Source organism: Pteronotus mesoamericanus, unplaced genomic scaffold, assembly GCF_021234165.1.
Source record: "Pteronotus mesoamericanus isolate MK-2021 breed Mesoamerican mustached bat unplaced genomic scaffold, CSHL_Meso_final contig_182, whole genome shotgun sequence".
Lineage (NCBI taxonomy): Eukaryota > Metazoa > Chordata > Mammalia > Chiroptera > Mormoopidae > Pteronotus > Pteronotus mesoamericanus.
Window position 1 is genome coordinate 24977251 of NW_026555078.1, and position 141779 is coordinate 25119029.

General features: G+C 51.0%; 2 protein-coding genes across 5 annotated transcripts; one reads left to right on the forward strand and one right to left on the reverse strand.

The window, feature by feature from the left end:
- The first annotated feature begins 8721 nt into the window (after positions 1 to 8721).
- On the forward strand, positions 8722 to 72492 carry SPTB (spectrin beta, erythrocytic). Its single transcript, XM_054567437.1, has 35 exons — positions 8722 to 8881; positions 25400 to 25551; positions 26800 to 26973; positions 27989 to 28080; positions 28449 to 28529; positions 28907 to 29022; positions 29354 to 29466; positions 30234 to 30421; positions 32099 to 32216; positions 32828 to 32986; positions 33857 to 34159; positions 34888 to 35038; positions 35630 to 36500; positions 37291 to 37428; positions 41409 to 42165; positions 42609 to 42811; positions 42923 to 43013; positions 44251 to 44397; positions 45785 to 46048; positions 46375 to 46581; positions 47029 to 47118; positions 50374 to 50652; positions 51251 to 51381; positions 52349 to 52553; positions 52817 to 53191; positions 54599 to 54843; positions 55912 to 56050; positions 56476 to 56560; positions 57343 to 57539; positions 57815 to 57864; positions 58395 to 58473; positions 67945 to 68207; positions 70416 to 70589; positions 70868 to 70910; positions 71079 to 72492. Exons 1-35 carry the CDS (start codon positions 8734 to 8736, stop codon positions 71244 to 71246), a joined length of 6996 nt encoding a protein of 2331 aa, XP_054423412.1. The 5' UTR covers positions 8722 to 8733; the 3' UTR covers positions 71247 to 72492.
- Positions 72493 to 75615: 3123 nt separating this feature from the next.
- On the reverse strand, positions 75616 to 115853 carry PLEKHG3 (pleckstrin homology and RhoGEF domain containing G3). 4 transcript variants are annotated; one of them, XM_054567443.1, is made up of 18 exons: positions 115612 to 115853; positions 90501 to 90887; positions 89279 to 89376; positions 88023 to 88092; positions 87642 to 87688; positions 87382 to 87532; positions 87160 to 87291; positions 86740 to 86922; positions 86445 to 86537; positions 86087 to 86173; positions 85796 to 85829; positions 85341 to 85445; positions 82648 to 82686; positions 82171 to 82193; positions 81341 to 81625; positions 80640 to 80753; positions 77477 to 78911; positions 75616 to 77002 (listed from the first exon to the last, which is right to left on the reverse strand). In XM_054567443.1, the coding sequence occupies exons 2-18, from the start codon at positions 90846 to 90848 to the stop codon at positions 76296 to 76298; spliced, it is 3951 nt and encodes a 1316-aa protein (XP_054423418.1). In that variant the 5' UTR covers positions 90849 to 90887; positions 115612 to 115853; the 3' UTR covers positions 75616 to 76295. The 4 variants fall into 4 exon arrangements, with proteins under 4 accessions (XP_054423418.1, XP_054423413.1, XP_054423417.1 ...); XM_054567438.1 differs by lacking the exon at positions 115612 to 115853 and having other exon boundaries at positions 82171 to 82190; positions 90501 to 90947; XM_054567442.1 differs by lacking the exons at positions 81341 to 81625; positions 115612 to 115853 and having other exon boundaries at positions 82171 to 82190; positions 90501 to 90947.
- Positions 115854 to 141779: the final 25926 nt, after the last annotated feature.

Here is a 141779-nt window from a genome sequence, read left to right on the forward strand (position 1 = left end):
TAGCTCACAGTCAATTGGAAAAGGCAGAGAAGGAGATTACTATCCTACACTGGGGTTAAGGGCTTTGATGAAAATGAGCACTGAGTACGGTGGGAACCTGAAGGAGGCAACCCTAAGGCTCCAGGGGATGGCGGTGGAGATGGGGAGGCTCCTTGAGGGAGTGAAGGCTAGGATGAGTTCCAAAGGACAAGAAATTATTCTGAAAAAGAGGGAGGGTTTTCTGGGTGTCGGGGACAGAAAGTGCAAAGAGCATGACCAGAGAGAGCCAGGGATCTGGATAGAGTTATTTATGGATGGGAGGAAGGGTTGGCTGGAAAGTGATGGACACACAGGTTATCGCCTCCTTCCTACCACCAAAGTCAGTGCTGCACTGAGCATCCTTGCATAAGTCTCCTTTTAGACTGAAGGAAAGTGTCGTTGGTCCCTGTGCCCAGGAACGGAGTTGCAGATATATAACCCGCCTGAGAATGGGCACATGGCCCTCTGGGATGGCTAGGCCGGTCCACACTACCACTCTCATGTCACCGCCTACACCTCGCAGTCTCCAACTCAGTAATGTTTGCCTCTGGTGTCTTCTTGCTTTAATCCGAACTTTGGGGGTAAAAAATGGCCTTGAGTATTTCTTCCTCTTTTGTAAATCACCTATTCATATCCTTGGTAACTTTGTCAGGACGTTTGGCTGAAAGGGAGGAGAGAAAGGATGGATGGGAAGGAGGAGTTTCATTTAAGAGGGGAAAGATTTGAGCATGTGAAAATGAAGATGGAAGAGAGAAAAGCTGAAGACTCATTTTCCTCCCAGGATTGGCAGGATGGACAGAGGGAAGGATGGGGAGGGTCTGGCCTCACCCAGCAATAGCAATGAGACTGGGGAGGGACTGGGACTGAGGAGGGGAATGAGCGCGCAGATCATCACCCTCTTCCCCGGAGCCCATCCTGATGTCCCCCTTCACTGGGGCACAGAGGCAGGGGGGGAATCTCTGAGGCTGGATAAGAGGGGAAAGGAAACCTCACTCAGTTTCTAGGAAAATTTTATATGTTGTGTTTCTAAATGTTTGCAAATTATATTTGTTCTAAACTGCAACAAAAGAAGAGAGGTGCCTAAATTTCAGCATATAGGATGTGTCACAAATAAAGTTGTAGAAGCACATGACACATGGCAGGGGTGGGGGGCATGTCGACCCTCCTGGTTGGAGTCGAGCTAGCATAAAAGAAACTATGAGCTCAGCACTGAATGCTGTAGAGCTTTGGATTAGACTGTGTGATCGGGTTGCTGAAAGCTTAAGGAGCAGACATGTGCTGTTATCAGAAGGCTGCACAGGATGGATTGAAGAGGCTGAGAATGAACAGAGGTGGACCATCACACAAGTCCAGGTGGGAAATGGAAGAGCCTGAAGTGAAGTGGAAGCTTTGGAACATAAAGGAATGATGAATGGAAGACACTTTACAGAGGCATAATGACTGGCCTTGGTGATGAATAAATACTAAATAAGTACACACTACCCGTAAGTGGGATAACTGAACGGGTAGTGCATGGATCAAGGTATATGGTGGGACAGAGGGGTTTAAAGAGAATCCACAGTTTGAGCTTAGGTTTCTTAGAGGAGGAGAATATTCATTGAGCACCTGCATGTCCCAAGCACAGTGGTAAGCACTGGAATACAAAAATGAATCAGACAGACATGGCTGATGCCTGCATAGAACCTATAGTCTAGGCAAGTAGAGGCCCAGCCTTCCACCTGTGGGTGCCCTTTCCAGCAGAGAGACATCATCAGCAGTGCGTGAACCACGTGGCATGTAAACAGACAGATGAGTGCTATGAAGGGATCGAGCAGGGGGCCCAGACTGAGGATGACAGGGGACTTAGATAGGTGCTCGGGAAGACTTCCACAAGAGAATGATACCTGAGAGGAGACCCGAAGAAAGAGGGGGAGCCAGACATGTTGTGGGAGGTGTCCCAGGCTGAGGGTACAGCACACACAAGAGCCTGAGTTAAGTAAAAAATGGAAAGTTGGAAGAACCAAAAGGAGGCTCACAGGTTGCTTGTAGTGAGTGTGGGGAGATGAGCGTGGAGAGGGAGGCAGAAGCCAGACCACACTGGGCATTAGAGTTGATTCTACTCGACGATCCAGTGTACTGAGGGCATATGACTGCTTTTTATAAAATTGATAAAATTTAAGTTTAATAATAAATTAACACATATTGTACAAGTTTTAAACATATCAAAATAGAATAGTATTATGAACATCCCTACAGGTGGATCACCCCAAGTCAACAGTTATTAGGGGTTTCCACTTGCTTCATCTGCTCGCCATTTTGCCGCAGCATATTTAAGCAAATCCCAGGAGACATGTCACGCCTCAGTCCCTATATTCAGCATCTCTAAAAAATATGTGCATTTTCTTACATAACCACAATGCCATTTTTACACCTAACATAATTGATTATAATTCCTGGTTATCCAGATTTACCTGGTTGTCTCAAAAGTGTGTTTTGATAGTTATTTAATTCAAGATCCAACCAGGGCACACAAAGCATTTAGTTATTACATCTACTAAGTCTCTTTTGATCTACAGCCATCCCTACTCTTTGCCCGGGGGGGGGGGGGGCGCGAGGGGGTGTGTGTGTGTTTTAATGCCATTGACCTGTCAAAGACATGGAGTCAGCTGTCCGTAGAATGTCCCACATTCTGGTTTTGTTTGCTTCCTCATGTTGTCACTTAACTTGTCTCTCGATCTCCTGTAATTCCTATAAACGGGAAGTTAGCTCTAATGACTTGGTCAGATTGATGTTCAGCTTTTTTTGGCAAAAAAATGTCATTGATCATGATGTCCTTTATATTGCATCATATCAGGAGACACACAGTATCTAGTTGTCCTATTCTTAGTGATATTAAGATTTGTTAGTGAATTCAAGTATCGGGAACTTGATCCTAGTGTATAGCTCCCATCAATTTCTTATCTACTGATTTTGTTTTTTGATGATCTTTTCTGAATGAATTACTTCATTAAAAATATCTGAGTGATTATTTCACTCTACCCTTATCCATTTCCAATGTTGAGACTTCACTGCCCCCCCCAACCCTGTGCACTTTTCATCAGAGAGGTCACTATGGATATTCTGGAAAAGTCTTCATGGAAGATGAGAAATTGAGCATCAACTTTCAATTCAGCTACCACAGAATGTTACTCATTTTGGAAGAGGAGACCAGTGTCTATCTTGAAAGAAGTAAGCTGGGAGAGATAAGAGTTACTGGGTTGTAATAGCTTTCTGTGAATGTAGATATTGAGCCCAAGGATCCCAGTAGAGGATAGCCTTTGAAAACTATATATGTATATTAAGAGTATCATCTCTCCTGTCTCCTTTAATCATTCCCAGTAGACATTTGCCTCTGTGTAGAACATGAGGCACCGATAGATGCTGTTAAGATAGCTAATGAGACAATCCCTATATCAGAGCTGAGCTGCACCTGTTCCCCAACCAAATCCCTGAAAGAACTGTTGGGGCCATTATCCCACCCCTACCCCAATTCCAGCAGCTGCAACATAACTGGAGCCAGTTCTTAGTAAGAAATTTTTCCATGATCAGGGTGGACAAGTTGTGACATGTGTGCCTGAAGTCCTTGCCTGGTGACAGAAACTGCAGCAGAAGGCTCTGGGTAAGGCCTTACCAAAGAGCAGCGGACTAGAATGACCAGACATTGCAAATGCATGGCAGTCCTTGATGGTGGTAACCATGGATCGAAATCTTGAGACTTTAAGAAACGCAAACCAAACCCTGCCACTGCTGGACTGGGAACCGCGCAGGTTGGGATGGGAACTACAGAGTGTGGAAAAGCAGAGTGTGCTCTGGGGAGGGGAAGCGGCTTAGTCTAGGCACTGGTGGTAATGTCTATCTGCTGGAAAGGTCACCCACAGGTGGTGTGCTTACCTGGGACTCACCGTCACCCCCTGGTCTTGAAACTCCCTTATTCTCCTCCTGAGAGCCGTGCGCTCAGTCTTAGCCATACTGAGACTGAGCCGTAATCCCAAAGTAGAGACATCTGGTAGACCAATGGAGGTGCCAGATTAGAGCTCGGGGGTGGGGATGAGGTTAAGGCTGGAGACAAATGTAGAGTACTCCACACTGGGCAGCTCATTGGCTCTCATGCTGGTTTTATTTATTTGTGTGTTTGTTTGTTTATTGTCTCATGCTGTTTTAGTGAGCGTTTATGTATTTGACTATTTAAGGTGTCTGTGAACATGCATTGTAAATGCATTGGCAGCAAAGTTACCAGGGAAACTCTAGGGTTTAATTCCCTGACCTGGGTTGCCATAGTACCAAAATATATTTAAAAAGTAGGTTTGGGGACAGTATAAAATACAGGGTCCAGCACAAGTAATGCCCCCTTTTTATTACAAAATCTTTTATTACAAAACCATAAGCATGTAATTCTGTAACATAGCATTATCACACTCAAGCACACCATATGACATTTTAGGTGAAATGCTCAAATTAAAAAACTGTAAATTATTACATCTGTGTTATTGCCCTATGAACCACACTCAAGCAGGCCTTACTTCTGCCAGATCCTGTAGAGAGCAGGTGAGGAGTCAAACCTTAGAGCTAGAGAGAAAACAAAGGTAGAGTGGGTGTAAATTCTCTGTTTAAGGAAGATGGTGTCCAAGCTATTGCAACAGCCCCCACCGGTGACCCTGCGAAGGCAGAGTAGCATCACCCTGTATTTCCCCCATTCCCCACTCCTGAAGTGGACTGGGCTTTGTTGCTTCTCACATTCGTGTGGTCCAGAGAAGAGGAGAGGGGGTGGGGAGGAGAAGAAAAGAGGAGCTATCTTCTTCTGCTCGGCACCATGGGGAGGGCTGAGGTGAGTTCCAGCTAGGGCTCCGGCAGCACCCTGCAGGCGGAGAGCAGCTGACACTGAAGCCACTTCTTGGGTTCCTAGCATGCAAGGATTAACTGGGCATAGCGCGGGAGGTTGAGATTCCAAGGCCTAACACCTGATCCCAGAAGCGGATGGGTTCCTGGGCACACGTGGGAAGGGTGGAGCTGTGGATTTTGTCAGTGATATTGTGAAATCAGCTTACCAAGCAGACGCTCCTTCTGTGAGGGAGTGCCCTGTGCAGTGCGGTGAGCTTTTCAATACTGTGCCATGGGCAAGGCTTCTAGGGATCTGTCCTGCCCAAACTATAGCCTGGGGTCAGAGGCTGGCAGAGCTCACCGGGCGAGGGCAAGCCAGTGGACACCGCCTTTAGAGACGGGCCTGCCCAGCCGCTAGACAGGCAGGTAGAGGGACAGGAAAGGTGGCCTTTCCTGGGCACAGAGTCACACAGGCCAGAAAAGACCCACCTACAGTGTGACTGGGATCTAGCAGATCCAGTGTAGCTCATGGAGCAGCACTCCAGGTGCAGAGATGGCATATGGCCTTCAAAACGTGGCCAGGTCACCTCATCTCCACGTTCCCCTCAGATATCAGCTTCAATGTCATTTCCATGACTCCCCATTTGGTTAGGTATCTCCATCATGATTCCCCAACATACGCTCTTCTTTTCAGTCCTGATGGTTCCTTTATTGTCAGGCTTTCAACAGGATATTATGACAGTAAAGGAACTAGACATGGATGACACTGGGAAAGCACTGGGTTAAATGTGGTTTCAGACCTCAGGTTTGTTTTTGGTTTTTGGTTTGGTTTGGTTTTCTTGGAATAACCATCTAGGTTTCCTTATTTTCTAATCTTCTGCCTCTTGCACCTAAATTCTCCAAGATTCTTCCCTTGCCGCTGTGCATGCTGCCCCCCACTCCCACCCCTTGGCACTGACAGAGTGCCATCTGGGCAGGCCACTAGGGTGGGCATGGCCGGGGGCAGGAGGAAGAGGACCTCCCTTTAGTTTCTGAATCTTCTTTCCTTGGTGTTTGCCTTCAGGGGCCTGACTCTTCTAATAAAAATAAATAAAAATAAAAATAAGAAAACACTCTAGACTTGTGTATTTAGACACACATGTGTTTTTTTCACGTTCCGGGCAGGGCCGTTGCCTGGTGGCTGCCTTCCCCAAGCCGCAGTCGCAGGAAGCATGGCGTTTTTAAGCAGGATGAATTGCTGTCTAGTGGCTGCTCTTCTCCACCCAGTGCCATCAATCTTGTCTTGAATGCTGGGCTGCCGGGCTGCCTGCTCAGGCTCATCTTTCTGGGGCAGACTTATTTACGGAGCCATGGCAAAGGTAATCTCACTCCCCCAGCCCTGTGCCTTGGGCCTCTCGCAGCCACTCTTAAAAATAGCCCAAGACAAGGAGAGCCAGGGTCCAGTTACCTCCTGCACACAGGATCTGATCTCACCTCGCCTGCTGCGCCTCCTGCATCTGGCAGCTCAGCCCTTCTGGGTGCTGGGTCCCTCGGCCTGTCCTGCTCAGAGCCAGCTGTAGTTCCCCTTCAGGGAGGTGGGGAGAGCCATGTGGACTCTGGAGTCCTTCCCAGCTACCTTTGCCCAGCCAGTTGGGTGGGAAATGTCAGCCCTGGAAGTAGCATGTCCATATGTAGAAGATAACAGGTTGTTCAAAGGGGCGAGGGTGTTCTTGGGCACAGGTCTGGCATCATGGAGCATGCTGTGCTTGGGGGAGGGACTGGCTTTTCCACCTTATACCTTCCCTTCCCTGAGTAGCAAATACCTTTGCCAAGTCCTGGAAGCTGGGGAGTGCCCCCTGGCCCTGTGTACCACGTTCTTTTCCCACTTGCTTCCCTAAAATCAGCCTGGTTGAGGGAAATAAACTGGCTGCAGCTTGGCCTTTGGTCCCAGCCGCAGCAGTAATTTCCTAGATGACCTTGGGGAGGCCTCATCCTGTAATAGTCTTGGTTTTCTCCCTTCTGCAATTAGGGTGGATAATTCTGGCTCATGTCTTACCTCAAAGGGATGTGGTGGGATTGATTAATCAGACTGGGGAAAAAAGAGTCTGACATGATTCTGTTTGAAAAATAAGGGCTCTCGCACTGTACTTGCACTTGGATTGCTGAGCTTGCTCCATTTCTTCTTCAAGTGCATGCCTGCTTGGGTGGGAGAGTGTGTGTGTTGGAGTGTGTACATGTGTATGTAATATGAGTGCATGGATATGTGTGGTGTGTAAGTGCACACACTCGTGGCAGGAGTGCTCTACCTGACAGCTCACTGTTGTCAACCTGTGTCATTTGTCTGCCCCACATCCTCCCCCCCCACCCGCTTTGGCCCTCTTGGACATGAAGGCTCTGGGCTCCCTGTCCTCTCTTACAGACTTGACCTTAGAGTCCCTTAAGCTCCCTGAAGAGATGACTGAATGGCAGGTACAGGTGAGGAAATTAAGGCTAAAGAAAAGCTAGTCATTTTCCAAAGGCCCAAGACATGCAGGACCTAGCCTGGTGCCTCTGGCTTCCTGACCCACTTCTCCCCTGACCCAGCCCTCACCCTCTGGTTACATGGCACGGTTTCCAATCTTGCCATGTTCTTTCTCACTTTCAGAACTATACTCCTGCTCTTTCTTCCCTTTGTTGGGACTCACCCCTTTCCATATATCGCCTCCCAGGATGTCTCTAAGGTTTCTTTAGGAATCAGCTTACACTTCCACGCCCCCAGCACCCATCCTACCACGAGTCTCTCCCTTTCCCGTTCCTTCCCAGTGGCACACACCACACTTACTGTAATTGCTTACTTAATCATCTGTCTTGCTGCCTGAATGTAAGCTCCATGAGGCCAGGGTCCTTCCTGTCTTACTCATAATTGTCTAGCACAGCACCTGCCATCTCATTGGGGGTTGGTGTATATGTGAATTAATCATGAATGAATGAATGGGCAAATATGATAAATGACGGGCGAGTGAGGACCCAGTGCTCCTGTGTACCATGTTGGTTGTACAGGTGAACACACACAGCTCCATTGTCCATGGGATCCCCTCACCACCACCCCCCCACCATCACGCTGATGGCTTTGATGGGACAGCAGGCTCGCCTGGACTCTTTGCTCTGTCCTGGGATTCAACAGGAGATCTGGTCTGAGCACCTGGTCGCACTTCAGAGAAGGCAAAACCAAAAGCTCAGCTTTCTGAATATTTGTAGCTGGGGAAGGCCTCAGAGGGCTCTTGGGCAGCCTCTGGGAGGAGTACACTTCCCCGCGCAGCCGCCGGGGCTACTGACACCAATGGCATCTTGAAGCTCACGTTCATCTATCTCTCTTAACCACTGATTCGTGTTTGAGTCAGATGAAGCCAACTTCCAGCTTCTCCCCTCTTCTCCCTTTCCCCCAGTCCACAGGGTGGGGGTGGGGCTGGGGCTGGGGCTGCTCTTTCCTGCTCGACCCTCCAGCCTCAGGCTCCCTGAAGAGCCGTCCTCTGGGGCTCCCGCAGCAGCATTAAAGGTAGCGGGTTTGGAGGAAGCGGGCTTGCTGCAACTGACGTCTCCACCTGCTGGCCGTCCTGACCCTTGCTGCATCAGCTCTCTGTCCCCGCCGCCGCCACTGCCGCTGTTACTGTTCCTGCTGCTGCTGCTGCTGCAATATTTTATATCCAAGGAGCCAGAGACCCCGGGTAGGAAGCATGGCCAAGCAGATGGCACTGTGTGTCGCTCCCACAAGGATCTACTCCAGTTGGATGCTCCAAATAAGTTTCCCCTGAGAAAAAGTCCAAGGGGGTGGGAGCTAACCCTCTGACTGTGTTGCTGTCCACCCCCCAGGGACCCTTCCATGAAGACTGAGGCAGGCGTAGCCGCTAAGAACCTGCTGACATGACATCAGCCACGGAGATTGAAAACGTGGGCAACCAGCCACCGTACAGCCGGATCAATGCCCGCTGGGATGCCCCGGACGATGAGCTGGATAATGACAACAGCTCAGCCAGGCTCTTTGAGAGGTCCCGGATCAAGGCCTTGGCAGGTACCGTTTGGGGCTGTGGGGGCTAGGGAAGCTTCTCTTGCAGTCCCGAGCTTCACCCCCTCTCCTTGCCTGTGGTGAATCCTCTGTGTGCATTGGCATGAGCCCTGGCAGGGCAGTGATGGAGACGTGGTTGTGTGGCTCAGAGAAACAGGGCCCCCTTGGGAGGGAGCGCCGGCTTAGGCTCCCACGTGTCCTCCTCTTCCTCCCAGGTGGGCCCTGTCCTCTGCCTCTGTCCTGCATGATCTGCAGCCAAAGTCAGAAGTAAGAGAAAGTCTGGGCAAAGAAGTGTCTGAGGGGAAGGACAGAGGTGCATGGGGCCTTTGTGTGCACCTCAGCCTCCTGCCTGGACCTGGATGGAGGAATTATCATCATCCTCTCTGTGGTCCCAAGAGCAAAGAGTGATTCGATAGGAAATTGAGAACAGAAAACATGCTCCCCACACTGCCTCAGAAAGGAGGATTTTTCTGGACTGAACCTCTTTTCCTTAAACAGGAATTAGATTTTTATTTACCAGGTTTATAATAGAGTTCTGTGGGGGGTGGGGGAATGGAGAGAGCGTGCTTAAATCTCCCCTAGAGATAGCTTCTCCTCCCCTGCTGGCTGAGATCTGATTCTTGGGATGTTTCTTTCCCCCATCAATCCCTGTGACCACTGCATCCCTGGAGCCTGGCCCAAGGAAGCTATGCTCTGACCCTAAGTGCTTGACCAGTAAAGAGAGTTTGAGTTACATGGGGTGGTGTATGGATGGGGGTAGGGGTGGATCCCGACCCCTGCTCTACCAGTGAGTGGCCCAAGTCAGTCTGTGTCCCACTTCGATGCTTGATCCCACCTTCTGCCTTGTACAAAGGGCACAGGCTTTCCCAAAAGCACCTTCTGGAGTGACTTTCCCCGGCCGCCTTTGCTCATGGCTTTATCTGAACTTCATGGTAGTACTCTTCCAGCTTCCCTCCCTCTGCTCTGCTCCCACATGCCTTGGTCTTTAGCTGACCTTGAGGCATAAGCAGGGCCCCAGGCCCCTCTGAGACCATGATGACTTTTCACCTCAGGATAGTCTGGGCATCCCGTTCCCATAAAAGGAATGGGGTGTCTCATTCCCTTTCGTGGTGGGGAATCCATTTAGGTCTCAGCTGTCACTCTTTGGATCCTTGTTCTTGACAGGAAACTGCCCCCCCCCCACCTTTTTTTCCCCTTCATTGCCTCCTTGCCACCCCCTATGCCACAAAATCTTTCCTTGGTTTTCCTTGGGGACATGTAATAGCACCAACCCCTTGCTTTTGCTTATGTACTTTTAATCTCTTTATTTAAAGATTTTATTTATTTTATCTTTAGACAGAGGGGAAGTGAGGGAGAAAGGGAGAGAAATATCAATGTGTGGTTGCCTCTCATGTGCCCCCTACTGGGGACCAGGCCTGCAACCCAGGCATGTGCCCTGACTGGGAATCAAACTGGCAACCCTTTGGTTCGCAGGCTAGTGCTCAGTCCACGGAGCCACAGCAGCCAGGGCTGACCGCGTTCAGTAACTCAGAACCCTTGCCTTCGCCGGTCTGGTTGTGCCTTCTTTCTAGCTCGCGTTGGCTGGATCTGGCTGCAGCAACCCTGGTGATGTTGCTGGAGGGAGATGGGCCTCTATTCCGTCAGGGTTATCAAAGGACGGTTTGAGGTGGGGCTGTCTTTTGTGCAGGGATCATTCGATCTATTTCACAGATACCCTGTTTTTAAAGAAACCAAGGGAAATTCCCTTATAACAACTATCTATTGAACTCCTACTGTACGTGAAGCTAAACCCCTGACCAGACCTGAAAGTGGAGGGGGAAACACAGAGATAAATACTACATAGTGTCTGTCTCTAAGGGGTTTATGATCTATTAGGGAAAATGAACGATGTTCATAATTAATTAGCACAGGTAGAATTAGAGAAGAACTGTAGGAAAGGCACATAATTAAATAGCTATGAGAGAGCAAAGGAAGAGACGAAGGGAGAATCAAGGGCTCGTTTGCTGAGGCGGCGGCCTTGAGCTGGGGGTTGAAGGGCACCTATGACTGACAGCGGGCAGGCTAAGGGTGTGTCCACTCAGCCTAATAGTGTTAGCCAGGTCCGAAGAGCAGCCTGGGAAACCAGCAGAAATGGGTTAATCAGGTTAGTCAGGAAAGAGCCTCTGCCAGCCTTGCCTGCTCCTCACCAACAGTGTGCTTCGTATCCACCGAAGAATCTGGGTGCCCCCCGGGGAGGGAGGAGCCACGCAACGTAGAGCTGATGGACCTTAACGATTCAGAGCATCTGGCTAACAAGTAAACATGGACATTTGGGGTCCATTCAGGATTTTTGAAAACAAACAAAAACCTAAGCCATTTACTGACTTTCCTCTCCTGAGAGTTCACGCTGAGTGACCTGTGGGAGAAACTAAAGCTTTGAGAAGGAAGGTCCAAAGGAGAGTGGCCAGACGGAGCCATTCTGACAGACGGGCAGAGCAGAGAAAGGGAGTGTCAGTCTCCCCAGTTTAAACTTCTTGACATTTTTCTCTTCAGCACCACCTTTGCAGCTGCCTAGGCCGTCTGGGCGGGGCCAGTCTTTCCAAAGAGGCTCAGGAAGCAAAAGCCACCTCTGGTTTCCATCATCTCGGCATGCTCTATGACCACGCCGCCCCCCCCCCTGCCCCGAGTACTAGGGCAAGGAAGGGTTCTGTGTTTCTTACAAGATGGCAGTGGTCTGCTTTGTAGGTACACATGAAAAGGTTGGAGGACAGGCCTGGCCTTTTCTCCGAGACCGAAGATCCTGGGGTGAGAAGGAAAGCATCGCAAGACCCAGATTCAAGTCCTGGTTCCGCCTCTAATGCTACGGCCGCGGAGGATGGCTGAATCAGTTTCCTGTTTTATGAAATTGGGACAGTAGTACTTTCCCCAGGTTGTCAATATCAAGTAAGATAAACTTTCTGCAAGCTTTTTTATAAATAATAAAATACAAGGTTAATGCTTGCATTTACAGGATATCCTCTTAGTATCTTTCTGTCCCTTTTCGTTTACCAACTTCCGACATTCAAGATCATTAGCTCATTCTCTGGCCCAGTTATCTTGGCCTGTTCCAGGGTCAGTTTCTTCCTTCTTAACCCATAGCCCTCTTTTTACTCAGAATGCCTGGGTTGGAGGGAAAAAAAAGAACCAGGGACTGGGGAAATTAGGCTGATGCTAGTGTTTAGAGCTCTTGGCTTGGTCCCCAGAGGCCTAGTGGCCACGAGGAGGAAGCCCCATGCTGCAAGGCTCTTTCTCCTTAAGGCCTAGTGCTGTGTCTCTTCCATCAGCCCAGGAGCCCAAAGCACCAGCCTAGGTCAATGCTCCTGGTGTGGCAGTTCCTCTGAGTCCTTCTCCACTTAGTGACCTGTAGTCCTGTAGTTAAAAGACTTCCACTTGGTTAACTAGGTTGCATCTTTTCTGCCTCTTCACTCAACTTTCTCTCAGGTCCAGAGGAAGTACCCCCTAGTCTGCCTTTCTAATCATTTCTAGCTCTCCCTGGGCCAACATTAACAAGCCATCTGGTTATTCTGGGTGGAAACCGCCACATTGGTATGCAGATACCTGACCTCTCTCCAGAATGAATTACTCTGGGTTTGACACTGTGGATCAGCCTGGCTAAAGTGAAAGGGGGTGGGGGCTAGAAAACGCTGCAGAAGGCTCCTGAAAGGAGACGGATTTGACCTTGGCAATGCCAAGGGGAGGGCTGGGGGCCCAGTAGGTCCCTGGGAGATGTTCGTTCTCAGTGTCAGCCTCTGAGCAGCGCTTTTTGAGGTTGCGCGTTGGGTAGCCATGAGGTTTCTTCCTGAACAGGGAGCTGTCCTCTGCTGTGATAGCTCTGGCACCTTCCCAGACGGACCACTTTTGGGACCCGATTTGAAAGATTAGAGGTAGGGAAACAGCTGAAAAGGCCAAGTTCTTATCCCTCCAAGAGGCCCCAGCCTTGGTGTTTCAGCAGAAAAGCTCTCCGTGTCTTTGGGGGTCACCCTCATTGTCATTCACCTCCCCTTCCTGCCTTTCCCCTCTTCATACTGGGAGCCATCCGGGAGACATGTGTGGCATCTGCAGGGCATCTCCCAGCCGGGAATGCTGCCCAGGATAGCCTCCCTCCACATCCCAGAAGAGGCCCCTGTTGCCTGCACCCCTCCTCATACCTGGTTGTGTACCCCAGGGGCTCAGGGCAGGTATGGACCAGCTGAGGGAGGAGCAATGCAACAGAAAGGTGCCCCAAAAAGGGAAGCCCTGTGCACCAGCCTCCCTCCCCTTCCTCTCCTTCCTCCCTCTTACTCTCCCCGCCGCACACGAGCACACAACTTGGCACCCAAGCTCCTTGGTGCACAGAGCACCAAGTTGCAGGACAGGGCCTCCCAATAAGGCCTGTGAGAAGGAGAGGGCCAAACATGCCCTTCCTCTTCTTTGGTTTGTTGAACAATTACTGAGGGATAGACTACACAGCGCTGCCCTTTTCCAACAAAGAGCGCAAAATTGTGTAGCCCATTCAAAAGCAGAATCCAAGTGTTTCAAACCAGAGATGTACTTCCTTTCTGCATTCTCTCTTTGTAGCCTTCGTACTAGGAATGAGAGGAGGCCAAGTGGCGAGGTTGGTTGAGGACAATTCAGAGAATGCTCAAGGACAGCAGGTGCACTGCAGGCTGCATCCTGTGCTCTGAAGCACGTTGTTGCTGCCACTTTGAACCTTCAGCACCTTCCCAGGTCCCAAGGTCAAGTTTTGTGATCAACAGTTGTTCCATCAGAGCCTTAGGACGGTGGTCCTCAGACCCTGCTGCTCCCTGCCCACCCACCCTGGCTCCCCCGGAACTCCCCGGAGAGGGCGGCTGGGCTCCTTCCTGACTTTGGTGGCAAAATGATGCTTGGCCTCTCCCTGTACCCCTTCCCTGACCTGCACCAAAAGGACACTGAGCCCAGGTACCCCAATTGCCTGAGAAGGGCTTTATGTCCAGACGGTGAATGATTTCTTTTTTTTTACCACACTGAGTGTGGGATCAGCAGCTTCTTGGCAGCCTGTTAAGTCGACAAATTCAGATGCAGCTCCTGGAGGGAGACCAAGGCATCAGGTGTTTATGGTCCTTATGTCTCTCTTAAGCTACCTGTGGGGACAAAGATCAGGTGTCACTAGTAAGAGGTCTTTAAAATGTTTCCTTTTCAGATTTCAAAACATGAAATGGAGTTTTATTTAGAGACTATATATTGGGGAAATATGCTATTCATGGAAATATGTCTAATTATTAACATCATTTTAATATACTGTCCAAAGAAAAAATGAAATTGGCTCAGCAGCTTTCCCTTGGAGGTCAGCCACTGTGAGTTTCCCTCCCCTCTCCCCAGACAGACTGCTGTTCAGATAAACCTGCCACCTACCTGTATGGGCAAACCTGCCAGAGAGGCGGGCGTGCCACCTGCACCGTGTGGTCCTGCCCAGGACATAACACCTTCTCTCACTGCCCCCTCTCCCCTCTTGATAAGAGCTGCTCTTCCTCCTTGAGAAGCTTTGCAGAACAAAGGCTGCTCCCTTTCTCTGGATGCCTGCTATCTATCATCGTGAAGATCCTTGATCAAATATTAATACACTGAGGTTAATAATATGACTCTGTTCCCTCCCCATGTGGTGCAGTCTGAGTGAGCCATGGTAATAGCTCCTCCATCTTTGGGACATTCCTGTGGGCTGTCAGCTTTGTTCCCAAGGGCAGGCTGTGGCACCAGGCCCTGACAATGCTCGCGGCTCCTGAGAGCAGCCAGCACCCACTCCCCTCACCCCCTGGGATGGGCCTCCCTGTATGCTTCTTGTCCAAAGAGGTGGTATTTTTGGAGCATCTGTAGCAATTGTTCATTTTCCCTCTTAATTGTGTCACTGAGAGAGAATGACAGAGAGGCTGGGTAGCAGCTGAGTCTCTAGGAGCATTTTGCCTCCAAACGCTTTGGCCTTCAGACTCTGGAAACTAGATCAACCAGGGAATCTCATTTTACAGTCTAGTGAAAGTGAAGTGGATCAGGTAATCACACATGTGTTTATGTGTATGTAGACATATGTGCATAATGAGAAGTTATGATAAATGCTGTGAAGGTTTACTAAGAACTGTAAGAGTTTATAGCATAACCTACAGCTTATAGCTCACCCAGGGATGACTAGGGGCCTGTCTGCGTGAAGGGAACGGTGGTGGGTGGGGATGAGGGGCAGGCAGGAACCACATCCCAGGGTCCCTTGTAGGCCGTGGCTGCTTCAGGGTCCTGGCAGGAAGCAGCAGGAAGCTCAAGAGGAGTGGCTGAGGAAGAGAATGAGGCAATTATTTGCAAAGGAATGGCATGGTTTTCGGATCAAAGAGGGGGTGCCGGAGGGAGAGCGATAGGCTCCCAGAGCCGTGGCCTTCGGCAGGGCCCCCGAGGGATGGAACTGCTCCCAACCCAACAACCTGCTTTTCACAGGGAATTGACATGGTTACATTAGGGTTTTTAAAGATCAGTCTGACCTCACTGGGGACAACAGGCTGTGGGGAGGAGGTGCAACAGCCCAGGAAGGAGAGGTGGCAGTGTGAGCCAGCTTGGGGACCATGGGGAAGAGAAAGGGGCAACATCATTCTCCTGCCCTCCTGCCACTGTCATGGACTCTCCCTAGTTCAGTGACCTTGGCCAAGTCACTCCTCTGCTCCTCAGGGCCTCCTCTTCCTCACCTGGAAAACGAGGGGCAGGCGCACCAGAGGATGCTCAAGGCCTTTCGGGGCTGGCAGCCCGGGAGGCAGGCATCTGTGGAGCTCCACTTCCTGGCTGGGGGGAACGGAGGTGATCCTCTTCAGCAAATCAGTAGGTTCTCCAGAAATTCTCTGTTCCTTACAGGCTAGGCTGGGGCTGAGTCCTGGGGCATCTGGGCTTCTGGGCCCCCTCCCCGTCAGCGCCCGTGGTGTTTCCACGCAGCCATCACCTGCCTGCGTGCAGGATAACAACGCGTGGTGTTTGCACAGCCGCTAGGTGTTCTAGATGCCTTTTATCGTGATGCTCTCACTGACCCTTCAGGCACTCTGAAGGAGGCAGGGTGCAAGGATTGCCATGCCCCTTTGTAGATGCGGGAGGTCCCACAGCGGGCAGTGCCAGGGCAGGACTGAAATCGCAGGGTTTAAGGTCATCACAGTGCAGTTTGCGGCAGCACCCGGGCCCCCTTGAACGTCCTTCAGACCTGCGTTCTCTCCTCCTCGGTGCCGCACCTGAGATGCTCCTTCCCATTTTCTCTGCCACCACCAGCCTCTTGGGCCTCTTTGATCAAAACTGTGATCTCCTTTTTACTTCTGTCTTACAGCCTCTGAATACTATGACCTGCCAGGGCCAGCTGACCCTTGTTCTGTGCGATTGTTCAGATTAGCTCCTATCATTTCATTTCCGTAGTTCATTTGCTGGTGGGGCCATGTCAACTCAAGCAGAGAATTCTGCAGCCACCTCAGAGCTCACTTCCCCGGCTCTGGCCTCTCTTCTATCCAATGCCGTTGACACAGGGCAGTTGGAATCATCCTCCAACACCTTTCTAGTGAGATGTTGTTTTACTTAAGAACCTCCAGGCTCTTCTTTGCCTGGAGTATAAAGTTCAAATTCCTTCCAGGAGTGTCCAACCTTTTGGCATCTCTGAGCTGTACTGGAAGGAGAGTTGTCTGGGGCCACACATTAAGTACTTTGTGACACGTAATCCCAAAATAATCTCATAATGTTTTAAGTAAATTCACAATTTTGCATTGGGCCAGCTTCATAGCCACCCTCAGCCGCATGCGGCCCATGGGCCACAGGCTGGACACCGCTGCTTAGACTGTCCTTCGGCTTCTTTTCTCTGGGTAAGTTAACTGCCTCCCACCGTCGCACCCCAAACGTGCACACAAGTACACACGTGCACATACACATTTGCCAGTTTGTACCCGAGGGCTTTAAACAAGGCCCTTTCCTTCCCTCCCATTCTAAAACCATTGTCATCTGCACACCTCAGACCAAAACTAGTCTTCTTCAAAAACAATTTTTTATTTAAATTGGTCTAAGATAACTTGTTTTCTTTTCCTACAATATATAAAGACTATTTTATTTTTAAAAAAATAGGTGATTACTTTTGTATCTTTAAATATTTGTATTACACAAAGTATGTATTTAGTGTAGAAAAGATTAGAAAAGCAGATAAAAAATGGAAATCTAGACATAGTTCAAATCTCATGTAGACATTTTAATGCCTATAGATATATGACTGTATATATGTGTGTAAATATTAAAATATTATCTAAATTAAAATCTTAGAATCTTTTTCACTGAGCAATATATTATGAATATCTTTTCATGTCAGTAAACATGCAGATTATCATTTTCATGGCTGTATAGTCTTCCTTTGTATTAATATATCCCAGTCTAGTTAACCAACATCTTAGTGTTAAATGGATCACTTTAAAGTCAATCTTTTGTGCTTTATTCGTGCATTTGCAGGTTTGCAGTAAGCATCCTAAAGTTCTCTGTTACGCTCTGGCTGGTGTGGCTCAGTGGATTGAGCACCAACCTGTGGACCAAAAGGTCCCCAGTTTGATTCCCAGTCAGGGCACATGCCTGGGTTGCAGGCCAAGTCCCCAGTTGGGGGTAAAAGAGAGGCAACTGGTTGCTGTTTCTCTCACACATCATGTTTCTCTCCCTCCCTTTCTCCCTTCTTTGCCCTCTCTCTAAAAATAAATAAATAAAATCTTTCAAAACTATGTATTCCTTACCCATGTAAAAAATAAAATAAAGGTCTCTGCTAGAATCAACCCAAGCTAGATTTTAAATCCTTTAAGACAGGGGAACTATGTTGTAGCTGTTCACAGTGCCAGCATGATCAAAGTTGGCAGGTTGCACGAAAAATTCTTCTCCAAAGTAGACAAGGAGAGTAGGGCCTGCGCCACCATCGTTTATGGTGTGCCCCTGAGGGCCTGCCCCTGTGCGAGGCTTTACAATGGATAGGCATCTGCGTCATTGAAGTTGGTCCCAAACGCATGGGAGTAAAGTGCTGCTCACTCAGGTTCACTAAGCTCTTGGCTTCCTGGCACAAGAAGGAGAGATATCCCAAGTTGTAAACTTGGAAACTTGACATTCGGTGATTGTTTTCAGACCTAGGCTAGTGGTCCAGAGCATCACGTGGTGCCTTTTCTCACACGAGTCTTCTGGACCACCTAGCTTTGCCCATAGCTTAAGGCTGTGTGCTGGTAAAATGCAGCCTCTTCAAGAAAGATCCCTTTTAACTTTTCATCAGTCATTTATTCCTCAGGGTTTATGAGCTTTGTAGCCTATTTTTTATTCTGCTCTTATTCTGAGTAATACTTGTTCATTACAGAAATTTTAGAAAAAATAGATAAGCAAAAAAAAAAAAAAATGTCACCCACAGTCTTACCACCCAGCAATAGCAACACCCAACTTCAGCTTTTTTTCTATGGATATACGTCCTTGCCATCAGATCTACAACCTTATTAATATCCTCATAAATATACCAAAATTATTAAATAATCTCCTGTTATTAAATACTTAGGTTGCTCTTTTCTATTCTTGAAAGCAGACTTTTAACAGAGGGGTGTGGCGCAGTCAAGGAATTTTACAGGAAGCCATGACAGGAAGAAATAGATGGGCCTAGAACTGGGTGATTAAGGTTCCAAGATAAGGTATTTCAACGTTACCATCTGGCTTAAGAACAGCCAATGGGAGTGAGAGGTGGGTGGGTGCTGGGTGGGGGGAGGCAAAGGGGAAAAAATTGGGATAACTGTAATAGCATAATCAATAAAATATAATTTTAATAAAACGACCCCACTGGAAACTTACGATAACACATGTCCCAAGCAGGTATCGGAGTGGGTGGGGCCAGCAGCCAACAGAAAGCCTGGAGAAGGTGTAGGTCAAGAGAGGGAAAGAGCCTTGGCCCTCCCGGGAGAAGCCTGCTCTTTGAAGCCCCTGTTAGGGGAGAGTCAGAGGGTGAGACCTGGAGGGGGTGGTCAGGGACCCACAGACCGCACTCCAGGGCTCTTTCTGAGGGTGGGGGGAAGGGTGTAGACCACTATGCTTGTAATTCTTTTCTGGTTCAAAGTCCTGAGGCAGGGCACACAAAGGACCTGAGTTATCTTGAGAGACAAGGAGAGAAAAACAGTTTAATATATTCTTTAGAAAAAGGAAAACATTTCTTTATTGAATAAGTAATATATACACCCAGTGTGTAAAACTGAAGATATGAAAGGGCAAATAATGTTTTACTCCCATCTTGCTCCCCCAGACACCCAGTTCTTTTCCCATAACCAGGGTACCCTGTATCTTTCCAGGAATATATTATGCATATATTAGCAAGTGGTCTATTTTACTTACTATACAGTGTTCTACACTGGGTTTTTCCTTGCTCAATATATCTTGAAGACTGAGTGTTTTTGTTTGTTTGTTTTTTTAATCTTCACCTGAGAACATGTTTCCATTGATTTTGAGAGAAAGAGAAGAAGGGAGGGAGGAAGGGAGGAAGGAAGAGAGAGATTGATGTGAGAGGGAAACATCGATTAGCTGCCTCCTATATACACCCCATCCAGAGATTGAACCTGCAACCCAGGCTTGTGCCCTGACCAGGAATTGAACCTGCAACCCTTCGGTGCACAAACAATGGTCCAACCAACTGAGCCATGTGGCCAGGGCTTAAAATTGTACTATAGTAATACATAAATAGCCTACTAATTTTTTTCTATAGCTATATAATATTCCATTGTATGGACATATAATTTTAATTTAACCAGTCCCCTGCTGTTGGACATTTAAGTTTTCAATCTTTTGCTATTTCAAAAAATGCAGTGAATAACCTTGTTATGTAGGTTATTTCCCAAATATATAAGTTTATCTGTAGAATAAATTCCTAGAAGTGGAATTACTGAGTTAAAAAGAACACGCATGTATAATTCTGATCAACCTTGCCAAATTGCCACTGTCTCCAACAACATATGAATACTTTTTTCCTCACATCCTTGCCAAACAGATATTGTATCAGACCTTTTGATCTTTGCCCATCTGATAAGTGAAACATAGTATCTTGGTGTACTTTCATTTTACTTTTTTGACTTTAGAATGAAAATTTTCAAACATTCAAAAAAGTAGAAATAAAAGCATAATGAACCATCACCTAGATTTAACAACTGATAATATTTTGCTGTATTTGCTTGTCCATTATGGGGGGTTTTGAAGTATTATTAAAGTAAATTGAAGATCAACATGACATTTCACCCATAATACTTTAGTATGTATCTCTGAAAAACAAGAACATTTTCCAACTAACCATAATACTATTATTATACCTAAAAAAATTAACAATTCCCTAATATAATCTAATACCCACTTAATATTCAAATTTTCCCAGTTGTCTCAAAATGTCTTTTATGATTAGTTTGTTCAAACTCATTAAGGACAATGCATTAGATTTTGTGTGTGTGTACTTTTAATTTGTACTTTTACTATGAATAGTTTGGACAAATTTCCACACATTTAAGAGACTTTCCTGGGGTTTTTTTTTTCCTGTTAACTCTTTGTTCATATTCCTATGTCCATTTTGCTATTGGATTATTGATCTTTTTTCTTATTAATTTGTAGATGTTCTTTACATAAAAGGTAATTAGCCCTTTGTGATATCTTTCCTTCTTTGATTTGTTTGCTAGTTTTCCTCATTTGTTTGATTTTGCTTATGATATTTTATCCCACACAAAAATCTTTTTAACATAGTTGAACTTAAGTCTTTTATTTCATGGCTTTTGGATTTTGTGTTCATATTCCCTACATGAACATTATAAAGAAAACATTGAGTTCCATATTTTTAGTATTTTATTTCTTTATTTTTAGAGAGGGGAAGGGAGGGAGAACGAGGGGGAGAGAAACATCAATGCGTGGTTGCCTCTTCCATGTCCCCTACTGGGGGTCTGGCCTGCAACCCAGGCATGTGCCCTGACTGGGAATCGAACTGTTGACCCTTCGGTTTGCAGACTGGCACTCAATCCACTGAGCTACAGCAGCCAGGGCAAGTTCGGTATTTTTATGGTTTAATTTTTTACATTTAAATTTTTGACCCAAATGAAATGTATCCTGAAGTATAAAGTATAAATTTAAATTACCTTTTCCTGTCTGGCCATCTAGTTTTGCCAACCGCCTTTGCAAAGTGATCTGTCTGTCCCCTTCATACATGAAATGTCACTTTTATCAGATATTAAATGCCTATATGTGCTTGGGAGTACTTATTTTCCACTGATGTGTCTGTGTATTCATATGCTAGTACCACACAGCTTTATTATTATAACTTTCTACTCCAATTTAATATTTGATAGGAAAAAAAACCTGGGAAGGTTGGCCACCCTTTATTACCTTTCTTTTTTTGAATTTTCATAGCTATTTTTATTTGTTTTTCCAATGAATTTTCTAATAGTTTCTCTAGGTCATCTAAATTTAAATTATGTAATTTAAGTATACTTAAAACAGTAAATATATAGATTAGTTTAGGGTAAACTGATATCTTGATGATATTGAATTTCCCTATTTGAGAATTTGGTGTGCCTTTCCATTTATTCAAACCTTTCATGTGCCTCGGGATCCTTTTAAGGTTTCTTTAAGTATAGATTTTGCACACTTCTTCTTAAATTTAAGTTAAAACACTTTGTCTTTTTATTATCATTGGGAGCCCTACAAATCGGTATTTCAGGCAATAATCCCGCCACACGTTCAGTGGTTCCTTTTGCCTCTAGAATGAAATCTAAACTAATTAGCCTTTCATTCAGGGCTTTCCACGTCTGGTTTAAAACCTATTTCAACACGTTCCCTTCTGACCCATAGCTACCAGGAGTCCCCTCAAACAAGCTCTGTCCTTTCCTGGCTCTCTTGTGGGCGCATTCCATCTCTGTTCCCTTCCTCCTCTGCCCATTCAAAGTGGTTTCCTTTGTGAACTCCCCCTGCCCTTGACTACTCCAATTAGAAATGACCTCTCTCCTCTTGGACCTTGACCATTTTTCGTATGTGCCATTTATCTGGTAATTAATCCAATATGACCTGGCAACAGCTTCTGTGTTATTAAAATGACCTGCCCTTTACCTCTTGTGTGGTTGCAAAATTAACTATTTGTGGGTTTGTGTAACTATTTGTGGGTTTGTTTCCTCAGCTGGCCTGTGAGGGCCTTGGGGAGAGTGAGCCAACTTCAGGCTCCCACAGCATGTAGGACCAGCTTGCACATACAAACAGTAATAGCAGTGATGCTAAGAATGACAGTTAACATTGACAGCAAGCTTTCTGTGGGCCAGGTACTGTTTTCGGCACCTTCCATGTATGAACATGTATTTGTAGATAACTATTTGAGAGTTTTGGTATTGTGGGTTTATTTGGCCTCAAGTAAACCTTTGAAGGAGGGTATAAAGGAAATAGCACCCAGTCACAATACCCAGACAGTAATTCTAGCTAGCTGGTCAGAGGAGAAGGTGAGTTTTCTAGGAAAAGCCCTAACCCACAGGGGCGAATGAGGATGGCCACAGTACGGGAAGGAAAGGGAGAGAAGCCGATGGGAGTGGAGAGGCCCCAGCTTTGATGGCAGCAGGGGCACGAGGAGTGACCGTGACTCAGGCCATGGGGGGGATTTATCTCCTTTCCTGTACGGGCAGGGGCAGGGTTAGGGCTCTGAAAATACGGCCTGGCTGCTGGCAGGCCATGCTTAGGTCTCCTTTCCACAGCAGGTCCCTGCGCAGAGTGACACAAGTGCCCTGGGGCCAGCGGGTCCGATGCATGGCTGCGTCCCGGACCTGTTTGAACCACCTGGGTTCCCAGCCCAGCTGGCTCCAAGCCACCTGCCTCTCCTGCACTTGGGAGGCTCCTGAGTGAATGTGCTGAGCATGCTGATGTGGAGCAGCCAGAGCCAACAAGCTAATGGAAATTAATCCCCGCCCCTGGGCCTTTTCTCTCCTACGATCATCATTAGCCTCTCAGACTCTTTCCCATGTCTCCACGCTGCAGAGGGTTTCAGGGTGCGGGGGGGTTCTGGGTAGTTTCACTCCAGCCTTCAAGTAAAGGCAGCCTGGACACCAGACGCCTGCCTAAGCTCTAAACCTGCACTTCCAATATTTTGGGTACAAGAGGCATCATTCCTGTGTCAAAAAGGGGAGATCTGCACTGATTTACATGCCAGCCCAGCAGCCTAGAATTTAATTCCACATACCCAGCTAGACGTACTTTGTTACACTTTGCTAGGCACAAATAAATGGGTCTCAGCACCCATGTAATGAAGTTTTTGGATCCTTAAAGAAGGAGAGAGAAGAAGGGGCTTTCATGTTTTGAGACACTCACCTCTAAAGGGGCTAAAAATTTCAACCCCTTGGTCAGAGCTCCACTATTGATTGGAAGGGCTAGCCTCTTAAAGAACAGCTCTGATTTCTGGGGGCTGCGCTGTGGGACTGCGGCTGACTCTGCTGAATCTAAACGTGGCCCAGAATCAATGCAACCGCTTTCTGTCCAGTACGTCATCAAAACTTCAGCTGTGTTTTACTGAAGCAGTGCTTGAAATCAAGAAAGTGGTTGAATTTGCTGCCAACAAAAGAGTAAGGGGGCTTTCTCCCCTGTAACTTTGCCCAGTGGCCTACAGTGAATGAAATGCCGTTTCAGTTTTATATTTAAGATTTGTATAGTCAGAAGTAGTAGTTTCCTTTTCTTCTAAGTCTTATTTAGATGGCTGCTATTGAATTCTTTATATGTGACTCCAGCGTATGTCATACTTATGATAGAGTGTGTCTGCCTCGAGGGTAGGAGCTGCCCTTCTGTCCTTGAATTGCCACCTCTACCCAGAGCCTGGCACCTAATGGTTGTACAGTAAATATCTGCCAAATGAATGAACAAATGAATAAAGGGTCTGAGCTCCTAATGCTAACATAGCCTTGCAGTGGGAGGGAATTTGATGCTGTGAGCCTCAGGAACTGCCAGGTATACCCTCGAGGCAGTGCTGGCTGGACTCCTCGTTTTGTTGTTGTTAAGGCAGATATTTAATAATTTAAGAAGCCAGCCCTTCCACAGCTCGGGCTCAGCTGAGCAGACATTTAGCCTGCTCCCGAGGCGCTGACATCCCTTCCTGGCTGCGCCTCTCTGAGTCTTCCCTTGCTGTGACTGACCCTTGGGGATCCTCCAAGGCCACAGGCCCAGCCACATTGTCAGGTCAACTGTGGCCTGGATTCGTCAACCAAAGTGCCCAGAAGCCAGTTACCACAGACAGTTCACTACAGCAAACAGAAGGAGGGTTCACTCCTCATCCTCTTTCTCTCCGTCTGTTTCTTTCTACCGCTCTTTCCTCCCTTCTCTCTCATTCACCTCTCCTCCATTCTTTCTTCTAGCCCAGCCTTCTGTCCTCCCTCCAGCTTCTCGTTCAAGCTCCCCAGCCCTAGCTGGACAGGTTGCCAGCACCTGTTTTACAGAGGTGCTAAGAGGTAGCCCAGCAGACCTGCTACAACATGAGCCAGAGCCAGGTTTGGCTGATGCTGATTTAGGATTGGGGGTGGGTGTCATGTCAGCTCCCCAGGGCTGAAGATGGAGGACTCCTGCCTGCCATTCTGGTGTGAGAAGGGTAGCCACGGGTAGCCCCCAGCCCAAGCCACTGTTATCCCTAACCCCATGTGGGTCATACATTCCACACAGTCTCACTGTGTCCTTGTTCATCATTCCCCTCTCCCTGCCCGGAGCTCCTTGAAAACAGGTACTTCATTTTCCCTGCATGTGTCATCAAACTGGCACAGGCCTGCCACCAATAGGTGCTGAGTAAATGTCTGTACATTCAGCCACAGCACAGCTAGGCAGTACCCACTGCGTGCCAGGCTCCAAGCCTTGGGGATGTGGAGGTGAACAAGGCAGGCTTCCCTGGGCTCAAGGAGCCTCCAGTCTTGCAGGGGAGATGGACTTTAAGGTAGTACAAGTGTGAAGAGAAACACAAATGACAAATGCAAATGCAAGGTTCAGGGCTCACAAGGGGAGATCTGACCTAGACTAGGAGTCAGGAAAAACTACGAAAGGAATCATCTACACTGACATCCATTTAAAGAATGAATAGGATTTAGATGAAAGGGTAGGGTGAGGAAGGGGTCAAGAGAGCCCATTCTAGCAGAGGGAATACTTGCTGAATGGGTGGGTTGGCGAAGCTGGCATTGAAACCTGAGCTCACTGGCACAATGGTGCAGGGCTTCCTGACTGGCACAGAAAAACAATGGCTGAATGAGGGGTGTCTCCATACAGTGCATAGGGTACGGTAGTGGAAGTTATCTCTTTATTGCCCCAGTCATGGCACGTGGACCTGTGTTGCCAAAAGGCTATGCTCTGATCACAAATGCTCCCCGGAAGGGTGTGGAATAGAAACATCAACCTCCCCTGCCAGGGATGGTAGACCCTGGAGTTCAGAGAAAACTCTTGGATTCCATGTCATTGCACATTCATCTTGCCAACCTTGGAAACCTAACCCGGGACTCTTCCCCACCCCCCCCACCCCGCCCCCGTCAGATGAGCGAGAAGTCGTTCAGAAGAAGACCTTCACAAAATGGGTGAACTCGCACCTGGCTCGTGTGTCCTGCCGCATCACCGACCTCTACAAGGACCTGCGGGATGGGCGTATGCTCATCAAGCTGCTGGAGGTGCTGTCTGGAGAGATGCTGGTAAAGCTTTTGTCTGTGCTGTGGTTCCTTTCCCTGCACCCTGGGCCTGGGCCATCCCGCCCCTTCAGGAAGGCTATGGTCTGGGGTTATCTCCAGTTCTCATGGCCTTCTGAGGTCTCTCCCTATTCTTGTGGGAAGTTTTAATACTTAGTGATGCAAGGTGTCCACATGGCTGACTAGGTTCTCTGACCTGTTCTCAGAATTTCTTGCCTCCTCTGGCCTCTTCCACCCTTCGTGCTTCTCCCAGAAGCCATGTGGGGCACTTGACTTTCTCCATGTAGGATCTGGGCATCTGTGGCTGGTCTGCACTGGCCCACCCTCAGCCTCCTTGCTCGGGCTAAGATATATGGATTGATGGGTTCCCATTACCCAGCTGGAAAAATGAGCATCCTTCTTACGACCAAGAGAAAAGTGTGGAAGATACTCTCTTGTGTGTTCTATTGCTCTTATAAATGGAAGTTTATGACAGGCCCTCTCAGCTGTAACCCACAAGCAGTAATGTTGCCTCTGAGGGAGAACCAGATTAGAGTTCATTTTTTGCTTACTTTCACTGTGACCTTGGGTCTATCAGGCAAGGCCTTCCCTGCCTCATTTTCCCCAAGTGTAAAACTGGGGAAATGATACCTGTGCCTAATGAAGTAATCTACAGTCCTCTGGATTTGAATGGAAAGGTACCACATTCTTCTGTTTCCTTTTCAATTCCAGGCTAAGTTCTGCCTCTCACCCTGCATTGAAAGTCCACTAGAGAGAATTACCCCTGGGAACCCTTCAGATGATGACCTCATTACTTGTCAATGGCAGTCCCCTCCAGTTTGGGCTGGGGCCACTCAGGCTGGGGAGAGAGGAGGTTGGATGGTCGAACAGCCTTAGTATCAATCACCGAACTGAAAGCCAGTCTTATCACCAACTGACAGTAAATAGTTCTCATTGTTGCGCCTGGCACATTGTCAGTGCTCAGCTATCACGTTATTGTGTTCAAATACCATTTATCACCCGCCCAGAGAAGGCTTTGCTTCATCTCGGGCTCCAAACTGATGCAGCCAGGTCACAGGGCACATGAGGCAGGGGATCTCTGAACTGGGCTCACAGAATGGAGTTGGAAAGTGTCAAGGAGTGAGTGTGGGAGTTGGAGTTGAACCACAAGGGTAGAGGGTGGATGCTGATGATAGGAGTTGGTCCAGGCTGCAGCCACCTCTGTGGTTGCTGTGAGGTTCCTCCATGCCCATGGGGGCTACTGCTGTCCCCCAGCCAAAGCCCACGAAGGGGAAGATGCGCATTCACTGCCTGGAGAACGTGGACAAGGCGCTGCAGTTCCTCAAAGAGCAGCGTGTGCACCTGGAGAACATGGGCTCCCATGACATCGTGGACGGCAACCACCGCCTGGTCCTGGGCCTCATCTGGACCATCATCCTTCGCTTCCAGGTGGGTTCCCAAAGGGCAGAGGGACGGGGGAGCCTCTCTAGGCCGGTCAGGGCTTGAGACACTTAGAAAATGGTGCATAAAGTGTGTTTATGCACATTCTGGGAGACTAGTAACCTGTTCCATGGGGAAAATGCTGGTAGGAAGGAGTGAGCACCCTCTGCATCAGCAGACTGCTGGAGCTCAGGGCCAGCCGTCCTGTCAGTAGCGTGGTCTTTTAAGGGAGAAGATAGAATTTAGTACCTGGGCTGAGTGAGATCTGGCTAGATCTGCTTTTTGGCACACACACCGCCCCCCCGCCCCCGCCCCACAATATGTGTAACGTTTTGGTTTTTTGACATAGTTTGATTCAGAAATTGCAAAAACAGCATAGAAGATCTGCTTTTATATGTTTCAATGAGAAACTTCTCTCTTCCCACCCTGAAATTCAAGGTTCATTATTTGTAAGGAAATTTAGAAAGCCTGAGGGAAGGAAGCAGGGCCTTGCACCTGCTGGTCTGGGGACAGGAAGAACTTAGCAGAGGGAAGGACAGGGAAACGGAGGACATAGCACTTGGCTCGTGGACTGAAGTTCTCATTCGAGAGATCTGGGGTGTCCCATCTCACTCTGCGTGAGTGTGTACGATTAAACAGTAATGATGACAGGGCTGGGGAGAATGAAAAGGCAAGACGAAACCCCTAATTGAAATACAGTACCTTCCAACCCTTGTGCTGTTTTCCGGGCTTGCAGTGCCTGTTCCTCCCGCAGAGGAACCAAGACTCTTGTCATTTATTCTCAGCGTCCCAGCAGAGTTAGGAGGTCAGAGCCATCTCGCCGCCATCCCTGTGTGTTGCCGCTGACTAACAGGAAGCAGGCCGCTGGGACCTGGGGCCTCAGGCAGTGGGGTTGCCGCAGGGCTGGCGGGGCAGATGGATGGCTACGGAGGAGGAAGGAGGAAAGGAGCCCCCCAGGGAGAGCAGGAAGGCACTGAGCCAGATGCAAATCTAATCCCTCTCCCTCTCATTTCTGCGCCCTCAGATTCAGGACATTGTTGTCCAAACTCAGGAAGGTCGTGAGACTCGCTCAGCCAAGGATGCGTTGCTGTTATGGTGTCAGATGAAGACGGCAGGGTATGTATGCTCTGGGAACCACGTGTTCCCGCCCACCTGCTCTCATGAGCACTGCCATCTCCAAGGGACACGACATCATCATTCAGAATTACAGTAGCTTGGGGATAAGTGATGGAAAGTCTATCCCGACCTGATTCTCTGAGGCCTGGAGCACAGGATTCCTTTCCAGAGCTGCCTGGGTCAGACTGTGGGATCTGTTGGGTATATGAGTCCTTTGGGCCCACATTACGGGGGAGCCCTCATGTTGAAGCGGCTTGAGGAGAAGCAGGTCCATTTCTCTCCTGGTTTATGGGCGCCTCAGTTCATATACTTGGCTGGGACCCGAAAAGAATCTATTTCTTAGGTCTTAATGTTTCTCTTGGATGCAGCTACCCCAACGTCAATGTCACCAACTTCACCTCCAGCTGGAAGGATGGCCTGGCCTTTAATGCCCTCATACACAAGCACCGGTAAGAGGGAGAAGAGGGCTGTGGGGAGGAGGCAGAACTGTCGCAGGTATTTGCACACACTGCGCTCAGCATGGAGGTTACTACTCAAGCTTCACAGAAGCGTCACCTCTGCTTGTCCTCCTCTCACCCTCAGCAGCCCTGCCTCCCTTAAATTCCCACCGCTGCCTTCCCCACATGCGGGTGCTCCCAGCCGCCCCCACCCCTCTCCTCCCAAATCCTCCTTTCACTTTTCCTGCCCGCCCACCTCCCTCCATCTGCCCAGAGTCTTTGGGTCGCGTCCCTGCATTTGCCCAGGGTCTTTGCATCCTACCGGGCTGCCCTGCCGGCGGGGATGCGGCAGCCACCGCTCCCTTCTGACAATCTGGCTCCGTCCTCAGGCCTGACCTGATTGACTTTGATAAGCTGAAAGACTCCAACGCCCGACACAACCTGGAGCACGCGTTCGATGTGGCCGAGCGTCAGCTGGGCATCATTCCGCTCCTCGACCCCGAAGGTGAGCCGCTCCCTCTCCAGCCTTAACCGTAGCGGTAGGAGATGATGCTTGTTGTGCTGGAGGGAGCACCGGAGTGACAGGGCACCCGGAGGAGTCTAGGCCAGGTACTGGGCGAGCCGTGGGCACAGCAAGGGGATGGTGGCCCAGGCCAGGGCTAAGCACGGGGCCTGCTCTTCAGCTCCACTTAGTTCCTGACACCTTATCTGGCCTGATCGGGGGCCCAGTGTAGCCTTTGGACTTGGTGCTGGAAAAACATGGAGATTAAAAAAAACCTTGAGTCAGACATTTTCAGCGTCCAGTTCAATCCTGAGAGCAACCTTTCCCCTTGCAGATGTCTTCACAGAAAACCCTGATGAGAAATCCATCATTACCTACGTGGTGGCATTTTACCACTACTTCTCCAAGATGAAGGTGCTGGCGGTGGAGGGCAAGCGCGTCGGCAAGGTACCGAGCCGTCATCTCCTAACCGCTGTCACCTCATTTACCTGTTGGCCACACCCAGGCCTTGACCGAGATGCTGCACTTCCATCACAGGAGCTTTGTACTGGGCTCCAGTTTCAGTGCGTTGGGGGGCAGATCACCGCCCCCAGCTTCCTCTGAAGCCAAGTTAATGACTTCCCACGCTGAATTCCAAAGCAGGTTGATGGCCTGTCCTGAAAGATGTCGTCGCCTGCAGCTCTGAGCCCATCTTTCACCTGCAGAACCACATCTCGTGGATATTTCCACAGGAGCAAGATGGGCTTTTATTTGCTGGTTTATTGTGGTTGCGGGCCTCTCAGGCTACCCTGGAATACCAGGGAGCCACCCCACTGTCAGATTCCTTTCCTTGCTGGCTCCTTAGCTGCACGAGTGTGGGCACCATTTCCCATTCATCTTCGTGTGCCTGGTGTTTACAAAAGACAGTGCCTGGAAGTCCTCGATTCCTAATATGCATTGAAAAATGAACAAGATCGTGGCCCCTCTAGTGGCTGGTACCCTGGCACAGGGAGCCGGCCAATCTTGTGTAGGGTTAGGGGAAGAGGAGGCAGCTCCTGAACCTGAGCAGGGCCAGCTGCTTACTGAGGCTGCCATTCCTTCTGCCTTAGCCACAGCCTTGGGCTCAGGGAACAGACCCAACACAGCCTGAGTGGAGGAAGACCACCTCGAGTGTGGTCCTCATCCATGGCATCATTGCTCTTCCAATGCAGATGAGTAATAAGGTGATTCCCTAGGTAATCGACCATGCCATTGAGACAGAGAAGATGATTGAGAAGTACAGCGGGCTGGCCTCGGACCTGCTCACCTGGATCGAGCAAACCATCACAGTTCTGAACAGCCGCAAGTTTGCCAACTCCCTGACGGGAGTCCAGCAGCAGCTACAGGCCTTTAGCACTTACCGAACCGTGGAGAAGCCGCCCAAGTAAGGCCCTGGCCCGTGGGAGGGAAGATGGACATTAGTGACTAAGAAACCAGCTGCCTAAAGGTAGAGCCAGACTCTGGGCTTTGAGGAGTGTACACAGGAGGCATATTCTAGAGGCTAGAGAACTTCGCACCTGTCCCCTACTTCATCCCCTCCTGGCCTTCCTGATCCCAAGCCATCAGCCTATATGAAATGGACATTGAGGAGTCACCCCTGACTCGTAGCCAAAGAAAGTACTTTCCCAGATCCCGGAGTGGGGGCAGCAGTGAGATCTCAGGCCTCTGGGTCTCATCCAAGAATGTGTGCTGGGACGCTCCTTTCTCACCTATGTACTGAGCTTTGGGATTATTTTCTGATAACGACCTCTGTATTTTAAGCTCTAAAACTCTCTGTATGGGACCTTGCTGATCATCAAGTAAATCCTTTTTGTCTCCTGTCTGTCACTGCTCATCAGAAGAGCCCTGGGCCTGCTTCTCGGGACTTCTGTTTCACCCCGGTGTGTGCAGGGCCTGGGTACACACACGCACACATAGGCACAGGCACACACAACCATGCAGGCATCTGTGCATATTACATACACATGAAACAGACACACTCAGACACAAGGGGCATTCCAGCTCACCTGCTGTCAGCTTGCCCAGCTCTCCTGAAACAGATTTCTAGCTCATGAGTGGTACCCTCTGCCTTGTTCCTCCTCCTCTCATCGTCCACACTCTCCATTCATGACTCTCACACAGAGAAAGGTGAGACACGGAGCCTAGAATGTACTATAAACAAGTATCTGATTTCTGATCTGACACTAACCTGCTCTGAAAGTCCTGAATTCAATACAGAGAACATCCCCTGTGAGCCTACCGGGCTCTGCGCACTGGGGTGATATCTCTTGGCTATGTACACCGTGCCGAGCGCCACAGCCCTCCTGAAGTGCCCGCGGGCAGTCAGATCTACTAGGCTGGTCTAATAGCTTACGATGATCCTCCACTGCCAGGTGGAGGATGGAGAAGTGGACAGATCCTTGCATACATGCAGAAATGAGAAAGTACTGAGATACCTGGAGATGGGACCCCAAGTTTCAGGCATCATCCTGCTGCCAATTCTCATCTCCTACACCTAAAATCCTCCCTGAACCCAGCCTTCCCTCCCTTCTTCGGAAGCATCTGGCTTTTGGGACTTGTCAGGAGAGCCAGCCCATTAGGGCTCATTAGGACTCAGGTGAAAGTTGCTTTCAATGCAATATATTCTTACGTGGACAATACTGTTTCTAAGGACTTACTGACTCACTCAATAAACCGACTGAAGAGCTGGTCAGAAGCTGAACTCATTTGATGAACAGAGGAGAGTTTCTTTGTATTAATTGGTAAAACTTGATAGCTGTAGGAATTCCCAGGCCATTCCAGTTAGCCATTCCCCTAGGGGAACAAATGATAAGCAATTTCTGTGGTAGATGTGTTTTCTCTGGTTTATGTTATAAAGGCTCAGCCCCCATTAGATCTCAAGTGGTGAGTATGACAGATGTTTTAAAAGGTAAGTAGACCTATAGATCCTCTTTAGTTTTTGTTTTTAAAGGAAATATGCTTTGCTAGCCAAGCTCCAAGTTACCAGGGTTCCACATTGACTTCTAACAATTTGGCTGTGGGGAGCTCTACACTAATCTCCCTACCTCTGTTTTTTCAACAGGTTTCAGGAGAAGGGGAATCTGGAAGTCTTACTTTTTACCATCCAGTCCCGAATGAGAGCCAACAATCAGAAAGTGTACACACCCCATGACGGGAAACTAGTGTCTGACATCAATCGGGTACAGTAGTGTTTTCCATTGCATGTTGCCAATGAGTTGAGTTCTTGATAAGGGCACAGTGTGTGGTCCCTGGACAGGGTAAAACCAAGCCACTTTCTGGGGTGTTATTAACTATACACACTGGCTATTTTGGGGTGCTATCTGAACCTAATTCTAAAATATCAACTCCACCTATGATCCCTCAATTCAGCCCCCTGTTTGATGCCCAGAATCCATTTTTGGAGCCAATTGATGACCTAATCACTATTGAACATTGAATTTCTTTAAGTATGGGATATTAACTACTTATAACAGAAGGGAAACACCTTCTAATATTTCAGAGGTTTAGAGGCTTAATAACGCCAGGAAATTCAAATAGAACAGAGGTAGCCATTTAGCCATTTACAGTGCACCCACAGAGACAACGTTATATTAGTCCAAGAGTCTGAGGCAGATTTAGAGGAAGATGGAACATTTCATAAGCAGGGCACCCAGAGTCTTTGGCTGGCCCAGACATGAGAGCCAAAGTCTCTGCCTACAGTCCTGAAATCAGTGTTGGGTAAAAGAGGTGGAACCCCCAAACCCAGGTGTTCCTCTTGTGCCCCAAGAATTCTCCTCTGTCCCTCGGGCAGGCCTGGGAGAGCCTGGAGGAAGCCGAATATCGGCGGGAGCTGGCTCTGAGAAATGAGCTCATTCGTCAGGAGAAGCTGGAGCAACTGGCCCGGCGCTTTGACCGAAAGGCTGCAATGAGAGAGACATGGCTCAGTGAAAACCAGCGCCTTGTGGCCCAGGTAATGGGTGGCACAGATGGGGATGGCAGGGGAGGGGCCACTGTCCAGAGCCCCAGTAGTCAGCTAGGCTGGAGCCCTAACTGGCCTCTCAGTGGCTGCGGATAAGCCTCTCCCCAGGCCTTACCTCCCTGCTCCTCAGGATTGGGTAGGTCAAGATTCACATCTGAAGAAAAACTCTTCAGAATTTAAAGTCTAATTTTTAGGAACAGAGCCTCACAATCCAAAACTGGCCCCTGGAGCTGTCATAACTAAAGCCAGGGTTCGAGGTGACATTGAACAGTTGTCCTCTGGGGACAGGATGAAAAGAGTGCACCTTGTGTGTGTCAGACGTGCCTTTTGGGCTCCGGCCTCTAGGACCGAGTCATGTTTCACTAGCTAAAAATTGACCCCAGCGCTGATTGTCCAGGACAGCATCTGTTTCTTCCCACTTGGAACTTAGAAACAAATTACATTCCGTCCACAAAGGGGAAAGCCAGCGTTCTGAGAGAACTGGAGACTGTGTGCCCACCCTAAGCCATCTGTTTAGAGCTGCCCGGTTCTGAGTCAGAAGCCCCTTTCTGCCCAGAATCAGGCAGGTCCATTCATGGCAGGTGGTGAGGCCAAGAGGGCCTCTGTTAATATATGCACAGCGCACCCACACATAGGGCACAGTAAGTGAAATCGTGAGCTTCTTTTAAAGGTTCTTGTGAGACATTTAGTCTTTGGAACTTGGCTCTGATAAGATAGGCTGAAAAAGATGGCAGAACGAAGTCCTTGGGGATGGTCTTCCCCATCCAGCAGTTGTTCCCAGGGGACCTGCTGTTTCTCTGCATTTGGGGACTCGCCAAGAGGAGCCTGGCTGAGCGGCCCATTTTTCTCTCTGTGGGGCAGGATAACTTCGGGTACGACCTGGCAGCTGTGGAGGCCGCCAAGAAGAAGCACGAGGCCATCGAGACCGACACAGCCGCCTATGAAGAGCGGGTGAGGGCCCTGGAAGACCTGGCCCAGGAGCTGGAGAAGGAGAATTACCACGACCAGAAGCGCATCACGGCCCGCAAGGACAACATCCTGCGCCTGTGGAACTACCTGCAGGAGCTGCTGAGGGCCCGGCGCCAGAGACTCGAGACGACCCTGGCACTGCAGAAGCTCTTCCAGGATATGTTGCACAGCATCGACTGGATGGACGAGATCAAGGTGGGCCCCCGTGCTGCCCTTCCCCCACACCTCCAGCACCCACCGCGGGCCTCAGTGCCCGCCCTGCAGTCAGTGTACGCTTCCTTAGATGCCTCCCAGCAAGTCACAGCCCTGAATCAGAATAGAGAAACTGAGGCAGCACAGTGCCTGGCTGCATCTGCCTGTCAACTGCTTGGCTCTCTCTGCTCCCCACAAGTCACCAGCCCAGGTCCACTCTATCCCTATGATCAGGAAACCTGGGGTTCATAGTAGCACAGGCACCAACCTGCTGGGCCTGAGAGACAGACATTAATCAGGAGCCTAGAGAATCAGGCTCTGAGTAGTTACGATTTGACTGGTTAGCATTCAGACCGGCCAGCAGAGGGGCAACCAGGATATTGGAATCTCCTCTCCCTCCACCACAGCGCTCTCAGCTCAGGGTACACATCAGAGTGACCATGGATCTTTTTAAAAATACACATACCCAGGCCCCAAACCCAGGGCAGACTCAGGAGATTGAGTGAGGGGTTCGAGCTTGTATAAGGCGACCCAAGAAGGACTCCGATGGGCACCCCTAGTAGGGCCTCCTGCTCCACAGCCCCTTCCACGCTGGGCAGCAGCCGTTTCCCAGCTTCACCGACTCCCCAGCCCAGACACCATGGATGCCCCCTTTGCGGAGGGGTCTCTTCTAGCATGTAGTTCTCTTTACCTCTCCTCCTTCCCTCCACCCTGTCTGCCCTCTTTGCCAGGCTCACCTCTTGTCTGCCGAGTTCGGGAAGCACTTGTTGGAGGTCGAGGACTTGCTGCAGAAGCACAAATTGATGGAGGCTGACATCGCCATCCAGGGAGACAAAGTGAAGGCCATCACTGCAGCCACCCTGAAGTTCACTGAGGAGAAAGGTGAGAATTCGGAGGTCTCCCTGGTGAGGTCCCAGAAGCCAGGGCCCCATCCTCTGGCTCGGCACCCCAGCTTGGATAAATCCCTGAGCTTTAGAATTCAGCTTCTTTTGTTAACTAACGGTGCAAGGAAGAAGCTTGAGGGATAGCAAAACTCTCCAGAGACCAGGCAACTGCTTTGGAGATCTATGATCAGAAGGTGTTTATAAGCACCCGCGAGGCTTCATCCCATCTTTCACCTCTCTGCCAGTTCAAGTTACAGCAGAGACAATTTAGGTTTATAGTCTCGGGTCTTAAATAGGAGACCCTATATTGTGACCTTGAAGAATCATCTTGAAATTTGTGTCTCAGCTTTTTAAAAAATAATTTACATATAATTTTCTACTAAGAGTTGATTCAAATTTTAACCTCCCTTACCATTGACACTTTACTGGGAACTAATTGTTAGGAACCTAGCCTGCCCTCTGAGCACCCGCATCCAGTCCCAAAGATCCAGGTTCTAGGTCATGTTATTCTTGCCCGGCAACTGATCTGAAGCTTGCCTGTAAATGAAGCCCTTCCCCGTTTCATCTTGCCTCCTCCCATTCCCCCCAGGGTACCAGCCTTGCGATCCCCAGGTCATCCAGGACCGCGTCAGCCACCTGGAGCAGTGCTTTGAGGAGCTGAGCAACATGGCAGCTGGGCGGAAGGCCCAGCTGGAGCAGTCCAAACGGCTCTGGAAGTTCTTCTGGGAGATGGATGAGGCCGAGAGCTGGATCAAGGAGAAAGAGCAGATCTACTCCTCCCTGGACTATGGCAAGGACCTGACCAGTGTGCTCATCTTGCAGCGCAAGCACAAAGCCTTTGAGGATGAGCTCCGCGGGCTGGATGCCCACCTGGACCAGATCTTCCAGGAGGCCGAGGGCATGGTCGCACGCAAGCAGTTTGGGCACCCGCAGATCGAGGCCCGAATCAAGGAGGTGTCCACCCAGTGGGACCAGCTGAAGGAGCTGGCTGCCTTTCGCAAGAAGAACCTCCAGGATGCTGAGAACTTCTTCCAGTTCCAAGGCGATGCAGACGACCTCAAGGCCTGGCTGCAAGACGCTCACAAGTTGCTCTCGGGCGAAGATGTGGGGCAGGATGAAGGGGCCACACGGGCCCTGGGGAAGAAGCACAAGGACTTCCTGGAGGAGCTGGAGGAGAGCCGTGCAGTGATGGAGCATCTGGAACAGCAGGCTCAGGGCTTCCCCCAAGAGTTTCGGGATTCCCCAGATGTAACCAATCGGCTGCAGACCCTCCGGGAGCTCTACCAGCAAGTGGTGGCTCAGGCAGACCTGCGTCGGCAGAAGCTGCAGGAGGCCCTGGACCTGTACACGGTGTTTGGGGAGACCGATGCCTGTGAGCTGTGGATGAGCGAGAAGGAGAAGTGGCTGGCCCAGATGGAAATCCCAGACACACTGGAGGACCTGGAGGTCGTGCAGCACAGGTCAGGGCTGGCCCTTCTCTTCTTGTCTCCCCGCACCAAGGCATGCCCTGCCCCTCTGCCTGGTGTGGGAGCAGTCCCTAAGCCACAGAATCCAGAAGAGCCACAGAGATCGGTTGGTAAACCACTGGTCCTCAAGGCCACTCTCACCTCCACTCTTCCGATTCCATCGGCACTTCAGCATGGGAGGCCTGCCCGTGCGCGTTGTAGAATTCCAAGTACAGAGTCCAAAGAGTTAAAGAGGAGAAGAGGTTACTCGCTGGAACACACTGAGGTGGTCCAGCCCTGATGCTGAAGGGACCTGGGCTATTATCCCAGAAGAGTCAGCTTTCATAACCACATGGCGCCCCTCCCCACAGCAGCTGTCCCTTCTCCTACCCAGGGACAGAACATCTGGCTAGGGAGTATCCTTCAGGTCAAGGTGTCAAGGCAGTGGATTTGAGGTCCAAGAGCCACAACTGGGGCAGTGGAGGCAGGTGGTCTCTGTGGTGATTAACCTCCCATCGCCTCGGATTTCCCCTGTGCCTCTCTGTTGAGCCGGTGGCCAGTGTAGTAAGGAACCAGCTCGCCCCTAGCCTGGGCCATGCTGAACCAAGAAATTGGACCCATGAACCAGCAAATAGAGTGTATCAGCATATCTTTCTCCTTTCTCCCCTCTGCCCCATACCTGCTCAAAGGTAAGTAGGAGGTGGAAGGAGAATGCAAGAGCTACATGTTCTGGAGACTGGGCGGCCACTGACAATGAAGTGCCTGCTGCCACCTCACCAGTCCTCATTTCCTCTGCCCTTATCAGGTTTGACATCCTGGACCAGGAGATGAAAACTTTGGTGACTCAGATTGATGGCGTGAACCTTGCTGCCAACAGCCTGATAGAGAGTGGCCACCCGCGCAGTGGGGAAGTGAAGCAGTACCAGGACCACCTGAACACCAGGTGCGGTGTGGGTTGGGCTGGGAACGGGGGCGGGGCGGGGTGGGGGAGGTGGGGTTGGAGCGTTGGAGCATCACACTGCACCTGACACACCCCTGGGGGTGTGGCCCAAAAGCCAGGACACCTGCTCTGCACTGCCAGGTTTGTACCCTCAGTACTCCTGTCTTTCTCAGTTGGTCTCCTTCTGTAGCAGCAAGGAGGGACCTATTTGGTGATTGGCCGGTAGGGAGAGAGAGATGTGTTCACACAGCTACAAATACTGTGTCTGGGGGTAGGGGTGGTCCTGTGTGATGCAGGAAGACGTTCTGACTGTGCCATAGTTAGAATTAGGCCAGATGGTACTCATGCCACATTTACCCAGACCTTTCTTAGGCAGGAAAAATGGCTCTCTGAGAGCTCTTAAGTAATATCCATAGAAGAAAGCTCCTGCTTGTGTTAAATGCATCATCGACCTTGCGGCTAGCTGGAACGAAGAGAAAAATTAGCAGAAAGCCTTGGGCACACTTCGTGGTCAGAATAAAAAACAGGCCCTGAGGAGCCTTTGGAGATGGGGTGCTTTCAGTACAGGGCATAATTACCCATGAGTCCTCAAGGGTCTCGAAGGGCAGAGCACAGGCTCATGTCCCCTGTTTGTCATTCTGGACCCTGCACACAGACAGCCACATGTTCACCCTCTACCCATTGCCCCTGTCCCTTTCCCCACACTTGTTTCTGAGCTTTGTTCTGCCTGAGGCAATCTGGGAAGTGCTGTTAGGGAAAAAAAGTGTCAGCACAGAGAAGGCTGCAGGGAGCTCAGACTGGGGGACACTTTGGAGCCGCTAGAACGAGGCCAATCGTCTCCGCCTCCAAAGATGGAGGCTGTAGCTCAGGAGATTCCTCTGTAATCTGAAGTTTATGCAGAGAAGGATGCTCAGGTTTAATGGGAAACCACCCTACCATTTCAGGCCTCAGGTTCTCTCTCACCTAGAGAGGGCAAGCACCTGATCTATTTCACTTAGAATGGTGCATGGCTTGGGGGTCTGCAAAGATCATCCTCTGACTACAGCTCACTAAGGCAACACATATATAGCTGACAAGTGCTCCCTGTTTTTCTCGCACTCGCGCACGCTTGCACACACATGCAACCCCCCTTACCCCCGAACTCCAGACAGCCGGTGTGCGCCACCAACACCCCCAGGCATGGAAGGCTTCCCCCTTTGCCTTGCAGCTCGTCCCGTTTGGGACAATGCATTTTGGGTTATAAAGTTTGATCTCCTATTGAGTGGAAATCTGCCTCCTTGAAATCTGTAAATTGGTTCTGGCTCTGCCCTTCAGCGAGATCTAAATTTATTCTGATTCTTCTTCCATGGGCTAGCTCTTCAAATATTTTTAAAAATGACTGTCATTCTTCCTCTATACCTACGGTCCTACCAGAATGCATCCTCTGCAAACCACATACTTCAAATCCGGCCCACCCTTTAAGCTGGCCCAGGGTCCTCTCCTTTCCAGTGTCCCAGATGAAACTTGCACTGTTTTCGAGCTTCACATTCTACCTTGTATTATAGCTGATTTTATGCTGAAGAACTTTCCTACCAGATTATTAAGTAAATGAAGAGCAATATCTTTATGTCTTTCCCACAGTGCTTTGCATACCTAGCACATTATTACCTGAGGTTTCCTCTGTTTGGAACAGTCTTTTCTCAGATGTCCACTTGGCTCACTCTCATATGTTATTCAGACCTCAGCTCACATGTCAACTCATTGGAGCCGTCCTCATGGATCACCCTATTAAAAATATCATCTATCTACCTCCCACCCAGTCCTTTTGCCTCTGTCCCATTACCTTGCTTTATTTTTTTCACTGGGCTATAACCATTTGGTAGATTATGGATTTATTTACTTGCATCTGCCCACTTGAATTAGAGCAAATACTTTGCTTCACCCACTTCTGTATCCCCAGAGCCTAGACCAGTGCCTGGCACAAAGCACATAATGGTTGTGTGATAAATGCTTAGTGAATGAGTAACAGGGACAAAACAGAAATAACTTCTGCCAAGCTTGTGAGTCGTTCAAACACTTCCTCATTGAATGTATGACTGCCTTCCACTGCATGCACTCCAGTTGACCAACATCTTTCTAATAACCTTGGGCCCAGGAGCAAACCTGGACTCCAACATCACCTGGGCAGTGCTAACTAGAGCAGCTCTATCAGTGTCCTCCCTACAGAAGGAGATGGTGCAGTAGAGGGGAGCAATGGGTTTGGGAGGCAGACTAGACCCAACCCCAGCCTGTCCCATGTGTGGCCTCTACTTGGTGGCTGTAGTAAGGCCACACTAGGAGAGGCCTAGAAAATCCTAGTGTGGGGCCTCTTGCCTGGGAGCATAGTCAGACCCTCAGCTGTGGCTTCCGGGCAGGGCCTGAGGATCTCATGGCCCTGGAACACATCATTATCATTGCACAGTGGTTTCAGACCAACCCTAAGAAAATCTTCGGCCCCTTCCCCTGACCTCCCAGCCTCAGCACCATCTGTGTGCCAGACACAGAATTCCCCAGAGCTTAGGGACCTCATGGTCTAAGATGGGCTCCGAGAAGTCCTTGGACTCTCAGTCTTCTCTCTCCAGGCGTTTCCAACAAGACTGTCTTTCAGTCTAGACTAGCAGCTGTTGTCATACCTTGGGACGCCGGCAATGCACTTTACCCAGTCCATCTGCGTAACCCTGCAGTCGCCACCCCCCAGGTGCTGGAGGTACACAGATGAGTGACACACTCAGGGCCTCCTCCTTAAACAGATCTGTTCATTGAGAAATAGCTCAGAAGACCACCATAAACCTGTCGCTGTCACCCCTGTCCCTCCTCCCAGCCCCCTTGTCCTCTCTGCCTAATATGTGCTATGTACATAGTACTTTATACCGTAGTTATTCTGTAAGCTCATCTTACTTTCTAAGTCATACACTCCATAAGGCAAAGTCTGGCTATCTCTGTATTATCCCAAAGGCTCACATAATGCTTTTACAGGAAGACTTCACTTAATGCCATTGATAGGTTCTGTGACTTTCAACAAAATGACTTATAACACAACCAATTTTAACAGTGTCTAATTGACATAAACAAGTCCCTATGGCATCTCATCTGTGTTACAACAAAATGACACTGAATAAAATGGCATTATTTGAGGGCCTACTATATCTTGTGGGTATTCAAGAAAAATGGGTTCAATTAGCAAATGAGCATCTAGCATATTCTATGGACTGAGCTATGACAGTGATACAGAATGAGTAAACCCAGGTCCAAGAGAGGTGTCCCTAGTGGTCTGGACCCAGGCTGATGGGCAGCCCTCTAAGAAAGACTTAATAGGGGCTGCAGACCCACCCCAGGTCACCAGGGTATCTACCAGACCTTTGCATATTTCCCAGTATCACTCCAGCAGTGCACTTGAAGGTTAAGGTTATGTTGTCCATTTCAACTACAATCCCACTTTATCCCCCTCTCCTCCTCCTCACCTCTTCCTCCCCAGGCCTCTCTTCTTTTTGGGCCAAGGTGACTGTGCCAGACCCTGGGCACTTTGAACATGGTCTTAGGCATTTTCATGGCTCCTCTCGGGCAGCTGGGACCCTCTGTCCTGAAACATTCTTGAAGCTGATAATAGGAGCTAATTATTTTCAGTATTTCAGAGGATCTGGGGAAATTGTTTGTTAGCCTGAAATCCAACTACATAGAGAGCCCAGCTCAGTGTCATGTTCCTTCACTAATGCTTGGGATCATGTCACTGCTTGCCTCTTGCTGATGGAAAGATGTGATTGGCAGTTATGTTGTCTTGGGTAAAAATGGATAAATGAACCTTATTCACTGCAGTTTGTTGGATAGGTGATTATTTCACTGTGCAAGGTCACTGGGGAGAGACTCTGGTGGGAAATCTGGGAAGGGATGCCCTGTGAGAAGAGTTACAGAGGAGGACATGTCTGCGTCGCGTCCCGTCCCCCACCCCCGCTCTGTTCCCCCGGCAGGTGGCAGGCATTCCAAACCATGGTGTCAGACCGGCGGGAGGCAGTGGACTCGGCCCTCCGGGTGCACAACTACTGCGTGGACTGCGAGGAGACCAGCAAGTGGATCATGGACAAGACGAAAGTAGTACAGTCCATCAAGGACCTGGGCCGGGACCTGGCAGGCGTCATCTCCATCCAGCGGAAGTTGTCGGGGCTGGAGCGTGATGTGGCTGCCATCCAGGCCCGCATGGGTGCCCTGGAGCGTGAGTCACAACGGCTGATGGAGTCACACCCTGAACTGAAGGAGGACATTGGCCGGCGGCAGGCGTTTGTGGAGGAGCGATGGCAGGAGCTGCAGCAAGCCCTGCAGGACCAGGAGGCCTCGCTTGGTGAAGCCAGCCAGCTGCAGGCTTTCCTGCAGGAGCTGGATAACTTTCAGGCCTGGCTGTCCTTAGCCCAGAAGGCCGTGGCCTCCAAGGACATGCCCGAGTCCCTCCCAGAGGCCGAGCAGCTCCTGCAGCAGCATGCGGCCATCAAAGATGAGATTGATGGGCACCAAGAGAGCTATGAGCATGTCAAGACATCTGGAGAGAAAGTGCTCCGTGACCAGACGGACCCAGAGTTCCTGCTCCTGGGCCAGCGGCTGGAGGGCCTGGGTACTGGCTGGGACGCCCTGCGCCGGATGTGGGAGAGCCGCAGCCGCTCCCTCACCCAGTGCCTTGGCTTCCAGGAGTTCCAGAAAGATGCCAAGCAGGCTGAAGCCATCCTCACTAACCAGGTAGGAAGACACATTCAGGGCAGGAGGGTCTCTCAGAGCAATAGCACTGGCGAGTCTACGAATATGCTACAGGGCTCAGGGACCAAATGATGCTTTTCTTGGACTCTTTAGGCACTAATTGGGGGACAATCCTCTTTGTTTCTTAAGTGCCTTTTTCAGCCCTGTGTTCCAGACTGCCTATTCTGGGTCACTTAGAAGCTGGAGAAGTGAATTTTCTCTGGGTGGTTGCCCTTCCATATGGCTTTAGGCCCGCAGTTCATGGGGTGCCCCTGGTGGGCATGGGGGTCGGGGGAGGCCTGGGGGAGCCTCTTCCATGCACAGCTCCAGGGGGTACCATTCACACTATGATCTGTATGGCTGGACATGGCGCTCCAAGCCACGCACGTTCCCTCACCACCTCCTCAGGTTGGCTCCATGCCTCATCTGGAAACTTCCTTCAACAGGAATATACACTGGCTCACTTAGAGCTCCCAGACTCCCTAGAAGCTGCAGAAGCTGGGATCCGGAAGTTTGAGGACTTTCTGGTGTCTATGGAGAACAACGAGGATAAGGTCTTGAGTCCTGTGGACTCTGGAAACAAGCTGATAGCTGAGGGGAACCTCTACTCAGACAAGATCCAGGAGAAGGTGCAGCTGATTCAGGACAGGTACTCCCCACCCCCAGGGTGACGGGCTGGAATCAGGTGGGGCTGGCGGTGTTGCATGGGGACCCCAGACTCAGCACTGTTGTGACTGCAGCTTTCTGGCTTCCCTTCCAGGCACAGAAAGAACAACGAGAAGGCCCAGGAGGCCTCAGCTCTTCTGAGAGACAACCTGGAGCTCCAGAACTTCCTCCAGAACTGCCAGGAGGTGAGGCTCGAGCAAGGCAGGCCACTTCACAGGACATTCCTTTCTAGGAGCAAAGTGTCCCAGAGGTGGGACGTCCACAAGGATCCTTTCTAACTCAGGAGTGTAGGACTCATTAGGGGGTCTCCGGGTACTTGAATCCCCTAGAATCTTTGATTCCGCAAGACTTCTTTTTACAAGTCTGTAAAGATGTTTTTTAATTTGTCAAGTGTAGGACATCTCAAAGGAACATCTATATTAGCATCACCTACAGGCCTGATCAGAGCCCCAGCTTCAAGGGCGGCAACCTGTGCGTTCACACAGAGCCCCGTGCTTAGAAGGGCTCCACACTTGGTTTCATGCTCTGCTGTTGCCATCTTGAAATTCTTAATGATTTTGAACATTCCCATTCTGCACTGGGCCCTGCAATCCCAGAACCAGCCTGGCCCTAGTCAAAAGCAGAGTCCTGGGCCCCACTCAGGCCCAATGAGTCAGATCCTCAATGGTTGAGAGAGAGAGAGAGAGAGCGGCATTTCCAACAAGCCTCCTAGTTGGAGAACTACCAATCCGAAGGCCCTGGCTCAGCCTGGGACACGCTGTGCAGGCAGGCCTTTCACTGCACTCCTGGGTCCCCCCATTAGCAGCGTCTCCATGTGGAATGGGGCTTTCCCTGACTTCTTTCATGCTTTCGTTCCTCATACCCCTTTTCTCTCAGCCCCAACGACTTTGTTTTTATCTACCTCTGCCCTTGGCACAGACTGGGTCAGGTATGGTGCCAAGACATCTTGGAAATATTGGCTGCGTCTCGCAGTTCTTCCCCCATTGTTAATTACAGGATCTGGCCTTGGCTTCTTCCTCCAAAAGCATTTTCTCTGTGTTTATTAATGATTTCTCAGCCTACCGCTACAGGGTGGGCTTATCCATCCAGTAAACATTTGTTGAGTTCCTGCAACAGCCCAGGCCCTGTCCTAGGTCCTGGAAATATGAAGAGAAGCATAAATATCCCTGGTGTCACATGGCACATCCTGGTGTGGAAGACCCACCGGTGTCCATATTTTGGCCCTGTGACGATGTGGGTTATGTGGCCCGTGCTGGGAGTGAGGTATCCGCAGTCAGAGAATGGTGCTCTACTGTGCTCACACTTCTGCCTGGCTGCCTTCCATGGCCAGAGGTGGCCCAAGGTGGGCGGCAGGCCCTGCCCTGAGCCCATGGTCAAAGAGGTACATTCGGGAATGATCGTCCCCTCTTTTTCTGCCCATAGCTCACTCTCTGGATCAATGACAAGCTGCTGACATCTCAGGATGTCTCCTATGATGAAGCACGCAACCTTCACAACAAATGGCTGAAGCACCAGGCATTCATGGCAGAGCTGGCCTCCCACCAGGGGTGGCTGGAGAGCATCGACGCAGTAAGTAACACGAGTGCTCGGATGTGCTTACCTGAATGGGGCCTCACCCAGGCGTGGACACCGTCCAGAAGCGGACTGGACAGCGCAGAACTTGGAAGTGAAGGAACTTCCCTCAGCAGTGCTTACACCTTCAGATATATGCAGTCTTGTTAAGCCTGGTCAGAATGGGTGCCCCTTCTGGGTCACCTGAGTCTGGGGACAGTCCAGGACACTAAAGACACTCAAGTCAGAGCTTTAGCATCCATTGCCAGAAGAGCAGTTATCTGTGTTTGCCTTCTGGAGGTCCCCAGCACCAGGGGACATGTGACATGAACAGAGCAGTCCATTGTCTGATGGGCAGAACCGCTGGGCAGGGGCCATTCACACCCCTTGCAGATGCGGAGAGACAATGTAATGAGTTTGCCAAGGGACCCAAGTAAATATGTGGCTGGAGTTAGATCTTGGAATCAGGTACTTTGGCTCTTTCCTACAGTGGCGGCAAGGGAGAAGCAGGCCTAGGGGCCACACAAGGCCATGTCCACAGTAGCTGAAGGTGCAGGCTCCAAGCCAGACTGTCCTACTCTACTTCCCTGCACCTCAGTTTCTTCATCTGTAAAATGGGGGTAATAACAGCTCCCTACCTGAGGGAGTTGTGAGCATTAAGCACTTAGAATGGTCCTGGGCGGTTATTAAACACTTAATCAACATTGACTGTCATGAGTAGTATATATCCCTAGGCCCAAGTCCTATTATACTGTACTCACTCCAAAAAGATACATCTGTATAGATGAAAACCTGCAAAGACAAGGGCAATAACTAAAGATCCCACCAAAGGTTAGTTAGTGCACAGCCCCTAGGGATCAAATCAAGAGAGGGTGGAACTCACGGGGAGGTTTCCAGGCTGCTTGTGCCTGGATGGATCCTGAATCTTTTTTTCCTTTAATAAAAAAAAATTTTAGCCCTGGCTAGTGTGGCTCGGTGTACTGAGGGCCGGACTGCGAACCAAAGGATTGCCGTTTTGATTCCCAGTCTAGGGCACATGCCTGGGTTGTAGGCCAGCTCCCCAGTAGGCAACCACGCATTGATGTTTTCCTCTTTTCCTCTTTCCTTTCCCCTCTCTAAAAATAAATAAATAAAATCTCTAAAAAACAAAACAAAACAATTTTAGTACCAGCTGACCTTTGCAGCTCCCCATACTGCAATTTCTTGAATCATTTGCCCCACACACAGCTCCCGCTTTCCCACCTTCTGCAAATAACTCAGGGCTACACAGTCTTTCAAGTGGGCCTCACCAAGTTCTCAACAGGTTCCTGGCTTCCCTGGCCCCCCACCCCGGTCAGCCCTTTGCAGCCACCTGGAGCAGGGCTGTGCCGGGGCTGGCTGGTGAGCACGCCTCTTTCCCACACAGGAAGGCAAGCTGCTGATGGAAGAGAAGCCCCAGTTTGCAGCCCTGGTGTCCCAGAGGCTGGAAGCCTTGCACCAACTCTGGGATGAGCTTCAGGCCACCACGAAGGAGAAGGCCCAACAGCTCTCAGCCGCCAGGAGCTCTGACCTGCGCTCGAAGACCCAAGCCGACCTCAACAAGTGGATCAGCGCCATGGAGGACCAGCTGCAGTCCGACGACCCGGGCAAGGACCTGACCACTGTCAACCGGATGTTGGCTAAGCTGAAGGCACGTGAGCGGGTTGTAGACTGGGAGTGTTGGAATAGAAGGGATCTCGGGGAGCAAATCTGAGACCTGAAAGCGAGTTCCTCTCAGCCAGGCTTGCCTTTACCATGCAAAAACGTCTCCTTTGCAGTGGGTAAGACAGGGATCCAAACAGCTTAATAAAAGCACTTCTGAGAAGGAAAGTCCAGGTGCTCCGGGGTGGGGGGCAGGGGGAGGTGAGTGGGGCATCCAGGGAGCTCAAACTGGGACTTTAGGGATGGGTGGGATACGAATGGAGAGGAAGGAGGCGCTGCCCAGGAGAGTGCCAACACTGTCCCCTTGTGTCCCAGCGTCTGGAGGACCAAGTGAATGTGCGGAAGGAGGAGCTGGCGGAGCTGTTTGACCAGATGCCCTCACTAGGAGAGGAGGAGGAGGGCGCTGACTTGAGCATCGAGAAGCGGTTCCTAGACCTCCTGGAGCCCCTAGGGAGGAGAAAGAAGCAGCTAGAATCATCCAGAGCCAAGCTGCAGATCAGCCGGGACTTAGAGGACGAGACGGTACATGGGCTGCAACCCTTGACTCCCCAGCAGTCGAGGCAGTGGCTGCCGTCAGGGTTCCTGGCTGCTGCCCAGCTCTTGGCAGCAGGTGTCTGCTCATCTCGCCCCCTTATCTCGCAGGATGGTTGTGATGCTTATGTTAAATATAAAAGTAAAGCCAGTGCTTTTTGAATGTTAACTCACTCATGGACTTTGGGGCCAGGCAGGCTTGGGTTCCCAATCCAGCTACGTTACCTTTCCCCTGTGTGACCAGGAACAGGATATTAGGAACCTCGACTCAAAAATGTCAGAATGTCCCCAACTGTAAAACGGGGGCAAAACCCTGATATGGGGTATTGGGAGAAACCAGGAAGACATGACAAGCGGAACTCCATGGATCGTGGCGGGTGCTTGGGAAAGGGTGGGCACAATTGTCATCAGCTGTCCTCTTGCCTTTGGTCTCCGCAGCTCTGGGTGGAGGAGAGGCTGCCTCTGGCCCAGTCGGCTGACTATGGCACTAATCTGCAAACTGTACAGCTGTTCATGAAGAAGAACCAGGTGAGTGCTGCCTTACCTTGTCAGTGCGACCTGCCCCCTTCTGCCCTGCCCTGTTTTTACCTGCACAAGGCCAGCTACAGAAGATTGTTGCTCTTAGTAATACTTTGGGGCCCCTGGACCCCCTAACAGCAGCTTTGGTGATGGCAGGGAGAATTCTGAGAGGACCACAGGAGAGCAGGGTAGGGGGTTGTTTAGGATGCTTTGGGATTTGGGGCCATTCAGACCCATCGGGGCACAGGCGGATGCAGGACCCAGGTGCCCTGGCCTTGGGTTTAATTCTGCGGCTTCTGTATTCCACGGCCTCCCTGAGAGGAGGCCCAGAGCTCCTGGCTGCGCTCCCTCATCCAGGGCTGAGCTGGGCAAGTTGGGTGTCCTCAGGGTAAGTGGGCCCCGCTTCTCTGGACACATGAGGACTTGTGGAGCTCACACTGCATTAGGAAGCCATGAAACTTGGACTCTGAGCCATTGGAGCAAACATTCATTTGCTGTCCTGCTCTCTCTGAGGCCTGGTTGGAAACTTCTGTGGCCCTGGTCAGGATCCTGGAAGTGAGCAGAGACCACACTTCCTCTTGTGCCTGAGTTACCTTGTATCTTCCACGGCCAGTTACGTTGGTTGTGCTGCCTCTGTGTCTGGCCAAGGGCTGACCGTCGACCCTGCTTTTGGGTGGAGAGTCCTTCCTCCTGCCTGGTCTGCTCTTTGGGTCAAGATGTAAGGGCAGCCACAGTGATAAGCAAGGAGAGCCTGGGGATTTATCCCGGAGAAAGCAGGATGTCCCAGAGTGCCAGTCAGCATTGTAGCTCCTTGGGAAGGAAGGTCGCGGCAGACAGTACTTCCCTCCCCAAAGCAACATCAGCTGCCATCTGCTCACAGAGTCTAGCAACTGTGCAACGGCCTGAATTCAAAGGGGTTCCTTAAAAGCTCCCTCATATCTTTTGCTTGTAGCTGACATGATCAAAAGGCTTCCGTGGACTCACAAAGGGACCTGGGCTGGAAGGTGGTAGGATGTGAGTTAACACCACAATCTCCGCTTGAAGGAAGGAGGCCAGTAGAAGACAGTACCTGGGGGGCCTCAGTTTCCTCAACTGTAAAATGAGCCGACTTCAGTCCTTCCAACAGTAAAAAGTTTGGACTGTGTCTAGTTAGTGTTATTGCCAAAAGATTTCCATCTCCCCTGGCCAAAGGATGTTATTTTAAGGAAAGGGCAAGTATAAACGGGGTTCTTCTAAACAAGAAGGGAAAGATAATCTCCTGGGAGAGAGTGGCTGCCCCAGCGAAGACTATTTTAGGCTAACCTGGCTAAAGCTCAAACCCCATTTTAGCCGTCCTTCTATCACTGTGGCTCTCAAACCTCAGTGTGCAGCAGCCTCGCCCGGGGGCTTGTTCAAACACAGCTGACCAGGCTCCACCCCAGAGCCACTGAGTCAAGCTGGGAGTAGAGCCTGGCAATTTCCATTTCTACCAAGATCCTGGGTTATGCTGAGGCTGCTGGTCCGGACCCCACTTTCAGAGCCACTGCTTTAAAGGCAACTAGGACAAATCCCGCAAGGTGCCACATAAATGGTTTTCAACTCTGGCTTTCCATTAAAATCACCTAGGGAAACTTTCAAACCTACAAATGCCCCAGCCCCACCTCAAAGCAATTAATTAGGCTCCCCGGGATGAGGGCCCCGGCTGTGTCTGTTTCCCCAGATGCAGCCAGGGTTGAGAACCACAGTTCTGTCTGATCTGGCCCCTGCTTGCCTTTAGATCTCACCTGTTATCACTTTCTCCCGCTTTCACAGTGTTCTGGCTTTCCGGCCCCCTCTCTCTGGCCATTAGACAGCCCAGGCTCGCCTCCCCCCCAGGGACATTGTAGCTGCCCTTCCCTCTTCCCAGCCACATTCATCCCCCAGATCTTTGTGTGGTGGCATCTCACTCCAACGTCACCTCCTCAGAAAGGCCCTCCTGACTCCCCAGGGTAAAGCAGCCACCACCAACTGCGGCTGACTTTCTTTATCTCGTCGTATTTTCCCTCTGGCACCCATTATCCACGTTTATGCATTTACCTACCTGCTTACCACCTATTTCCTCTACTGGGGTGTAAACTTTATGAGAGCAGGGGTTTTGTTTCTGCATTGTCCCTAGAGCAGGCTCTGCTATATGCAAAATAACTTAATAAATATGCATTTTATGAAGTCAGGGAAGAAGACATCACATGTAAGCTCACTGCACGGGACCCCAGAAATCAATTCTGAGAGGCCAGGGGGGAGAGAGAGAGAGAGAGAGGAGAGAGAGAGAGAGGCCTTTGAGGTTCCCTTGCTGAGGTCCTAAGATCCAGGGAAAGTAGAGACACGCAGAACTGACACCATGGGTGGTTTGAATACAATTGCACCGACCACGGGAAAATGTCAGCCTCAATTTCAAGTGTAAAAATGCACTTCAGAGCGTTAGGTGATGTTGATGTGCGGATGTTGCCAGTTCCATGTATTTTCAGTGCTGTCAGTCACTGTACTGCCCACGTGTCCTGCTTTTGCCCCTGCCCTCCAGATGGCTTTAAAGGCCAGGACAGTTGTAGAAAGGGAGGAAGGGAGGCATAAGGGGCTGGGAGCCCACACACAAGAAGCACCCAGGCTCGGGCCTCTGGGACTGCAAAGTGTGTGACACATGCGTCATGGCCCCCTGCAGAAAACGGTGACCCAGTCCCCAGAGTGGGAGGAAAATGCCATTCTGGTCATGAAAGATTCAAACAAGAAAATAATACAAAGCTCATAAGAGATTTGAGAAATAGAAATGGGGAAAAACAAAATAAAACCCATAACTCTGTACAAGGAGTAACTGTCAACTGTAGTTTTATAGGAGTGAAAGCTCTTAGGATAAGATATCAAAAGGCTGTCGAGGCACTGTTTTCCTTTCCTCTATCCTGTACAGCTAAGAAGTCAAGCTCTGCTAGAACACAGGGAGGATAGGGAGCAGTCCGGAGCACAGGCTGTGGGATCAGAGGGAGTCATGTTCAAATCCCGGCTCTGCCACTCACTGCCTGTTCCTTACCTGCTCTGTGCCAGTGTCTGGTGCTCATCCCAGCAGACCGTGGGAGTGTGAAAGGAGAATGATGTGAAGTGCCTAGCACTGCGCCTGGCAGTTTTTACGGCCACCGCCTGCCCTGCTCGAGCTTCCCCGAGTGGGAGAGGGCAAGCGGTGCCAGGTGTGAGCTCGGCAGCCTGCTGCAGGCACGGCCTCGCCCGCATGCCCTCTGAGCCCTTCCCCTCTGGCCCCAGACCCTCCAGAATGAGATCCTGGGCCATGCACCACGGGTCGAGGACGTGCTACAGAGAGGGCGGCGGCTGGTGGAAGAGGCAGAGATCGACTGCGGGGACATCGAGGAGCGCCTGGGCCGCCTGCAGAGCTCATGGGACACGCTGCGGGAGGCGGCCGCCGGGCGGCTGCAGCGCCTGCGGGATGCCAGTGAGGCACAGCAGTACTACCTGGACGCGGGTGAGGCCGAGGCCTGGATCAGCGAGCAGGAGCTCTATGTCATCTCAGACGAGACCCCCAAGGTGGGCTCAGGCCAGGGGTGCCCGGCTGGGTGCCAAGGCCAAGAGGGAGGGCGGGGGCGGGCAGTCAGTGGGGAGCTGTGTAAGTCAGGTGTGTGAGAAGTGAGGCGGGGGGAGGGGGTGTACAAGGAACCCTCCTCCTCAGGACACCCCACTTCTTGCGTCTACCCCTGCTGCCCGCCTACTGCAGCTGTGTGCCCTTCTGCCAACCTAGATTTGTTTCAACCCAAAGGTCCTTCACCTTTTTGTACCGTGGATTCTGTGTTGAGGAACTGTTACAGGAAGTGGGAGGGGTGACGTGTGACGTGAGGGGGTCTCTAAAGCTGGAATGATAGGGGAAGTTTTCACAAAACAGAGTTGGAGCTGGGCCTGGAAGGATAGATACCGGGTTGGAGGGGGTCAGGAGGAAGGTGGGAGGCGGGCATCCCCACCCCCCACCTTCCCATTGCTGGGAAGCGGGGAGCAGGAAAGGGTGCACAGTTCCCCTGTGGGCATCCCTGGAGCCTGGTTCTCTCCCAGGTGGGGCTCCTCCAGGAGCTGGGCTGTAACCTGGACCAGACCAAGCTCCCCGAGCTCATGCTGACAGTCCCCTGCCTCCCAGGATGAAGAGAACGCCATCGTGATGCTGAAGCGGCATTTGCGGCAGCAGCGTGCAGTGGAGGAGTATGGGCGGAACATCAAGCAACTGGCCGGCCGGGCCCAGAGCCTGCTCACAGCAGGCCACCCTGAGGGGTGCGTGTGCCAGCTGGGGTGACTTGGCCGGGTCATGGGTGTCAGGCCAGGGGCCCCACCAACCAGGATCTGTTCAGGTTCTAGTGGGAAAACGGGCGGTTTTCCTGAAAGCAGGAGTTTGAGAAAGCTGCTTTCTGCACTCTTGATTGGCCCCATTCCACTTCAGGCCCTGGTTCTGTGCGGGTAACTTCAAACAGGGCCGACTGAGGTCTGGCTTGCAGAAAGATCAGAAAACAGAAAAGCAAAACTATCCTCTGAGTGAGTTGAGCGCCCCGATCTTTTGAAGAGTTAGTCTCTGCCACGCAAGGCTGAAGACTAATGTCACTTTTTATCTTCTGGTCCAGAAGGTACTCCACGATCTCACAGTCTTGTGGCAAAATTATTATAGAGGGGGTGGAGGAAGCAAACCTTTTATCTATCTTGGCGGTTTGGTTGTGTGGGTTCTGCATAAATGGGAGCTCATTGGGCCACACACCTCAGGCTGCCCCCAGTCATGGCTCGGTCCTCAGCTGCCTGCATCCGCAGCCACAAGCCCTTGGCAGCCACCTCAGCATCTCCCAAGGAGCCCCAAGGATGGAGCCCTGGGTACTGCACATCCCTCTCTGAAGAGCTAAGCAGAGCTACTAGGGTCCTGCTCAGACAGCCTGCCCCATCAGCCTCCTTGGGAGAATAGTGGAGAAGTCCCCCTTTGCTCTTGTCTCTCTAGGCTTCCCAGGGTGCAGGGCAATGACGGGAAGCATCCACCTCCAAGGGGGACACATTCTGTCATCCCCTGAAGCATCATGGTCTAGGAGTGGTTCCTTCCCTCCCAAACTCTTCCCTGGGAGACGTCACTGCCATTTCTCCTGAGCTGTGTGTCCCCACCTGTCCCTGTCACAAGTCCGGGAGGAGTTGGTCGGCTCCTCTGAGCTGGCTGCCCTGAGTTTTCTATCACCATCTCTGAACACTTTCTTGTTTTGAATTCCAGGGAACAGATCATCAGACTTCAGGGGCAAGTGGACAAGCAGTACGCGGGGCTGAAGGACATGGCGGAGGAACGCAAGCGGAAGCTAGAGAACATGTACCACCTGTTCCAGCTGAAGAGGGAGGCTGACGACTTGGAGCAGTGGATTGCAGAAAAAGAGCTGGTGGCCTCGTCCCCAGAAATGGGGCAAGACTTCGATCATGTTACTGTGAGTACTCACAGCAACCACTTTCTTCATCTTCCTCTAATGCAAGAGCCATTGCCCCAGACACATACACACACACCCCCTCCGGCTGCAAAATGCTGCACAGAGAGGCAGGCACAGTGGTGGGCGCTCCGGATGCCCTGCAGAAGGTGTGAGAGTGTGGCTCCAGGTGGTTGTAGCTGCCACGTGGGAAAGTCTACAGCCAGTGTGACGACACCACTCACCCCTGACCTCGATAACCACATTTCTTCCTACCCCCTGTCCAGCTGCTCCGGGACAAGTTCCGGGACTTTGCGCGGGAGACTGGGGCCATTGGGCAGGAACGGGTGGACAACGTGAATGCCATTATCGAGCGACTCATCGACGCGGGCCACGGAGAGGCAGCCACCATTGCCGAGTGGAAGGACGGACTGAACGAGATGTGGGCCGACCTGCTGGAGCTCATCGACACGCGCATGCAGCTGCTGGCCGCCTCCTATGACCTGCACCGCTACTTCTACACGGGCACCGAGATCCTGGGCCTCATCGACGAGAAGCACCGCGAGCTGCCAGAGGACGTGGGGCTGGACGCCAGCACCGCCGAGTCCTTCCACCGGGTGCACACGGCCTTCGAGCGGGAGCTCCACCTCCTGGGCGTGCAGGTGCCTTCTGTCCCTTGCTGCCCACCCACAGGCTCTGGGGACTTGCCTTCCACACCTTCTCCATGACCAGTTTCCTGGGGGCCGTGGGGTATCAGGTCCTCTCCTGGCTTCTACAGGGGAAACCTCTAGAACAGAGGCAACAGCTCAGAGAGGCAGCAGCTCAGGACAGGAAGGCAGGAACAGTGGTTTTTGGATGTCCTTCAGCTTCTAGTTCTTCAAACTGAATCTTTATAAAAACCCAATGCATAAAATACCTTAAAATACAATTTCTCTGGTGGTGCAAAATATTACAAGTGTTGTGAGCAAACACATATGTTTTCAAGCACCAGGTTCCATTCTAAGCTAAATACATATTCACTGAACCCCGGAGCCACCCTCTGAGGAAGGTACCGATATTATCTGCACTTTACAGATTAGGGAAAGCAGCCACAGCGAAGGTCAGTAAGGGGCCCGGGAACCTGCACATCAGTGGCAGAGCCCTGGCAGCCTGGCTATAGACACTGCGCCCTCAGCCACAGGGCTGCTCGGCCTTCCCACATGGGGGCTGCAGGAGCCCCCAAATCTGCCTAGATCCCCCCTCCTCCCTTCACAGGGGTGCCCCTGAGGGACCTCCACAGGTCCATAGGGCTTCTTCTACAGAGTGCAGTGTGATAGAGCCTGCGGCAAGGGGCCCCAGCTGTTGGGACTTGGTGAGCTTCCCACAGGGCAGAAGAGATGGGCTGTTGTGCAGCCTTGCACCGACCCAGTGGGGTTCAGGACCCGCAGTTCACCCAGAACGGGAGGCAGTGGCAGGTCCTAGGGATTTGTCCTTCAGCTGGAGGTGGAGCCTTGGAGGCGTCTGAGCCCTGAGGCAGGCCCAGCCCCACTGAGCCCTTAGGGAGGAGGCCTCATTGCCCTAGGGCGGGCCTCAAGCAGGGGTCTGGCCCCGCCCCTTCCTCAGAGAGGCCGCAGGCAGAGTGGTTACGTACAGGGACAGCTGCCCCGCCCTGCTGCTGTGAGTGACCTTAGGCCCGTGGCCTAGCCCCCTGTGCCTCCACTTCTTCATCTCCCAAACAGGGACAATAATAGTACCTTTTTCATGGGATGGTTGTAGAAATGAAGAGAGTAATAAATTAAAGTGTTTAGAACAGCTCCTGGTACATAGTTACTCTGATTATCATATCTCTGAGGAGATCAAAGGACATAGAATCCCTCTCGCTCCCCTTTGATGAGGATCAAAGCCTGAGGTGAGGGAGGGGTACCTTGGATCAGCAGAGGTGCCAAAGCAAGGGCCTTCTGCAGCACCCTCTGGGTGGTGCCTTCCAGCAGTGCCCTGGCAAGGGAGGCCGCAGCAGGCAGATGCCTCACCCGTCCCAGGCCCAACATGCATCTTTCAGGGGAACAATGCCCAGTTTTGCCTGCCCACAGGTACAGCAGTTCCAGGATGTGGCCACCCGCCTGCAGACAGCATATGCTGGGGAAAAGGCAGACGCCATCCAGAACAAGGAGCAGGAGGTGTCTGCCGCGTGGCAGGCGCTGCTTGACGCCTGCGCCGGGCGCCGCACCCAGCTGGTGGACACAGCGGACAAATTCCGCTTCTTCAGCATGGCCCGCGACCTCCTCTCCTGGATGGAGAGCATCATCCGGCAGATCGAGACCCAGGAGAGGCCCAGGTGAGGGGCGCGTCCCCAGGGCAGCCCCATGCCTTGGCCACGTTGTCCCAGAGGCTGGCAGCCCAGGGCACTGCCCTGAGGCTTCTCCCCGGAGGGACAGTCCTGCACTGTGGGTGCACAGGAGTCCTGGGGGGACAACTGAGGGCTGGGTCCTGGCAGAAACCGAGTGGCTCAGCTCCCGCTAGGAGGACTGACCATTTCCGAGTAAAGGGGATCCTGAGAGTGGCAAGAAAGATATCTGTCTGTGAGCTTCTACAGTGACGGCAGTGAAAATACAGGGTTCACTGTTGATTCTTCCCCAAGTGCTGGGTTATGAGGGCTGTTCCCCAAAACTCAAGACAGAGCTCATTGCTCGTGGGAGGGGGCAGCAGGCCCCTGGGCACCGAGAGCCTCAGCGGGAACCTGGGCGCTCTATGCACTTTGTGTCATGTTAGCAGGTATCTTTGGCCCTTGGCTCCCCCTCTGCCCGTCTGGTTGACCGCCTTTATATTTAACATCTTCATTGACATATAACTCACACACCATGCAATTCAGTATTCCGTGGTTTTTCATATAGTCACAACCATCACAATATAAATTTAGAAGGTTTTCATCGCCCCCAAAAGAAACCCTGTACCCCTCAGCCATCCTCACCCCACAGTCCCCCTTTCCTCAGCCCCTGGCAACCACTAATCGGTTTTCTGTCCCCCTAGACTTTTTACTTGTGTAGAGTTATGTACGGTCTTTCTTGACTGGCTTCTTTCACTCGGCACACCCTCTACAAGATTCCTCCATATTGTAGCATGCATCAGTACTTCATTCTTTTTTTACTGCTGAATAATATTCCCAGGCTGCTTTTGGGGTCCCTGCACTTTACTATGCCCTGGCCGTGAGCAGTGACAGACACCAAGGCATCAGTGTTCCCACTGGGGCCAGGCTGGCAGAGAAGGGAGCAGGCTCATACCCCCAGGCAGGGGGAGGGTGGACCCTCTGATCGGAACTTGGCATCAGGCTGACCAGTCACCAGCGTTTGCTTCTTCCTCAAACTCTCTCCCCGGCTCCTGTCCTCCTGCCCCACCCCCACCCCAGGGACGTCTCCTCTGTGGAACTGCTCATGAAGTATCACCAGGGCATCAGGGCGGAGATTGAAACCCGAAGCAAGAACTTCAACACCTGCCTGGAACTTGGCGAGTCCCTGCTGCAGCGGCAGCACCAGGCGTCCGAGGAGGTGAGGGGGACAGAGATGGCCTTCTCCCTGCCCTTGCCGCCACTCTTTCCAGACCAGACAGCTTCCTGGGAGCGTTCCTGGGAGGAGGCACATGTTTCTGTCCCCCAGGGAGCACTGGTGATGAGAGCCCCACCAAACCTTTCCAAGGGCGGGCTGCTTGTAGGGACAGCAGGCGAATAACCCGCCTAACGCCCACATGTGTGCATGTTTTGCAGTTGGCAACTTTCTAGGGGAGGCACATGTGCCTCAGAGAGGTTAAGCCACATGACCAAGGCTGCAGAGCTGGCAAGTGGCAGGGCCAAGACTGGAAGCCAGGTCTTTGTGACCAAGCCCATCCAGCATTCTTTGCAGGATCTCTCTGTGCCCCACCCCACACAGGGGGCGGGGTTACCAAAGCCTGTGCTGTTCTCCCTCCCTCCCGACAGATCAGGGAGAAGCTGCAGCAGGTGGTGTCCAGGAGGAAGGAGATGAACGAGAAGTGGGAGGCCCGCTGGGAGCGGCTCAGCATGTGTGAGTGCAGCCTGGGAGCCAGGGAACCCAGAGGGGCGGGGGCGGGGCTGACGTCACCGCTGCTGAGTGAAGAGCCCCCACAGCACACTCATCGTGAAAGATCCGTTTCCAAGGGCCTCAGGAGCCCCCTCAGGAGATGCGTACTGCAGGAACCAGCCAGCCAGCCCCCACCTCTGCAGCTCTCGGCCCCATTCCCCCCACCTCCTGTCAGGCTGGGACCCCTATAGAGTGTGACTTGGAGAGGGGTCAGGGTAGGGTTCTAGGGCATCCCAGGTGTTTGATCTGAGGCATGTCAGGCACAGAAGGAGCTCTGTCCTGCGCAGCTGGAGACTAGGAAAGGTGGAGAAATCCTACCACTCTGTTGGGCGCCACAAGCCAAGAAGACCTGGACTGGTCCCGTGGCTATTTGTGCACGATTTTGTGAGACAGCCAAGGGCTGGGAAAAGGGTGTTCAGGGCAGATGACAGCTCCTCAGAGGGAGACATCTAAACAACATCTTGTTTTCAAAATGGAGTTCGTTCTAATTGGTGGGTTTTTGAAGCATCACTGTCAGTAGAGATGAGGTAGGGGCCTGGTGTGGGGAAGGAGCAGCCTCAGGCAGGAGGTTACCACTGAGCAGGGTGTCCACGCAGTAACAAGCACACCTGTGTGGGCTTCGTGCCTGACTGCCGACTCTGAGTCGGTCTGCTGAGGGGCCCCCGGGGCCCCGCAGGAGCGGACCTTTGGAGGCTGACAGCCCCCTGGGCCCTGTGGGTGGGCCTGCACCTTGTTCTCCATGACAGTGCTGGAAGTGTGCCAGTTCTCTCGGGACGCATCTGTGGCTGAAGCGTGGCTGATCGCTCAGGAGCCCTACCTGGCCAGCCGGGACTTTGGACACACAGTGGACAGTGTAGAGAAGCTCATCAAGAGACATGAGGCTTTCGAGAAATCCACAGCCACCTGGGCAGAGCGCTTCGCTGCCCTGGAGAAGCCCACCACGGTGAGCGGGAGGCTGGGGTGGTGGGCAGCCACGCCTTCGGGGTACCCCAAGTCAAGAACCCTTAGCCAGTTATTGGACACCCAGAACCAGTGTAAAAGGCTCGGCAAGGTGGGAGAGTGGGAAAGAGGTAGGAGTGGTAGAAAGTACTGACTTTTGAACCCAAAGACAAATAGGGATAATCCCAAAAGGAACATACACCCGGGTGTGTTGTGTCTGAGAATGGTCGGTCCCGCCTCCTCGGTGGCTCTGACAGCCTTGGCCTTTTCCTCCCCTAGCTTGAGCTCAAAGAACGCCAGACCCTGGAGAGACCCGTGGAGGAAACTGGGTAAGTATGGGCAGCGCTGAGTGGCGGCTTCGCCAGAGCACCGTGCCAAGGGCAGGGCGAGGGGGGTGATGGTAAGGGAGAAGGGTATTTTAGATCAGAAACAGCCCCCTGATGTTTTAACACTACACCAGTGACCTCTCACACCTCGGTCACTAGTTAGAGAAATGTGGAGTGCCTAGGACTTACAGCCAGAGAAGAGCTTTCGATAACCCCAAATCACGAGTGGCCTGAAGACCTGCTGCAGACCAAGCTGGTAGAGGGCAGGGGCCGCTGCAGTGTCACCTCCCTTGCTCTGGGAGCCGGCTGAACACAGGCCCCGGAGTGTCCATTCCTGCAGTGTCTGCCTTAACCAGCAAGTTAAGGCAGATTAAGTGGCTCCTTGCCAAGCACCTGCCGGGCTGCCCAGAGGCTGGGGGGCGGGGGAGACCCATGGCATGAGTTCCCTGGAGGAGGGTGGGAGAGCCCGGTTTGGGGGTAGGCGCTGGCCTCAGAGAGGTGCTTGTTTCTAAAGAGGGGCTGTGTCTTCATAGGCCTCAAGAGGATGAAGGCGAGACAGCAGGGGAGGGTCCCCAAGTTCCCCATCCAGCGACCACCGTGAGAACGTCCCCGGTCAGTTTCCTGTCCCACTTGTCTAGTTCCTTGGAGTCGTTGCTGCCAGAACCCGCTCATCCCTACTAGGCTCGGCCAGGGGGCCAGGGCGGAGGTCGAGGACAGGCACACGCCACCCACCCGCCCCCAGACTCCTCCTTCAGATCAGTCTGCAGTGTTCACCTAGGTTTTCCCTTCAGCCCAGAAGAAACTGACATGCCAGCCCACTGACATGACTCTCTTAGTTTGGTTTTATCTAGTCTAATAAATTTAAATTTTCTTGTATAAATATGTCACCATCTACATCAGGGGAAACAGTTTATACAAAAATGATTAATTTTTATAAACCATCCTTTTTCCCATTTTCCCTCACTCCATCATTAATGCAGTGTCCCCTGCACGCACATGCGCGCGCGCACTCTCTCTCTCTCTCTCTCTCTCTCTCTCTCTCACCCACCAGTCACAGATAGACTGTCCAGTCGTGCCTGTCACAGGCATTTCAGGACGCCCACCCCCCAGCAGATTCCTCCCTCCCAGGCAGAGCCCGCCCCCTTGCACCGTCCTGGCCTGAGGCCTGCTGGTCAGTGAGTTTGGATGTGGAATTGGTTCTGGGGCAAGAACAAACTTGAAAGCGCCCTGCAGGCATGTGGAAGAGCCACAGGGCCAGTCCCCAACTTGCAGAAAGGAGGGTGTGTGGCTGAGGGAGAAATAGGAGGAGACTCAGACGCACCAGCTGCCAGTCACCACCTGGGCATACAGCTTCCGGACCTTGTCTGGAAGAGGTCTCTTAGCTAACAGGACCCAGGAGGTCTGTGCAGGAGGCCTGGGAGGCTGCAGCCCAGGTTTGAGGGAAGCGCCCTGGGGAATGGCTGACTGAGAAGAAAGCAAAAATTCAGCATGTGCCTCGCATGGCTTCACCACTGCATGTACCCCACTTCTACAGGGGCCCGGGTAAGCTTGCCAGAACTGTTGGGGGGTTAGGGAAGTTGGTATTCTAGGTGGAAATTTCTGGTACTCCAACCACTCCAGAAAAAAATACACACACTGTGAGAATTTCCTGTGCAGAATCCCTGTCGGGTCCACACTTCAGCTCTTCCCACACTTCTGTGACACATACATACTCACTCACTCACACACTCACACTGACTCTCAGCTCCCTTTGCGCCCCTCCTGCCTGGCCAGAGGCCTCCCTTTCTGAGCTGCACCAGCCCGTCATGTCCAGCAGAGGGCATTCCTGGGCTCCCGCTGGAGGGTCTCTCCCAGAAGTTCCCTCTGAAGCTCCCATCATCGCTTGTGGGATCTCAGGTGGACTTCGTCCCAGCCCCTTTCTCCCAGTGACAGCCCCCACTGGAAGGAGAGAGAGCTGGGGGCTGGCACAGACTGTGGACACAGGGGCTGGGACGGTCCCTGCCTCCCATACTACCTGCGCTTCGGTTGTGCATTCCTGTGTGTCTGTGTGCGGTGGTGTCCCAGGTCTGCAGGCTCCTTTGTGGCCACCCGAATGACTCCATCCATTGTTCGTGCCCTGTGCGTCTGTGCAAATTTAATTACATGTGAATCAGAGCCGCCTCCATCCAACAGCTGAATGTCAATGGGTTTGGGGGGAATAAAACCTGCTTGGACCCGCGTGTCTCTGGAGGGTGGAGTGAGCCCACATTTGAGACACTTCTCAGAGAGCCAGCCACACCAGCTGGGAAAGCTGGCCCATGCCCAGTACCGGGAAGAAACCAGATGGCGAATCAATGAACACCAGGCCCGAGGCCTCATGGAAACATTTCCTGCTGCTGCTCCTGTCTCAGCTCTCTGTTGAGTTTTCATGAGGATCCACGAAACTCCAAGGGAGGGTGTGATACCCAATTGGTCTTTTGATACGAGAATAAAAAAGAACAGGTCCCCCAGGGGCTGGGAAACCTTTGCAGAAACCGCAGGCCTCGCCCAGGAAGGGCTGGCTGGCTGCTGAGCCTTCCCTGGGTAGGCCTGGGCTACGGTGGCTGTCTGCTGTCCCTCGTGTGTGGTCTGGTGTCGGTGCTCTATAGAATAGATCCACGCGATGTTGCTTCATGTGAAACCCATCACTAGCGCATGCCAGCTTCCTGCTTGGGGGGACAGACGGGAGTGGACCAAGCACCTGAACCCCTGTCTAGGCTGCTGCACACCACAGGTGGCCACCCTGCAGGCCCCATCCGGGCCCTCCCCTTCCTGGCGCATGCAAGCGCACACACGTGTACACGCAGGGACTGAAGCACCATTCCCTGCACCACTGTTTTCTTCAAGCACATCATTGGAATGCATCACCTCCCTCACCTCTTTCTTTTCCACATTAGAGTTGTGTTCTGTTAAAAAAACAAACAAACAATCCATTCATACAGGTAAGTGTACAAATAAGTGTGTGGGGCCAAGCATAAGAAACAAGGTATTACAATAGGCAAAAGCCCTGGAGTAGGGGGCCAAGACGTTGGGTTGTAATCCTGAATTCTTCAGGAACCTTCCTGCATGATTTTAGACAAGCCACTTAATCTTTCTGGGTCTTGTTGCCCTTATAAAGCCCTATGCAGGATTATAGAAAGTCCAGAACATTCTGAAATGTCATCAATGTCTGAATGAAGGGAGGGGCAGAGGAAGGTTGTTTTCCCATTTCCTCTTGTCTCCTCTGTAGCTCGAGGGGACCTGGTTTGTGTTTGTCAGGTACCAGTGGCTGTGAGGCAGGAGATGGGAAGGATGGGGCACAGGGCCGGGGTGTTTGCCTTTGTCCTTGTTCAGGGAAGAGCAGCAGGGCTGAACCTCGGTTCCTGACAAGGTCAGTGCTCTGAAGGCAGCCCTGGGTCCTGGAGGGGACCCTGGCAGCGGGTGGAGCCAGCCCCCTCCCTCAGTGCCCGGGCACCCTCACCCCATCACCCTGTGTCCCCCGTCATCTTGGGTGTGGCTCTGGGAAGGGCGGGGGTCCTGCTAAGCTGCTCACCTTCCCGGCTCTGAATGCCTCAGAATCCTCAGTATGACATTTGTAGTGAGTTACTGGCTATTGAGATGTTGAGGTTGATTTCACAGAGCAGAAGTGGTATGGCAGAGGACCCGAGTCACCCCAGGATTCAGGGCCCCCATCCAACAGCCCTGGGACGTCTTCTGTGCCCTGGGCTCGTCCCTGGCTTTGTGGTGAGGAGCAGGGCCTGCCCTAGGAACTCGCCCAGCAGGGCTGCTCGGACAAGTCACACCCTGGAAAGGGATTGGTGCTTCTAGGGGCTGTGACAAGAAACAGTGTCTTCAGGGTTCATGGTTTGAGGCATTCACGCCCTGGCTGCCTTCAAGCCTCAAGGCTAGATCCAGTCTGTGGTTCAGGAGGACTCTAGGGCACCAGGCCAGTCCAGAAAGCAACTGCCTGGGTGCCATTTATTAGCAGGCCCCTAGTCGTCATGGAAAACTTTTACCCGAGCACTCACAGCCAGCACTCTTGCTGTGACCTTTGAAGACCGCCTGCAGCTGGCTTCCTCATTAAGGGTGAACACGGGGAGTGGAGACTTCTAGGTCCCTTGCCTCTCCCTCCCATAGGCTTCCAGGTCCCTGTTGCTTCAGAAGAATGATCAGCACTGGAACATGTGAGGGACGGGGCTCCAGGGGCTGACCGGATGCTGGATTGCAGCCCCTCCCATACCCCTGTGAGACAGGACACCCTTCACCCAGTGCCTGGCAGGCTCCAGCTGCTGTCACCCCCTTGGCAACCTGTACAACTGCCCCGCCCCCACCTGCCCCCAGCGGGCAGCCTGGAGCTTTAATCAGCAGCCAGAGGCCGGGCTCTGACGTCCTTGGATGGAAGGGATGTGGGTGTGGAGGCAGCAGCTGTGTTTCTTCTTGCCTGAGCAAGCTTTCCCCATCCCTTCTCCCCTCCCCGGTGAGGCCAAACGGAGCTGCTGTTTCAGGCATTTTGCAGTGAATGCCAGTGGGGCGTTTGCTCATAATGAGCAGACCCGGCCTGGAAAGAACTTTGGTTTTTGCCTAAACTTGGGTGTGTCCTTGTCTCCCCAGGATGCCTGAGTCAGCGTGGCAGGGGTGTGTCTGCCCACAGTCTGGCCCAGAGCCCTGGTCCTCCAGGCTCTTTCTGGACATCTGCTCGCTGCTAGGTGTGCCCAGCTCTTTGTGCTGTGGTCAGACGTGATCTTTCTGGCCTCGCTGCTCCAAAGGCCTGTCCGAAACTGTTCTTCCACACTATGTTTCACAGCATCCCAGATACTGATTGGGCTCAGGGCGGCCTCAGGTGACACCGGAGGCATTTCAGGAATGGGGCTTGAAGCTGCCCGCCTGTCAGATGGGTGGTGGACCCGGATGGGGGAGTCAGTGCCTTCTAACCCTTTTAGTCTTTCTAATGCTGACCCAGCAAGCCCCCTGCTCCTGCAGGGCCAGGGCCCGAAGAGCCCACACCAGTGGTGGGAATGACGGAGATGGTTCCCGAGGAAGCCTCTTCTCCGCTCCCCAAGATGCTGCTGGTGGATCAGGTCTCCCCACTCCCTGTCAGAAGGGACCTTGAACACTCCCCTCTCCACTCCTCCTCGCTTTACCGGGTGGCCTCCCGCGCAGTGTTCCCTCCCACTGTTTGCCCTGGTTCCCCGGCTGCTGTCTCAGACAGCCGCCCCTGGGTCACCGTGTTGGTGTGCTCCGCTCGCTCCATCCCACTTCTCATGAGAGCCCCTCCCCGTCCCGCCACCCACTGGGGAGCCCCTCACTGCCTGGTCCAGCGTCGGCTCCTCAGGCACCTTTTTTCTTACTCAGCAACCATTTCTTCCTCTCCTGAGGTTTGTCTCTGCTCATCCTAAGTTGCTCTCTCTTCATCTCTTTGGCTGTTCTCAGTTCAACAAACCATCTCTTTTCCTTTCCTTGCAAACAGTTGTCCTCTGAACAGCCTTCCCAGCCTGTCTGCCAATAGCTCCTCATCCCTCCTCCCTCACCCCTCACCCAGGGGAGGAGAGCCCAGACCTCAGGGGCTGGGGGAGGGTAAAACTCTCAGCCGTGACTGCGGCCAGCGCCCCCCACCCCCCAGTTCCCCAATGCTATTTGCTTGCCCAAGGCATCAGCAATAGGTCTCACCTGGTTCCAAGCCCCTCTTCTGGCCCCTTCCAGTGTGGCTCTGACATGACCTCGCTGCCGCCTCAGCTGACCAGCCACATGTCTTGGATAAGCTGAGCTTTTCTCCTTTAGACTGTGAACCCCATCAGATAGGTTCTTTCCTCTAGAATAGTACCACCCCTCCCCTTGCAACAGGAAGAGCACAGAGTTTGAAACCAGACAGGTCTGCCTCCTCAACCTTCTACTGGCTAGATGTGTGACCGTGGGCAAGTTGTCCATTCACCCTGCCCCCCGGGTCCCCTCATCTGTAAAACTGGTGTAGTGATGGCACTCTGCGCGCAGCAGGGAGCGCAGGGATTGAAGAGAGAACGTAGGTAGACTACCTGGCAACTAGTAGGTGATTAGTTATGTCTTCGTTTTTCCATTCAGTTTTTTTTCCTCCAACCCTCACTGTAGACTTTCATCTCTTAAAAGAAACAGCCTCCTTATGAATTCTAACATCCATTGCCTCAGCCTCCCAAACCTTCCTGGGGTACCTGTTCCTTGAGACCTGCTCCACCCACCCCCTGGGCCCAGTCCTTGTATGACATAGGCAAGACCATCGCGTGGCTAAGGTCAAACGTTCCCTTTCCGGGCTGCATCCTTATGCCCTGGTTCTCACTTATCAGCATCTCCTTTAGAGAAGCCTCCTCACTTGTGTTTCTTTGCTTGCTAGTGTATCTGGGATCACTGAGCATCTTCCGGAACCTCCAAAAGATCCTGTGTTTGCAAACCAGGTTATTGCTCTCCTGGAAGCTAGAGAGCTAGCTGTCTGTGTGCTGTGCCTTCCGCCACCTGCTGGATGAGCCTGGAAGCACACCTTCAACTTTTTTAGTCCGGAAAAGAAATGTACCCATCCTGCTCCACTTCCCCTCCCCTTCGTGAACGTCCTTTGTGGAGGAGACCCTCAACCCTTGCCTGCACCCTCGTTCAAGCCAGCTTCCCAGCAAGGCAGAACCCTAAAAAGTCACGCTTACACGATTGAGGAGGCCAGTCCCCCCACTGCCCACCCGCCAGGAACTGGGGCCTCTCCCTGTTGGATTCGGACCTAGTCTCTCTTGTCTGTGCCCTTCCCTCCCCTGATATCATGGGCCCAGCAGCCAGGGCACATGCCCACCTCTCAGTTGTCTCCCCCGAACCTGCCCCTCAGTCCCCTAGACTGGAGACCCTGGCTCCACCCCTCACCCCTCACCCCAGCCCCCACCCTCATCCGCCCTCATGCTGTCACTCCCACCGATGACCACAGGCTCACCAACAGACCGCTCCAGCCTAACACTGAGAATCTCAAAGCAGCTGGCCCTTCCCCTGTCGGCGTCCCCAGCCCTTGGGTGACATCTCTAGGCTGGGTGCCCTCAGCAGTGCAGGCATAACCTGGACAGCCTCCTAATGGCCTGAGGGCTCAAGCGGCAGGCCTTCTGCCTTACAGAATGGAGGAGAGAAGGGAGGCAGATCATCTCACCTGTCCGGGGTCTCTTGGCAGAACCTGCCTGTCTCTGCAGCCACACAAGCAGCCAGCACTGGGCCCTGGCTTCACAGACCCCTCGGCCCGTTGGGCAAGGCACAGCCTCCGCATGAGAGCCCAGCATGGTCCCCGCACTTTCCCAGCTCCCGTACCAAATGGCACAACGTGTATTTACCCCTGGAACCTGGGGCAGGAGGCCCCTCTGCCCAAACCATGCCACCATCTTCCTCTTCGGAGTCCCCTCCCCCAGCCCAGAGGAAGAGAAGCTCTGCCAGCCCCGGGCCTAAGAGAGGGCAGCAGCCACCAAACGCCGCGGCCTCCTCCTCTTCCTCTTCCTCCTCCTCCTCTGGCCTTGGCCTTCAGGACAGAGAGGACAGGGTGCATTTTATATTGTGTCCACATGAGCGGTCAAGAGCACATAACATTTCGTGCTCTTGCAAACTTTGCAAACATTGGAAAAGCCCTGTTTTCCAAAGCCAACTTACAACCCAGCCATTTAACTTTTGCAAAATGTCCCCACCAGGGAATGCGGGTCAGGCAGCCATTAGAAGGAAGTAGATGAAAGGTAAAATTTAGTTGGTAAGCAGTCCTGGAAAAATTCATCCTTATTCTCAGAGGATAGTTCCCCAAAGGAAGGAGAAAGTTTAAGAAGAAATGTGGACCCACAGGCCTCTAGTAAGACCAGCCCCAGAGGTTAGAGGCTGGGTGAGGGGAGCGAACATGGCTGAGGGGTCTGCCGGGCTCCGCTCCCAGGGTCTGCCATGCCATCTCCCGAGACCCAGGGCAGGCGAGGGGCGGGCTCCAGCCCACCCCCACCAGGAGCAGTGCAGCCAGGTGGGGACGTCAGGGATAAAAAGAGGCTTCACTTTCTGCAATACTATTCCACCTCCCCAAACTTTATACCCAGGTCAGGTCAAATGGTTGGCCTGATTGGGCGCACAGAACCCCAAACCCAGGCTACCAGCCCTATTCCTGCAACTCCTGCCCTTCCCCCCACTAGAGGACGATCAGGCAATGTTTTCAGCCCCTCAGATTCTTGTGGCCAATGCTGGCTCATTGCACTCTTGAAGATACAAATAGTGCAAGACACAGAAAGACGAGTGTGGCCTGGCCACAGCTCTCAAGAGGTTCTATGACAGAAAAGGATGAGAGCCCTAAAGATGTGATGAAAACTCAGGTCCGTCCAATTCTGGCGTGCATATTCCTAATTGCCTCCAATACGTATAAGCTGTGTGATCTCGGATAAGTTGCTTAATGTCTCTCAGCAAAGGTTCTTTCACAGATTGAAGGTATTAGGCTAGGGTAGTGCGGTTTCCAACTTTTCCAGTCATATTAACCTTTCCTTAAATAAGATCTTACCGGAACCCCAACTTATAACCATTTATTGAACAGCCCTAATTTTATGGAATACAAAAGTGACTAGCTTTACCTTTCTTCCAAGCACTGCCTGCAAACATCTCCGTGGAGCCTCCCTTCCCATTCCTTAGCACCATCTCCGGCAGACCCTGGTCACTTTTAGTCTGCCCAAGTGAAAGCTTCCATCTGATGTCCGACAGGGTGCCCACACCCTCCCACCCTCCATCTCTCCATTTCAGGTTTGATCCATATTTGTGGGACCCACAGTGGGGAGCACAGAGTCTGCTCTTTTCCAGCTTCTTTCCAGAGCTCTTGGGGCCTCCACCCATCTTCAGCAAGGGAGGAGGGAGGAGACAAGGGGGCAGAGTCTCATTACTGCCTGGGTCGGCCCTGGTCCTTCAGGTGTTCAGGCACAGCCTGCTTGGGGGCCTTCAAGGCTCTCCCCCCGCCTAAAGTCCAGCGGCCACCTAAAGTCCAGCAGCCAGGCCTTTGAGACAGGGTTCTGACTGATGCCTTAAGCTAGGCTGCCTTCCTCGGTAAGAGACCTGCCCATCCTTGCCTCACCTGGCAGTGGGAGGCAGGCTGCCCCTTGCTGCCCCTCTGTCCTACCCTCTCTTCTCCTGCAGCAGGCACCAGGACAGAGCAACAAGGACTCTGGGGCCCAGCTAGGGGACAGGACATGGGCACCTGACTGACATAGGAAGGCCCTTCACTTGGCTTGGGCAGCGGTGGGGAGAGCCCCACCCTCCACATGGAGGGGCGGGGCAGGGGTGAAGCCACAGTCTTTCCCCAGGGCAGGGACTCCTTACAGGCGACTGTCAACCCCTCCTGCGCATCAGAATGCATGACAAGCTTATGAAGAAATACTCAAGTGCAGACCCCGCTCCAGGCCAGTGAAAGCAGCCTCTTGAGGGGTCTGGGCCTGTTTTGTTAAAGCCCCCGAGGTGCGTGGAAAAGGCAGCCAGCCAGGCTTAGGAACCACTGCCCTCCTCCAAGAAATCCCCACCAAGTGACAGGAGCAGGACCAGTGAGTCCGGGCTCCTCCTTTTTAAGGTAGCGGGGGACACAAAGGGACTGCTGCCCTAACTTTGAGGCTTCAGATATGTGTGGAAGGTAAGAGAAGAGGTCCCATTCAACATCTTATACAAGTGTTTTCAAACCCGCCTTAACAGCAGCCCTTTGCTCCTAGGAAGTCTGGCCAGGGCCCACGCAAGAGCTCAGCCAGAGGCGGAGCGTGTGACTGAAGCAGCGGTGGGGGCCTGGGGCCGGGCAGGGAGCCGGGGCTTTGCCAGCTGTGTTGGAACCCCCGGATGAGATCATCGCTCAGGCCGCCTTCAGCTCACTCCAAGAACTTCTGTTGATGTTAGATTGTGGGTAGGAGGAGAGCCAGAGACGTGGGCGGAGTCTAGGGAAGTGGCCCGCTGGGCACCCCAGCAGGTGGAGGGGTCAGCCAGGGGGGCCGGAGGTGCATGGCAGAAGGGGACCAGGCTCAGGAGGGGCTGCTGGCTCACCAGGTCTCCTGAGCAGCCACCCCTGGGGCAGAACCCCAGCAAGGTGTGCTCCTCCCATGTGCCCCTGAGCAGGGGGAAGAAGAGAGACAGTGGCCTCAGGACCTGCAGCCGCCACCCCCCCGAGGGCCACAGGAGGAAGGGCAGGAGGAGAAACCCGGCGGGGATGAGAGGCCTGCCACAGAGCCCCTCTTTAAGGTCCTGGACACACCTCTGAGCGAGGGCGAAGAGCCTACAACGCTGCCGGCCCAGCGGGACCATGGGTACAGCGTGCAGATGGAGGGCTACCTGGGCCGCAAGCACGACCTGGAGGGGCCCAACAAGAAGGCATCCAACAGGTGTGTGGGGAAGAGGCCGCCGGTGGGAGGGGTGGGCGGCCCTCAGTGACTTCACCAACAGAGCCGCAGCAACACAGGTTTCTGTGTCGCAGGGAGGCCCTTTACCTATCTGGTCTTGAGAGCTCCTGGGTAGTCCCCTGAGCCAGCCCGCGGCTACCTGGCACGTCAGGGAAAGCCTGTCTTCAGTTCTGGTCCCAAGTTCAAACCCTGTGACCTGGTACAAGTTACCCAGCCTAAGTTAATTTCCCTATTTGTAAGACGGGGATGTTGATGATAGCACGCCTCTGGTACAGGCAGCGTGCCTGGCGCACAGGAAGAACTCAGAGAACGCTAGTGTTGTTTCTCTTATCCCAGCGCTGGGTAGGTCAGTCTTGGCACTAACAGCACCGCTTTGACCAAGTCCCACTTTTCACCAATCTGGGCGTCAGTTCCCCAGGTTTAATGTAGGAGCGGAGGCAGTGTGCGGTTGGCATAGGTGCGTCTGGAGGTCCCTCACCGACTATCACACAGTGACTCCATGACCTTGAGGAATTCATTCACAGACAGTGTCCATTCTTCACCCTGAGGAGGTCATGCCCTTGGATTTGGTCCATCCAGGGATGCCTCTATAAGCACTCTGGGGCCCTGCCTTCAGGCAGCGGTCCAGGGGGTCCCAGGGAAACAGGGCAGCTTCAGGGGGTTGAAGCCAGCCACATTCCCAGGGCCAGCTGGCAGCACACAGAGCCTGTCCTGGGGGACACCAAAGCTAACACCAATTCCAGAAATGCACGTGGGGACCCCACTGTCCTGAAGAGGTTTACTGCTTATGCGGAGAGTCCGCCAGGAAAGAGGAAGCTAGCATTCATTGAGCACCTACTGTGTGCCAGGCATTATGTTAGGACGGAGAGAACCTTCCTAACCACCCTGTAACATTGAGATTTCCATTTTCCAGATGGGGAAACAGTCTCAGAGAGGTTAAGTCATTTTATTCCAGGACCCAGGCCCTTCTTAGCAATTGCCTTACCTGGGCTATAGCTCAAAGGTGGTGGTGAGGGCCACAGGAAAGACCCCCAAGCTGGGCATCAGAAATCCGGGCTCTGTAAGACGGCTCGGCCGCCAGCTTTGTACAGGTCAAGTTCTCTCCCTGACCTTCCGGTCCTCCCTCCCTATGTGCCCTACTAGTTCTCCACCTTCCTGCCCCCAAAGGGAGGGAGTGAGGGAGGGGGAAAGAAAAAAGAAAGGAAGAAGAGGAGGTGGAGGAAGGAACAAAAGCTTAAGTGTTTCTCAGCACTGGTTTCTGTGAAAATGCAACATGTTTCCTGCTTATCAGCGAAGGGGCTCCCATAAGCCCACACAGTAGTTTATAAGCTTGTAGTTGTCACCACACATACCAGCTGAGATAAGCCTTGATTTACACTAATATGTTTCTTTTAAAAGTGCTAGTACAGCACACCTGGCATATATCAACAAAACAAAAAATAACAGCAACCACCAAAACAAACCTCTGCTTTATTCATTTCATAGTTCTGTAGTGAAAATCAAATATGCCAATGGTGTGGAAATGCTCTAAGAAGTTTACACTGTTGATCTTTAAGTCAATAATTCTATTTCTAAAAATGTACTTCAAGATCAGAAGTAAAGGCAAAGATTCATGTACAAAAATGTTTATCACATTGTTAAATTGTACTGTTTAAATTTCTAGTATCACATGGTCCACCAATGAAGGGATTATTTATATATGATGGGATACCATATAGCTATTCAGAACTACTTGCAAGAAATATTTGAGTATATGAGGAAACACTCACGATACAGTGTTAAACTTAAAAGCAGGATATAAAACTGGTTGTACAGTATAATCCAATTTTAGCTATATACAGAAGTGGGCAAAAGTAGATTTACAGTTGTGATACAAATACAATTAATAAATAACACAAGAATAAACTCTGTGTTTTGGGTACTCACAACTGTAAGCCTACTTTGGTCTACCCCCGTATGTGAGTAGAAAAAGACGTGAATATGTGAATCGAAAAAAAGACCAGAAGGAAATAAACGTTAATAGTTAACTTTTGGCAATGAAATTACATGGAGATTTTTTTTACAGTAAGATGTGTTACTATTTATCGGGGTGGGGGGGGAATGGTGTAATAGGAAAGGCACAGCTATAGGCACTGAGGACAGAGATGCTGTATCAGGACTCCGGGTGACCCGCCTTCTGCGCCGCTGCAGGTCCTGGAACAACCTGTACTGCGTGCTCAGGAACAGCGAGCTGACCTTCTACAAGGATGCCAAGAACCTGGCCCTGGGGGCGCCCTACCACGGAGAAGAACCCCTGGCCCTGAGACATGCCATCTGTGAGATCGCTGCCAACTACAAGAAGAAGAAGCACGTCTTCAAACTGAGGTGAGCTCCCCCGCCCCTGTCCACTGCCCCTTCCCTGGCTCTTTGATTTTGCATTGGTGGCTGGACAGGGGCCTGCTACAGGGGACCAGCTCCAAGCCTGAGTTGGCCCTCAGGGGTTTCTCAAATCCAAACGGCTAATGGCTAACCGTCCAGATTCTTACCTCTCAGAGGTGCTATGTGCCTGAAAGGGGGCTGTGGGTTGGAAGCCAGCCTTCCCTCTGTCCCAGGCAGAGGGCTCCAGAGGTGGCCCCAGGACAGGAACCCTTTTGTCCTCCCAGGCTGAGCAACGGCAGTGAGTGGCTCTTCCATGGCAAGGATGAGGTAAGTGCAGGGCAGCCCAGCCCAGACCCCTGCTAACAAAGGGGCGGGAGGAGGCTCAAGCCACTTGGCCTCCAGGCTCCCTCAGAATGGGCGGTCCTGGGGGCCCCCTCCCACCCTTTGCGGGGCCTCCCTGGAGAGGTGTGAGGCCCTGACCCTTCCCCCCTGTAGGAGGAGATGCTGTCCTGGCTGCAGGGTGTGAGCACCGCCATCAATGAGTCCCAGAGTATCCGCACCAAGGCCCAGAGCCTGCCCTTGCCCTCCATCACCGGCCCTGACGCCAGCCTTGGCAAGAAAGAAAAGGAAAAGAGATTCAGCTTCTTCCCCAAAAAGAAGTAGCCTCTTGCGGTGCCCCACAGGCGGGGCTGGGCTGCGGGTGCCACAGTGCCTCCCTCGACTGCCCAGGACAGGCTGGGGCGCCCTCGGCCTTGACCATGGCCCTCCTGCTGCCTGGTTGCCCGCTGCCTGCTGCCTGCCTGCTCCGAGTCGCGGGCCAGGGCTCCGGGGCCCACGCTGCACTGCAATACCTGCCTTCACCTGCCTGGCCCGATGCCTGCTCCCCCACCATCTGCAGAGCAGCTCTAGGGACGGAGGCTCCCAGCTCCACTGGGTCTCCAGGCCTGCGGGCAGAGTATGGTTTCCCCAGGCACAAGCCCTCCTCCCCACCCCACCCGGGCTGAGGATGCACCAGGCCCCCAGGCCCCACAAAAGCTGGAGAAGGCTGATGGGTTCACCTGATGCTGCCCACTCCCAAAGCAAGTCTTGCTTGGGGTCACCCCCTACTTAGTCAAAACCAAGGAAAGGGAAGAAGACACTGGGAATACCTGACCCAACCCTGGGGCATGAGGAAGGAGCCTCCAGATAGACACACGGGGCCCTAGGTCTGGGAAAAGGGCTGCTGGGGACTGAGGGGACCCTATGGGCCTCCTCCCCACTGGGCTTCCTCAGAACCGGGTCTCTCAACCTCAGGGGCCACCACATCCCTCCCCGCCCACCACCAAAAAAGCCGGGGCGGGGGGGAGGCACCCTTCAAGGTCCATGGGTCCTAAGTGCAAGGGGCCTCCCGCCACCTCCAGCACCCTTTGCTACCAAACATAGGTGGTAGAAGGATCAGGAAGCTCTCCAGCCAGTCTTTTCATAACTTCAGTTAGAGCTTAGGGCTAGGGCTATGGCTCAGACTGAAGCGGGTAGACAAGTCCCGACACTGCCTAAGGCGCTGCCTCTCCACTCTGGGAACCGCCCCCCCCCACCTCCCAGTAACAGCTGAACCAGCAATATCTGACTCAGACCCAGGACCCCTTAGAGACGGTACGGCCCCCAGATGCCAGACGGACAGCCCAGCACCTGGAGTGAAGCAAAGCCAAATGCCCAATGGATGCTGTCTACAGCTGGTACCAGCCGAGGGTACTGGCCGGACAGCCAAGTTCATGCATGACCTATCACCCTGGGGTGGCACACATGGCCACTCCTGAATGTCACCACCCACGTAACAACCCATAGCTGGGACAAACGCTGGGGCCAGAGCCATGAAGGTGTGGCGCCTTTGCTCAGCTTCTCCTGAAGGTTCTGCACGCCGGTCTGCCCCCCCGCCGTACCCCCACCCCAAGCACAGCCAAAGGGGCCCTGCAACCTAGAGCCGCGGGGACAGCCTTCCCCAGGCTGCTGCAGTCGGACTTCTGGAAGGAGGAGGGCACTCGTTCCACAAGGGTTTCCCCCACCACCCTTGGAAAGCAATACAGCTCCAGCCCGGCATCTAAACTGGGGTTAAGGTCCAAAAGAAGGTCAAGTTGGTGGCAGTAGGCGTTGCCCCTGGGGAGACCAGAAAGGTCCCTGGGGCCCGCAGCTGCCATTTCCATCACCTTCCCCGTGGGAAGGAGCCTCAGACACACAGATGATTGCTCTGGATGTGGGTGCGGTTCAGGTCGACGCCACAGGGGTGGGTACCCAGGGTCCCTAGGCCTCCCAGGAGCTCCTAGTGGGGGAGATCAACACCTCGGGGATCAAGACCACTATGTCAAGGTGAGGTTGACTTCAGCAGACAGGAACCACAGGAGGGTGACGTCCTCTGATGGATCCTGACACCCCCAGGTCAGGTGGTCCCCACCTCTGTAGCCAGGGTCTTCATTGGGCCTCTGTGCACTTAACCCTACAGCCCTCTGTGTACCTACAGGGAACGTAGTATAGACCATTCACCAGCCTCTTTCTACACCTGGAGAAACCCAGGCAGGAGGCAGTGAGGTGGCTACTCTCACGAGGCAGTACAGAAGGCCTCTGGTCCATCTGCGGGCATGTCCTACTCCAGAGCAGACAGCACGTTCCTTGCTAAAGAGCAGCCGGTGGCAAGGGTCTCCCTCCACTGCTTCCCTGGGCCAGTCCTGAGAGAGCCCAGGGACAAGGGGCCACCCTTTGCCCTCCATATGTGCCAAAGCAGCACTTGAGTGAGGCATCTCCAATAAGCAACTCCACAGTCCCAAGAATGAAAGGGCCCCAAAGGAAGCACTAAGACTTCACCGACCAGACGCCCCGGACCGTCAAGGGCAGCCAGCTGCATGTGACCCGCCATCTATTGCCAGCTCCTGCACATCCACCCCCCCCCCCCCAATCACACGAGCTCCGACACCCTCAGCCAATGGGACAGAAATTGCAGCACCCAGGTTTGGGAAACTGTGCCACATGGGTGCTAAGCTGCTCACACCCTGGCACAGTTTTATGGGTGGGGGGGTTGTTACTGTTTTTGGTCCTTCCATTTTCTACTCTGCAATCTTTTAACAGTATTCCCAAACTAGGTTGACACAGCTCCAGTCCACACCAGCACAACTCCCAGGGCAGTTTAGAAGGAGCTCCTTCTGGGCATGGTCAGGTGGTCCTCCTTCCCCGTCATCCCCTGGCCTCCCCGGGCTCTGGCTGAGGGGGGTGTGGACGGTTCTTGGGCTTCCCTCCCCCCAACCAGAGCCCATCACAGGAGGCCTGCAGAAGGCTCAGCTCCCACCCACACCACTTCCTGCCTATTGGAGGGCAAGTAGGGTCCCCAAGGCTGGTCCTGGATCCCCCTCCTCCCTTTAGTGGGAGGAGACAGAGAACCAAAGGACCACACGGCTTGGTCCCTTGGACAAGCAAGCTCAGGGAGGTCACAGTGGAGGAGGCAGCGACAGAGGACTGCAGCCCTGTTGGGCACAGACCATGCAATCTGGGGCCAGCTGGGCCTTGTCCTCCACCTGCTCAAATGTGCTTCCACCAAACAGAGGAAACCCATTTACTAGTTTTTCTAATAAATCAGTAACACTCCATATTTCTCTCTATTTCTTATTTGACAAGCCTGGCTTCCCTTTGACTTGGCCTAAGAGGGCTGGTTGAGGGAGCTGTGTCCAAGCCAGACTCTCTGGCTCATCCTTGAGTCTTACAAGACAACTGCGCCAGCACCCAGGTACTGAGACCCTGCTGAAAGCTCACTTGGCCCGCACTCAGCCATCCTGAGGGCCTGCTGCAGAGCTTTCCAGAATCACCAGAATGGCCACGCCTGAGGTTCACCCAAAGGGGAGCTTTTGTTTGGCCTGGGTGGATGGAACATAGGCATAGCCAGTTTTCAAAAGGCTCCACTGATTATTCTAATGGGTGAGAATCACTGAGCTGGTTCAAGGTTCCCAGACATACCTAGATGGTTGAGTAAGAATCACCTGGGGAATGTATTCACTACAACTTCCCAGGCTCCACCCACTGAAGACTCTGAGTCAGGGTGTTTGAGAAGCAGCGTGTCATCCATCTCCTTCAATTTACAGAGAGGAAAGAGTTTAGGTGACCTAGCTAGAGAACGGCAGGGCTAGAACCAAAACCTGGGTCTCCGGCTCACTCCATTATGCCTGTGGGCTCTCAACCTCATAACCCCAAGACCTGCCTGGGAGAAGCCCGCTGTCTCCTCAGAAGCGGCCACAGGCGTTCATTGCAGCTGGCAGGACACAGGCTGTCTTCGCACTCCCTGCTGCTGCTCTGCAGAGGCTCTACCAGCCTCTGTGCACCCACCCATCTTTAGGGCGAGTCTGTCCTCCTCGCTCAGACTTGTGAGGCCCTGAGCCAGCAGGCCTGTGGGCACACTTGAGGACCCGGAACCTGCAGCCCCTCCTCCCAGGCCCCAGAGAGAAGAAATGGCAAAACGAGGCTGGTACACCATGGAGAAAGGGCAGAAACCCCAACTAGAAATAGGGAGGCAGTCTTAGCCTTTTTGAATCAAGGACACCCTGAGAATGGGATAAAAAGTGATACGTCCCAGGAAAAAAAAATGTACTTGCGCTCTTCACCCAATGTTCCAGGCCACCTTAAAACACTTCTAGGCTCCAGGTTTAGAATCCTTGCCGCCTAGGATGTCTCCTGGGACGCCCCGAAGGAGAAAAGAGTAAAAGGCACCAGACATTGGAAACCTCTGCCTATTAGAAAAATGTTCCATTCACTCCCCCAACCCTACTTTTAGTGCAACTTCAGCTCTTGAGGAAAAGAGCTGAAAGCTGGCATGATGCCCCTGCCCCCAAGACAGGATGCCAGGCTGTGGGTCAACAGAGAAGCCCGTGGGATAGAGCCACCAAGAGCAAGGCCCCTCCCACACGTCCTGCTGCCCCAGCCTCCCCCATCCGCACCCTGGTGCCTTGTGCTTTGTGAGCATGAATGGCAGAGGAGTGGACGTCAAGGCTACTATCGCCACATCCCACCTCCCGCCCCAGCCAGGCCCAGTAAGGAGGCCACACACAGGTCAGTTGGTCAGCAGTGGTTATTGCACCATTGGCAAATAATGAAATGTGTATACATTAGCGGCAACCACAGGGTCAGCAAGGCAACCCATGAAAGTACCTGAACTGAGTCCGTTACATTCTTCACGGGAGGGGAATCGACAACAGGGAATACATACACTCGTACGCGCGCACACAAACAATAAATTATGGACCTCGTTCCTGCCTGGCTCCTAAGAAAAGGCACAGCTAACGAGCAAAGCCTCTCCAGGCCACCTTCCCGCGTCTCCTCCGGCAGGCTCCTCAGTCTGGCAGTGGCCTGCCGACACTGGAGGCCTGAGCAGGGCTTGCTCTCCCTGGAAAGAGGTGAGCTTAAATATTTGGCTTCTTACCAGAGAATTAGATACAAGGAAGTGGCCACAATGGCCTCAGAGGGAAGAGGGGCTCATCTGGGCCTGTGGAAGGTCACCGTGAGCCCAGGGTTGGGGGAACCCCAGCATGGTCACTGCAGGTGAAGACACTTGCTGAGTGCACCAGAGCACTGTGCACCGCGCCACCCCCTTTCTCAGGGCCCTTGGTGAGGCTCCTGTGAGGAGGGTGAGCCCAAGCTTGTGGACATATGTCAAGGTTCTTCCTTGTCCCCCAAGCTCCTCTCTCCCCCAGGGCTCAAGAGTCAACCTACAGAGTTCAAGGCCTGGAATTTCTCCCTCAGGTTTCTCACTATGCCTTGCTGGCTTGGGTCCACTAGGTCCCTGGGACCCTCTTCCTGCAAATCCCGGCCCTGCCCCTCCATGGTTGCTGGTGAGCTCAGTCTCTGGCCGCTGCCCTTCTCCAGCCCCACCGCAGAGCCAGGCAAGGGCCCCTTCTCCATGACAATCACCCGCTGGTTGTTCTCCAGGGTGAGGTCTGCAGTGACATACAAGGCCTCCCCTCCATCCGGCCCACTTTGGGGCAATGCCTCGGGAGGCTGGGGCTGCACGGCCTCTGGGCCCACCCGGCCCCTTTTGGCATTCAGGCTGCAGCAGCGGCCCACCCTGCCCGACCGAGGCGGCTCCACCATGTTCTCTGGCACTGAGCGGCTCCGGTTGACAGGCGGGCCTCGGGCCCGGCTTCCCTCGGCCTGGGCCGCCTCATCATGGGAGGCGTACTTGGAGCAGAGCTCTCGGACGTCAGGCCAGTTGAAGGTCTCAGTGTCGAAGGGGCTGAGGGGGCTTCGAGTGGAGGGCCGGGCCCCAGGTGAAGTGGTCCTCGAGTTGGCAGCAGAGGGGACGGAGAAACGCTGTGGTGAAGTCTCCCCGGCAGAGCAGGGCTTGGACAGGCTCTGCTCCTGGGCCAACATCTGCTCGCGGCTGAAGAGGGACAGCACCGGCTTTCTCTTACCTGTGAGGGGAGAGAGCTACCTGAATCACTGGGCCAGAGGGGAGAGCAGAAGTGAGGGCTCCGAACTTCTGGGGAAGGCTGGATGGTGCGGTTTTGGGTGTGATGAGGGAAGAGAACCCTCATTTACCATCCACAGTCGCTTTATCAAAGGGAAATGGGAAAAATAGTCGAAGGAAGAAAGATGAGAGCTTCGGCTCTCCTAGAAAAGGGGGGCATGGCTACATTTCTTCCGAAAGTCTCTGCACCGCAGGAAGGATCGGGGAGGGCAGTGAAAGTGCCCAACCATGGCTGCACGGGTGGCGTCGGGGCTGCCAGGGCTCACCCTGGCCCTCGGCCGTTGGTGGGGAGTACAGCCCTCTCTGTGGTACAGGTTCTTTAGGGGTCACTTTTCCTCAAAAGCCAACTGGCTCTTAAAGGGCTCTTCCACCCCGCCCCCGCCTCGAGGGAGGGGCCCAATCCCCACCCCTGTCGTACCTTTGCCACTCAATGGTGATCCAGCCTCCTCCTGTAGGCGGGGAACGGTGGAAGCTGCATTTTCCCAATGCAGTGGTGGCCTGGCTGTCCCCGCCTTGCTCTTGATCCGGAGGCTGTACTGGCGGGCCAGCTGGTAGACCTTGTTCTTGACTCGCTCACTCATGTGGCTGTCCATCATGTGGGAGAGCTGCACTATGCAGGGGTGCAGTGGGGCCACCAGCTCTCCCTGGGAGCCACTGCTCAGCTCCTTCACCAACTCCTTCAGCTCCTGGGCCAGGTGGGCCGGGCTGGGCCGCTGGGTCGGAGAGGCACTCTCTGGTGAGGCAGCAGCTGACTCTTCAGTGATGGCCCCTAGATCGTGCTCCTCCAGGATGAAAAGTGGCTCATGCAGGTCAAAGCCATTGGCCTGACCTTGGCCTGGCCCCTTCCGAGAGCTCCCCCCAGAAGACTCCATCCCCTCCCAGATCTTCACAATTTCTGAAGATGGGCGGAACTCAGCATCTGTGATAGGAGCTGGGTCCCCAGAACCCGCACCCACCTGGCCTGGTCCTGGGAGGTCAAACAGGGCCCATGATGCCGGCCTGGAGCCCACTTGTCTCTTGTGCCCCAGTGGGGCCACTGGCTCCGGGTCCTGCCTTGGAAGGTTGTTGAACCTGAAGACCGAGTTTCTCACCAGGCCTTTGGGGATGTAGGAGAGGCTCTCCCTGCGTCGGACACTGAAGCCCGCGTCGTGGTGCTCTGCATTTTCGTAGTAGCTCTTGATTTTGTCCAGCAATAGCCGGTCTCGTGTAGAAAGCATCGATTCCTTCTTCTTGCAGGAAGACCTATTGGTCTCCGCTGAACAGCCTGGGCTTGGGGGCTCTGTCCCATTAACAGAAGGGCCACTCTCTGCGGCCACGCCCACACTGAGGTCCACTGCTGGGGGAAGCTGAGAGCTGAGGGAGTCTGTGGTGCTGTCACACCGGGCAAGGCCCTTCTCACTGCCCTCCAGACTGAGCACACTGCTGCTCCGGCTGGTCAGCCTTGGGGTCCCGAAGCCAGTGGACTTGCCGTCCTCCAGTGCCAGGCTGCTCCGCCGAGAGAAGCTGCTGACGAACCGCTCAGCAATGACACTGGCCTGATCCAGCACAGAGGGCGGCAGGAGGCTCTCAGGCTCCTGGGCAGTCCCCATTTCCTCCTCCTCTTCCTCCTCGTCATCCTCCTCCTCTTCCTCCTCCTCCTCACTGCTCAAGGCCTTAATGTGCTCAGGGCTCTTGGCCACCACAAAGTCCACCATGTCACTTGGGTGGTCCAGCCCCAGCAGCTCCTGATGGGCGTGCAGCTGTGTTTCCAGGACTTCTGGAGTCTCTGTGTCTGAGGGCATCTCCTCGGCGCTGGGACCTTCCACAGCAGCAAACACCTCCTGCTCTGTCCCAGGCTCAGGGTGCAGTTCAGCCTGGGATAGCACAGAAAGCTCACATGAGACTCGGGGCATGTGGGAACAGCACGCCCTGCCCAGAGCCTAGTGAGAGGGGGCTGCAGTTCCCAAGAGAAGGGGCAACAGGCCCTTAGAGGGAGGAATGTGACTCTGTCCCCTAGTGACCCTGCAGCTGCGGTGCTGGGCCCACAGCCCTCAAACCCAAGGAAAATTCTAGGAATGTAGATGGGAAGAAGATGGTGACACGTCTCTGTGGCAGCCTGTCTGGGAGCCACAGGGACAGACAGGAACATACAAACTCGGGATCAGAGCCACGGCACCAGTACTCCCTACAAATTGGTAAAGCAGCTCCCTACAGTCTTAGAGGTGCCCCACGAGGGAATCATTTTGGATTCAAACTCAGGCCTGAGCAACCTGAGTGGCCACTCCAACCTCCCTGAGGGGCCAGGGCCTCCCGTGAGGCTCAGGGTGCAAAGGGCAACAGGGCCACATGCTGGAATCCTGCAGAGGGTGAGACAGAAATGTGGGGCCTGTGCATATGTCTCACAGATGGGCAAGGCAGGAAGCAAATTTGAGAATTCCCTCTTGACCACCCTGTAAGTCATTTGAACCACAAGACTGGCTAGCACAGGCAGCTTTCCAGAGAGGTCTGTAGGGGAAAGATAAGAGCAAACACTCTACATTCTGAGGAATCAGGCTTGATCCAATTGATGGAGTCCAGAATCTGCAGAGCACAACCCATGACCTAGGCCTGTACTGTCCAGCAACAGTAGCCACCAGTCCCACGTGCCTCCCAAGCACCTGAAATGGGCCTAGTCCAAATTCACAACAGCTGTAAAGGTAAACTACACACCAGGCTGCAAAAACTTCATACAAAAGAAGTATGAACCATCTCATTTAGCTTTTTATATTGATTACATATTGAAATGGTAACAGTTTGGACATACTGGATTAAATGACTTTTTAATGTGGCTACTAGACAAGTTAAAATTACACATGTGGCTAGCGCGCTGTTATCACTGGATTGCACCGCTCTGGACTTTTATCCAGTGTCATCCGGGTTTCTTAGCCTCTGGCTGTGAGGTCCAACCCGGGGTCTAGGTCTCATGAACAAATTTTCCTTTGTAACAGTGGGAAAGCAAAGGCCTCCATCTCCAAACAACCTACAGGTGGCCTGGGGTAGCGGGAAGAACAGCCTGAGCTTCTGAGGCACAGGCCCAAGTCCAATCTCAGCTCCGCCCCTCAGAAGCTGCCCCGTGTCAGACACATCGCTCAACCTTCCTGAGCCCCATTCTCCCTGGTAGGGCTGTTGCAGAGAGTAACGGAATAAACAAACCTCGGACATGCAGGCGGTATTGAGTGGGTATCAATATGCTGCTACCCTGTGCCCAACGGGGCGCGGATGTAAGTTAAATGTCTGGCAGGCTGGCAGGGGCAGGGCCTTACACCCTATACAAGGAGGCCTGGCTGAGGGGATCTAAAATCTGGTCACTTCTGTTAACTGTGCCCCTTGGCAAGGAACTGTATCTGCCCAAAGGAACGGGCACCTTCCTCTCATCCACAGAAAGGAGCTGTCTGCTCGCTAAATCATGTGCCCATAAACCAGACAGGCTTCCCAAGGGATGAGAGTCCTGTCCCCAGAGATCCAATGGGAGAGCCCATGCCTGAGTGCCCCACCAGCAGACCTGGAGATCTGGGCTCCTAGACACCCCTGTGCTGTCCCCCTTCCACCTGCTGGCCACTCACCTCAGGCAGGGAAGAAACGGACTCAAAGCTCAAACGCTTCTCAGCACTGGTCGCAGACCGGTTGCCAGGCCTCCTGCAGCTCTTGGGGCCTTCAGACTCCCCGCGCCCCTTCCCCTGAAGAGAGCAGAGGGCAGCTGTCAACTCCCAGGACAACTGGGAGCTGGCCCCTTCTGCATCCCAACATGGGCAGCTCCCTCAGGGGGCTGGGCTTTGCTGAGAGCCAGCTTTGGACCTGAGCCTCTCCAGAGTCCACGTGAACTGCCAGATCTGGGGACACAAATCCCCGCCAGGTCCGCAGCCTCAGAAAAGCCCAACCCCCTTGACCCTTCCAGCCCTGCCGGGTGCTGCCTTCTCCCCTTGCCCACCGCTCCCGCCCTGTTAGTCATGCTCGCTGAGTAGTATACTAGTTCACACCCAGTGCTGGACCGGTGCATGCATGCCGGGGGCTTACCGGGGCGTGACAGTGAGTGAGGGGTTAAGAAGTGCTGAGGGCAGAAGTAAAGAAACAAGAACAGAGGAGTGGAGAGGGCAGGGGAAGGGAATCAAGGATGGGCATGGGCTTGAACATGCTAGGGAACATGCAAGGAGGAGGGGAGATCAAAGAGACACCTCACCATAGCACCCCGGGAGAAAAGTAAAGCGTTGGCCCGATAGTGCCAGCAGTGGAGGGCGGCCAGCAGGGAGCTGGCAAAGTCGGCTACCTGCTCCGCCACTGCCAGGCTCTCCTCCTCCTCCTCCTCTTCCTCTGAGCCTGGGGGCTCCGGCCCAGACCCCTTCTTGCTGCCTTCATGCCCTGCCAGGTCCTCCAGAGAGACCTGAAAGGCCTGTTCCTCCTCCTCGTCCTCCACCACCACCTCTTCCTCCTCCTCCTCCTCCTCCTCGTCCTCCTCCTGCTCTTCCCGGGCACCCCCTTCAGCCTCTGGCTGCAGGCCCCGAGTACGGGAGGGCTGCCCAAAGTCCAGGAGAGCACCAGCACTGCCTGCATGCTGTTCGGAGCACAAGACCCCTCGTGACCAGCCTCGGGGCAACACCCCCTCCTCCTTCCAATGGTCAGGGGTGAGGAGGCTTTACACAAAACTCCCCATCTAGATACGAACCCCCGGTCCCCACTTAAGCCCAGTGAGGACCAGAGGGGGTGGGGTGGGGTTGGGGGTCGGGGCCGGGGGGAGTAAGGGATAGGAGTGGTTCTCAAGATAGAAAGCTGGGACCCGCGAAAGCAGGGACGGGGGCCTAGCCAGGCACTCAAGAACCAGAGAGGCCTACCTGCCCCTGAGAGGAAAAAATGAGAGGATCCAGGCTGGGCAGGCCGCCACCAGGGTGCCATTCCCGGAAAAGGGTACAGAAGGGTCCCTGGGGCCGGGGCCACGGCTTATTCACCTCTGTGACCCACATGACAGAGCCTGGTGCACCAGAGGTGCTTGGTAAGTGTTTGTGAAGTGAAGGAAGGCAATGAGAGCGAAGGGAGCCGGGGGCTGGCCTGGGCGGTCCCACCCCCTCCACCCAGCCAGTCCCCTCTGCCCACAAGCCTTACCTTCATTCCCACCGCTCTGGCTGCTGCCACCACCGCAGAGTCCCAGTACATGGGCGAGGGCGAGGGCGAGCGGAGGGAGAAGGGTAGACAGGAGAGAGAGCCTCTTTATAGAGGACAGAGGCTAGAGGCCAAAGGCCTAGAGCCCGCTGGGGAAGACTTCTCTGGGGGTGCCTATTCCTAGAATTCTTGAAGGAATGACGGACAGAACAGGAACCAGGGCAGGGGGAGGGGGTGCACACCGCGGAGCAGTGCAGGTCTCTGAGTGTCACTCGCTCTTGCTGTTACCTCAGAACAGGGTGAAAGCAGCGGGGGTTGGGGAGCAAGCCCCCTCCCTAGACAGCAAGGAGAGGCCCACTTCTGGGAAGAACAGAGTCCCCCCTAAGCTGTTCCTGACACCCCCACCCAAGTGGTCCCCTACAGCACCTTCCTGCCCCTGCCCGAGAGCCACCTGAATGGTTGTCAACCCTTCACACTCACCTTTCTCGCTGAGTTGCCTGAGCAGGTGTCTGGTTGGCTCTGAGGAGGAAAGCGAACGGGCAGTCAGTGCAGGCCTGGAAACAGCCCTGCCCCCACGCCCACAGCACCACCAGCCCATCACCAGCTCAAAGTCCAGTCGGGCTTGCCCCCACTCCAGCCTTGAAGGAGGAGGCCCTCACACCTGCCCCGCAGGAAGGCGGCCCAGCCCCTTCAGGCCTGGGCCCGCAGCTGTTACTGCCCGGCCCCAGGAGCAGCACCGTCCCACACTGTCCGCTTCAGGCCAACTAGCCACCACTCTGGAGGGCCACGGTGCCACCTCGAGCCCTCCCTTCCCCACAACATTTAGCTACAGCCCAGGCCAAGCCCTCTCATAGCGCCCCAGCTGGAAAGCAGAGGTCGCACCCGACTTTCTACGGCCCCTAGGACCTGGCACCACGCAGCCTTGCTGCCTGCTGGGGAGTGCTGCCCGGCCGGACAGGGGCAGGCCAGGCTCTAGGGACAGGATATAAAACATATAGGTCAGCCTAATGGTGTCGCTGCCTTGTATCCCAGCCTTTCTGCAGATAAGCAGGAGTAAGAGACGTGTGTCAATAGACCCCTCTATAGACCCTTGGCCCTGATCTATATTATCCTTGCCCAGCTGGCATTAAGTAGGAGGCCCACTATAAACCTGAGGCCAGAAGGTGAGGTCTCTTAGCTCTTCCTGGGCAGAGGGATATAGAGAAAAGCTTTTTTTCTACAGAGAGGTCTGTGCACGTGCACTTACACGCACTATAGATACAATGTAAGTAAATACCCAACTGTTTTCATAAAACACTCAACTCTTTCATTTTAGGACATGCCATCAAGAATATTTAATAAGTGACAAGTGATGACAGTAGCACCTCACTTATCCATAAATGTCCCGTATCTGCCCGTCTCAGCTCTCTGGAAGTAGGAGGCGGAGGAGGCCCAGAGGCAGTCGGAGCAGTTGGCTGAGGGCAGGCAGAGAGCTCCTGCACGGGACTCACGTCCTCCCTTCTCAGCCATTTCCTGGCCTGCTTTTACATACACGTCTCACAAGTTCCATAGGCTGATGTCTAGCAGATCGAAGGGAGAAGAAGGGATACTACAGGCAAGCAATACGAAAACAGGTGCGAACAAACACTCGTCAGCCTAAGGATGGACACAACACCACAAATGCAGGCCCTCTGTGTGGGAACCCACGGTTTCCCACTCCGGGAGGCCCTGAAAAATCTAGCAGTTCATACACCACAGAGAAGCCATTGCATCTGTGGTCAGCATCCTCTATTTTAAAGGCTCCAGAGTAGGAAGTATGTTTTAGGAAGATGTCTCTCTCATAATGGTTAAAACTAAAACACAAAAACAAGCACACCAACAAAACCTAATTCTTTTAGAGCGTCCAGGCTAACATCTCGGCCATGTGGAAACTTAAGCTCTAAAATGGCTCATTTCCCAAGGGCCATGATAGCCCTAGTTTGGATGCTGACCTATGCCAGGTAGTACTACTACTACCATCACCACCACTACCACCACCGTCACTTACTGAACAGGTCCGCGTGCCAGCAGCTTCCAATTTAAAGCTACGGCAGGTTAAGGGAGAATGCTAGAGGGACAGGGAGAGGATTATAGAAGGAAGTTAACACCGCCAACTTGGGCGTTTAACATACGGCCCCATAAAATCTTGCAACCGTGACAATTTGCCTAGGGTTCAAGATCCACTGGGAGCAATACCAAACAAAATAAAACCACAGCAGCTTTCCTGAGACTGCTCCACTCCATCTTTTACAAGACCAAAGCACACGCATCAATCCACACAGTTATCCAAGGGGCCTGTGGGTCACGGCCAATCAAAGCCCAACGCAGTGTAGAGATCCAAGCCAGGACACTGCTCCCAGTCATGCCCAAGTCTTTCTCTCAAGGGATCGCCAAGACATTTCTCACCCTAACTCCCACCATGGGAATAAGTTTGGCAGGTACCCGGCTGAAGCCAAATTCTTCCCTGGGCCTCAGACTGAAGGGCAGAGTGAAAACAGATGTAGAAAACACACTCAGGGGTATAAATGGTAATGGAAAAAAATACAATTAAAAAAAAAAAAGGGGATGCTCAGGGAAAAAAAAGAGACAAGAAAATACACTCATCACCAGGAGAGCGAAGAATGAAAGCAAAGTCTTTTTCAATAGGCAGTTCGCTCCATTAATCCCAAGTACATAGCAGCATGTCCAGTCGTGGAAAACCCAGGAGAGGAAAATGGAACTTTTCCTGAGACCCAAAGTCAATATTTCCCGTCTGGATTTGATGCCACTTAAAGTCTAAGTTGTTTTCGCCACGTCCTGCCTCTGCTCTGTTCCACAACACACGTCTGAGAGTCACTCCTGGCTGACTCCCAGTATCCTGAGTGGTGAAGAAGCGGGGTTTCAGTCGCAGGGGGGCTGAGTAGAGTGCCAAGGCCTGAGTGAACAAGGATTCCTAGGGCCTTGGAAAAGGTGGGCTGCCCAGCTTTAATGGGCAAGAAAGGCCCAAAGGTGCCAGGTGGAGGGTGGCACAAGGAGAGGATGTTCCACACACGCCCATCTTGCCCTTTCCCAGGATTCTGGAGGTGAGAGCCAGCCCCAAATGCTGCTGCAAACGGTCTCCCGCCTGGCCAGGGGCCTAGGAAGGTGCCTCTCTGCCCACACAGCCCATCCCTTACCAGACTGCCGGCGCCCCTGGCGACGCCCGTCGTGGGTGGACACCTCATCCTGGGAGGACCAAGCCTTCTTCAGGCGCTCTGGGCTGTAGCGGTACCGATTGGGATCTGCACCCAGGAGAGACAATCAGGCCTTTGGGACCCTGTCAGCCTTGGCACAGACTCTGACCATATCCGACCACGCCTCTGCTGCCCACCCCAACTCCGGGGGCCAGGAGCCCCCTCCTCTGCCATCTTCCATCCAATTGCATTCGGGAGCATCAGGCACAGAGAGCCCATCGGCCAGCAGGGCCGTGCCCCTGGGCTCACAGTAGACCCCCAGGCCCTGACAATAGGAGTTGCCCAGTCCTCCCTGCTCCCTGGAATCTTAGTGTCAGGAAAAGCTTCCCCAGGACGCAGCCTGACCTAGAAAGGTGCACAATTAGGGACAAGCAGGCAGGAAGGCTACCTATACTTACAATAGGAATCCATTTCCAAGATGGCTTCCTTGGCCTGGAAGGGAAGAAACCCGACTCCTTACAACCTGGACATGCGCCATGCCTCCCCCAGCGCACAGACTACCTCTTGCTGAGTGAAGACACCCCGCAGTGCTCTGCTGAGGCCCAGGGCATCCACTGACCTTACTCCCACTGTGGAGCCAATGTCCAGAGGGCGAGGCCCTGGCGGACCCCGCCCCCAGTTGGCTCTGAAGGACACCCCATCCCTGTTCCCCATCGAGAGCTGGGGGTGGGGGTGCCCCAGGAATGCACCTTCTGGGGGATGGTGGTGTGGTGGTTCTCCAGGATGAGCCTCTTGATGTGGTGAGTCCAGGTCCGTTTCTCCTCCACCGTTTTGGCCTGGAAGGACCCGAGGGAGAGGGAGCGAGGGAGCCGGGGGTTATCACAGGCCTGAAGGCACATGACATGGGCCGTGCTTCTGCCGAGCAGGGCAGAGGGGGAAAGAGGGCCTCTACTGGCGCGCCTGCGAGGCTACTTCAACTCGTCAGCCCAAGCCCAAGGGGTACCCACAATGGCCCCAACCTTCCAGAGGGAGACCCTGGCGCTCAGCACAGCTAAGTGAGCGGAGGCAGGACTGTCCCCAGCCCGAGCCCCCTGGGCCATCCCTCACCTGGATGCTGTACTGCTGCTTGCTGTGCTTGTAGTGAGTGACAGTGAAGCACAGGGAGTCTCTGGTGCTTTCAATCAGCATCAGGGAAGAGCACTGGGGGGAGAGAAAGGGCCGTCAAGCGCAAGGAGGGTGGAAGGGGCAGCTTACCTGGAGCCCCAGCCCCACAAAATCACCTGGGGAGGCAGGGAGAGAAATTGAAGAAGGATGGAGCTGCACCACAATTACTTGGGTTTGATGAAGACAAGGGCAGAGAGGGAAGGGAAGGGGGTACAGGAGACAGCGGCAGCCTGGTTACCGGAATGTGCCCCTTGTAGACAAAGTGATCGCCCCGCTTCTTGGTGATGAGAAGCGCTTTGTCAAAGAGGAAGAAGGTCTTCTCGCTCCGCACGCGGTGCAGGCGGAACGTGCCCTCCAGGACAAGCTCCCCATAGATGGTCAGGTCCGGCCCCTTCCAGTTGATGAGCAGTGACTGAATCTCCTGCAGCACAGAAGCCCCAGCCCCAAGGGTCAGGCTTCTTGTGACCTTGCTGGGGATCCACAGGGTTCCTGGAGGCTCCTGAAAATCCAGCCACTGCTGGGTCTCCCCAGAGAAGCCTGTCCCACACAGATGCCACACCTCAGCTCACCCTGACAGGGCAACCGCATTCCTTCTCCAAGCCCACGCCCACCCAACCAACCACCCTTGCATGACCCTACAGCCACCAGCCCGGAGCACCTGCAGCCGGACTGCGTGCTCGTGCCTCCTCTTCATATCATTGATGTACCAGGCCACACAGGTCATGGTGTCAATGGCTTCCTCCACCACCTCGAAGCCATCCTCTTCCTCATCAAAGTGTTTGGCAATTTCCTGCATGGGAGACAGGAACTTAGGCAGCCCACAGACTCAAGAGTCCTGCCTCCCCCAGCCACCCATGTACTCAGGGGACCCTTGGGTTACCTGCAGCAGCAGGTGGTACTTGAGGATGCGCTGGACTGGCTTCAGCAGGTAGGAACCCAAGGGCAGCGAGTGCTGCAGCAGCTCCTGTCGGTCCCGGAAGAACTTGGCCTGCTGCTTGTCCCGCATGCACTCCATCAGGGCGGCCACTGAGCTGGGAGTGGGGAAAGGACGGTCACCGCCTCGGAAGGCCTGGATGGGGAAGTGGGGTGCTCCAGACTCACCAAATGGATCAGCCTCCCCTCTCCACCCCAATTACTCACTTGGGGTAGTTGTTGCAATACTGGGTGTAGATATCAAACTCTTGGCTCTAAGGAGAAACCAAAAATAGTGATTTCAGGAAGTCTCTCATTGGACTGTAAACCCCGATGTTCCAAAGACATACCCCAAGTCTCCAGAGTAGCTCTGTCCCCCCTTCCCTGAGCGTCTGTAGACCCATCATTGTATGCCATCTGTCTGGGGCACACCATCCACCCAGCACCCCCTGGCTCCACCCAGAATACCCACCCCTTCCAAGGCAGGATACCTGGCACTTCCCCTGGAGATGGGGCTCCAAGGCTCAGGTGTTCCCTGAAGGTGGGAGTTCCTGTTCCACTGAGCCTCCAGCAGAACAGAGCAAGAGGCAAAGACCCAGCCCTTCTTACCCTTTCCACAAAGCAGCTGGCCACTGCCACCGGGTCACCATTGCAGTTGTCCAGGTCTCTGAGTAGCTGGCTGGGAGAGGAAGAGTGGTCATCAGACCCTAGACCGCTTGCAGCCTCCACAGCTACCAACACACCACGCCCCCTCCCCAGCCTCCTGCTGCCCAGATACACAGCCAGCCCTGGTGTCATGCCAGAGCCAGAGCTCCCACCCTCAAAGGGAGCCCTGCCCAGGGCAGCAACCACAGAAAGCATCCAGCAACACTGCAAAGACGGGGAGCAAGGGAGACCCACGTGCTCAGCAAGAGAAAGAAGAGACACCAGTACCCACCTCAGGAGGACACGGCCCCTCTGCAGGCAGGAGTCAAATACACAAAAGCAGAGATTAAAGGAAAATGAAAAGAGAAAGAGGACTCACAAAAGAACCAAGATCCCCAGTTCAAAAGGATGCAGTAAAAGGAGACACCCCTCATTCTTAGATGGGAGACTATAGAAAACCCTAGAAAAGGTGCTCCCCCTACTTGCCAACTCCCTACAATCTGGCCTAGGTCTCCTTCCAGAATTCTCCAGCTTGCACAGCAGGAGGTCTTCCTGCCCATCTGAAAGGACCTACGGTAAGGTTCCTCCTGATCTACACTGTTCCCTCAAGCTCTGCTCCTCCCAACCAGTGCCCTTCCCCCGGGGCATCTGCGGGTCCAGGTAGCACACTATGGGTCCCCAAAGGGCCCCTTTACCCTGAAGCAGCCCCTTGCCAGGCCTTGTTCAGCATTCGGCATCGCGTCTTGCCTGACCTGTGCATTCCCCTAATGGGTCAGATCACTTCCAGGGAGCCCTGACTTCCCATGAGGTCAGTGGGAAGACAGAGAAGAAATTAAGAGATGTGCAAGTAGAAGACAAAGATGAGAAGGACAAAGGGGTCACAATGGGAGAGAGGGAAAAGTAGCATGTGCAAGGGTCCAGCAGACCCCAGGGGGCGTTGGCTCAGGCTAAACCCTATAAGCACACGGCCTCAGCCGATGTCCTTGCCGACAGGAAGCACATCAGCCTCAGGGCACATGGTCCCACAGGCCCTGTCTCCAGCAGGGAGCTAACTAAACCTTTGTACAGCAGTGGTCCACCCTTCCCCACCCTCAGACATCAGGCCAGGCCCTGGGCCCACACGGGACAGCCCACCAGATGAGGGACATCCAAGATCCCTCCCCAGGCCCCAAAACAGGCCTCACAGGTGAAACACAGTGCGCGTCAGGCCCACTCCATACCTGTTCAGTGCGTAGATGTTTTCTATGTTCCCAAAGAGGGCACTGACTTGCTCTGGCTTCAGCAGCCCAGGCGTGTCAATGATCTTCAACAGGTAGTCCTGCATGGACAGAGGCCTGAGTCCAGCCCGTCCCGGCACATTCCTGGGCCCCCAGTTGCACTTCATTGGATAGCTGTTTCTCAAACATCACCTACTCTACTGCATTGGACAGTTCCACCCAAAAATTAATATCTACTTGGAACCTCAGAATGTGACCTTTGCAGGTGTGACTAGTTAAGGATCTCAAGACAATATCATACTGGATTTAGGGCGGGCCTCCATGACTAGTATCCTTATGAGAGGACACAGAGAGACAGGGAAGAAGGCAATGTGAAGTCGGAGGCAGAGCCTGGGGTGATGCCACCTATAGGCCAAAGACCAGGACGGATGGCCAGCAACCAGCAGAAGCAGGAGAGAGGCCTGGCCCGCATTCTCCCTCAGAGCCTCCAGAAGGAACCGACCCTGCCAATACCTTGATTTCTAACTTCTGGCCTCCTAAACCAGGACAGAATACAGTTCTGCATCTTAAGCCACACAATTTGTGGTAATTTGTCACAGCAGCCCTGGGAAACCAATACGCCACCCTCCGCAGTGGGTGGCTTCCTCAGGAACAGCCAGGCAGCCACCTTCTCCTGTGTGCCCACAAAGCCTGAAACACCACCTACATAGCCCTGCCCTGCAGATGTATCTTTGTTTCAGAAATGAGGCACCTGAGGCTATGTGTGAGGGTAGTGGGTGGGGAGGCGGTTACCCCCGTGTCTGAGACTCCAGGGCTAGGAAACAACAGAGCAGGGAGGGATCTGGGAGCGGACAGGCAGGGGCTAGTCAGTTTCTTCACTTCATTCGGTCTCCACTGAGCACAGGAGTCCCTTCCATCCTGGTCAAAGGTGCCTACCCCCTAGGGAACTGCAAAAGTTCTGCGGGTTGGAGCAACTGGCCTGAGCCAGAGTCACAAGGTGGTGTGTGAGCAGTTGGCAGCTTCCCCAGGGCGGAAGATGTTAGGCTTCCCCACTAGTCACAGGAAGCAGACCTTCCGAGATAACTGTGCCAGGGAGAGCTGTCCTTCCGGGCTGGTGGTGATAAGTTTATACGAGAGACACGGTCGCCAAGGCCAAGGCCAGCCCGAGAGGAGGTGGGCAGGTGCTTCTCTCCCCACCGCAGCTCGGCAGCCACGCGGGCCTTACCTCCACGATGCTGCGCAGGTCCTGCACGTACATGCGCTCAGTCTCCACGATTTCGCGCACTACGCGGCCCAGGTAGCTGAGCTTGTGCGCAGGAGCCGCCGCTGCCCGGCCACTGAATGGGGACAGGGGTCCCTTCTTGTTCAGCCAACTGCTGGAGTTGTTGTTGTTGTTGTGGGGGTGCCAACCCCGCGGGGAGCCTGCCCCATTCTTGGCTGAGGCCTCGGGGCCACTGGGCTCCTCCATGGCTCCTCGGCTGTCACGGGAGGAGCCCGACGAGGACGCGGTGGAGGTCAGGCTTGCCGGTCGCTCCTGGCTGCTGTCCGGGCGGAGGGATGCAGAGACGGGCATCCTGGCATCGCTGCCCGGTGGGGGCACTCCGGGGAGATTCTGCGCAGGACAGACAGGGAGTCAAGCTCTGAGTCCTCACAGAAACACAAAGGAAAAGGGTGGCTGCCAGAGGTGGGTTGGGGAGGGAGGAAGTTGTTGTTCAATGGGTACAGAGTTTCAGGTTTGCAAGATAATAAAAAGTTCCGTGGGTGGATAGCTGGTGATGGAGGCACAACAATGTGAACGGACATAATGCCACTTAAAAATGATGAAAGTGCAAATTTTATCTTATTTTTAAAACCATTTTACAACAATTTTAAAAAGTTACTCTGAATCCCGACAAAGCCCCTTCCCTCTGGCCCTATGAGTGTCTCCAAGGGTGCCCAATACATTCCTTCCTGACTCCAACAGCCCAGCCTCTGTCTTTCCAGCGTGGAAGCAAGGTGGACCCCACCCAGGGACAAGACAGGCTCAGAAACCTGAGGCCCCAGAAAAGCAAAGCAGACATCTGTGCCAGACCCCTAGTGGCAGTGCCTTCTGATGGAATCCCAAGGCGTCTCAGAGCCTCGGTTCCTCACATCTGCCCCAGGGCTGTGCCCTCCGGGCTCTGAGCTTGGTGCCTGGCCCAGGCAAGGGCTCCATAAATGGTCAAAATGAAGATGCTAATCATAGTTGTCCAAAAGCACTTCCCAAGGGCTCACCTGTGAGGGTCTGTGGTGGGGTCACCAGACCAGGGTGGGCAAAGATCTGGCTCTTATAATCTAACACAACGACACGCATGCCAGAGGGCAACTGCCTCCCCGGGACTGCACAATCTCTAGGGCAACAGTGGCTGTACCATGCACCTGAAAACTTCTGGCTACTGACAGAGAAGGCAGAGGAGATGGTACCAAGGCTGGGCCCCACATTACCCCCTGCCCCCACCCCCAGCACCTGATATGAGCCCCTGACTCACCCTGGCTCGCAGGGCACAGGAAATTCCCCAGGGCTGAGGCACTGGTGAGTCTCCCTAAGCTCCGCTCAGCACAGCTCAGTCAGGGCTGCACGGCAAGCAGGAAGCTGCTCCCAGGTGAGGCAAACACAGCCTCGGGTGGACTTTATTCCCTGAACAGCTGGTGTGGCTCACAGGTAGGCCTGCCAGCAGCAGCCAGTCAGGGGAGGGCCTGTTCTCGGGGAAGAACAGAGACACCCCACCTCCGTCCCAGACGACCGAAGCTCACTACGACCACTTTCCAGAATGTATATTTGATTGCAGTTTCCACAGGAAAAAAGTTCCAGAGCCTCCCTCACACCTCCACTGACCCAAAGCCTTTGGCCCCTTGTTCTTGGGCTCAGAAACTTCTAAACCACAGACCACAGCTACGAGGATCTAGGAGGTACTGTCACTCTGATAACTATGAATTTGACCCTCTAGTTTTCTGTGCCTCTGTCCTAACCTGGAACCAGAGCTCCCACCTGTGCCAACACCCCCGAGCTCTGGCTTTTGCAAACGTTCTCTATGCCTGGACATCATTTCCTCCCATTCATCCCATGCCACACCCACCCACCTGCAACTGGCATCACTTATACCAAAGCCTCAGGTTCAGATTAGAAGCCACTCCCTTTCTATAAACCTCCCCAGAAACCAAAGCTGGGGTACCTTCTGTATAATCTTTCAGCACCCCAGGGTTACGCCTACTCTAGCACTCACTGCATGAGACTGAGGAATTTGACATCCCCTATCCAAGATGATAAGCGATCTAAGGGCTGGGGCTTTAAGGATGATCTGGCAAATGAATAATGACAGTGAACAAATTGGTGCTTCCACAAAGCCGAAAGTCAGGAGCATCGTGACCTATTTACCGTCTGTGCAAGTCCAGCAAGGACCCTCTCAAGCACAGGGCTTTGTCACTGTGTGTCTCAGCTGGACAAGGGGGGTATATCACCTGCAAGGCACTCTTTGTGAACCTCCTATTTTGCAGATGAGGACATAGTGGCAGCACTGGGACCAGTCAGTCATGCATTCCCCCTCCCTTCAGGCACAACCAAAGGAGAATTAATTAACAGGACCATCTGGGTGGAACTGAGCATCGCAGTGGAGAGCCCTTTGGGAAATGCAGTATTGCTGCTCCTTCCTCCCTCTTCAAAAGAGCCTTTAAAATTAACTATCGAGGCCTTTCCACAGAACCAGCCGGCAAAGTACCATGTCATTTCAGCACAAAGAAAAGCAAAGGCCCATACTCTGCCCCAGCCCCAGCCCCAGCCCTGTGCATCTCTGGCGTCCTTCAAAGCACAATGCACGTTGCACACACAGGTACACCCCGCCCCCCCACCTCCTCCCCACCAGGCAGTCCCAGCTGGAACCATGGAACAAGGACTTATGGGTCCTAAGACATTCCCCAGATCAGACCTGAGGTCAGCCAGCCCCTAGAGGGATGCTAAATGGAAAAGGCCCAAGTCCCAGATGGATTTCACAGCTGGCCAGGTCACAGCCCCCATCACCCGACATACATACACTCTCTCAGGGAGATTCATGTCTAAAGGATACCTTCTGTGGGTCACTCTGTTGAGACCCCATGGCAACATAATAAGCACACTCCAAGCTCAGGAACTAAACTACTTAGAGAAACTTTCTCTGATTAAACCTATCTGCCTGCCAGTCCAAATCCTCATGGGACTAAAACCAAGCACAACAGCTAAAATGTCTGTAAGCGCTATAGACATAAACAAGCCACTTACCTCTTGTAAAAACTCTATGAGGTAGATACTATAATTATCCCCACTTTACAGATGCAGAAACTGAGGCCACGGAAATAGCATATGGTAGAGGCTGGACTTAAACTCAGGCTCCAGCGTTCGTGCTCTCCTGCCTCCCTAATGGATGCCACCCCAGCCAGGGCCCAGGCAAACGGTTAGTCACAGTCCTGAACGCCGTGGCTTTGCCTCAGCATAAGCCATGGGGGACATATTATATTAAGACTCGAAAGATCAGGGGTTGTTTTTTGTTTTTTAGGATTTTACTTATTTTGGGGGGGAAGGGGAGGGAAAAAGAGAGGGAAAGAAACATCAATGTGAGAGAGGGACATTAATCGGCTGCCTCTTGTACGTGCCCCGACCCAGGACCGAACCCGCAACCCAAATATGTGCCCTCACTGGGAGTCGAATCAAACCAGTGAACTTTTGATTTGAGGAATGATGCCAATGACACCCATCCGAGCTACACTGGCCAGGGCAGGGTTTTTAATGTGACATTCATTTACCCCACAGAGTCAAAGGGCTGAGTGTTAAGATTCCTTACGGCTATTTCTAGACTTGCTATTCTGTGACCATCTACTCTCCTGTTAGAACAACATAGTAAAATACAGATTCCAGGTCAAAGATCACAGGTAATGGAGAAGGAAAAAGCAAGTGGTCATGAGGTCAGGCTGTAAATTCCCTGGATGATGAGAAAAGCTGGGCAGTGCCCAGGAGGCCCAGAATCACAAGGCTCACCCTCCTGGGGAAGAGGACCGAAAGTGAATGTGGAGACCCAGGAAGGGAGGGATGAGGAGCAAAATGGGGCGCTGAGCGCAAACAAGGCACAGTCAGGTGGAGACTGTGAGTAGACAGCACTTGACAGCGACGTCAAAGAGCTATCACACTCAATTTGAGTGCATTCTGGTCCTAAAAGCCCATTCCTGGCCATAACTATGTGTATAGTTCAGATTGTCACAGAGACAGATCAAGTATTAGCTACCCACAGGCCCCTGGGAAGCCAACCCTTCCTTCCTCTCCACTGAGCATCACCTCATAGTGTAAGACTCACCCCAAAGCCAAGATCACAACCCAGGTCTCCAAACTCATCCTGGAAGACACTGTCTGCTGGGGCAGTGGGAGCCCAGAGGGAGGCAACAGGCAGACAACAGCCAAACCCTCCAGCCAGATGCCCACGGCCACTCCGTCCTATGACACCGTGTCTCCAGTTCCCGTACCTGTCTCCCAGCTGTGACCTCTTTCATCTCTCAACATGAATCAATCCAGTCAATCATCAATCAGTAAATCAGTCTTCTAGAAAATTACTTCAAATACCAGGACTGTGAAACCCCCTTGGACAAGGTCACCTAGGACCTTTCGTTTTGAAAGGCCCGGAAGATGCTTAGACACACACCTTTAAGAGCCTGGGGGCAGGAGGAGAAGGGAGGTGTGGTTTTTTGTTTTGTTTTTTAAAACTTTCTCTAAATCTAAACAGAAGCCACACCTGTGAGGTCATCTACCTCTCCTCCCAAGGACTTCCCAGAGCACCCCCAGGCAGGAGGCAGGCCCCTGGGGCTCCCAGCACAGCTGACAGCGCACGGCCGCATCCTACTCCCCTACACTGTGCTGCAGGCACCGTGCCCCCAATCTGACCCATACCCCTGCCTCCAAGAAGAAAATGACACCACCAAAAACCCACAATTGTCCCCCTCTCCACATTCTGTCCTCAGGCCTCTCACCACTGAGGCAGCAAGACACGGCTCCCTCCACCCAACTTCAGGAAAAAAGGCCTCACAGAGGCACTCACCTTCTAGAGAACCTCTGCTTCTCTGGTCCTAGGGAATCCCCAGGACTCAGCAACATTCCCCGCTGGCCCGCCCTCCCCGACTGGCCTGCGGGCTGAGAAGGCAGGAGAGAGAGACGGGTCACTTGCTGAGGAACGCTCTGTGCAGGCCAGTGCTCTGGAGGCTTCCCAGAAAACGTTTCAGTTCAGGGAGGCTGGATCCAGGTGCGGAGGAGGCTGATGTCATCCTCTCACCCCACACCCAAGAAGTGGAAGCCCAACACACCACACCTGCTTTTGGAGGCGGACAGGAAAGGAGCGGCGGGGAGGGTGGGGGGCACCCCCCAAAGGCAACTGCTCCAAAGTCCATGGGCCAAGCAGAGGAAAGGGCAGTTCACCCGGTAACTGCACACGGGGCCAGGTCCTTCCCCAGGGACTGCAGACTGCCTCCTCGGGTCTTCCAACTACATTCCACAGGGTCTCCAAACTCAGGCAGCCTAACAGCCTTTGACCTTCGCCGGGACCATCCCCTAACTCCACTGTCAGAATCTTGTCAAAGAAGGTACCAGAAGGAGGCAATAGAGAAAAGCCACAACTTTTCCACCTTTTCAAAGACAGAAGGAATGTGAACCTCCGCAGAGATATCGACTGAGATCCTGAGTCACTCGCTGCGCTCTCACCTGCAGCTCATCACAGCCTCACGTCACGCTGCTCCACAACTCTGCGCCCAGGAGGAGCCCGCTCTAGCCTGCCTGTTCCCAGGCACCCACCCCGACCCGGGCCGGCACCTCTCTCTACAGTGCCCCCTCAGCCAGCACAGGGCGGGCCAGCAGGAGGCCACCTTTCGCTACAACGCCAGGCTTTCCCCGGGGGGAATCCCGGAGAGGGTCTTGCTCTCTACCCCTTTCACAAGCAGTTTCCTCACTGTGGCCCCTCCTTTCCCTCCCCGGAGACTCAGGGGCCCTAAACACCCTAAGAACAGACAAAGACAAGGGAAGGCTCCCCAGGGAGTAAATGTGAGCACCCTAACTGTCAGAGGCTGTGCAAACAGTGTGACCAGGGTTTCTGGGCCACCCAAACCCTGGCCGACTGGCTCACGTTCATGTCCCCCCCTGAGTTCGTGAGTTTCCCACCACTCAGAACTGCAGGGGGCTGCCAAGTGTGGCTGGGTCTCCCAAGCAGGACAGCAGCTGTGGGGAAGGAAAAGGATTATAACTGCCAGAAGAGCCTCTCACGTGAATTCTGGGAGGAAGTCTGGGCTTAAGGACTGAAGTCCAGAAAATTCCCTTGGCCTGGCCTTGGAAGGAAAGGAAAGCCCCTGGCATCCAGTTTCTATGGGAAGATCGCTGGCCCACACCTCACTGTTCCCACCAGCGCACAACCCCAGTTTTTGCCCATGGCTCATGTTATTCCTCAAACCTGAAATATGTCCCCGACCCTCTTTCCCTACACAAATGTGGTCAAACCACTGCTTTCAGAAAGGCCTCCTCAACCATTTCCAACTCCTCCAAAACATACCCTATTGTAGACGGAATAATGCTCCCCCACCCCCTCCCCACAAGAATATCACATCCTAATCCCTAGATTTAAGGAACCAGTGAATGTTATCTTATATGGCAAACGTGCCTGCTCCAGTTAAGGATCTTGAGATGGGGAGGGTTATCCTAGGTTATCTGGGTGGGCCCAATATAATCACAAGGGTCCTATAAGAGGGAGGCAACAGGACTCAAAAGTTGATGTGGCAGCAAAAGCAGGGGGACAGAGAAAAACAGACAAAGATGCTACATCGCCGGCCTTGCCCATGGAGGGCGGGGACCACAAGGCAAAGGACACAGGCAGCCTCAGAAAGCTGGAAAGGATAAGGAAACAAATTATCCCCTGGAGCTTCCAGAAGAAACACAGCCCTGGGGGCCCAGGCTGACTTCTGCCCTCCTAACTGTAACAAAATAAATGTTTTAAGCCTCTGAGTTTGTGACGTTGGTTAAAGCAGCCATAGGACACCATTACTAAACACTTCTTTAAACTCTCATGACCCTGGGGATTATTTAAAACACTGGTCCTTGGGGGTTCATATATGTAAGCTTTTCTTTTGGAGTAAAGAATAAAACCCAATGGGCTGGGTTTTCTTTCCCACATTCTTCCTTCACCTCCAGTAGGCAATGCACACACTAGATGCTCAATAAATGCCTGCTGGAAGGACTGCAGAATTGTGCCTGGAGCACCTCTCGCCACTCCCTGGGTCAGATAAAAGATAAACAGTGGTCAAAGTCAAGGCCTGAGCCATTTCCTCCTAAACTAATGTGTTTCCACATTAGTCACTTGCCAGCAAGTTTCCAATCAACCAAGAAGCACCCAAGAGTGGTGACTGCTCATTCACCCCACCAATCCCGTTCTACTTGGCCCAGTGGAGGCCCAGCTGCCCTGCCACGCCATATATTAAGTGACCACCCACAAACACCTGGGACGGGGAGGAAAGTGGCCAAGGGGCTACTTTGGAGTTTGGAGAAGGAACTGCAATGAGGTCCCTCTACAGACATGCCAGGGAAAGCAGTCCAGCAGGAGGTTCCACACAGACATGTACTAAAGGCAAATGACAATTACTGTTGATTAGAAATGGTTATTGCTCACAGCCAAGGTACATCAACTTGGCTCCCAGCGCTACTTGTCATTAAGCAGGGAAATGACACAACGTCCCTGAAGATGGAGTAGCCAAATTCAGTGCTAGAAGTCAGAGAGATCCAATGTTCCCAGGGGACCCCCCTGTCTCATCTCCAGGTCAGAGAGGCTCACAGGACCACTCCTTATCAGCAAAACTCAGGGACCCAGCCCTACCAATTAGCCGTCCTGTAGCCCCTCGGTAGGGGCTGCCTGATTTGAGGCCTCTAGGCTGGGGTGGGGGTACAGAGGGAACAGGAGCTACACCTTCAAGAGCCACAGCATTTACTCTTGCATCAGGTTCATAGGCATTGGAGAATCTCAGTGGGAAACGAGTGGGAAGGGAGGGGCCCCATCAGGTGCCCCCAAGTTCTCAGCAGAGGAAGAGAGAATACACAAGCACATGGGTGCATGGGAGTCCACAGAGCCCAGAGGGTAAATGCACCAAATGGACCCACAGTCTTCGGAGCCCAACAAACCTGGCTTGAACCCTGGCTCCTCCACCAGCTGTGTATGGCTCTGGGAAAGTCTCACTTGATTTTTTAAATTTTTTTTCTTAATTTTTAAAAAAGATTTTTATTTATTTATTTTTAGAGAGAGGGGAAGGCAGGGAGAAAGAAAGGGAGGGAACCAATGATGTGCAGGACAAGCATCAATAGGTTGGTTGATGAGAGAAACCAATCTGTTGGCTGCCTGCCTCTCGCACATGCCCAACCATGGACCTGGACCACAACCCGGGCATGTGCCCTGACCAGGCATTGAACCACAACCCTTCGGTTCACAGGCCGGAGCTCAATTCACTGAGCCACACCAGCCAGGGCTTAATTTTTAGGTATTGATTTTAGAGGAAGGGAGGGAGAAAGAGAGAGAACCATCGACTTGTTTTCCCATTATTTATGCATTTACTGGTTGCTTCTTGTATATGCCCTGACTAAGGACTGAACCCAGAACCTTGGCATATTGGGACGACGCTCTAACCAACTGAGCTACACGGACAGGGTATAAGTCACTTTATCTTGCCAAGGTTCAAGTTCCTCATCTGTAAAATTAACCCGGCAATAATACCAACCTCACTGATCTCCAAGATTAAGGTGATACAAGTAAAGCTATTTGTACAACATCTGACACATAGTAAGACCCCCATAAACAGTAGCAATGATGATAATGATGGATAAATTATTATTTGTTCCACAAGCATCCAGGACAAGAGATTTTTCTGACTTGTGCCTAAAATGTTGAACCACACTCAAACATTGAAGATATTTGTTAAACTTAGTGAACCAACATAACCTATCGCTCCCCACCAACCATCCATCATCTACAATCCCAACACCGATTTGGACCAAGCTCGTATAAAGGCAAATACAAAGCAATTTGGCTGGAAAGAAAAAGGAGTCTAACATCCACGTCCAACAGAAGGTCAAACCAGAAGAAGAAGTATAAATAATTCAGAGTCCTTTGCTGTAGCAGGCAAGGCGCATTCCTCAGGGTTCCGCGGGGAGAGACGGCAGGTCCTGCTAGGAGCGGGAGAAGAACAGGGCCATGGGGAACAGGCCTGGGCAGGAAGAGAGTCTAAGGTCATGTGAGGGAGCAAAATGACAAATAAGGGAGCAATATAAACCATCCTTGACACCGGTCAGTAGGTTTTAAAGAAAAGACACAATCCAGCTTTAGGGTGGACATGCAGAGAGCCAGGACATGAGACAAAGGCACAAGGTACTGAGGGGAAGCCCTGGTATTCTAAGGCCAAGGAATATCAGATAGGGAAAAGCAGCGGACTGGGTATGAAGGAGCCCAGGGGCTCCCGCCAGCACTTCTCAAAACCAGTCCTAGCTCTGCTCCTAACTGGCGGGCCGAAAGGAGCAAGGCAGCGATTTGTGCCACAACATCTACCCTTCTTAGGGATAACGCTACTGCCCTTCCTTCCTAAATTGAGAGCTTCAGAATTCACTGGACAAGTATTGTTAAGCACCCATTTTGCACAAAGACATTGTAGCGGCCTTGTGGGAGTTACCAAAAAAAAAAAAAAAAAAAAAAAAGGCACACAGAGCACTCACTCCCCAGAGCTGATATTCTATCAAGAGAAGCAAAAGAAGTGCATCAATAACAAAAGGAGGTAGAGTGGTGTTGTGAGCAGTCTGGGAATTCCAGATTGTCTCCAGTTTGGAACAACACTTCTGGGTATGATGCCTGCTACGCCCTGGGGATACTGAAATGAAGACATTGCCCCTGTCATTGAGGGACTGAATTGTAGAAGAAAGAACAGCCGTGTAATAGATTACCCACAAAGCAGTGGCTCAAATGCTGGTACAAAAGTACGAATACGTAAACTGGTAGAGCAGCTGGTGCTACCTGGTGAGGACAGATTCAAAGAAGGAGAAGACATTTTAGCAGAGTCTTGAATGATGACAGCGTTTGCCAGGTGAAGAGATCTGAGGGCATTTGATGCAAAGTCAGCAGTGTGGGGGAGAAGTGTCCCTAAAAGGCCTGGGCCACCCAAGGACCTGGGCAGCCGGCAGCAAGAGGCCAGGCTGGAAGGCAGGCGGAGGACTGATGGACAGAATCAGCAATGGCTTCACGGAAAAGACATATCTGAGCCAGGCCTGGAGACGGTGGAGCCGGGGGTCTAAGAGACCAGGTGTGAGAGTGTGCCCTAAAAAGATGCACATCGTCACGTGGGACGGTGGCCGTAGGTGTCCAGATAACCAGTGTTCAAGAACCGAGAGGCCCAAGAAGGTGCTGACCATTCAGACGATGTCAAGGAGGAGAATGAGAGACCTAGGGAGCATCTGCTAGAAAGAATGAGACACATTCCAACCCCTGTGAAGGGGAAAGAAAGGAAGTCCCAAATAAATGTGAGGCTGTGAAGCTACCTGGGAATTAAATGCTTCTAAAAGCGGGACAAGAACAGCCACTCTAGAAAACTGAGACACAGGACTTAACGGAAGGGAACCCCCTCCATTGAAATTTGAGGCCATTAGCTTCCTCCTGCAGCTGGGGGAGGAGGCAGTGTACACTGTTAGATTTAGGGGGCAAGGCTGCCTTGAGGACAGCTCCCCTAAAGGCAGTTTCCTCTCCGATTCCAAGCGTCAGCAGCCAGAAAGCATGTGAATGTAAGCGGGCCTCCTTTTCTGAAGGGCCTCCATCCGCCATACTGCTCTGACCTGTCTCATCCTTGGGGCACCACAGTAAGAAAAGAACTTCAACAAACACCCCTTCTTTGTCCTGGACATTGTTCTTGGGCCTGGTACCTGACCCAGAAAAGTTAGGAACAAGGATTTCCAAGGCAGACCTTAGAGACTCACATCCCAAGGTCAATTCTCAGGGGCAGCCAGCCCTTCAGACAGCAGGGCCTCCCACACTTCCCACTCAGGGATCTCGGCCCCTCAGAGCCCAGGAGGGCCCTCTCCCCGCCATAGCACCCGCCCCACCCCCAGCCCCTCAGATCCCTGCCTTTCCTTCTAAGGGGCCTCACCAGGGAGGCCCAGAAAACTCATCCAACCAGTTCCCAAGTGGGAGGAGAGGAGCCTTCTCCCTCAGCTGAGAGGTTACACAGCCAGGATGTGGGCAGGAGGGCAGCTGTCACCAAACCCCATGTTCTGGGGTGAGGGGGTGCACACGGAATGGAGTGGCTGGGCCCAGGCAGCAGAGTCCTGCACCCGGGAAAGCAAGGCCTTGATTCACGGTGGAAACACATAGCCAAGTCTTTCCTCCCTTTTCCTACCGCCCAGAGCTCCAGAGGTGGTGGGCACTGGCGTGGTGGGCACTGCCCCTGCCTGGTGGCATCCAGCAAGGACAAAACAGGGTTGGAGAGAACTTCCTTTCACCTGCTCCACCTGCTACCACTTGATTTTATCTAATAACCACCCTCTGTGGATTCTGGGAAAAGGAAAAGTTCCGGAAGAAGTAAAAGATTAACTCTGCTTCTCCCAGTGCGTGTGGGTGCCTGCGTGCATGTGTAACAGTGCACTGGGTCACTCCTGGAAGGGCCCCTTCTGTAACCACCCGACTCTGAATGCCCCCTAGCAGAATCACGTGCAGTCACCTTAAAAAGGACACAGGGCTGTCACGCTCTTACCCAGCCAAGATGGACAAATCCACTAGAAGAAGCCAGGCAGGATAGAGAGGACCGGCTGTCTTTCCTACCCCTGCACCTGTGAGGACCTCAATTTCTGAACCCCCGGGGGAGAAACCTACCTTTTGCCCGAAAGCCTGGCCAGGTTTCACAAGGTGGGGCGGGGTGGAGGGGCAGAGGGTCTGGCAAGGCTTGGAGTTAACAGAGTCCTTGTCAAGTCCCACTCGCACCCCTGGCCTGATCCCGGCCGGATACCTACTGCTTTTCTCAAAAGGGCTCCCATCTGAGCACTGAGAGGGCCGCGTGGGACCGGGGAGCTGCATTCTTCCGCAGGGGCGCCCGCACCGGCAGCTGAGCAGTTAACAGGCTCAGGGCGAGCAGAGAGCTGCCACCAACAGCCTGGGGAATTACAGCGCCTGCGCCTCCTGCAAAACCTCTCCAATAAATGTCCTATTCAGAACCAGTTCTGCGTGTGGGTCATACTTTCTGCATTTCTATCATTCCTGATTCCTGGGAGGCCCCTCACAGAGGAAATGCAGCTTCCCACTCCAATTCAGCAGGTCCCCACTGGGTGAGGACCCAGGCCAAAGCCAGGCAGGTGAGCACCACACTACTGAGGACATGCAAATATCTCCAGCAACTAAACACGGGGACACTAACTGCAGGAAGTCAAATACTGAGCACACAGAACAAAGCCAGATCATTCAGCAGCACAATAATACTCCATTTATGCAGCTCCTCCCCCACCCCAGACCCACAGAGCCCGAGGATTTTAACACTTCAGTCTGGTCCTTAACAACAACCGGGGGTAGAAGGGAGGGCAGGTGAGCATCAGGTATTATTACCTGTTTTTCAGATTAGGAAACTGAGGCACAAGTGGCTCCCAAGATGCCAAACTGGAATATTGTCAACCAGCGTTTTATTTGGGTGTACCAGGCATTGTGCTAAACACATTCTTTATGTATTCTCCTCACAACAACCCTATGATCAAGAGCTACTGGCTCACTTACCCAGGGCTGGACAGTGAGGTAAGAGGGAAATTCATTCCCCAACACTAGCTCCCTTAGGATGGAATAGAAAGGTGCCATCCCACAGCCCCGCCGTGGGAATGCCCCTGGGCTAGGAACACCTGGGTCAGGACAAGCTGCTACACTGTGGGGCAATCTAAAAGGCCAACATGGAGTCACCCAGGAATTCCTAACTCGTATATGCCTCCGCAAACCACTTCTGTATCCGCATAAGATGACCTGGGACAATGGTCAGCCCCTATGGTCGCCCTTTCTGTTCCCCAACTTGAGAGGTATGGAGGCTTCTGGTGTCCCTGAGAATGAGACAAGGTGTGGAGGCGGCCAGGGCTCACCTGCACGCTGACTTGCAACCACTGCAACAAAGTGCACACCTTAAAGGAAAGAAAAGATGACCAGGCACAAGCACAAGGCTGCCTTTCTCACCTGTGAGGTCTTACAGTGGGGTCCTAATCTGTACAGCAGCTCAGGAGTGGCAGGTTATCTCGTTTTCTGAGTGCCCTGTCCACTCGCCTCAATTACAGTCTCTTAAAGGGAAGGAGGCCGAGGTCGTCCTGGCTTTTATACTGTTTTCCCCAGGTCTTCCGGCACACAAATCCCTAGTACTGATTTGGCAGCTGTAGAAACACACGCCAGCAGGCTGAGGCATGCAGGAGGGCGGTATTTTCTGGGCTCTTATGATGGGAGAAAAATGACATCTCAGGGGAGACAGAGAAAATGGTTTGGGAATGAGCACCAAACTGTTTACCTCTTCTCTGCTGCCTTAGAGCTGCAGAATTGGGACCGAGATGACTTCCTGTCTGAAACAGGGCACCTCAAACCCACTTACCTTCATTTATTGGCAGTTTAAACCATATGCCAGGTGCTGAGGACATAGCAATGAGTAAGACTAATCCTTGGTATTATGGAACTAATGCTCCATTTGGGAAGAAGGCCACAAAAAATGGACAAATAGCTCAGAGAGTGTGACGGGGGTTGGGGGCTTTGTTAGGTAGGGAAACCCGAGAAGGCTCTAAAAGATGGATGGCTCTTCAGCAGAGAGAGACCTGTGTAAAAAGCAGCCAGACATAAAAAGTTCTGGCGGAAGAGCCTTCCAACAATCTTTTTTCCCTACCGCACCTCAGCCACACCCCTACACACCTGCGGTCTGTCCTAGACCTCACCGTCACCAATAAGGGCAGACTTGCAAAACAGCTTGTTTTTAAGCACCCTACTCCTTACAGCCACAGAAGGGGAGCGCAATATAAAAAATTGCAAACCACACGGTGAGAAAAACTACCTCAAGGGAGTAATAAGATGGAACAAATCAGTACTCTAAGAGCTAGAAATAAAAGAAAAATCTAAAAAAAAAATTTTTTTTCTAAAGTACCAAATGGAAACAAAATATACAGTATTAAAATTTAAAACCCCATAGGTAGGTTAGTGAAATAGGGGAAAAACTGAGGAAATCATGCTGAGATAGAAAATATCAAGAAACATTGAGGTTCACAGAATTCCCTAAGAAAAAAGAAAGAATGGAAAAGGTTTTCCAAAACCTTTCGATTTTCAAAGATAGGACGTATATGAATTTTCCAGAACTGAAGATGGGCTTATCCTCAGATTGAAGGCACACCTACATTAAATTTTTTATAAGTCCATATATAGTCTTATTATACACTGTATAAATGCAGAACACTAAAAACAAAAAAGAACCTTGGCCAGTGTGGCTTAGTAGGTTGGAGCATCCTCCCATAACCTAAAAGTTGCAGGTTCGATTCCCAGTCACAATTCCTAGGCACAATGCCTCCTAGATTGAGGTTTCGATCCCAGATCCCTGATCCAGACATGAATGGAATGCAACAGAGATCAATGCTTCTCTCTCATGTTGATGCTTCTCTCTCTCTCTCTCCCCCCCTTCCTCTCTAGAAGCAATAAAAAAAAAAGTCTTTGGGTGAGGATTAAAAATACATATATTTATCTTAAAGGATTATAAGGAAATAACATGAACAATTATATGCCAATGAATTAGAAAACTTAGGTGAAACAGACAAATTCCTAGAATGGCACAAACCAACGGCTCACTCAGGAAGAAAGGGAAAACCTGAAGAAACCTGTTAACAAGTAAAGAAACTATATTAATAATTTTAAAACTTCCAATAAAAAAAAAAAAGCCCATGACTAGATGGCTTCACTAGTGAATTCTACCATGCATTTAAAGAAAAATTAATCCAAATTCTTCCCAAAAATAGAAGAGGAAAGAATACTTCCTAATTCATTCTATGAGGCCATATTACCCTGATATCAAAACTGGACAAGACATCACAAGGAAAAAGAGCTGCAGTCCAATATCCTTCATAAATATGGCAGTAAATAAAAAAAGATACTAACATACAAGCAGCATTTTTTTTTAAAAAAAAAGAATACTTTATGATCATGTGGATTTATCCCAGAAATACAAGATTGGGTTAATATCTGAAAGTCAATTAATATAATTCTAGGTTATTTTGTATATAAGATACAAAACCACCCGATCATCTCAATAGACCCAGAAAAAAACACTGACAAAACTGAGCACCTTTCCATGATAAAAACATCACACAAACTAGGAATAGAAGGGAAATTCCCAACCTTACATAGAGCATCTACAAAAAGACCCATAGGCTATTTAATAATTACTGGAAAAAGTGGAAATCTTTCTCCTTAAGATTAGGAACAAAACAAGTATGTCTCCTTCATGACACTTCTTTTCTACATTGTGCTAGAGTTCTAGTCAGGGCAATTAGGCAAGAAAAAGACATCCAGATTGAAAAGGAAAAAGTAAAACTCTCTCTTCACAGACGTCATGATCTTATATATACAGAAAATCCTAAGGAATAGTTTGTAGCAGTACAAACTATTAGAACTCACTAGGGTTCAGCAAGATAGCATGATACAAGATCAAAACAGGGGGAAAAAAATCAAGTCTATTTCTATAAACAAGCAGTGAACAATCCAAAAATAAAGAAACAAAGTAACCCCATTTATAATAGCAGCAAGAAAGCATAAATAACTTCGGAATATATTTAACAGAAGAAGTGCAAGATGTACTAGAAACCACAAAACACTGCTAAAAGAAATTAAAGACTTAATAAATGGAAGGATATCCCATGTTCGTAGATCAGGACAGTTAACATTCTTCAGTTTGGCCATTTTCACCAAAATGAACTACCGACTCAATCAAAATTCCAGGTGGCATTTTTGTAGAAATTGACTAGATGATCCTAAAATCTGAACCGAAAAGCAAGGAACCAAGAATATGCAAAACAATCTTGAAAAGATTTTCTGTGTTTCAAAAAGCACCATCAAGTAAATGAAAAGATATCAGACTTATTGTGATCATTCTGTAGTGTATACAAATATTGAATCATTATGGTGTACACTTGAAACTAATATACAGTGTAGTTCCCTCCCTTATCTGAGGGGCATACGTTCCAAGACTCCCAGTGGATGCCCAAAGCCACAGATAGTACTGAACCCTGTGTGTACTATGCTTTTTCCTATATACACATAAAGGAAATAGTCATAACAGACTATGTACTATATGAATTCATTTATGTGAAATGTCCAGAAGAGCCAAATCCAAAAAGATAGAAAGCAGTAGTAGTTGCCTCGGGCTAATAGGTACAAGGGCCTTGGGGGCATGATAGAAATGTTTTCAGATTAGATAGTGGTGATGGTTGCACAACTCTGTGAATATACTGAAAACCACTGAACTATGTACTTTACATAGGTGAATTTTAAATACATAAAACGTATCTCAATAAAGTTATAAATTAATCAAATCTTAAAAGTAACAAGTCAGTATCAAAAGTATAGACTATTCAATAACTACTACTGGAAAAATTGGCCACCCCTCTGGGGAAAAAAATAAAATCAGTTCCATCTTACAAGGCTGAGTGGTTCTCACCCTTGGCCGAACATAAAAATCACCTAGGACGATTCATAACCATGCCTTGATCCCACCCCAAAATATTTCTATTTTATTGGTCTGATCTGAGATGAGGCTCAGACATCAGTACTTTTTTTTTAAGAGCTCCTCATGAGGTTTAATGTGTAGGCAGGGTTGAGAACCAGTGTCATATATTTTTCATATATGTATTATATACACAACACACACACACATATACATTCTAGGTGAATTTAAAGTGTAAGTATGGGAAGCAAAACGTAAATTTAAAACATTATTAAAATGTAGATTTATAACATTAGACTCGGAAAGGATTTCTTGAACAAGACACAGAAAGTACAAACAAAAGATAAGTAAATCTGACATTAAAATTAAAACTTCCCTTTGAAAAATGACATTAATAAAGTTAAGAGAATTCAGAGCTATATATATAATGAAAATGACCTGCAAAAGATAGTTATTTAACATATATATATTTTAATTCATAAAAATCGACAAGAAAAAGACAACGGCAATTAAAACTGAAAAAATATACAAGAACCTGTAACACGTTGCAGGGTGGGGAGATAGTGAGCTAGGGAACATGAGTAGGAAGCTTTTCACTGTACTCCCTTAGGGGGTTTGAATCATGTGGATGTATTACCTGGTTTAAAAAAATTTTTTTAGGCCTGGCTGGTGTGGCTCAGTGGATTGAGCACCCCCTGTGAACCAAAGGGTCACTGGTTTGATGTCCAGTCAGGGCACATGCCTGGGTTGCAGGTCAGTTCCCCAGTTGGGGGAGCACAAGATGCAACCATACAATGATGTTTCTCTCTCTCTCTCTGTCTCCCTCCCTTCTCCTCTCTCTAAAAATAAATAAATAAAATCTTTACAAAAAAATTTTTAATGCAAAGGGCAAAGATTAAGAGAAAAATAAACCTGATTGGCCAATAAACATGAAAAGTACTCATCCCTTCCTGTAATCAAAGTACTAATTTTAAAAACCAATTTATAATATAATTTTAAAATACCATTTCATATCTACTAGATTAAAAGATACAATCCAAATGTTAATGAAATAGGAGCTCTCATATTTTCAGTAAAAATATAAAAATATACATTGGTTATGAATGATTTAGGGGCATTATGTTGGTCAGCAGTATCTTAAAAGGTACAGAGAAAATGTTCCATACAGTATTATTTAGTGGTATGAAAACAGAAACAAACCTAAATGACCACTAGTAAGAAAACTGTGACTTAATTACACAACACATAACAATAGATAGTTAAATGAATAACAGATTTAAATATATCAACATGGATAAATCTAGACCACAATGTTAAATAAAAAAATGCAACTTCAAGAAGAATACATTTAACATATGTCAAAATTAAACAATGCAATACATAAATTACTTACAGATTACAATAAAGAGTATAAAAACATGCATAGGAATGATAAACACCCTATTCAGAAGACTGTTACTTCTGGGGAGGGAAAGAAAACAGGATTAGGGAGGAAAACAAAGGAAGCTTTAAATGTATGTCACATTCTATCTCTATAATAAATGAGAAATCAACACAATAAAATTACCATTTGCCAGATCTGGATGGGGACACATGGGGGAAGGGGTTCCTAGGCAGGGGCAGACCCCTGTCACCCTGGAGACCACAAGGAACAACCAGCGCCAAGACTGCAGAGCACAGCATCTTTCAGCAGCATCCAGAACCAAAACAAAGGAACAAAGCTCTTCATGGAAAGAGGCCTGGAATTTTTGAAACGACAGCTCCTCCCTGTCATTTTCTGGCCCCAGAAAGTGCTGTGTGGCACTCCGGCAGGTGCTTAAAATGTACATGTATTGAAAGCATTCTTGTTTCCACTAGGGCAAGCGCCCTTTGGAATAACTGGCATTCTGCTTGGGTGGAGCTGAATTAATGTGGACCCATCCTAGCTCTACTGTTAACACAATAAAACCTTGCCTCACTGCAGAGAGGGCTGTCCACAGAGTCCCATTTTCAAGAGAGTGAGGAGTTTCAAACAGTCTGGGTCCTATAGAGCTAAGGGTATGCGCTCCAGAATCACTCAAAAATTCAACCTCATCCCCAAGTCTTAGCTGAATGATCCTGAATAAGCGACCAACCTTGTGAGTTTCCTTATCTGTGGGTGGAGGCAACACGACTGACTTTCTTGTTGAGAAAATCAACAACAAGAAAATGAGTGATATTATTACGTAAATATCAACATTTTAAAAAATTTTAGTTAATTGGATTGGGAATCTTTTTTAAGATTTTATTTATGTATTTATTTAATTTTTTTTAGAGAAATGGGAAGGGAGGGAGAAAGAAAGGAAGAATGTTGACATGTGAGATACATTGATTGGTTGCTTCTTGCACACCCCCAACAGGTGACTTGGCCTGCAACCCAAGCAGGTGCCCTGACTGGGAATCAAACCAGCAACGTTTCAGTTTGCACGCCAGCTCTCAATCCACTGAGCCACACCAGCCAGGCTGGGAATCTTTTAAAAATATGCTATCCATTTCCTCCCTAAACAGAGTCAAGGGAACATAATTTAACCTTTTCTTGGTGACTGAGGGTCACAATTACCAGCAAAACATCAATTTTCTTTATTTTTTTTAATTAAATGCATTAGAATGACACTGATTAATAAGATTATCTAAGTTTCAAGTGTACATTTCTCTGATACATGATCTGTATATCGCATTGTGAGCCCACCACCTTAAGTCAAATCATCTCCCATCAGTTACCATATATTTGTTCCCCTTTACCCTTTACTCCTCTTCCCACTGGTAACCACCATACTGTTGTCTGTGTCTATGAGTTTCAGTTTTATATCCCTCATATAAGTCAAATCATATGGCTGTTAGCTTTTTCTGACTTATCTCACTTAGCATAAAATCCTCAAGGTCCACCCATGTTGTCGCATCAATTGTCAAAATGACAATTTCCTACGAAGGCTAAAGTGTGCCAAGCCATTCCCCCTAAATACATGACTCCCGGCTCTTTCACTAGTACCAGCTTTTCATAGCTTTTTGATCTGTCAACTCTCTGTTGCACTGCGGTCATTTTTCCTCTCAATGCCAGTCTCTTAACACTTTTTTGCAGCTTCCTCTCAGATGTGGGCTTGGAAATAGGATAACACAGCTTATATATAAAAATTAAACAAGGTCTGAGGGGGCTGGTGGAAGAAAAAAGAAAAAGGAGGAACTTGAGTCCTGGCCGATCTGAGACCTACTTGGCTACATACAGCTAAGCACGGCTGCTGGGTGGCCAAGTCCTAAATAAGGGAGGAGAGCTGTTATTTGATTTTATGGGACATATTATGGGATGAACTGTATTCAAGACTCTAAGTACCCCCTACTGCCCACTTGAGGGCAAAATGCAGCAGGCCTGGAAGGACTGGTCCCAAGGACCCTAGGCACCCTTCCGCTTTTCCAGGCTGGAGGAATTCAGATCTGCTTGCCCCTCTGCCAGGGCCGCTGACTACAGGTTACCTTCTTAGAATCTTCTATCCTGGGCACTTTCAGACAGGAATAGAACATTTGTGAAGAGCATGGAACTTACCTGAATTCCCAGTTTCATCACACAGTAGGGTTTTAGTTATTCAACAAATATTTATTGGAATCCAGCAAGCAGAGGGGAGGTAGAAATGTGCAGAATAGACAGAGGCTGCTTGAATACTGGTTCCTTTTTCCTTTCAATAAACGCTTTTCATCTATTACTCAAGAACCTCTGGTTTACGCACGTATACACACAAACTCTCAGACTGGGTAGTAAAGGATATGCGTTTTCTAAGAGCTTCCAGTACCTGTGCAAGCCATCTCTTCTTGGGATCCTAATACCGCAGTAAAACTTGACTTCCCTCCTCTTGCATCCTCCCTCATTCTCAACCAGCAATAATCAGAGCAAATTCTAGAACCCTCAAACTGTGTTTCCTAAAGGCTACATGCACAGCCACCATTGTGTCTACAGGAACGTTGCTCAGGTCCTGTGTTCAACCTGAGTCAGCTCAGCAAGGAACAGAGTCTAAGAATCCTAAAAAAAAAAATTCTCTGAGCTGAAACCAAGGCTCCCTCCCCAGAGGCCAGCAAGAGGACTACAAAAAGTCCCTCTCACCCTTAGCTTGCATTCCTACATGGCAAAAGGCCACAGGGGCTGGGCTTGACCGCCACTACCGTCTTCCTCCCCCTAACTCTGTGGAGCAAAAGCTGGAGTAGCTGAAACCACCAAGCCCAGACTCCTCTGAGGGTAGGAAGCCAGTGCAAGCTCAGTATGCCCTGATTACACTTTCTACTGTTCTAGGATCAAGCAGAGTTCCTGCCCTCAGAGAACTTTTAACCAAAATAAGAACACCGTAGAGACCCAGCTGACAGGCCAGGCTTTATCCCAGATAGTCTGACCCCCAAACAGGCTGCCAGCATCTCTAGAGGCACCTCTTTCCAATCACAGGCCCATCAACTCTGCCTTATTTTCTCTCTCCTGTAACAAAAGTGTTTGGGGCTGTTCAGGGCCCTCTTTTCAACTTTCTCTGAGGTCAGACTACATCTAGCTTTAGCTGCCTCCACGCACCAACACCCAGGCGCTGAAGGTTCCTTCATCACAGGGCCTGCCTGGCTGGCCTACAGAGTAGAGTGCAGCGGGTGCTTCAGGGGAGTGGTCTGGCTGATGACCACTTCCCTGGGCCCCACCCTCCACCGCCCAGCCAGGGCAGGGCCCCCAGGAAACCGCTCACTGCAGCTTTACATGGGCTCCTCCCTTCTGAGGTCACGCCTCCAGCTGAGAGGGGAAGCTGTTGAAAGCTGCAGAGTTGAACAGAGCTGGACTCTGACATCGAATAATGTCTGCCCACTCTTGTTACTCTAAACTCTGGTCCATGTGGACCCTTCTTAAAACTCCCCCCCGCCCCCAAGGCTGCCTCTGAGCCTCCATCACAATCCTCTAGCCACCTCTGCAGGCCCCCTAGAACAGCTCCTCCTGCCACCTTCCCATCTCTCCAGCCCCTCCCTCATCCTCCTGCCCCTTCTCCCCCTCCCCTCCTGCAAACTTATCTAATAGACATGGGGGGCGGGGGGCGGACAACGTGAGGCAGAGTGGAGAGGCCAGAGACTAAAGTGTGATTCATCAGGGCTGGCTGGAAACAGGGAATTCCAGAGCAAGGAAGGGTCGGGGCTGCCCACAGCCCCACCAGTCACCAGGCAAAGCAGCACACACCGGCATGTCCCACATTTTCAACTACCAGGAGCCTACGGACATGTGGAAGAACCTCCCTCTCGGAACAGAAAGTCTGCAATAACTAGGATTTCTATTTTCACCTCTGTCTAATTCCCCATTCCTGCCTAATAATTGAAATAAAAACTTCCCATCTACAGTCCTGAACATTAAATATCTTAGGCTAAACCCTTGCAGAATTTGGTTGGAGAAGTAACTAGACTGTCACTTCTGGAACACCTGTATAGGCTTTGTTAAGCACTTAACATACATCATCTCATTGTTCATTCTCACAATACCATGTGTGGTAAGTATGATGACTATCTTCATTTTACATGCAAGAAACACGGGCACAACAGAGTTTAGCATCACAACTAGTATATTGCCAGGCTTAGATTTGACCCCAAGTGTGTCCAGTTCCCCAGTGTGTAGCTTGAACAGGGTTTCAAGAAAAGGAAATCAGAGGTGAAAGGAAGTATCTCCTTCAGGCTTTCTCTCAAACATACCTCTGTCCAGTCGCTTCCCAGACTACCCCATCGAAAACATAATCTCACCCATTCCATATTTCACATCCACCTTCCCTATCATAATTTTCTGCTTATCATCCAAATGCTTTCTATTTCAATGATTTATCTTGTTAATTGTCAGCTTCCCCCACTAGACGTCAACTCCATGGGTCAATAATTGTTGTATATTTTGTTCACTGCTGTGTCTCCCATGCCTAGCACTCATACATAGTAAAACTGTTGAATGAATGAAAGAATGAATGAATGAATGAATGTCTTAAAACGGAACTAAGAGGCATGAGTATAGGAAGAAATAGAGAATGATCCCTCCATTCATGGCAACAAAGGGGACGAGAAAAGCTGGTGAGAAAATCTGGCCAGGGGCAGGTTGGGGGCCCCAAAATGAGCTGTATGTGCTAGAGGAAATGAGGGTCTGCCAGGTCCTCTGCAACTCCAGCAGAACCTCCCTGCTGGCCAGCGATTTCCAGCTGCCAGGGCCCCAGCCTGAGGGCTTCTGCTGGGGAGGGCAGGCCTGGAACAAAGGCCTATGGACCTGCAGCTGGGCTGAGAGGCGGGACAGAGCAGCAGCCTGGGCCGGAGGGGCAGCCTGGGATGGGGGAGGGGGGCAAATGAGGAGCTGAAAACAGCTCTCAGTGCAGCTGCAAAGGCAACACACTCCCAAAGCCCAGAGTCCCCTCAACCCCCAACAGAACAGAAAATAGCTTAGATGGCTCCACAGTTAACCCCCCTAGGCCAGCTCCAGCCTGGGCTTGCAGCAGCCCTCTATGTTTGAGCCGGAGCCTTTACCAGGTTCTCAGAGGGAGGTGGAGGTGAAGGGGCAAGCTATGCACTGGAACATAGTCCTTTACAGCTCCAACCCTGGTCATGCCTCAGGCCATGGCCTTTGGCCTTCTCCAGTGTAAACACAGTGACCCTGGGATTTGGTAAGGCAAATGTTTACTCTAGAGCCGAGATGCAACAGGCCAAGGGGTGTAAACTTTCACCATTGGCTCCTGGTATCTACCCTTGTGGCACATGTGAGAAGAACCCAGGAAATTATAAAGCTCTAGAGGGCTCCTCCTAGCCACAGTTGAGCCGTGTATTTTGTACAGGAGTTTATGGAGCACTTTCCACATAGGTGGCTCACCCCAACCTCTATGAGGAATTCTGAGCAAGCAAGTACCCCACTTTACTCATGTGAAAACTGAGTCAGAAAAGATATGTCACTTGCCTAGGTCATGGGGGGGAAAGCATGGATTACACAGAGTGGGGACATTTGAGTGCTGGTCCCTATTTAGCCAACAGGGGCCAGGCTCAAATCACCTCACATCTCTGGTCTCTGCTGCTTTCATGTAACTGGAATTAGGCTAGTCCCACATGACTTCCAGCCCAAGAGACTCTGTCAATCTTTGATACCATGCAGGAGAGTCAGGATTAAAACTCAGGCAAAAGTCCTGTGCTGGGCTCCCAAACTGGTGCTCTTTCTGCTCTCCTGTTAGGCACTTCTAATAAAGGCAGTAGAAAGGCCCTCAACCTCTTACTCAAACCCCTCCTTGTTCCTAGGACTAGGTTTGCCCCATCCCCAGAACAAGACACCCAGGCAGCCAAGGGGTTGTCCAACCCTCCCCACTAAGGGAGTAGAGGCAGCAGAGGCAGCAAAACTGTTAGCAGCAGCAGGAGGAGGAGATGCAGTGTCCCAGGATGGCAGCGAATGGGGTGAATAACAGAGAGAAAGGGTTCTGCCGCCCTAGGTTTTCCGCTGGGGATGGTTGAGGTGAAGTACTCCCGGCTAAATCACTAGATTCCACTCTCAGTACAGCAGAGGAGGGGCTGGGAAGGCACTTTCCGGAAGGGAGGCAGGTGATTTGCTCAGCAGGGAGCCCTCTGGGGGCTGTCGCTACTCTCCCTGCTTCCTAGTTCTTGGGCAAGGTCGGCGTGATTGGGCTGCATGCCGAGGCAGGGTTGGGGAGACAGCAGGAACCCCCAGCCGCAGGATTCGCTGTACGGTGTTGCAGTCCGGGTCGCCTCCTGGGGGCCCCAGAGCAGAGGCCAGGCCCCTTCATCTGCCAACAGTTTAGCGAGTGTCTTCAGAGATGAAACTCTAACAACGGCCACTAACACCGCTCCCCCCACCGCGGGGTCACACCAGTCCAGCCTCCCACCACTATATTTCTCAGCCCGTTCTTCCGTTTTTTTTCAAAAGCAGCTCCAAAGAATAAAGTAGCTATTTAAAGTTTTCTTGAATGTTCAAGTTTGCACCCCTTACCCTAGCTTCCCGAACCAAAGTACTGAGAATATGGAGCAAATGAACCAAACGGATTTGAGGAGTGGGCAAGGACGAGGTTAGACGGTGATTTCCGCGCCCGGACGCCTCACTTTTGGCACGCACTCTAATTCCTCCATAACATGAGCTGAGATCAAGAGCCAGTACCGAGTGGCACAATCCGGAACAGGCTGTTGGCGCCTCTCGGGCTTTACAGGACCACAAGCTCGGGTCCTGCCCAGGAGAGCAGACCCCGCCAGGCCCACAATCCGGGGAAGGACCAGACCTCGGGGGACCGAGTGCACAGGGGAGTGGGAAGTCACGGGCTTCCTAGGTTTTTAAACTGAATCTCTCCAAGCCACCCGGAGCGTTCGCTCCTTTTGTTCCCGGGGTGGGGGCTGAAGGACAGAAAATGTCTTCTTGCACGAGCCTCCCGCGCTCCAGCCCCGGGCCGGGAGGGTCGTCCTGGGAGGGGCCAACGCAGCTAAGGGCCTTCCTCGGGCGCCCGGAGTCCTCACCGCGCAGGCGGTTGAGCGGGTGTCCCGGGAGGGTGGAGGCCTCGGAGCGACTCTGGGCACTGCCGCTCCGTCGGCTGCCCAGGCAGAGGGAGAGGGGCGAGCCAAGGCACACTCACCGAGCGGTGGCCGCCCGCCGGTACGGCTCGCACGGCGCGCGAGGCTTCCCAGGTGTGGCGACGACGCGGGCGCAAGTTTGAAAGTCGCTCTCGGAAGGGGCTGAGGCTGCCGGCCTCTCCCGCCCACTGCCAGTCCCTTCGCGCCCGGGGATGTAGCCAGGGACGCGGCCAACTGCAAGCGCGGCCCCTGAGGACCCCCAGCCCGCGCGGCTTCCCAGCGCCCGGCAGGAAGTCGGGGCCGAGCCCGGGCTGCAAGCAGGAGGGAGGAGAAAGGGAGGGGACGAACCAGGAATTTTTCCAGTGGGTGGAGACTCGGGCCGCCGCTGGAATCTAGCAATTGGCGGCACGGCGGGAGCCCGCGAAACTTCGCGGCGCTGCGAGCTGAAGCCAGGGGTAAAGGCTGCTGTAGCGGGGCTGGTTCGCGGCTGATAATTAACGCCCTCAGGTGGGGCTAGCGCGTAACCCCACGGTGTCGGTCCCAACGCGCGCCAGCCGCTCCGGGGCAGCCTAAATGCTCCAAGACACAAAGGTGCACGTGGTGGGGGTCAACCGCTTGTCACATCCTCGTATCACCACCGCCTCCCGAGAGGACTCCAGACAGCCCAAAGGACCCCCATTATACGGACAGGAAAGGGGGCTTCTCAAGTGAGTTACTTGTTGAGATCCGAATAAGGGGTCCTGAAACCACCAGAGCAGGTCACCTTCGCTCTTCTGAGTGAGAAAGACTTGTCTTGAATTCTGCACCAAAAGTCGGTTCCCGTGACCCTTTGCAGATGTAAATCCAAGACTGTGAGAAGCTGACAAGAGATGATGCCGATTACTTGGAGGGACTCCACCGAGGCTGTTAGGAGAGGAGGAAATATGCAGAAACCTATGGTACTAGAAGACCCCATTTTTGTAAAACAAAGACAGACATCTTTCTGTGTATAACCATTTGGGCATGGAAAGATACACACGTGAAAGTGCGGGGGAGGGGACAAGGGCAGGCTGGATTCTGAGCAAGAGCGTACATTTAAAAACCTGAAATAATTCATTAGTGAAGGTCCTGGAAAAAAGATGCTGCCCCAGCACAAGACAAAAGAGAAGCCCAGGGTGCCACCCTGACAGAGGCTCCACTGGTTAGGCATTACTATTAATTCCTAAGAAGAAGGAAAGGAGCACTGGTACTAGAACCGCGGAATGTTTTTGATACCAGGTATAGGCAAGTATGCGTAGTAAACGCGCTTACAAAATTCTCATTAACAACAAATGTCCCCCCCTCAAAATAAACTGCCCCGGGCAAAAGTAAGCTCCAGGTGATTTGCAAGGAAGGGAGGGGAGGGGCCGACGAGGAAGGAAATGGCTTTCAGGTGACTTTGAAACAGGATCCTGGCGGAGGGTGGGGTGAAGACAGCGGGGCTCCTGGGTTCTGACTGGGGGAGGAGGTACACGGTGGGTCTGGCCAGCCCGGGACGCGGGACCCACATTCCTCAGGGAGGGAGGGTCTGCTCCAGCCGTGCTGAGCCCAGCACCGGCCGATTGGGAAGGTGAAAGTCGAGATTGTGCAAGGGGAGGGTTGGAAGTGAACAGCCACCATGGCTCTGCCAGATACAGCCGGCCAGGCTCCTAGCTGGAGGAAAAGTTGAGAAGGCCCCGTCCCTTTCCGCCTTTCAGACGGCAGTCCTTCCTCAGGCTTCCGTCTTTCTCTGATCCTGCGTCCTTCTCTGCTCACATGAATCCTTTCAATACCTTCCCCTGCCCACCTCATATTCCAGCCTCCAAAGAAGGCTCCTGATTTAATTAAGCCATGAGCACGCCCCTTAACTCCTCTGCCCGAGCAGGTAATAATAATATGACAATAATAATTACTCATTTATCAAATGCTTATCATTTGTAGGTGCTATACGATTTACATTGTCTCCCTCCGTCCTTACAGCCACTTACTGAGCGAGTGGCTGTTATCCCCATTTTACAGATAGGATAACTGAGGATGGCACCCCAGCCAGGACTGCATAACCAGCAGGAGTGCCTGACAAAATCCCAGACAGATCCAACACTGAGTGTTTCCTATGTGCTAGCCGTTATTCTAAGCCCTTTATTATTTTCCTTTTCTTTTAAAGATTTTATATATTCATTTCTAGAAAGATGGGAAGGGAGAGAGAAAGAGGGAAGGAATGGGTTGCCTCTTGCCCAAATCGAACCCAGCGAGCTTTCAGTCTGCAGGCCCGCGCCCAACCCAGTGAGCCATACCAGCCAGGGCTATTCTAAGCCCTTTGAACCAACAGTTGCAATCAGAGAAGAAACTGAGGCAAAGTAACACAGTAGTGTGTGGTAGATCTGGGATGCCCTATTCTTTTCTTTTTGACGCTTGTTTCACTTAATTCAGCATTTGATTATAATGTCTTGCATTGTTTCTAATTGTTTTAATGTATATATAGCTTATTTCCAGAAAAGATTGTCATCTTTGTGATGGCAGAAGTCATATAGGAAGCACTCAGTAAAGCAATGCTGGATTCAGATGAAATAACCCAAGCTGTTTGGGAGAAATCACACAGTCTCACATCTAAGAACGAGAACCTGTGTCTGGGCCCAGACGCTCCAGGCTGCAGCGCCCCCCCAAAAGCCTCTCTGCTTCCTGCCCCTGCCCATTCTTGCTTAAGTAGCCTTGCTGTCCCTGCTATTAAAACATTGTTTATTATTATAAAAACTTGTGCCTCAATAACAAATACAGACTAATAATTCATCTTCTTAGTACCCCCATTGAGATGGGGAGCTGGAGATCTTCTCACCCATTTGGGGGGTACGATGAGAAAACCAAGACAACGTGGAGTTGAAATGACTCACTATGGAAATCAACAGCAGGGTTTCTTCTCCAGGGCCTCCCCCTTCTTCCTAACTCTTGGCTGCCAATATTTGCATCAAAATTTCAAATCCCAGAGACAAAGGCCATTGAGTTTTCACAATAAAGGACATTTCCAAACTGTCGTTTCAGCTGCTCTATTGTGGTAGACCTCAGGAGTGGGAGGGGATGTAAACACAGTGAAGGCCGCTGGGCCGCTGTGCACCCAGCCCTGAGAAGGAGCCGGAGCTGGCTGGGGCTGGAGAATGAAATCCCCCAAATCTGAGAGTTCCTGTCAAAAGTGACTTACAAATTTCCACCATACTTGTAGGCATCAAAGCTTCCAGAGTTTTCACGTTGCATTTTAGCAATATTTTTCACTGTGTGAGCCACAAGCAACAAAATTGAACACCATCAATATTTAAAACTTTTATATGTCAAAGGACATCAGGACAGTGAAAACACAAAGAATGGGATAAATTTTTGCAAATCACATCTCTAATGAAAGACTTGATCTAGGATATGTAAAGAATCCCTACAACTCAATAACAAAAAAGACAAATAATCCAATTTAAAAATGGACAAAGGGTGTAAGTAGACATTTCTCCAGAGAAGATACACAAATGGTCAGTAAGTGCATGACATGGTGCTCAGCATCATTAGCCTCTATAGAAATGCAGATCAAAAACACAATGAAATATCACTTCAAACTCTTTAAGATGGCTAAAATCAAAAACACATAGTAATAAGTTAATGAGAATGTAAAGAAATTTGAACTTTGATACACTGCTGATGAATAAACTTTGGAAAACAGTCTGGCAGTTCCTTGAAATGTTAAACCATGTGACCCAGCAATTCCACTCTAGGTTTATGCACAAGGGAAAGGAAAACATCTATTCACACAAGACTTTGTACATGAATATTCATAGCGGCAGTATCCACAATAGCCAAAAAGTGGAAACAACCCCAATGTCCATCAGCCAATAAACAGAATGTATAGTCATACAATGGAATATTTTTCAGCCATTAAAAGGAATGAAGTACTGATTCATACTACAACATAGATGAACTTCAAAAAGATAATGCTAAGTGAAAGAAGCCAGTCACGAAGGTCCACGTACATAGGATTCCACTTATGAACTCTTCAGAACAGGCAAACTGGCACAGACAGAAAGTAGATTAGTGAGAGCTTGGGTGGAATTGCGGGAAGGAGGTTGGAGAAAATGGGCAGTGACTGCTAATAGGCTTGAGGTTTCTTTTAGGAGTGATAACAATACTAAAAACATGGAATATACTAATAAATGAAGTGTGTGGCATGTTAACTACATCTCAATAAATATATTATTTAAAAGAAAAAAGAAGTGTGGGCCACTACCACCTGTTTCAGGGTTACCCAGGCTACTTGTAATCATAATCCTATCAGAACCTTCTGTGGACAGAACCCAAGTCTGCATTTCCCTGGATCCCGCTGAATGAAGTTCAATGTAATATATGCCTTACAACACATTGACTAAGAGCCTTGTGGCTCCCAGGCTTCCTGAAATGAATAAAATGGAATGTCTGTAATCAACTCTAAGAGGGCAGTGACCTTGGAGGTCACTTATCAATAGCTTCTTTCCCCCTTGGACTCCTTAACGTCAGAAAAATCTGACATCAGAAAGGAGAAGATGAGGGGGCAGGGAGAGGAAGGCTTCTACCCTCCTTACTACACTCAGGCTAGCGCCGTTTGCTGTGGGGAGCTCTTGAAGGAAATGAGCTGTTTGTTTTGAGTTTTTGTATGCAATAGTAACATTTGCCAATCACTTGTGGTTTTTCAAGAACCTGGGAGCCACGTGTGAACCATTTCTGGAGATCACTTATGTTCACCTTTGTTATCAGCAGATAAAGGGGCTGTAAGTCAGCATTTATGTATAACACCTGGCACCAGACAGCTGAAACTAAGACATCAGCCTTTAATGGTCTTGGGGTCAATTTACATACAAACTTTACTTCTCTGAATTCTAGACTTTGGGCCAGAAATTTTTCTATTTGCACTACCAGCTGTAGATGGATAAATGGTAAGCCCAGCTTAATGCTAAAGTGAAAGGTTTTCTGGGCTGAAATGGTGTTTTGTGTTGTCTGTGTACCTCATTTGTCAACATTAATATCCCAGGTTTTCCACTTCTACCTGAGATTTTTCAAACCCGAATATTCACAAGAATCACCTGGGAAATTTCCCCTGACTCAAGACTGAGACAGACCCCAGGAATCTGACTGTTAATAGCAAGTGACTCAGATGCCAGAGAAATCCACCCACAGACCACTCTTTTTAAAAAACTGCCCTGAATTCTGCCTGGTGTCTTTTCTTCTCCTGGTGCTTCCTGTTTCTTCCCTGAAACAGGACTCAAAATAAAAAGCCTGCAGTCCCTCCCAGTGCTCCAAAGATAAAAGGGCATGGCTTTTAAGACCTCATAAAGTTGGATAAATAAAGCTATTATATTTAATCAGATGGAAGAGTTTCACCTTGATTCATGTGAAATAATTAATCTTCAACACCTTGGTGATAAGTAGGGTGGAGTACACCCACCCAGAACTATACTGTAACCCTCAGAAAACAAATAACGAAAGCTTAATGAGAGGTAATTGCCCAGCTACTTGCAGAAGGAGGCAGTTCTGCCAGGCTGTAATTTTGGTTGTTGATGTTTTCTTCCTCACAGGGGCCCATGGGTTCCCAGCCCTGACTTCTCTTTCTTGGCCAAAGAGGACAGAGCAGCTGTGCCATGGAACCATCAGGGCCCAGATCTGCGTACCTCGTCTTTGGTTTCTGTGCCAGACCATACAGGAAACATGGGTTGGTTATAGCCACATTAGGGCAACTGGGACCAAGTCCATCTAGTTTCTGAAGTCACCAGCATGTCCTCCTGAGGGAATGAGGAACTGACCCAGCGTGAATGGGGTAACTGTTTCTCTACCTGAGCAGTGGCCACACTCACGCGCCCCACCCAGTCCTACCCAGTCCACCCAGTCCTCTCCTAGTCTAGGCTGCCAGGCAGTCCCATCGAAACCTCAGATCTCTTCCTGTGTGCTGCTTTGTGGAGGTCGCCCCGGCCCTCTCTTTTCCACTCTTCTGCTACATAGCTGTCTTATTCTCAGTCTTAGAGGATGTCCAAGGTCTCTTGCAATCCTAGAAAGCTTGGATTCTACCATCTTAACAAAACCCACACTGGATCTTTCAGCTACAACAAGCTCTCTTTTCCTTTTACCTCCAAGCTTACCTGGAAGAAAAGCCCGGCTTTATAACCCCTGATGCTATCTATGATCCAAATACCCTTATCCGAGGCCGGTGGTTGTTGTGCTAGGTAGATTATGGGGACAGACAGCATTGTGCCAGGAGCGGCACTACGTGCTCCACCAGCATCCTCACTCCATCCTCCCACCAATCGTTTGAGGCAGGTAATAGTTCTCCCATTTTACTGATGAGAACATCAAGTCTCAGGCCAAGTCACATGTCCCAGGTCATGTGGCCCTTATTAGCAGATGCAGGACATGTACCCACGCCCCCTGCATCCTGCTACCAAAATACTTCATCCCAGCTTCCAAGGAGCCAGTAGAACCAAGCAAAGGAGGTGACAGCAACTTAAGCAAATTAAACCCAAGAAAAGAAATGTCCCCACCCTACTCTACCCAACCAAACCAGAGTGAATTGTCTTATAACTCACCAGAAAGCCTTCTAGGCTCACAAGTGAGTTACAGACTTGTTCCAAAGGCTAGTAAAATGAGCAATGGGAAGAAAAGGAGGAATGTGCTCAGGGTCATAAAGCTGATGAGAGGGGAAAAAAGCAAAAGTCTTGAAATACTTGTGACGTTTCAAGCCAGACGGCTATAAAAGGTAAGGCAGGGCCTTTGCCTGGCAACCACAGACTTTTAAGCCCTAATCACAGCTCTGCTGCCTGTTCCCAAGGAATAGTCCTGCCGCTGGAGCCCTGAGAACATCCTGTCCTGCCTGCCCCAGGGAGAGAAGGGGGAGCAGAGCTGAGGTTTACCAAGTGCAGCTGAAAGGAGTAGGGCGTTGGCCTCTGGGTGGACTCAGAGACTCCTGTACAATTGTCTCCAGAACCTTCCTCAGCCCCAGCTGCAGTGGATGCCGCCCCTCCTCACAGTGGATCTTGCTGATACTGTGACAATGCTGTCCCTGCCCTCTACGTCCCCCAGCTCACCCAAATCCATGTGGCTTATGGAATGGCACCTTCTCAGGCATCCAGACCAGGATGGGGGGCTTTGCAGTCCTCTGGGAGCATGACAGTGTTAAGAACATAGGTTTTCGAGTCCACACCCCAGAATGCTCACTCTGCTTCTTAGAGAAGCCATTCAACCTCCCTGTGCCTCAGTTTCCTCATTTGAAAATGGGGTGAGTAGTAGTACCTATCTCATAGGATATTATTCAGGAATAAGAGAGAAAATATTTGTAAGGTACTTAGCACAGTTCCTAGTCCACAGAAAGAGGTATGTATCGATGACTGTTATTTTATGTTTACTTCCAAGTGTTGTTTCTCAGCCCCACCTCAATATCCTAGTTTCCCTAATGTGACACCATGTGAATCTTTTAACTAGAAGAGGCCCTAGAAGGCACCTAATATTACAATTTTTCTATGTAATATTCACACATAAATATCTCTAAGAATAAGATAATATCAATAAAGTACTTAGCACATGCCTAGGATATAGTCAATGCTTAAAAAATGTTAGGATTTGTGATAGTTAATTTTATGTGTCAACTTGACTGGATTGCCAGATGCCCAGAGGGCTGGTTAAATGTAGTCTTAAGTGTGTCTGTGAGGGTGTCTCCAGAAAAGATTAGCATTTGAATTGGTAGACTGAGTGAAGTAATGGCCCTCCCCAACTTGCTGGGGCATCATCCAATCCACAGAGAGCCTGTGCAGAACCAAAAGGTGGAGGAAAATTGGGCTGGCTGATTGGGCTGGGATACAGTTGTCTTCTGCCCTTAGCACTCCTGGTTCTTCAGCCTTCAGCCTCAGATTGCAATCTGCAACAGTGGCTCTCTGCCTCTCAGGCCCTCTAACTCCTCCACAGGCTTCCTCGGGTCTCCAGCTTATAGATAGCAGATCACGAGACTTCTTAGCCTCCATAATCACATGAGCCAAAACCTTATAACAAATATAAAATAATATTAGATAGGTAGGTAGGTAGATAGGAATAAAGATAACCCATTGGTTCTGTTTTTATGTAGAACCTTGACTACTAAAGGGTTTTGTTGTCTAAGTAGGTATTTACTGGGTATTTATCCATCTGTCTACCAATCCACCCATCTGGTAGTCGGTAATTGAGTGTCCTTTTCACTGGATGACATATACTCAGTGTAAGACATGGCACTGCCCCCATGAGGGAAATATATAACCAGATCAAAAAGGGAAGAGCCAAAAAACAATCAGAGCATAGCTAAAGATCTATCAGAGCAGTATTTTCTGTGCTCTCGGATGTGACAATTATCATACCTAAAGTGAGGAAAGAGAGGCTCTGCCTTTTTTACGAATGACTCAAGAATGCATATATTCAAATAATGTTGCCTTATGTCAAATATCTTCTCATCACTAGGACTTCAAATTGTTATAATGGGTTCAATGTTGGCAAATCATGGGCTTTAAAGGTTGGGGTGGTATGTTTGGCAAATGGCCGAATGCCATGTAGACCCAAGTCTGGGGGAAAATGTAATCTCCAGTTGATTTAAAATGAGTCCAGAAAGAGGTGTGACAGTGGAGTGAAGACATAGTTTCTCTCACATGGCTCCTGAGCCAGCTCTGAAGGTATTTCCACAGAGGTTGGTTCAGACGGGTGCTCTTCCCTACTCCTGTGGGGAGCAGAGAAGTCTGGGGCAGAGAGTCACTTCTTTGTTCCATTATCCTGGGTGACCCAGGAAACCTTCCCTGGCAGGTCTCAGCCACCAAGCAAAGATCTACATCCTCACCTCTTCTCCACTCTCTTCCGCTGTTCCTGTGCTCCCTCCATCCCCGCTCCGTAAGATGAAAGAGTCCTTTGGTAAGAGACCTGATACTTTACTAGCGAAATGCTTATTTCCCATGGAGAAGAGCTGCAGAAAGACTGGACTCCTGTAGCTCTCACACTGATTTCCACAAGTTTCTAATCCACAAACGTTCACTGAGGTTCTATTATGTGCCAGGCATTATGCTGGCTTGTGTCAGGGACACAGATCCCACCTCTGACCTCAAGACAGTGGGAGAGGGTGACAAACTGCAAGTATATAACAGAAAAATCTTCATTGTCATTCTAAACAATGAAAGCAGACATGATATATGACTTTTTTCATTCTGTGGTAATTATAGTTGGTACTAGAAGCCAAAGGGTGGTCAGAGAAGGCTTCTTGTAGGAGGTAGGCTCCAACAGGGTCTTGAGAGACAGGGAGAATTTGGGAGAGCTAAAGAAGAGAGGAAATGTCAGGAGCAGAAGAGAGTGCTGGGAAGGCAAACCTGTGGTCAAAACCAGTCTGTGTGTGACCCTGATGTATGTGAACCTCTGGCTCAATTCTTATTTCAGGCTGGTCATTCCTTGCTGGTATCTTGGCCATGACCTTGGTCTTCAAACAGAGGCTTTCTCCTCCCAAATATGCAGGCCAAATGACCCTGTATTAGTTAGAATTCTTTTGGTTGCAAGTAACAGAGAGACTCAATACAAAGTAACTTAAGCAGTAAAGGCTTTAATTGTCTCTTCTAATTGGAAAGTCCGGGTATAGAAGTACATTAGTTTGCAAAGTATTAAGGCACAACTGGCTCTAATAATATTGAAGAGCTCTGTTTTCTCTCCCATTTCTACTCTACTGAGAACTACTTTATAGGCTGGCTCTCTTTGTGAGGCCAGAGAGCTGCAACCCTAGATTCCTATTCTCTGAGTTTATCCATTCCAGTGGAAAGAGAAACTTCCCTGACAAAGCAGGTAAAGATGTTCACTGATGGAGTCCCAACGTTGACTGGCGTATGGGGAGCACACGCCAGGTGTGTGGGGAGGGCCTGAAAGTATGAAAGGACAACCTTGGACTGCTCCAAGGGAGACGGTAAGGCTGTGCTGCATTATTCTGGAAGACCTCATCCACTATCTCAGGCTTCCCAGACAGATATGTCCCCACTTTCTCCCAAGCCTAATGGCCAGCCTCTTTTCACAGGCAGACAAATGATCAGTGGCCGGGACGGCCTACGTGCAAGCGACAGCTATCCATTGCAGGACACTGCAGCAGGATAGTAACTAGAATAACATCCAAGGAGATGTGGTGTTTTAAGAAAGGAATCTGAATCAGAAGACAAGATTAAGCTGGATTCCCCGGAAAATTTCATGAAATGGATTTGGTGGCAAGCAGAATAGAATCCCTGCTGCAGGCCAGAATTCATATAAAGGGTTGGGGTGACAGCTTCAAAACTCTGGGTGTCACTCTCAGGAAAAGCAAGATTTCTGAGCCTAAGAGGGTCCTGGACTCATTGTTGAGGGGAGACTGATAGCATTTCCACTCTGCTAATTCTCTGCTTTTGAATTCTCGGTAGGCAGCGCGGCCTGGGGGCCCCAGACTAAGAGAGCAGCAGATTCCAATCTCTCCAGATTAGAATCATAAGGGAGAAAAGAGAGGGGGCTAAGGGTAGTGCTATCCCACAGACCTTTCTGTGATGGTGGAAATGTTCTAGATCTGCAATGTCCATTACAGTAGCCACTGGCCACATGTTGCTGTTGAACATTTGCCGTGTGGCCAGTACAACTGAAGAACTGAATTTTTAATTTTATTTCATTGAAATGAATTTAAATTTCAGTAGCCACATGTGGCTAGTGGCTATGTATTAGACACTAAGCCTTAGAGAACGTCCTTCCTCCACCCTTCTCAGGGTTTGGAAGGGAAGAGACAGGATAAATTGGAACGGAACATCCCAATCAATCATCCACATCAGGAAAGGCAGATGGTGTAGCATGGGAAACAGAGAAGGCCCCTGGTGTCAACCTCCTTCCTAAACACAGACATCAGCTGCCGGACCTCTGGCAACTGTCATCACCCAGCCTCTCCCTCTGAGAGCCGCGGCCTCTGAAAAGGACCTCATAAAAAAAGTCATCTGAGGCTACCAGGTGTCCCTGAAGCCACAGTACAGTGAGGAAGGAAATAACTTCTATGTCTCCCTATAGCCCCGTAGGGAACACCCTCCCCTCCGCCAACCCCATGATTTTGGAGACTCCATATCCCACACTCCTCCCCTCCTATGGAAAGTATCTCATGCTGTGCTTGACAACCTGAGCTCATAGGTCCATTAATGACCAGGTCCCTGTGCGATTTCAGTTTCACATGTGTTGACTGAGTGCCTCCCAGATCATCAGAGGAAAAGCTGAACTTAAATGATTTCCTGTCCAAGAACAATCTGTCACCTAACACAGTAGGAAACCATCCAAGCTAGCCAGCTGAAATGACAGGGCTCCGCCCACAGTCCCCAGCCTAGAAAGGGATCTGCTCTATCATGACAGACAGGGACTAGGTGAATGCGTCCTAATAACCCAGGAGAAACCCAAACAGCCCTGCTAAATTGCATCAAGACACAGACCCAAGACTAAAGGAAAAAAATCAAGCTTGTGGGAAAACAAATAGGTTTATCCAGCGTTTTCGCCTTGAACTCCAGATCACAGCTCGCAGGCACTGGGAGGCAGGCTGTGGCACTGAGTGGCTGTGGGCACGGCTGGAAGGACCCTTACAGTGGGAGAATCTGTATGGGCACATGGGTGACAAAGAGCACTATCTGCCAGGCTGATGCCAACTTGGCTCCTTCCTTCTTCCTCCTCTTTTTAATTCTCACCCAAGAATACTCTTTTATTGATTTTTGGGGAGAGAGGGAAGGAGAGAGAGAGAGAAACATGGATGTGAAAGAGAAACATGGTGTAGTTGACTCCTGCACATGTCCCGACTGGGGATCAAACCTGTGACCTAGGTATGTGTCCTGACCAGGATCGAACTGCAACCTTTTTGCTACGTGGGATGATCCTCCAACCAACTGAGCCACCCAGCCAGGGACCACTTGGCTCCCTTCTGCGCACCTTCCACTCTATTCCATGACTCCGCCTCATACTTCCTCCAGGTCACAGACCATCCCAAGAGGTCAGGCCTTGACCAACTCCCTAGCTTTCAGGATGATGAAGGCAGAAGCCCAAGAGTTCATGCCCTGGGCTTGCCCTGGTCCAGGAGGGACTAAACCGAATTCTGGACTTTCTCTGACCTTAGTTTCTGTATCTATTTGTGATGTCCTTTAAAAAAATAAATAAATTGAGCTTGCACTTTCATGTTCATTGCAACATTATTTGCAATAGCCAAGAGGAAGCAATCACATATATATATATATTTATATATATATAAAATTGGGCCTTAAAAAAGAAAGAAATCCTGTCACATACTACAACATGGATGAAGCTTGAGGACATTATGCTAAAAGAAATAGGCCAAATACTGTATGATCGCACTTATATGAAGTATCTAAAGTAGTTAAATCATAGAACCAGAAAATAGAACGGTGGTAGCCAGGGGCTATTGAGAGGGGGCAATGTGGGATTATTATTCAACAGGTATATAGTTTTAGTTTCACAAGATAAAAAAATTCTAGAGATCTGTTGCGCAACAATGTGAATATAATGAACACAACTGAACTGTAAACTTAAAAATGGGTTAAGATGGCAGATTTTGCTATGTGTTTTTGCAACAATGAAAAGCTTGACAATAAATAATGAATAAATTCGTTGTTTTTCATGCATTCTCTTATCCTACCTTATCATTACCATATATGCCCATTATGGAAAATGTGGAAAATGGAGAAATAATTCCTTACAAGTTTTGTGCAAGTAAAACCTGCCCCTAATTTAAATATGATATAATAGGGATTATAGAGAAAAGCAGCAGTTCCATGCCCCACTATGGTCCTCCTTCCCAGAGACAACCTCTTTCATACTTTTCTGTCTTTAAATGGTCATCACCCTAACATAAAGTAATTTGCTGGGAAACTTTTATTTACCAATTTCAAATTTCTGTGGCTCCTCCCTAAGAAAGGTGAGGATTTAGCTCACTCACCCACCTTTTCTTCCCAATCTTCTTTTTAATCGTTATAATTCTCAGTTATTCTACTGGTTATCTTTGTAACTTTAAACAATGTATTTAAAGCTCACTTGAATTATGGTTGGGTCAATTTTCAATAGTCTCCTTACTTAGTAAAATGAGTTTATTAGGGCCCTGGACCTGTCTTTCTATCGAGATGTCTCCGTCCACCCCCAACTTCTGTCATGTGTACTTCTAAATTTATATCATCATGGTGGATAACATTGCATTCAATCTTTCTCTTTCACAACAGATTGATTCCAAAAGTTGAAAGCCAGCCCAGCATGCTGACTTAATTAGGACTCTGCGGTTCCCTCAGTGTGGCAGAGCTCTGGGTCCACTGTCATAAAGAGAAGATGGCCTTGTAGAAGGCGAGTTTGGTGAACATGTGGGGCTCAGAAGATGAGGATCTCCCACTCTTAAACAAATGATTCATTTCTACAGAAACAGTTAAAGTTACAGCAAAATCAGGGCAAAAATGAGGGAAAATGCCATCCTAAATGAAGTGAGCAGTCAAGAATACAGGAAGGTCTCCGATGATCTGCCTAAATCAAATCTTCCCACCTGAGTGGCTTCTATAATTAGGAATTCACTCCTTTGCATTAAGCAAAGTGCTCAACGTGGTGTCATCTAATATGCAAATGTTCCTGGGAGGGCCACCCATTAAGTAGCTGACACCTAGATGCAACCCAGTTTTATCAGATGGCTGCTTTCCTGTGTGCCAGGAAGGGTGAGTCACCTCACAAGAACTGGTCGAAAGCAGCTTCGGTGGCCCAGCCAGCCCTGTCCTGGAAGCAGAACGGGTGACAGATAAGCTTTCCTCATTTTATGGCTCCCCCTGTCACCTGTGACCAAAGCAGTCCTCTGAGACCAGTGAGGCTAATGGTGGGCTGCAGCGAAGAAGCCTGAGGCATCCAGCTGGGCCTGGGTGGCAGCATTCGCCAGCCCAACTCAGCCCCCAGGCCCTCACCTGCCCAGGGTGGGTGAAGGAAAGGAGGTGACAGGTGGAAAGATAATGAGGGGAGAAGCCCGAGACTCTAGGATGGCTCCGGGGAAAACCTGAAGGGGCTTCAGGAAAGAGTCCAGGGATGCCCTGCCTGCCTCAAAATTCTGGGGTTGGCCTACAGTGAGGAATGCTCTTTCTCTCCCCTGCTTTGCTGTCACAGCTTGTGCCGTTTGTGGATTATTTGCTTTGCCTCTGTCTCCACCATATGACTACAGGCTCCACGAGGGCAGGGCCTGCCCTGGCTTAACTCCATTGTATCCTCATCCCCAGCATAGAGTATGGCGGGTTGCATGTGTCTGGTGACTATCCGCTGACTAAATGAAGCAACAAGCACAAGCACTGTGCTCTTTGGTTTGCAACCGCCCTTATCTTCAGCAGATCTAAAATGTACTCTTCACTGTCCCTTCATGTACCGGCAGGGTTAGCGTATTACAAGCGGATTGAGTCCAACTGAAAAGCAAAGGGCTGCCTCTTCAGCCAAAGCAAGGGTCTCTTGGGCTGGCGTATGGCACTGGGGCCCCTCCAGGGTGTGTAGTACTGCCCAACAGACGAGGCTGTGGAAGTGGGCACCTGTGAAAGAGGAAGAATGACCCATGCACCGGGGGAAACAGCTTTCGGTGCCCATTTTACCACATTTACAGGATTAATGGATATATTCACACCTGTGGGAAATGATGTCTGTACAAGATTTTTCACTGCAGCTTTGTGTGAACTAGCAAAAGATTGGAAACAACCTAAATGCCCCATCTGTTGAGAACTGGTTACATGAATGAGGGTACCTCCATAGAATGGAATTCCAAGGAGCCATAAAAGAATGAGGAAACCCTTGATGTACTGATATGGAACTTCCTCCACGATATATTGAGAAAAGTAAAGCACAGAACAGTGTGTACAGTACATAGTATTTGTGGGGAAAAGAGAGAAAAATAATACACACATATATAATTACTCATGTATGTGAAAATCTCTGAAAAAACATAGGTATCCGGTTACACTGACTGTGGGGACGGAGGCTGGATGGTGGGGGCAGGGATACCCTTTTATGCCTTTTGAGTTGTGAGTCATGTGACTGTTAATTCATTTAAAATGTAAATACAACTGAATTTTGAAATAAATAATAGCTACCTCTTTTATGCCAGGCTTTATTTTTGAAACCCATTGTCTAGTATGTAGCCCAGCTCCATGAAATGGGTAACATTATTCCCATTTTCCAAATAAGAAAGTGAGATTGGGAGAAATAAGGCAAGTACCTCAGTTCACACAACCATAAGATGGTGGATCTGGGACTTAACCCAAAGGTCAGGCAGGCTGCTAGTCCTGCTGCCCCGGGGCTCCATCTGAGGGCCCCTCTCTCTGTCTCAGTTTTCATTCTCCCAGCAAGACTAGCGGGCACTTTATCCCGGGGGAATGACTTATAAGTCCACCAAGGAGCCAACTCAGGGAAGCCCCTGCTCAGGCACAGCAGAGCCCGAAGCAGAAGCTTCTGGGAGTGTGTATGAGGCTGTGTATATAGTGTGAATGTGTGTATGTGTGTGTGTGAGAGAGAGTATTACGGGTGTGAGTGGGTAGGGCTATGTGAAAGTATGTGTGAGCATGTGATTGCATGTGACATAATAACCATGCTCCATGGGTATTATGAACATGAATGTCAGTGGCTAAAGTGTGTGGTTGTTATGAACCTGTATGTGTATGGCTTGAGTCTGTAAAGTGTGTATGAGCATGTCTTGTGAACATGTGTGTATGGTTGTGGGTGAGCATGTGCGTCTAACTGTGTATAGTGTGTCTGAGTGTAGGCACGGAGTCCTGGGGGGCCTGATATGGAGGAAGCCAAACGCTGAGGTGGGCAAGAAGCTAAGGAGACAAAGCTGACCAGGAGCTTCCTGGGGTGCGGTAGGAGGAGGAGACAGAGGAGGCTGGGACAGGCAGGGTGGAGCTGGGAGGAAAAGGTCTCGCAGGGAAGGCCTTGGGCTGTGGCTGGCCAGGCAGCGAGAAGACCGTGGTGCCTGGAGGCTGAGTCCTCAGGCTCTCATCCCTCAGGCCAGGGGCCCAGGGAGCAACATTCCTATTCCCAGCATCCCATTTCCAGGCCCCACCGGTACCAGATGAGCAGGGACTTGCTAAGCGAGACCCAGCAGGAGCTGTAACTAACCCGGGTGGCATAACTTGAGTGTTGCTGGAGGTGCAGATGGAAGAGTAGTCCATATTGCAGCTGGAAAGCTGCCTTCCTGCCTCCTATGCTGCCTAAATAGTCACTCTTCCATCAAATTCTAGAGCTAGAGAGATAGACAGGCCCCCTGCCTCTACCGGACTCAGGCTGCAGGGAGGGCTGAGGCCCGGGAAGTGAGGTGAAAGGGGACATATCTGGGAAGGACACTGGGATTGGAAGGGAAATGGGGTGTTAAAGAACAGATTTGGTGTGGCTGTGTGAAAACTGCTGTGCTCGGAGGGCTGAGTGTCTGCACTGCTGGCTGTTTCCTCTTCTTCCTGTTGGAGCACCTGGCACCCTCCTTGTCTCACCTGGGCCAGATGTTCCACTCTCTTCATGGGGTGCAGACATTAATGTGGCAGTTCAGCCTCTGTCCTGACCAGAGCTGTGTGTGTGTGCGCGCGTGTGTGTGTGAATATATCATGTGAATAAGTGAAGGGGGCCCCCTCAAAAGAGATTTTCTTGCCCTTAGGGCTTGTTAACCTCCTCTTAATACTCTAAGAAATCCTGGGCCACCAGGCTACTAAGCAGGCAAGTGTGCTTTAATAGGTTGAACTGTGCTCTCCCCAAAAAGAAAAAAAAAAAAAAAAAGTTGTTGAAGTCCTAACCCTCAGAACCTGTGAATGTGACTTTATTTGGAAATAAGATCTTTGCAGATGATCAAATTGAAATAAGGTTATTAGCATTGGCCCTAATCCAACACAACTGGTTTCCTAATAATCACGGGAAATTCGGACACAGAGACAGACATGTACACAGGGAGGTCACCGCATGAAGATTGCCAGCAAACTACCAGAAGCTAGGCGAGAGGCCTGGAACAGATCCTTCCCTCACAGCCCTCAAAAGGAACCATCCCTATCGATGCCTTGATCTTGGACTTCAAGTCTCCAGAACTGTGAGACAATAGATGCCTGTTGTTCTCAGCCACCCAGTTTTTGGTACTTCGTTACGGCAGCGCTGGGAAACTAATCAAGCACTAGAACATAACAGTCAAACACAAGTGCTTGCACTCTGTCACAACTGAGTTTGCACAGGAATGTAAAGGACAACATAGGGAATACAAGCAACAATATTGTCATAACTCTGACAATGATGTCGGCTGGGTGCTAGACATATCGGGGGGAATATTTTATATGATTGTCTAAGTGCTATGCTGTACACCTGAAACTAATATAAAATAATATTGAACATAAAAAAAGGTAACATAGCTTAAACCAAAATAATAATTAAAAAAAGATAAAATAAGAGTGACATAAAAAAATAAGGAACTGTGTTTGACTCCCAGCTGCACTACTTACTAGCTTTGCCATCTTGGGCAAGACACTCGAGTCCTCTGAGCCTCCATTTCTCACACTTAACGTAGGACTGGAAAAAGCACCCCTCCCAGGGCTATTGTGAGGATATATATGTGTTTGGACAGGTGCCTGGCACATGCTAGGCTTAGTAAACTCTGGTTGTTACTGCTACTAAGAACACACTTGTTTTCAGGGTCTCTGTCAAAATTTCTAATGACAGAATTATCTCCAACCTAAAAAAAGTATTACAAAAAAAAAAAAAAAAAAGGCCCTGGCAAGGTTAGAGCATCATCTTAATACATCAAGGTTGCAGATTCAATCCCCAGTCAGGGCACACACAAGACTCAACCAATGAGTGCATAAATAAGTGGAACAGCAAATCAATGCCTCTCTTTCTCTTTCTCCAGTCTCTCTCTCCCCCTTCCTCAATCTCTCTAAAATCAATCAATAATTTTTTTTTTAAAAATGTTCAAACATGAGAAACCAGAAAAGGAAAACAGAAGAGAAAGTCACATTTGGGGAGAACCTAATGTACCCGGCACAGTACTGTGTGCTTTCTAAAATAATTTAAATCGGAGCATTCAAAGGCTTAGGAATGTGAGAGGTGGGCCCAAGGAAAGACCTAAAGGAGGGGACGGAAGGTGAGGGGACAGGTCTGATACACGAGGCAAGGCAGGTGCCTCAATAGGAATCGGCTCCCAGGCTCTAAGGGCCCCGCACCCCTCCCGCCCAACCTCTGGCCGGCCCCTGGCATACAGCGAAGCCACGTGGGGGATGTGCCGGCCACAAGCATCACCCCAGCAGAGCCTGGGTCACCCGACCGCAATAATGCGCCTTTCTGCCCTGGCCGAGACAGAGGGCATTGTGTGTGCCGGCTGCGGCCTGAGGCTCGAGGCACAGCTCGCCTCTCAGAAAGGCATGATTGTCTTGGGCAACCTCCATGGCCCCGGGCTGTCACGCCACACGTCACAACAAACTCAGAGCAGGCAAAGGGACAGCCACCCTCAAGGACAGAGTTATCTTTGAGACTCCAGGCTTGGAGACCTCAAAGGAGTCTGGGTAGAGACAGGAAGCATGAGCTCTGGGGCAAACTGGATTAATTCAGAGCTGAGAGTTCATTTCAAAGGTCCTTGAGATAGTCTTGAAAGACCTACGGCCAGAATGTCTGTCAGGAAAATTGATGGGTAAGGGCAGGGAGCGTTGGGTCGGAGTGTGAGTTCAAATTGTGTCTAGACCATTTCCTGGCTGAGTGACTTGGAGCAAAATTACCCATGAAGCATAGTTTCCTTCACTCCATAGACAGGGGGGTTTATGAGGATTAAACAAACTGATGTCTGGTTCCTTGGTAGACACTCAAGAGCTATTCGCTATTACACTAATTATTAATCTGTATTGTTCCAAATGAGATGAAATGTGCAAAACGCTTAGCACAGAGCCTGGTACCTGGCTTCCCCTTGCAAAGCTCCAGTTGTTGGGGGCTGGCCAAGTGGCATCTTTTCTTTAGGGACATCTTTTCTCTAACAGAGAACGGTACTCATTGAACCTACCTAGAATCTCTCTGAGCAAATGACCCTGTTCCGTTTCCTCCCTGAGGCTGGGCCCCAGCCAGCCTGCAGGCAGCTTCTGTTCTGCAGGTGGGAGCCCAGTGCAGGCCAGGAGGCCCTCCTTTGCCTGCCTCTGTTTCACCTCCCAGTGAATCTGCAACCTGTGTTCTGCTGCGCCTCACACTGGCCCAGTTCTCTGGAGACGATCTCTCCTCTGCTTCAGCATCGAGGTGTTAGGAAAAGCCAACACCATCACCAAAATCAGCAACCAAATGAGCTTCCAAAGGCGCGGCCAGCCAGGCACAGCCCCCCTGTCCTCACAGCTCAGGACCCTGCAGGAATCTGGAGGGAATGTGCCTCCTGGGCCGGAGCCCAGTTCTGATGGAGGCCAGGCTGAGGGCCCCTTGTCCCTCCCTCACAGACACACAGGGCTTTATAGATTATGCCATGGAAACTATGCACATGGCCTGCTCCGTTCACATGGCCTCGGAAGAAAAAAATAGCAGAGCCTTCTCTCTCTGCCAAGACCCACAATCCTAGCAGGCCTGAAGTACCAAAGCAAGTCTCTTCTATGAAACGGGTCCCCACAAATATCTCAGGAGCACTTGTTTAGGGGTGCCCACAGCCATCTCCTCTCTCTCCTCAGAGATCCGGAGAGCTCAGCTGGACAGAACGTGCTGCCTCTTTTGGCAGTTCGGTTCGAGAACAAATCTCATGTCCCTTTCCAGAATCTTTCTGAGACCTGGGAGCCCCTCTCTGACCCTCTTCTGGTCCACCCCCTCCTCACAGGGTGAAGTCAAGGGTCAACCAGACATGTCCAGCCAGAGCCCCACTACCACCACTTTCTAGGCCTATGCTATACGGCAGTCACTGTCCACATGTGGCAATTTAAATTTAAATGTTACTTAACTAAAAATTCCACTCCTCAGGTGCAACAGCCACATTTCAAGTGCTCAATTGCTAAGAGAGGCTAGTAAGTACCATATTGAACAGTGCAGAAATAAGCCATTTCCAACCTCACAGAATGTTCTGTGGTATAGCACTATGCTGGACCGTGCTCTGCAGTTCCCTGGCTAACGGCCCCATGCCCATCGGAGGCCTGTGCTGGGGTCTTCCCTGAGTGAGACCCTCTGAGGGAAGACCCCACTACCAGTGTGCACACCCCTAGCCTCAAGGGTGCAGGGGGGTGTGCAATGGATGGAGCTGGACCTTGTGAGCTTTAAGAGTCCACAGGCTTCCCAAAGCTGCAGGACAGAGCTGGGCTGGGGTGGGGCCCTGGAGTGCGGGGAGGTGCGAAGGCTGGACCAGCTGTCCCTGTGCAGCCACATTCCGGTGCCGAGCTCCAAGGACTCCTGGAACTCCAGCTTCAGACCTGGCCCTGCAGGTTCGTTATGAAGAAATATTTTTCAAGGTAAAAGATAGAAAATATTTTAACTGTTAAATTACTAAACTGTTAACAGAAATAAACCTACACTTTTATAGTCAATGTTTGACAGAGGAAGTAAGTGCATACAATGGGCTAAGGATAGTTTATGCAATAACTGATGTTGGGAAAATTGGACAGATACGTGCAGAAAAATGAAACTAGACCACCTTATGCCACACACAAGAATAAATTCAAAAAGGATTACAAGACTTAAATGTTAGATCCTAAACCATAAAAACCCTAGACGAAAACATAGTAACATCTCGGACATTGCTCATAGCAATATTTTTTCTGATATATCTCCTCAGGCAAGGGAAACAGAAGAAAAAAATAAACAAATGGGACTACATCAAACATAAAAGTTTTTGCACAGCAAAGGAAACCATCAACAAAATAAAAAGACAACCTACTGAATGGGAGGGCATATTCGCCAATACATCCGATAAGAAGTTATATATCCAAAATTTAAAAAGAGCTTATGAAACCCAACACCAAAAAAAAAAAAAAAAAAAGAAAAACCACAACAAAAAAACCCAAACAATCCAATTAAAAAATGGGCAAACAACCTGAATAGACACTTCTCCCAAGAGGACATACAGATAAACATCTGAAAAGTTGCTCAACATCACTAATCATCAGAGAAATGCAAATTAAAACCACAATGAGATATCATCTCACACTAGTCAGAATGGCCATCATCAATAAATCAACAAACAACAAGTGCTGGCAAGGATGTGGAGAAAAGGGAACCCTCATGCACTGTTGGTGGGAATGCAGACTGATGCAGCCACTGTGGAAAACAGAACGGAGTTGCCTCAAAAAATAAAAAATGGATCTGCCTTATGACCTAGTGATTCCACTTTTGGGAATTTACCTAGAAGAACCCAAAACACTAATTCAAGAGAACATAAACACCCCTATGTTCCTTACAGCTTTATTTACAATCTCCAAGATATGAAAGCAGCCCAAGTGTCCATCAGTGGATGAGTGGGTAAAATAACTATGGGACATTTACGCAATGGAATACTACTCGGCTGTGAAAAAGAAGGAAAATTTTACCATTTGCAACACTATGGATAGACATGGAGAGCATTATGCTAAGTGAAATAAGCCAGTCAGAGAAAGACAAGTACCATTTGATTTTACTCATATGTGGAATCTAATGAATATAAACAACTAACAAGCAAAATAGAAACAGACTCATAGAAAGCAGGCTGACAGCTCTGGACAGGGAAAGGTTAGGGAGTAGAGGGATCGAGCAAAAGGGAAAAAGGATTCATGGACGTGGACAACACAGTGAAATGACTGTGGGGGTTGAGGGGGGTATAGGGGAAAAACGGTAATGGAAAAATACAATTAAAAAGGTTTTTAAAATTTATTTTTAGAGAGAGGGGAATGGAGGGAGAAAGAGAGGAGAGAAACATTGATTGGCTGCCTCTCTCACACACCCCAACGGGGGACTGGTCCTGCAACCCAGGCATGTACCCTGACCTGGAATCGAACTGGTGACCTTTGACTTTGTGGGACGACACCCAACCACCTGAGCCACACCAGTCAGGGCAACTGTTAAACTCTAACAGCTTTATAGAGATGTAAATCATATACCATAAAATTCACCCATCGAAGTGTACAATTCAGTAGTTTTTAGTATAGTCACAGACTATAAGCAACCTTTACTATAATCATTTTTAGAACATTTTCATCACCTCTAAATGAAACTTTGTATCCTTTAGCTATCATCCCCCTAACTATTAAACTTCTTCTTCTCCTCCTCCTCCTTTCTCCTCCTCCTCATCCTTCTTCCTAAGAGAGAGAAGGGAAGGGAAAAAAAGAAACATTGATTGGTTGCCATTCCTACAAGCCCCAACTGGGGACCAAACCCATAACCTAGGCATGTGCCCTGACCGGGAATTGAACCGGTGACCTTTTGCTGTACTAGATTATGCCCAACCAGTGGAGCCACACCAGCCAGGGAACTATTAAACTTTTAATACTTATGCATATGGCTGGTGGCCACGATTATCAGCCTGCAAATGTGAGGGTAAATTGCCTCCCTCTCATCTCCATGATCAACTCCCTGAGGACAGAGACCAGGTGGATACCTGTGTGCCCCTCCCACTACGGCACCTGGTGAGGTGCCCACCACACAATAGATCCCTAAATATTTGCTGGCCTCATTATTATGGTTATAGTTGCTTTTCTGTGGATATGAAAGAAATCCAGTGATCATGGGCAGAAGGGAATGGGGCCTGTAAATCATGTTATGTGAAGAACCACAAGGTGTTTAGCCTGGAATACGTGGGTGGGACGAAGGACAGGGGAATGGAGTGGGCAGGGTAACTGTTCAAACTGCCCAGTACCCAGAAGTGGGACCAGGAGTATAGGTTCTAAGTTCCAGGAGCTGCATTTCCAGCCAGTGGAGGGGCTTGTTGATGGCAGGAGCAGGTGGAAAGGTAGTGAACAGTCTGGACAGAGCACCTGCACTCACTCGGGGCCTGGAGGGCCACCTGTCCTGGATGCTTGAGGCAAGGGCGGGCCCAGGGGAGTTCTCAGGTCTCTTCCATCTCTGGGACCCTGGGCCCAGGGCTGTCACAGGGCAGAGCAGTTTCTGAGAAACACAGGAGCAGGACCTGCAGACTTCTGCTGCCTTTGTTTTTAACGCCTCAGCAGCAGCAGGATTCAGGCTCCTCCTCCTGTCGGCACAGGGCCTGGCCCCTGCCCCACCCGAGGCTGCTCCTTCCTCACACCAGCTCCAGCAGTGCGATGCGGGGCTGGGGCTGAGCTCTCCTCCCAGAGCCCAGGGATGGGTCTGAATGGAGAAGGTAACTGGAGTTGGCATGCTGCACTGAGAGTCTAGCCAGTGAGCTGAGACTAATAAACCCAAGGAACAACAGGTCCAAACAGGCCTCAGGGAGGTTTCGGTCGCCAGGGCCCAGGCCACATTACTGAACAAAGCACCTGAGTCAAGCCAGGCAGGAGCCCGCACTGCTCTGACCCTGGGAGCAGAGGGGCCAGGCTGGACTTGCACTTGTTATTCCTGATGTGCAAAGCATGGAGATGGGAGGAGATCAGGCTCCATATACAGTTTGGAGCTGGGGATCGACATAAGGTGACTCTCGTGATGAATAGAGTTTACTTGTCACTGGCTCAACAGAGGAAAAGAGGGGCTCGGTTCATTCATTACGAGCTGATACAGGTGAGCTGAAGAGCCTGGGCCAAGGTCCTGGGCATCCACCACACAGAGGCACAGACTGGGCTCCCTCTGGGAGGGGAGGAGCGAGTGCCTAGCCCCACACTCAGCATTTCATTAGCTTTCGCTTAGGTGGTGCCTCCTATGTGCCGACACTGTCCAAGGGCCACATGGATACTAACAGCACTCAGAAAGAGCGGAAACCAGTCGCAGAGAGGATAAGTACTATGTCTGAGGCCACATATCTTGCAAGGGGTAGAACAGGAAGTCAAACCCAAGCGCCCTGGCTCCAGGGCCAGCCTTTACCCACTCTGCTGGCTGCTTCCCTGGTGCCTTTTTTTTATCCCCATGACAACCATGAGGTACACGAGCATGACCTCTATTTTTGCAAATGTAAAAGCTGAGCTACAGAGCAGTTAAGTGACTTGTCCTAAGTAAGTTAAGTGACACGTCACAAGTAAGCCACAGAGCCAAAGGCCACGCTCCTCCATCACCCCACCCCGAGTCTCCAGGAGGAGACAAGGTGGGGGCTTAGTAAGTGTGGCTGCTTTTTAAAAATCATAAAATACAAATTTTGTTTCTAAAGATGTAAGGTAATAAAATCCCTGTGTTGATGGTAGCGCGATCAGGCTAGATAAATTGGTTGGGCCTCAAGCAAATCAGTAGTGAACAAACAAGCCTTCTATTTAAATTTCTTCTGCGGCATTGTTATTGTAACTTCAGGTGCCAGCTGCTCATGCTGACATTGTGTACATCTCTCCAATTGCACAGGTGAGAGGGTTTTACAAAAACCCTTTGTGGGGCTGACCCATTTACCTGCTTGAGAATAAGTTATACCAGGCCCCAAGCTAAGTTTTTGCCTTGGTGTCTTCTCGCTGAGCCCTGCCCACAGCCTGGTCCCCACCACTCCTGTCCCCTGTGTCTAGGGGCGCTGCAGAGTGGCAGAAAGAGCTCTGGACCTGGAGTCACAGGACTAGGTCTAAATTGTGGGAGGTCAACCTAGTGATTTACCTTTTCTGAGACTGTTCTGGAAATGGAAACATCGAACCCAATAACCTAATGACCTTCAGGATTTCTTCCCACTCCAGGGCTGATGTTTATCATCATTCATTCATTTGACTGGCTTGGGCCAGGCACTGGACTACATGCTGGGGAAACGGAGATGACAATGGCAGAATCACTGGTCCCAAGGGGCACACAGCCTAGCACTGTATTACAAGTCTGTGTGGCAAGTGTCCTAAGAGAGACAAGTTGGTACCCTGATGACTTAAGTATAGAGCTCTTGCTTGGAGGGACAAGAAAGGCTTCAAGGAGAAGGAACTCTCTGAGCTGAATGTTACATAAGAAGGTGAAGAGGGATATTCCAGGCATGGGGAACAGAACGTGCAAAGGCACAGAGGTGGTGACCAGCACAGCACAGCCCACCACAAGTCATCTGATGTGGCTGGAGCAGAGACTGTGTATACAGGAGAAGGAGGTGAATGTTGGGAAATGGTCAGGAGCCATACCACAGAGGCATGGGAACCCTACATAAAGGTTTTAAGTGGAGGGAGAACGTAATACGACATGTGTGTGGAAAGATCATGTCAGTGGCAAGAAAGATGATAGTGAAAAGCAAGTAACAAGCGTATGGGTAGAAAGGTTGATCAGAAAGCCATTCCAACAATGCAGATGAGAAATACAAGGACCTGAACTAAGGCAGCAGCTGTGGGGGAGGGAGAGGGGACAGAGATAAGAATTCTTCCAGTTTAAGGAAGAAGAATGTACAATTACAGATGGGATGTAAAAGAAGGGCTGTAGAAAAAGTCTCACTTTCTAACTTGGGCATCTGGGTAGATTACACACACAGGAAGAAGAGCTGGAGGAAAAGATAAGGAGGTGACCTTGGGGAAGATAATGAAGTATGTGTTGTGTATCTGAGTGGATGAGAATTCCACCATTTTGAGAAAACGTATCATTTTAAAGACAGTCCTTTAATATGTCAGTAAGAATACTCCCTTGGAAATAACTGTCTTATTCTTAAAATCCTACAGTAAAGAAGATATTGTTTTTGAAACAGTGTTTCCAAGGCATTTTCATTCTCAATGAGCTGTCTTCTCTCATTGCAGGCACCATGGGGCTCATTGTCCGAGGGAAGGAGAAAAATAGATTCTATCTAGAACATCTATGCAAAGGGCAGGGAAGAAGGAAGACATAACAGAAGGGAAGTCTCTGAAACACAGAAAGAGGAAGTACAAACCTTCTGGTATCTGGAGGGAGAGAGGGAGGGGCTGGGAGGCCCCAGGCCAGTGCTCTGCCACCTACATCCAACCTCGGTGGTGGTCTGGAGAGCAGCAGGAAATTGCCACACAGGTTGAGAACATGCCAGAAACAAAAAAGATCAGTGCCCCACTCCTCACCTGGAGCCCTGGGGCAGTCACCACGCGGTGGGTCCTTCTGTCCAGCTGGGGTAGCTGCAGCAAAGTAGAGCTGACTGTGTGCTATGTTTAGCCTGGGAGAGGGGCTTTAGAGCATCCCTGCCCCTCTCCCTGCCCCACCCCAACTCCCCTTGGCTTGAGGGGGCCCAGGAAAA

Excerpts from the sequence above, each read along its gene's own strand:
- PLEKHG3 (XM_054567443.1), bottom strand. The coding sequence starts at position 90,848 with ATGCCCGTCTCTGCATCCCTCCGCCCGGACAGCAGCCAGGAGCGACCG. Across the intron at positions 86,923-87,159 it reads AGCACGCAGTCCGGCTGCAG|GAGATTCAGTCACTGCTCAT; the intron begins GTGCTCCGGGCT and ends TCTGTGCTGCAG. Across the intron at positions 82,194-82,647 it reads CAGGCAACTCAGCGAGAAAG|CAGCCAGAGCGGTGGGAATG; the intron begins GTGAGTGTGAAG and ends CGGTGGTGGCAG.
- SPTB (XM_054567437.1), top strand. The coding sequence starts at position 8,734 with ATGACATCAGCCACGGAGATTGAAAACGTGGGCAACCAGCCACCGTAC. Across the intron at positions 28,530-28,906 it reads GCCCTCATACACAAGCACCG|GCCTGACCTGATTGACTTTG; the intron begins GTAAGAGGGAGA and ends CTCCGTCCTCAG. Across the intron at positions 54,844-55,911 it reads GAGACCCAGGAGAGGCCCAG|GGACGTCTCCTCTGTGGAAC; the intron begins GTGAGGGGCGCG and ends CCCCCACCCCAG.